The sequence below is a fragment of the Pelobates fuscus genome, chromosome 2 (genome assembly GCF_036172605.1).
Source record: "Pelobates fuscus isolate aPelFus1 chromosome 2, aPelFus1.pri, whole genome shotgun sequence".
Lineage (NCBI taxonomy): Eukaryota > Metazoa > Chordata > Amphibia > Anura > Pelobatidae > Pelobates > Pelobates fuscus.
The window spans coordinates 378,369,180-378,513,358 of NC_086318.1; the positions used below are offsets into that span (position 1 = coordinate 378,369,180).

Sequence of the window (144,179 nt, forward strand, 5' to 3'; positions counted from 1 at the left end):
GTCTCGGGATATATGGTGGTATAACTTCAGGGATTTTCCAAGGTGCAGTGGTGCGTAGATCATAAAATCCAAAGATAAAAATATGGCAGCATATGGTGAAGTAAGTACTGGTGAAGTGGTAACAAGTATAAAAAGTATTGTACTTACAATTTCTAGAGCATGTAACCTGCTCTAGTTTGGACAGACTCTCACAATTACAGGCATAGATCACCAATTAAATCTCCTGGAAGATATAACACGAGATATGATAAAACTCACACCAAATATCACCAAAACACTTATAAAACATATGACACCAAACCCATCCACCCCTTAGAAAAAACTGGAGACCAAGCCAAACACAAATATACCACACACCACGACGCTCTTGATTCTCCTCTCATAGTGAGACCTAAAACACATAGGTACACTTATATACCAGACTCTCCGAAACCTCAGCGCACTACTAAACACTCTTGGGAAAACCCAAAAAAATTCTATAAAAGACAAGAAGAGACAAAACAACTATCCCCACATGACTTAACTAGAAACAACAGATATCATGCTTTATCCTTTTGTGAACAGTTTGACGAAACTTCTTTTTTAGAGATTGCATCCAACCGAGAGAGACAAACCCATCGCCTCAGCATCTCTCCTATAAAAAACCGCAAGAGAGACTTAGAGGAAGGAGGTCAGGAAAAAGACAACAAAAAAGGAAGATTAGAAAGCTTTTAAACCCAAAACCACCATCACCCCCTACAGGCATTTTCAACCTGTCTGATAAAATATTAAATACCACAGAGATTAATATTTTAAAAAGAGGCCTCAAGTTTGCCCCAACCCGAGATTTTAGCTCATTTCTTACATATATAGATGTAAACAAGTTTGTTAGAAATGCCACTTTAAAACGTTTTTATCTTAATAAATCTAATGATCACCAACCAACTAACACAAATATTACAAACCTCAAAGAATACAGATGCAGTGAACTTAAGAACAAATCCACATTTTACCCCGCATATTTTAAATCTAGTGCTCTTGATATATTTGAAAAAAAGGTATGCAAAGAAATAAAAACCCTAGATACCAAACACAAAAATAACACATCAAATCTAAACAGAAGAGAAATGAAAGTTCTAAAAGATCTATATAATGATACTTCCATTGTAATCAAACCCGCCGATAAAGGCGGAGGTCTTGTAATCCAATCAAAAGATAAATATGAAACAGAAGCTTTACGACAACTAAATGACTGTAACACATACGCTAAATTAAATAGTGACCCCACAACAGACATAAAGAATAAACTTAATGTATTTCTAAAAAAAGGTAAAGATATGGGGATCCTAAGTGACAAAGAGTACCACTATATTAACAATCCATTTCCTAAGATTCCGGTTATATACTTCCTGCCAAAGATCCACAAAAACTTGAATAACCCTCCTGGCCGTCCCATTGTATCCGGCATAGGATCACCCCTTTCAAACCTTTCCGAATACATTGACATTATGTTACAACCGTATGTAAAACAAACCAAATCGTATTTAAAAGATACAATAGACCTTTTAAAAAAATTGGAAAATGTCACCTGGGAGACAGATTACACTATGATCACCTGTGATGTACAATCTCTGTATACTATTATAAAACATGACAGAGGTTGTAAAGCTATTAGATCTATTCTGGAAAGGGATGAATCCATGCCCCAAGAACATACAGAATTTTTAATAGAAGGCATAGACTTGATTTTAAAACACAACTACTTCTGGTTCAAAGACGGTTTTTATTTGCAAAATACGGGAACAGCTATGGGTACCAGGTTTGCACCCAGTTATGCCAACCTCTATATGGCGGAGTGGGAAGACCAGTCCGTTTGGAGGGGGCATGACTGGGTGGAATGCCTGATATCCTACTCCCGGTACATAGATGATCTGTTTTTTATCTGGAAGGGATCTGAGAGCTCAGCCAAAGATTTTATTTCGTTTTTAAATAGGAATGAAGATGGTATTATTTTAACTGCAGATTTTAGCAATTCGAAGGTTACTTTTTTAGACTTAAATATTTACATTAAGAATAATAAAATACACACAAAAACTCATTTTAAAGACGTAAATGTGAACAATTACATAAGTACAGACAGCTGCCACAACAAGATATGGTTGGATAGCATCCCCAAAAGCCAAATTATGAGACTCAAAAGAAATTGCTCAGAGACACCAACTTTTCTGGAGCAAGCAAACACACTAAAAGAAAGTTTTACACAAAAGGGATACGATGCAAAAAATATAGACCTAACTATCAAGAATACAGCTGCAATAGATAGAAACCAGCTAATACATAAATTAAAACCCCTGCCAAACCAGGGAAATCCAGATTTTACCCTACCAATTGTTTTAGATTACAATAACAAAAACAAACAACTGAAAAAAATTTTAACCAAGCACTGGCACTTACTAAAAGAAGATGAAATTCTGGGAAAAATAATCCCAGACAAACCGAAAATAGTTTTTAGAGGTGCTCCAAATTTAAAGATGCATTTAACTAAGAATTTTACAAAGAATAGTCCAAATAAAACCAATAATTTTATGGACAAGAAAGGTTTTTACAAATGCAATTGTTGCATAGCGTGCAAGAAAACTAGAAAAACAAAAAGAATGGTGACAGAATTTAAATCTAACCATACAGGCAAGAAATATAATATAAAGGACGTCATTACATGCAACAGTAAAAATGTCATTTACCTACTGGAGTGCCCGTGCGGCCTCCAGTATGTGGGCAGAACTATTAGACCCCTGAAAATAAGAATAGCAGAGCATTGTAGAAATGTTGAAAAGGGTTTAACAACCCACTCTGTACCCACACATTTCTGCTTACATAACAACGACCCCAAGCACCTTTCTTTTACTGGTATAGCTGTAGTCAAAAAACATTGGAGGGGAGGGGATATTGTCAAAAAGATCGGCCAGATAGAAATGAAGTGGGTATACCAGCTCGACACCCTACACCCTAAAGGGCTGAATGCAGATTTTGATCTTTATAACTTTTTATGATTATATATTTTTATTAACTCTTTCTTATTAGCTCTTTTTGGTTTTTTTTATCTGCCCACAGAGCTGCTTATTTTATCCAGCTGCTTATTTTATCCAGTTTTTTATCAATATTATGAAATTTTTTTAATTTCTCATTTTTTAAGATTTTCTTCATTTCATTCGATCTTTTTTACACTTATCAACACCCCTCTAGATACCCACTTGCTCTGCATGTTTTTGGTTTTATATATATATACCCCTACTTGTAATAATATAATACAGGAGTACTCTGACCTCTAAGTTATGCTATATATGAAATTTACTGTATGAAAATATATTTTTATTTATTTATACAATATATCTTTTTCTGTGCCTCATGCAGAATATTTATATCTTTACGTTTTTATTGCATCTATTACTATCAATTGTAGCTCTTCATACCTTTTGCTACATTATATATTGATTTGTATATGTATACCAAATTACCCCTGAGGCTAAAAGTACCCCACCTTTATATTGTTTTTATTGTGTTACTAATGTTACAATTGTTTATATGTAAATGCCCATAACCAATATGGCGGTTAAATACCCAGACTACTGTGCCCATATTTATCTTTTCTATTGCAGTTATTTGCACATAGACGCTCTGGAACGCAACGCACGCTGTTTTCGGACGTTGCGTGCGTTCCACTTGAGCGTCACGATCATTCTGGCCAATATTCCGGAATGACGCATCTACCGCGTCACTTCCGGTTTGACGCGAGAGCCGCGTCATCACTCCGGCGACACCTGCGTTCCATAGGCACAACCCGGAAACAAAAATGAGCGTTCCAGGACAGATAACCCGGAACTAGAAACCACTACACCACCAACTAACTTTTCCCAAATTGACAGCCATATAAAAACGGATCCATGAAGGAGATGCTCCACACTTCTGAAGAAGCCCTGTGAGGCGAAACGCGTAAAGTGGACTTTTATACTTGTTATTATACTTGTTTGTTTTATATATTAAAGTACTTCTTTTATTATACTTTATATATATCGTTATTATTATCACCTTCTACTCCCTGGATCCTGCATATCCTTGGTGGGGATTATACCACCTAGGCTGTCCAAACTAGAGCAGGTTACATGCTCTAGAAATTGTAAGTACAATACTTTTTATACTTGTTACCACTTCACCAGTACTTACTTCACCATATGCTGCCATATTTTTATCTTTGGATTTTATGATCTACGCACCACTGCACCTTGGAAAATCCCTGAAGTTATACCACCATATATCCCGAGACGGGGATTATACCGTCCAGGCGCATCACAGCTGAGCTCTGTTATAGCTCACCCCCATGTGAGTGGACTGTGTATAGCTTTATCTGACCCTTTTTTGTTTATTTACTGTATTGCACTATTATGTTTTGCTTTTTATTTTTATTTTGAGGTGACCATCTATTGTCAAAATCTCCATCGACTATATGTATGTATAATTTTTTATAATTGTTTATACGAATACCTCTAGGCGCGGTATACACTCCCCTTTTTTCGATTTTAAATTTATGGTTTTGTTGTAATAAATGCACAAACAGCAACAGAAAAAGCCACGGCTGGGACAGACGCTGCAGTGCCCCATGAGCTTTGAAGAAGGCGGTGTTTTTTTTTTTTTTTTTTACTAGAGTGAGGTAAAATTAATACTTGCGTGGGCCGCACAAGACCAAGACCAGCCTGTTTGGAGTTTAGGCAGTTCAGGTTGATGACCTTTGAACCGGAAGTAGATGGTTCTGTACTGAACCAGGTAGTCTCAGCCTAGAGGAAGGGTAGGTTTGTGTATTTATAGGCAAGATAACTCCTCCCACAACCACAGGCTTCGCCTAACGGCTCAGCCTTCTCTTATCAAAAAATATCATATTTTTATTTATTTAATTTTTATGACAGATTTTTTTAGTGTTCTGTTTACATTATATATGTTTTTCTTTCTTTTTATGTTCCATATGTATTTGGAAGTTACACGTATCCATATAAAAATACAGGTAAGCTTATCCCTCCATTCGTTCTTTTTCATTTTTAACCTTGTGTTATATAGGTTGTTTTCCTAATAAATATATGTTTTATTTCATATATAAATGAAAGAAAAAAATGGGGAGAAATCACCTCGTACAAAGACAGGGGATCCTCCTCAGAGCACCACCCCTAAAAAACGTATAAAGGCTTACAAAAACAATAAATAAAAATAATAAACTTTACTGAAAATCCAAAATACACTTAATTACTAAATAATGGAGATAAAAACCAAAAAACTAGGTACTGACAAGTAAATTGGCTACCAGTCACTGCCTATACGTTTTTTAGGGGTGGTGCTCTGAGGAGGATCCCCTCGTCTTTGTACGAGGTGATTTCTCCCCATTTTTTCTTTAATTTTTATTATGTGTAGGGTTATGCCCTCTTTGCCACCCCTAAAGCCCCTTTTTGTACTCCTTGTTAGAGTTCTCTATTAGGAAGTACTTTTGTCTAATTTATTTCATATATGTTTTATTTTGTACTGGGTGAAGGGAAAATGTATCATTTTACATGTGTTTTCATAATATTTATAGGAACACTCCAAGCACTATAACTGGTTATGGTGTCAGCAGTGACCTGTGGAATTAGGAGTGTGTGTGAAGTGTTCCTTTAAATATTACAGCCTTTTTTTGGACATCTGGCAGATAGCCTACAATTTATAATCTAGTTATAGACAGAATTACCAATATAATTAAAAATATATATATTTAGTTGAGCAGAATATATAATTTATTTAATAATCAAACATCAAAATTAAAATATAAATACAACCATATGTTATTTGAGGTACATATTTCTTCAAGACATGAGATAGAGAATGCAGCCTACATGCTTATTCACTTACCTCTGATTTTACTAGATTAAATCTGAAATGCTAAATTGAGGCTAGCCTATAACAGATAGATGGATACATTTTGCAATTGTAGCCTCAATTTTGCCGTGGGCCATTTGAGTTTAATTTGCTCAAATTTTAGAGTTTTGTGAATAACCCTGTTGAGTTTTTGGTTGTTGTAGTGCAGCTGTTAATTATATAGTACAAAGTTTACAACCGAACTACATCTACCCGAAACCTTTGTATTACTCACAATGTTGTGTAGGGTTTCATGGTTATGTGGAGGGAGCTTCCTGGTCTAGACAGAGGTTGGTTAATATCTTTATTATGCATTATTTTTTAATTATGATTTTGCATATTTTTGAGACATATTTATATAATACTGGAGTGGCCAAAAGATCTCATACCAGCACTACATCTATCCATGCTTTTCCAGGCTTTATGGCCACCCCAATATAAAACATGAAGTGTCCCTTTAAAAAAAAAAAAGTGTGAAATCAAACGTACAATGTTAAAAAATATGGAAACATCCATTGAAATATATTTGCTGAATATGTCATGCTTAAGCAGCATGTGGCTTAATCATACCATGAAAACCAAACACGAAGAAGTATATGTCAACACAATAGAAATGCTATAATTAAAATTGAGTGAAAACACAATAAATATATAAGCTTTAGAAGTTAACCTTTTCAAATCTAACAAATCCGGGTAGGAATAATCATTCCAATTATAACAACATTTCCAAATTATATAAAAAAAACACAGTAATCGGAAGTCTCATGTATACCCTAAATAATATAAGTACCCGTTGGGGATAGATGGACAACCTCTGATATTTCATTTGGCTGTTTCTTCATTAAAGGAAAGCTTTTTTTCAGTAATGCCAACACATGCAAAGTGATGAAGATTCATTGCGATCATGCATTCATTGATTACTTTGTGAATAAGGTGTTTCGATTTTCAGTGGAAATTACACAGATTGAGGATCATTTCTGTGTAGACCGATGAATGCATGGATCATGTCTTACTTTGCTTTTTTGTCAAAAGCAAACCCTGTAGCTTTTCCTAAAGACAAAACAAACCAATTTTACTTTAATTTTTTTTGTCAGAATCGATATGCTGGTGTTAACGTAACCACCTCTCAATATAAATATCTATAGAATCGAAATCAGTGTCAAACTAAAAGGACAAACATTGATTGCTGTTTCTCGTGCATATGTCCTGGCTTTTTTCACTAAGTTATGCAAATAATATTACAGACATACATGTGCACAGTCATACAGTCAGACGTACAGGTACACAATTATACACTCACAGCTCGCACACAGATGTAGGGAGGTGGAATGGAACCCTTTAATCTGTTTTCTCATTTATTTCACCTTCTGTGGTGACCTTTTCCCAAGGGTAAGCGGAAGCTGTAAAAATGGGACAAGGTGCAAAAGTAGGGATAAAAAACAGAAGCTGGCCTTGGAAGCAAGATGGCACACAGAAGCCTTATGTGTAATTTGGTCCCAGTCCCGCCACTTCCAACTTGCCCTTGCTCATTTGCTATCAAGCGAGAAATGCGCTGGGTGCCTGGGTGTCCGCTGCTCCTTTCTAATAAGTGAAGTACACCAATGAAGATTAATCAGCCCAGCCTTAGCTGCTGATCTTATGGCTCTGAGCTGGATTTTTTGCGTACCTCTATTGGGCCAAGCTAGCCATATTAGTATTGCCCCAGGACTCCAAATGCAGTGTGAGAGTAGTTAATCATGTGCCCACACTCCTGAGTCTTTCTAACACAGTTTGGCAAGGGTTGTGTGATTGGCTAATTATGCATATTGGTAAATATGCGTTTAATAATTTTTGTATATAGGCATGCAGTGCTTTTGACGATTTGTTTATGTAAGCATGTATGCCATGTTTTTGTGTCGGGCAGTTTCTGTATATATGTATAGGGCTAATTTGCTGTGTGATTAGCTAGTTAAAGGGACACTATAGACACACAGACCACTCCCTCACAGTTTTATCATTGCAAGTGAATATTGTCGCTAGACTCTTAATACTTTTTCTATGGGAAAGCTTTGGATTAGCTAAGATCATTGAGGCAGGACAGCAGTGCGGAGAATGGTGAAGTAAGTTGGAAAAGGTAAGTAAACATTTTTTTTACTCCCATAGGTGTGGGCCAGGGACTTAAACAGCTACCAGGGCACTATAGCGTTAGGAATACTAATTTATATTTCTAACTAGATAGTGTTCCTGTAAGTGTCTTGTCAGGTATATGTGGCTGAGAACGGCTGATTTTGTATATGTGAGTGTGATAGGTAGTGCAGTTAATTATAGGGTATCAAATTTTTAGGGCCTAGCACAACCTAAAATCTAAATATATTACTGGATCCAGCTCAGGGATGTCTCCTATGCATTATATAAATTTGGAAAGAAAAAGATTGAAAATTAATTTTCAAAAGACCATTTATACTCCATGTCCTTACTTGGCCCTTGCAGATTGCTGCTTACTATTAGATAGGTATACATATTTATATCGGCATAGACCAGGGATAGACAACCATCGGCTCTCCAGATGTTTCAGACTACACCTCCCATGATGCTTTGCCAGCATTATGTGTGTAAGAGCATTATGGGGGATGTAGTCCACAACATCTGGAGAGCCGAAGGTTGCCTATCCCTGGCATAGACCAACACATCTAGAATACCTGACATGCTTAGTAGAATAAATTAATTATTCAATGAAAGCAGCTTGATCCTACACCATCGACCCAGGATAGTCCAACCGTGGCCCTCTAGATGTTGTTCTTGGAATTAAAGGAAATGTGGCACACAGCAGCTAAAGGAACAAGGTTCCCTGTTCTTGCTCAACTACTCATCAATGTGTGACACACCAATATCCTTTGTATTTCATCATTTTCTTGTATTTTACTAGTTTATAACCTAAAAAGTTGCTGTATTAAATCATAACACATTGCACGGGGGTGGAATATCGGCTATTAGACTATGACAGCTGAATCTCTTGCTGCTGCATTCAATGTGACGTGGCAGTGGCACCTGCTTGGAGTTTGTGCCCTGTGCAATTGCACAAGTTGTACACCTCTAAGGCCCTCCCTAGTGATACGCCTTAAAAGGAGAACATATATAAAAAAAATATTAAAAATTACATACTTGTTCCTTGAGTTGTTTTTCAAATCTTTGGCATATAGAGTGCAGCTCCTCTATAGTCCTATTCTTCAGTTTAAGCTTAAGGTTTCTGTCCTCCAGGACTGATAGTAAGGATTTGCATTGCTCACATTCCTAAAAGTGCAAAATGGAATTTACATCTTCTGATACAAATAAAATTAGTTTTAGCTACACGATCACAGTAGTTGATAGCAGTGGTAGAACTTTTTTTTTTTTTTAAATAATGTATATATTTTTTTAAATACATTTTTTATAAATATATTTATTCACTAAAATCAAAATTTCACAAATATATTTTAGTTTAAAGGTTCAGTGAGCTATGTTATATATGTTTTGCCTTGCTTTGCAAGAAAGTGGCCAGGTGTTAATGAACTTCATCCCAACAAAGTGTAACTCAACAATTGTCATGTTTTATTTGTTAATTTTGTTTTTCAATGTTAAAAAGGTTAATGATTTTCCCCAAGTTACATCTAATCAGTATTTATTGCCTTTAAGAATTATTTGCAGTAGTGCTATGACCGAAGACTTTTTCAAGGAGATTTATTGTCCATTTATAAGGTTTGATATGATGGATTCTGCCCTAAAAAGAGAAAGCATTGGATTGGCTGAAATCAGCAAGGAGGCTGGATGGGCATGGGGCCTAACACTGTTTTTGTCCAATCAGCACCCCCTAATAAAGAAGCATTGAATCAATGCATCTCTATGAGGAAAATTCAGCATCTCCATGCAGAGCATGGAGACACTAAACGGCCACACTGCCACAGGAAGCACCTTCTCTAAAAAATGCAGTGTTTGCATGAAAATGCCTGAAGGGAACTATTATACTCTCCAGAACAACTACATTAAGCTGTAGTTGTTCTGGTGACTAAAGTGTCCCTTTAATGTACTTCCTTAGCGCTGTGCATACAATGTAGGCATGGGGTGGAATGTAGAGTAATGAGGCAGAAATTGAGCGTTTTAAAAGTCTATAGCATTAAGCACCCCTTCCAATGTAAACGAGCCCAGTTTGCACTCATTCTGGTGCCAATAGTGATTATGCTGCTTGAGACCCTGCTTCACTAGCTTTACCTAGTGTATGGAGAATTAGAAACTAACAGATGGCAGAAAGTAGGGCATTTCCATTGCTTACAGCTGTGTATGCTATAGGAAGACGAAACAAGAGGAAAGATCTTGAGTGAACTGGCAGAAGAACTCCTTACTATGAGATCGCACCCACTAATTAGACTCCGTCCGTGTATATTCCTGAGTAGACAGTTTTTTACTAATTAATAACAAAAAACTCATAGGAGCTATTTATCTCTCTTACGCACCATCTAGCGGACAGTAACAGACTAAAGCAAGCTATGCCATCTGTGTGAAACTAAAAAAAATACAATAACCATTTCCTTATTGGATGTGTTTTAACAATAATACAAACAAAATATTAGTATGCAAGTCAGTGAAAATCTCCAAAAGTACAGTTATTTTTCATGATGTCCAATATTCCAGTATTGCAGAACACATAAAAATTTAATTACCAATATAATAGTGCAGCATGTTTATATACTAGGATGGGCATAAAATTCATAGGACAGGAAACACACTCACAAGATAAGATCGGAATGAGGGCTGTACCCAGGGCCAGATTAAGAGCCCAGTGGGCCTGGTGCTGACAATTATGCTGACAATTATGATAGGGCCTAATTACAGAATGTATCAACCAAAAACACTAAAACAATCATACCTCTCAAGCGTCTCATGTATCTTATGGAGTTGGTGTTGGAGGGAAACTCAAAGGACGCAGCTATAAGAAAAAACATACTCTATGCTAATCTCTCTCTAATTTATGTTTTCATCTTTCAAGTAAATTCATACCCCCTAACAGCAGTGTCCAGTGAAGCAGGAAGTCAATGGGTGGGGTAAAAGGGTGGGCCATTGACGCGAATCACGTGACCAGAACTGCCAAAAGGGGCGAACATGCCCAAAAAGGGGAAATGTCTGTCCAAAGAATTGGAAGGCAAGCCTGGCGTCAGTGTCCCTATGTATCATAGTGTCAGTGTCCCCATGTTGCCCAGTCCCCTAGTCTCCCAGTGTCTGTGTCCCCATTTCTCCCAGTGTCCCATGTCACTAGGATACTAGGGGACACTGAGAGACATGGGGACAAAGTGAGACATGTGGACACTGAGAGACTCAGTGACACTGGGAGACATGGGGGCACTGAGACACTTGGGGACACTGGGAGACATAGGGCACTTGTGGATACAGACATGGGGACACTGGGAGACATGGGGACACTGAGACATTTGGGAACGCTGGGAGAAATTAGGTCACAGACACTAGGGACACAGAGACATGGGGACACAGACACTAAGAGCCATGGGAACATAGACACTGGGAGACTAGGGGACACTGGGAGACATGGGGACACTGAGACACTTGAGACACTGGCTCGGAGGCATGGGGACACAGACACATGGAGACACTGGGAGACCTGGGGGCACTTGGAGAAATGGGGACACTGAGAGACATGGGGACACTAAAGACACGGGGACACAGACACTGGGAGACATGTGGACACTGAGACACTAGGGACACTGGCTGGCAGACATAGGGACACTGGGAGACATGGGGACACTGAGACACTAAGGACACAGGCTGGGAGACATGTGGACGCTGGGAGACATAGGGACACTGGGAGACACGGGGACACTGAGACACTAGGGACACAGGCTGGGAGACATGTGGACGCTGGGAGACATGGGGACACAGACATTTGGGGACACTGGGAGACATGGAGACACTGGGAGACATGGGGACACTGTGAGAGTAGGGGACACTGGGGGCCATGGGGACACTGAGACACTAGGGACACTGGCTGGGAGACATGGAGATACTGTGTCCCTAGTGTCTGCATGTCCCAATGTGTCTCCCTATGTCTCACAATGCCCCAATGTGTCTCAGCTGTCTGGACTCTCTGTGCTGTGTAGCTGCTCCCCCGCGGATCAGTGAGTAGAGTAGAGAGAGGTAGGTAACTTCCTATGCCTGCCTCTCTCCATACACAGTGACCCATACTGGCTGGTGCTGGTATTGCAGAGTAATCTCCGTTTATACTGAGAAAAATATTTGCATTTGTATTGCCGGTAGCAGCCTCAAAATACCAGTCAGGTGGCAAACCTTAGAGTAGTGTGTAAAAAACAAAACAAAAAAAAAACACTTTTTACATTTTTTTTTAAATGGGCCTATTCAATGCAGCTTCATCAGCCCTTATGTTAATCCTGCCCTGGCTATACCAGAAACTCTAGTCAGTAATGGGTAATATGACTAATTTGATATTTGTGTCCACCATGTTCATCTGAAACAACAGTCAGTGGCCAATAAATCTCAGTCAGTGGATTTTAACATAAGAGATATTCAATTGGAAAATACAATTCCACCCTGCATAAAAGTGGTTGGGATCAGGTGGAAGTTTTTAGAATGCCTGTGTAATCTTACCTTTTTAGATGTGCTCTGTTTTTTCAACTGTAATCGAAGAAGTTGAATTTCTTCTGTTAATTGAGCTACTTCCTTCTGACAGTCCTCGATCTGCTGCTGATGTTCCCTGATGGACAATGTGGTGAAAAGCATTTCTAAATATCTATCATCTAACAAGACAATATTCCGTTTGATCAGTATTGCAGACAAATGTAATGTGCCTGAATCTATTCAATGCTTTTGCAATTGCAAATGACTGGTATTATGGATATGTGGAATATCTTCTTTATTGAATAAATGTCCATGCAGTAAAATCCAATACCCATAATAACTTACAGTATTTATGCACAATATATTACTGAAATTACTGAAACTTTTTTGTATCTAAATGATAGAAACAAGGATGTAATATTGACATGCACTATTGTGACATCACATCCCAGTCATGACAGTTGATGACATCACATTAGCTGAGCTGTCCCCTGTGGGTCTTGGGTTTCTGCATTTAGTCTCTCGAAATGTTTGATGTCACCTCCAGTGCACAGCTCTCCTGCTACGCACTATATGGACAGCAGTCGATGCTGTGAGCTATATCCCTTCTCTTAGGGGCTCCTAACTGTAGCTAGATACCTGCAGTCATCCACAACCAGACTAACAAGCCTTACGAATTCTCTACACTCATAGAATTTCTGCAGTCCTGCTACTTAGGTTTAGCTGTCCGGGTAGATTAGAAATGTATCCCTTAGGTCATCTATACCTCGGCATACTTCCATGACTATTCTAACTACCGGATACTATATATTTTACTTCTGTATCCATAGCTAGTTCAGCAGCTTAGATATTCCATGCAGATGCCCTTGAAGGCGCAGTTGAGACGACAGCCAGGTGCCCACGAAATCACATTTCAGATGATAGCTGACCGTGAAGGCAAATATAGTTTCTACGATCTGTACTAGCTTATTGCTGGTGATTTTCTCAGAGGCAATACTAGTAATGTGTGTTTGGTTATCTCTAAATACGTTTGTTTTACAGAGTTGTAGTTCCAGAGTTCTCTGGTTTACTAGCTCTGTTTTATGCACACATTCTCAGCAGCTAGGGTCATCTAGCTATTTCCCTACATCTCCACTCTTTCATTCCATTGTTATTTTAGGCTCTTATTTTAGGCTCTCAGCTACTAGTGGCTTAATATGATACTGTGTTTCTAATACTTTACAGTTTTTGCAGGGAAACAGTTACCGTATTTATCGGCGTATAACACGCCCCGGCGTATAACACGCACCTCATTTCCAGAAGGAAATTCCAGGAAATTTCCACCTCTCCCATAGTATTCCCCCCCCTCATTCCATAGTGTTCCCCCCCCTTTCCATAGTAATCTCCCCCCCTCCCATAGTATTCTCTCCCCCCTCCCATAGTATTCTCTTCCCCCTCCCATAGTATTCCCCCCCATAATATTCTCTCCCCCCTCCCATAGTATTCTCCCCCCCATAGTATTCTCCACCCCCCATAGTGTGTCCCCCCCCCCCTCCCATAGTGTCCCCTAGTGCACTTTCCCTCTGTCCCATATTTACTTACCTGTCTTGAAGCGTGGGCCGGCTTCACAGCGCGCACCGCGGAACTGGAACTTAAATTTCAGGTTCCGGTTTCCGGCGGGACTGAAAGGAAGTGTGCACACAATAGTGTGCACACTTCCTTTCAGTCCCGCCGGAAACCGGAACCTGAAATTTAAGTTCCAGTACCGGCGGGACTGAAAGGAAGTGTGCACACAATAGTGTGCACACTTCCTTTCAGTCCCCCTGGAAACCGGAACCTGAAATTTAAGTTCCAGTTCCGCGGTGCGCGCTGTGAAGCCGGCCCACGCTTCAAGACAGGTAAGTAAATGTAGGATATCGGCGTATAACACGCACCCATGATTTTCTCCCTATTTTCAGGGAGAAAAAGTGCGTGTTATACGCCGATAAATACGGTATATTGTATTTTCTACCTTGCCTAGCTGTTATTTCACGCATATCTGCAATATCATTAGCAGTTTGGCAATTGTTTGCACACACTATCACTTCGGGGATAACTGCCAGCTGACCTTTTGTATACAGTCAGGTGTATAAATATTGGGACATCGACACAATTCTAATCTTTTTGGCTCTATACACCACCAAAATGGATTTGAAATGAAATGAACAAGATGTGCTTTAACTGCAGACTTTCAGCTTTAATTTGAGGGTATTTACATCCAAATCAGGTGAACGGTGTAGGAATTACAACAGTTTGTATATGTGCCTCCCACTTTTTAAGGGACCAAAAGTAATGGGACAGATTAACAGTCATAAATCAAGCTTTCACTTTTTAATACTTGGTTGCAAATCCTTTGTGGTCAATTACAGCCTGAAGTCTGGAACGCATAGACATCGCCAGACTCTGGGTTTCATCCCTGGTGATGCTCTGCCAGGCCTCTACTGCAACTGTCTTCAGTTCCTGCTTGTTCTTGGGGCATTTTCCCTTCAGTTTTGTCCTCATCAAGTGAAATGCATGCTCAATCGGATTCAGGTCAGGTGATTGACTTGGCCATTGCATAACATTCCACTTCTTTCCCTTAAAAAAACTCTTTGGTTGCTTTTGCAGTATGCTTCGGGTCATTGTCCATCTGCACTGTGAAGCACTGTGTCCCTTAAAAAGTGGGAGGCACATATCCAAACTGTTGTAATTCCTACACCGTCTGCAGTTAAAGCGCATCTTGTTTGTTTCATTTCAAACCCATTGTGTTGGTGTATAGAGCCAAAAAGATTAGAATTGTGTCGTTGTCCCAATATTTATGGACCTGACTGTATATTCCCCTTCCTTTACCTTTATCCTTTTCCCTCCCTTACCCCACATTGTTTGGTTTGATTTTGTGTTAACCCACTAAGAGCCAGATATAGTCTAGCTCTTTTTTACTTTTTGATATATTAAAAGTTAATTTTTAAACTTCGCACCAGGCCACTGGACAGTAGTTTTTCTCTTCATCTCGTACTATGTTTTTAAACTATACATCTTTTTGTTTGGGTGTGCCCTGTTGTGCTCTTTTTATAGCTTATAACAATAGCTTATACGCTTTATAGGTTTTGAAATGAACCTTTTTGCCTGTCAGTGCCCAGTGGCACAAACTGCAGTTAAATAAACTATAGTTGACAAATGTACAGAGATGCATTACACGAAAATCGTAAATATAAAAAACATTAATCATTTTGATTCATGCATTTGTGACAAATATATAATTTCCCTTTATTTTCTGATGAGCTGTACTAAGAAAACGTTTCTATATATTATAGATTATATGTCATCTGCAGTCTCATTTTAATGTTTAAATCCCAGCTGGAATGCTACCATATATTTAATAGCTACTGATTCCGGCTGCAGCATTTTAAAAAATGTTGTAATTGCCGACGTGCTTGGCAGACCCCAGAAAATTTTAGTCAGCTGTTCTGCTGCCATCGTAGAATGTAATGCCAATCAATATTTTTATATTGTACTCCTACTAGTCCCATGTTTCATTATGTAATGCCAGGGACTCATTACTGAAAATGGTGCATCCGTAAGAGGATTTTTGTTATAACAGCAAGTGATATTGTACAATTAATATATAGTTTTAAAATTAACCCTTTAGTCCATTCAAGTGCTATGTTTCACAACCATGTTATGTGCAGATTATATATTTTAGTGCTTTTAGTTTAAAAGCAAAAATCAGTAGTTGAAAAGCTGTTAGTAAATGTTGTTAGTAACTTGATATTGTTCCAAAGGGCAAAGAAAAGATGATTAAATAACTACACTATGCAATTAAGCACATCTTTGGAAGAATGTGTAAGTACTTGATGTAATAACTGAAATTGTGGATGTAAATTATATAACATATTCATGTGTTAAATGTACCATGATTTTTCTTTAAATAGTTCGGAGATCTGATGTTTTAGTTTGCTAATTTTTTCATCCCTGATATATACTTGCTGTTGACTCTCTTCCATTACTGATGTAACTCTCTCTTCATACTGTATTAAAACAAAATTCAAAAGATCCCCCTGGTAAATTACAATGTTACAACAAAGCTTAGGGTAACATAAATGGCATGTGTACAAAAACAAATTTCTCATTAGTAAATGGAACATGAATGGAGACAATGGAAAATGCCCCATCATGTTTCAAATTTTTTCTGTCTGTCATTTTTGTTTGTTTTTTTGTGTGCAAATTTGTGTATTTTTTTATTTATTTTATTTTTAATAGTTGCGTTGGGAATTATGGACATTTATTTGGTCTTTTGTGGGTCAACAAATACTGAATATTATAATTAAGGCCCGTGCAGAAGCCATATGAGCATCACTAGAGCAGGAAGAAACCACAGCGCCCGGCGGAAACTCAGGTGAAAGGGCAAACAAATAATTTTTCTCCATTATTGGGAAAGGAGGCTGGGGTACTTCTCACATCATAAAGACTACAGCAAGCTGTAGCTGTTATGATGCTTGGAGTAACTCATTAAAGGGACACTATAGCCAACAAAACAACTTTAGCTTAATGAAGCAGTTTGGTGTATAGATCATGCCCTGGGAGTCTTACTGTTCAATTCTCTGCCATTTAGGAGTTAAATCACTTTGTTTACGCAGCCAATGTCACACCTCCCTGCATGTAAGTTGCACAGCCTTCCTAAACACTTCCTGTAAAAAGTTATCCAATGTTTACACTTCCTTTATTGCCTACAGTCTGTTTAATCTAGACTTTCTTATCTCCTGCTCTGTTAATAACTTGCTACACCTTACAGGACAATCTTGTGTGTGATTAAAGTTCAATTTACAGAGCAGGAGGTAAAAAAGTCTAAAGCAAGTTAACATTTGATTGAAAATGAAACCATAATTTTATTCATGATGGCTGTGTCAGATGCATGTAGGTATACCCATACACTGTTAAATACAGCCATATGCACAAAGTTCCAGGCACGTAGTCATTCGCACAAAGTCACACACACAGTTACAGTCAGACAGTCACACACACAGTTACAAGTAGACAGTTACACACAGTCCCAAGCAGACAGTCACACACACACACACTTACAGGCAGCTACACAGTTACAGGCAGCCACACTCAGTTAAAAGCAGACAGTCACACACACAATCACAGTTACAGGATGTCACACACACAGTTACAGGCAGACAGTCACACACAGAATCACAGGCATACACACACATTTACAGGCAGACAGTCACACACAGTCACAGGCATACAGTCACGAACACACATTTACAGACAGACAGTCACGCACACACATTTACAGGCAATCAGCCACACACAGTTACAGGCAAACAGTCACACACAAAGTCACCGACAGACAGTCACACACACATGCACACAGTTACAGACAGACAGTAATACTCACACATATACATTGTCACATATACAGAGTCACAAACAGTTACCTCTTTCCATTATGTGGATTGGAGGGGGGGAGGAGGCAGTGCAGTCCCTAGTGTCTAGGTGTTGGGGTAGCAGGGATTCCTTCCTGCTTCCCCCTCAGTGTGCAGCAGCAACCCCGGGCATTAAGCATGTCGCATAGCTCGCACACCCATATAGCCAGCTAGGGCTGCATGGACAGAAAAACTCATTTGTTTTACCTATGCAATGCTTAGTGAATATTCCCCTAGACATACAGAGCTATATATTTTATGTTAAATTGTGTCAGTCTCATGTCCTGCTTTCGTATTCTATATTTCTTATTACATAGCTAAAGTAATACTGAGTGCATAGCTTAAGACCAAATGGTCAGTAGGCCTGATTATAATACATGATAATGGTAGATACAGGACATCACTGGTATGCTATTTTTATAGGGTGGTCTTCCTCCGCTAAAGGAGTCTTAAACATAGTACTGCACCCAATAATTGTTGTTATATGTCTTTTCTTTCTTCTTACCTGTTTTATCCTATGGATGTATTGCAAAATGAGACATGGATTTAATAACACATATTATCCTATAACCCACAGATATCTGGACAAGTCTTCCTGGATGGCTCCTTTGGTGTGAGATGGCAAGGGAACCTTGATGAAGATCTAATTAAAGTCCCACAGGTATAACTAGTATACCTGGATATACCTTGCCTAGAACTCTCACCTGGGGTCACCAGAAGAGGGGAATTGTCATAGATAAAAGTAAATAAAGGGTTAAAAACTTTGCCCTAGTTAGGTCCTTCCACGTCTGCAGGGGTTAAAAGCTACATTTTTCACTCATGTTTGTGTCAGCAGTTTCTGCAGCTGCTTCTTCTTCTTTCTCATTAAATTTTACTTTTGCTTTAACTTTTTAGATAAGACTCTCAAGTAAGCAATTGTCCCTTGTTTTCATGTACACATGCGCAGTAGACTAATGCCATTTTATATATACGATGCACGACGCATTAAACCTTTAAATACTTATTGATAATCCATCTGATTGGTGTTCATTGAGTATTCCCAGGAGCTGATTTTACACAGAGACAAGGAAAGCAGAAACGTGTTAGTAAGCAGAAACGTGTTAGTGCATAAGTCCATGGCAGCGTAAGGGTTTATGAGACCCTGTGGTGAATTTTCAGCAGCCTAACAACTCCTAAATTGCAGATAATTGAGGAGTAAGACTTCAAAGGCATGATCTATATACAAAATCTGCTTCATTAAGCTAAAGTTGTTTTGGTGACTATGGTGACCCTTTAACTTGTCCTATTATGCATATGGTTTCTTTTTTTTTGTTTCTCTTCCTTTCACTCACATTCAGTGTTTGACTTAACATAAACATATTATACTGGTTTAAACTGCACAGGTCTACAATTAGGTTGCTATCCTTCTGTAGAATGTATTTATATCTTTTAGATTGCTTTTTATTTATATTTTTGTCATAGCATTAAGGATTAAAGGTGTAAATCAGGGGATGACCAACAAGGCACACATTAGCTATTCCCTGCAAACAAATGTACCCAGAGGACATGGCACCAACCTGATTTGTTAACTCCTGAGTCGCTTTCTCATACTGTATTTTACTTTCTTTTAAAAGCTGTTCCTTCTCTTCCACTAAAGATCGGGCTGTCTCCAGATTCTGTCTTGTTGTTTTATGTCCGTTTACTTCACTTTCAATGTCTTTGGCATACTGCAATGTCTGCAAAGAATCAATATCCATATGTTAACTGTGTGATTGGATGTGCATCTTGGCGTTGAAAAACCGGCATTATCAAATTAATAATGACAGCACAAGCTCATCTTTAAACTATGTTTTTAACTATTACATCAAATCTGTCAGGAAACTATCCTTTTAACAATGACACCACAGTCTGTTACTAAAAGAGGGATTAGCATCATAACAATAAGACCATAATGTGATCTATAAACAAGAACAATCATTAACCCCTTAAGGACACAGTTTCAAAAGCTTGTCTTACCCTTAAAGGACCACTATAGGCACCCAGACCACTTCAGCTTAATGAAGTGGTCTGGGTGCCTGGTCCAGCTAGGGTTAACCCTTTTAAACTGCTATGTTTATACTGAGGGTTAATCCAGCCTCCAGAACCTCTAGTGGCTGTCTCATTGACAGCCGCTAGAGGCGCTTGCAAGCTTCTCACTGTGAAAATCACAGTGAGAAGACGCCAGCGTCCATAGGAAAGCATTGTAAATGCTTTCCTATGAGATCGTCTGAATGCGCGCGCAGCTCCTGACGCGCATGCGCATTCAGCCGAAGACGTCGGAGGAGAGGAGGAGGAAAGCTCCCCGCCCGGCGCTGGAGAAAGGTAAGATTTTAACCCCTTCCTCTCTCCAGAGCCCGGCGGGAGGGGGTCCCTGAGGGTGGGGGCACCCTCAGGGCACTATAGTGCCAGGAAAACGAGTATGTTTTCCTGGCACTATAGTGGTCCTTTAAGGGCACAAGCCATTTTTGAATTTTTTGCTGTTTGTGTTCAAATGCAATTTGCACCAACACATATTATATACCGTTTTTCTAGAGGACAAAAAGGTATTTAATTTGAAGTCACATATACATAGATACATTTTCATTAATTATAAAAGAAAATGCCAAAAAATGGGAAAACATTATTTTCACTGTTTTGGCAATAATAGCGTGTGCCTAATATGTCCAGCTTGCGAAAAGTTATTCAAAATAAATTCATTTATGTGTCTTGATTTATAGACTACATAATATGTGTAGGATTTTAGCTTATTTTGAAAGTTACAGGACACAAAATACAAGGACTAAAATGAAATTTCAATGTGAAACAATTTTAGAAGTTGGTATGTTTGTCTGGTGGGGTGCAGTGGAGCAGTGTGTATGGGCGGCTGTGGGCACAGTGTGTGTGTAGTTGGCGGAGGGGGCTGATTAAAACAAATATTTGTTTGTTTGTTTTTTATTAAAAGATATTCTTTATATCCGCCCTCCCTTCTTACCTTTGCCCAGGGTGGGGTTATATCGATTGTAAAGCCCTGGTGGTCCAGTGGAGAATTCCTGTCGGTTCTAGTGAAGAGTGAACTCTAGCCTGCAGCTCATGGGCTAGAATTCACTCTCGTGAGAATAGAGCGTTGCCAAGGTAACTGCAGCAACGCTCCGTGCTTGCGAGAGGAGACCCGGCGGAGCTGCAAGCTAGAGCTCACGGGTCTCCTCTCCCTCCCATGCTGGCCACCAGCCAAGTGCTTGTGGACCGGTGAGGGAGATCTCTGATGGCGATTGGATAGCACCAGCCGTGCAGGAGAGAGCATCAGCAAATGCCCCGTTGCCTCCTGGATCCGTCACTGTGCTCCCCCAGAGCCGGTGCGCTGTAAGGCGCCTGCCTGTGCCGCCTAATGGACGCACCGGCCCTGGATTTAGGTTGGCAATTGCCTCCCTGACCCCCATCCCAGCCCGCCCCTGCTTTGTGACACATGGTGCATACATCACTGGCATGACACTATCTAAGCCATTTCCCCTCTGATTTGATCATATACATAGAATTGTTTTTCTGAAAGTGCCAAATAGTATCTCTCTGATGGGCTATTAAAAGGATTATATATTTAGAAGTCACAAGGATCACAAATTTAGAAAATACTTAGGTACATAAATGTGATACAGTTATTTTTATTTATCCCCTTTAAAAAGTGATGACTAGTAGTTAACTTCCTTCAGTAAGAACTGTTTTGCTTATAATCTGTTTGATAGTATTCTATTGTTATTATCTACCGTATTTACTCAACTAAAATGGGTCTGAGTTTCAGTAAATTCAAAGGCAAAATTTGCCAGTGAATTTCACCCTGAAAGAGGGCAGTCTTCGCCATGGACGTTTTAGCCGCGAGGCAAACAAGGCATTTGCCTTGGGCGGCATTTTCCAGGCGGGCGGCAATAAAAGCCGCCCCCAAATGCCCAAGGCAAATGTCTTGTTAGCCTTGCGGTTAACAGACATGCCGGCGGGCTGCTGGGCGGTCGGGCGGCACTGGCGGGCGGCTGGCGAGGGTGCACTTCCTCTGAGCTGTCTGCTCAGCTCCCTCGCGCGCCGCAGAGTGAGGCTGGGAGCCGGAATATGACGTCATATTCCGGCTCCGCCTCCCAGCCTCACTCTGCGGCGCGCGAGGGAGCTGAGCAGACCGCTCAGAGGAAGTGCTCCCTCGCCAGCCGCCCGCCAGCGCCGCCCGACCGCCCAGCAGCCACTGGACCACCAGGGAGCAAGATGACCCCCCCCCCCCCAGCATTCCCAAAGAGGCTGGGGGGGTTAAAGTTAAAAAAAAAAGTGTTAATGTGAGTGAGTGTGTGTGTCTGTTAGTGAGTGTGTGTGTCTGTTAGTGTGTGTGTCTGTTAGTGTGTGTGTGTCTGTTAGTGTGTGTCTGTTAGTGTGTGTGTGTGTGTCTGTTAGTGTATGCGTATCTGTCAGTGAATGTGTGTGTGTGTATTTAGAAGGCGGGGCGGGGGAAGGGGTGGCGGGGGAGGGGGACGCCTGAGTTTTGTCCTGCCTAAGGCAGCACAAAACCAGGATACACCACTGGTCCTCGCTTAACAACTGTCGTAAGAATGGAACTCGGTCATCAAGTGAGGAGCAATTTGCATTATAAGGAGCTATTCTCAAAAAATAACAATACATTATAATAAAGCATAATGTTGTATAGTAGTAGCTTCTTGTACAAATGCGCATTACATTTGCCAGCAAAAACATTTTTCAGTTTCCAAGTTTCAAAAATTGAGGTGTGCATTAGATTCGATGGCACATTAGATTCAAGTAACTATGGTATTTGGTATTAGTCTTCATACTTTGGTACACTATTACAGTTCTCTGAAAATGTTTGTTCCATATACTACCTTATTTTTAATTTCTTTATTTAACATAAGTAATGCAGCATCTTTCTCCTTTAGCAGGGCTTTAAGTAAGATGATTTCCTTTTCCAGTGCTTGTAGTTTTGATACAGACAAATCGTCATCTTTACCAGATACCTAGAATGAGAAGGATGACATATTATTAGAAGGTATTGTTGGGCATCCGGGGCAGTTTGCTATTCTCCAGGTTGGAACAAAAAAGTTTAAAGGAACACCATAGGGTCAGGAACACAAACATGTATTCCTGACCTTATAGTGTTAAAAACACCATTTAGGTGTTGGAGCGCTTAGGGTTAAAGTCCTGTCCCTGATCTGCCTCTTTTGCTGACATCAACAGAACTGATGATCTCAGCAAATCCAATGCTTATCCATAGGGGGATCACCAAGGAGGCGGGGTAGGTCGGGGCCAAACGCTGGCCAGGCCAATCAGCATCTCCTCATAGAGATGCATTGAATCAATGCATATCTATGAGGAAAGTTCAGCATCTCCATGCAGAGCGTGGAGCGTCTCCAGTGGCCACCCTAGGTATTAATGTAAACACTGCCTTTTCACTGAAAAGACAGTGTTTGCATGAAAATGCCAGCCAAGACTATCTATACTCACCAGAACAACTACAATGAACTGTAGTTGTTCTGGTGACTATAGTGTCCATTTAACCACACAAACAGAAGTTCTCCACCCAATTCAAGAGTAGTTATAAACTGGAACTAAGGACCTTTGTCCTTAGTACAGTCCATATTTCTCCTGTGACCAGCAAAGCCTCAGCAGAGGGAAAATAAGGGAAATATCATGTGATCAGGGAGACATGGTCACCAGAAAAACACTACTCTGATATGGTCAGCTGGGTCAGAGTACTAGTTATCAGACAAGTTGGATAATGGGACCAGGCTACACAGAAAAATGGCTTAGGTACGGAAAGACAACAATTTATTGTACTTGAGGTCAATGACGCCATCCAGCAAAATCTGAGTAGTGTGGCAGTGACAACAGTAATACACTTGTCCAGAAAGTGGCCTGGAGACAGTGTGACACTTCAGGCCTCAGGATTCATCCAGGATATTTACTAAAGCGTGAATTGTAAGAAATTGAAAAGTTCAAAGTGGTATAACTATGCTAAGGGTCACCTCTGTATTAACATTTTTTGGGATGTCAATTACAATTGAGTCATATAGGAAGCATGTGAGGTGCAGGTGACATAACTGCCTTGTCATAGTTGTAAATACACCTATGAAGTTAAATTTTTTTAATAACAGATTAACACTGTCCCCAGGTGCCTAACATATTGCCTCTATTCTTTGGCTTGGCAAATGTGGAAGAAGACACTCTCTCAGTCTATCACTGCCTCCCTTTTGTAGCTCGAGCAAATGCTTCCACATTTGCCGAGCACCAGAGGAGAGGCAGCGTGACGAGCTCCTGGACATATTACTTCTGTGTTAAACCACTCTAAAACAGTTTAAAGCAGGCCCTGACTGGGCAAATGTCTGGTGGGCCGGCACTATCTGAGCGTTGGCCCCGCTGTTTTCCATGACGGGCCGGTAGGGAGATCAAAGATCTCCCTCACCAGCCCACTTGCATAGACATGCGGCTGGGGAGGGAGAGGAGGACCCGGCGGAGCTCTATCTTGCAGCTCCGCCGGGTTCCTCTCACAAGATCCGTAGCGTTGCCATGGCAATGCCCCCGATCTCGCGAGAGTGAACTCTAACCCCACAGGCTAGAGTTCACTCACCATTAGCACCACCAGGGATGGTGTGAGACTGCCGGTCGCCCCCTCCCAGGTACCACCGTGCCGGCCCCCCCTCCAAGGCTAAAGGTAGGAAGGTAGGGGGAATATAATGCCTGTTTTTTTTTTGGGTGGGGGGGGTTTACACATACATCACCCTCACACACAGCCCCCACAGCACCCTCACACACAGCACCCTCACACACACTTCACCCCTCACACTAACAGCATCACACAGACACACTTTACCCCTCACATACACACTACACCAATTACACACACCCAATGCACCCTTCACACACACACACACACTGCACCCCTCACATATACACAGAAGCCCCCAACACACACGCACACACACACACACACACACAATACTTCCAAATATATTTATTTATATATATATACAGGGAGTGCAGAATTATTAGGCAAATGAGTATTTTGACCACATCATCCTCTTTATGCATGTTGTCTTACTCCAAGCTGTATTGGCTCGAAAGCCTACTACCAATTAAGCATATTAGGTGATGTGCATCTCTGTAATGAGAAGGGGTGTGGTCTAATGACATCAACACCCTATATCAGGTGTGCATAATTATTAGGCAACTTCCTTTCCTTTGGCAAAATGGGTCAAAAGAAGGACTTGACAGGCTCAGAAAAGTAAAAAATAGTGAGATATCTTGCAGAGGGATGCAGCACTCTTAAAATGGCAAAGCTTCTGAAGCGTGATCATCGAACAATCAAGCGTTTCATTCAAAATAGTCAACAGGGTCGCAAGAAGCGTGTGGAAAAACCAAGGCGCAAAATAACTGCCCATGAACTGAGAAAAGTCAAGCGTGCAGCTGCCAAGATGCCACTTGCCACCAGTTTGGCCATATTTCAGAGCTGCAACATCACTGGAGTGCCCAAAAGCACAAGGTGTGCAATACTCAGACACATGGCCAAGGTAAGAAAGGCTGAAAGACGACCACCACTGAACAAGACACACAAGCTGAAACGTCAAGACTGGGCCAAGAAATATCTCAAGACTGATTTTTCTAAGGTTTTATGGACTGATGAAATGAGAGTGAGTCTTGATGGGCCAGATGGATGGGCCCGTGGCTGGATTGGTAAAGGGCAGAGAGCTCCAGTCCGACTCAGACGCCAGCAAGGTGGAGGTGGAGTACTGGTTTGGGCTGGTATCATCAAAGATGAGCTTGTGGGGCCTTTTCGGGTTGAGGATGGAGTCAAGCTCAACTCCCAGTCCTATTGCCAGTTTCTGGAAGACACCTTCTTCAAGCAGTGGTACAGGAAGAAGTCTGATTTTCATGCAGGACAATGCTCCATCACACGCGTCCACGTACTCCACAGCGTGGCTGGCAAGAAAGGGTATAAAAGAAGAAAATCTAATGACATGGCCTCCTTGTTCACCTGATCTGAACCCCATTGAGAACCTGTGGTCCATCATCAAATGTGAGATTTACAAGGAGGGAAAACAGTACACCTCTCTGAACAGTGTCTCGGATGCTGTGGTTGTGTGGTGGAATCTCGGTAAAAATAAATTTAGTAGGCCGAGATTACCACGTGGCATGTGTACGTGCATATGCTGACGTATCGATCAGTTGGTTGCACGAGGCAAGATATGATCAGTAGTGTACGGAGCATGTGCAAGAATACAGGATGTAGTATTCCCCTCCTCCATTGTGCTGGACAAGCCATGCGGTCAAGCAGGAAGTTAATTCTTACTTGTATTGATTGGTCAAGAGAATGTGCGGGTGGAGCTTAATATGGGAGGAGTTATGTGCCTATATAAGGAGCCTGCACTATTGTCCGGGGCTCAGAACTTGTGGTATTTTGGTGACGCTAGTCCCTCTGAGTCCCGATCGGTGATCCAATAAAGAATCTCTTCCTTCCTGAAGAAACCTGTGTCCATCTCTCTGTGCTTCGCTTCCGTCAGTTTCTCCGGTATCATTTGGTGCATTGGCCGGGAAGCTCATCGTTCAACGGTAGCTGAGAGGCAGAGGCGTGAGACGGTCTATCTTTGCCCACGTTCTCTACGGCTGCACCCCTGAACTTCTGCGTGGACCTCCCTTCGTCTCGGCGCCACTGGTCTGTTGTCCAGGAGATCATCGGCCTCTACGTGAGAAGTGCTGGGGTGTCCCCGTCGATGAGTGTGAACTCAGGTTCAGGAACGAGGAGGTAAGACAACTGCTGTTTTAGACGGCAGACCCACTAGGGGTATACCGATTGTGCGGTAGGCCCATAAGGGGTTATTTGTGTATGGAATCTGCCCCCTCTGTCGGAGGGAAGGAGCGAAGGCGCACCGCTCAATCGAACGCTCTTTAGTCAGACCGTTTGATTTGGTTAGTCAGGCGGGGTCCTGTGTAAATAGCCCTAGCCGGACACCGGTGTCTTGTCTAGACTAGCGTTCTAGGGTGTATATTACGTTCGCTAGGTCGGAGGGACCGGGAGACTAAGCGGCGCCTGTGTAAATTCGGTTCGCGAGCTCTCAACCTATCTTGGCTAAGTGGGAAGGCGTGTAAATTTGGAACCCACTAGATTTTTGATAGTAATCGACTAAGAGGCGCCTGTGTAAATTCGGTCCTCTAGCTCGCTATATGTGGTGCTTGGGCAGTGTGGCTAACCAAAATGGGTGTATATAGTTTTAGGTAGTCCATCAAGGTACTGGCCAATAGTTTAGTTGGGAATTGTAAATGTGATAAAGATTGTTTAGTAAAGTGTATATCTTGTTAGATAGCGCGAGCTCAGCCGTCTAGCGAGAGTGTTAATAGTGTGTTGCTGTATTATAGTGCACGGTACCATAACCCTGTATATTTACTGACACTGTATATAAGTACTAATAATTGTCGTCCATTGCATGTTTAACACCATAACCACTAATAATTGTATTGTGACCTTAACTTGTGCTTTGACCTATGCTAACCGTACTGTAACCGCTATTTGTAAAAGACGATGTTACTGGGGTGTGTTATAGACGGGTAATTCGTATATAGAGAATTATAGCGTGGGTGACTGTATAGTTTCGCCAAAGGGCATAATATTGATTATTTAGTGACTGGTGTAACAGCTGTGTGTGTACGGGAATTCCCTGAGTGTTTATTGTGTTATTGTATACGTTTCACTTGGTAACTGTACCACGTGGTGCTGTTGCCAGAGGAAACGGGTGTGACTGTTGAATAGTACGCGTGCATAGTATTCGTTGTCAACGACGTTCCATTGATAAGTATGGGTGCGTCGCAGTCAACGATTCCGGATCCCTTAGGTTGTATGGTGAAGAATTTTAAAAGGGGATTCAAAACTTGTGATTTTGGGGTTAAAATGTCTCCTGTACGTTTGGTCACTTTGTGTACTAGGGAGTGGCCTACTTTGGTTGCGACATGGCCGCCACGTGGCAGTTTGGATCCAACTCTGGTACAGCGCTTACACGTGGCTGTATCGGGTAGGCCTGAACTTTACGGCCAGTTTCCTTATATTGATTGTTGGAGACAGGCCGTAAATGACTCGCCAAAATGGCTTCAGACATGCCACGAGGAGCAATGTCGCCTCATGGTAGCTAGGACTTGTTTGTCCACTAGGACTGGTGTTAGGCCCATTTTGGACACGCCCCCTGAGTCCGAGATCCCTTTGCCGCGCCCTTACTTTCCGTTAAGAGGAAGTGGCGCAAATGCAGGAAGTCCTGCAACCCTTCCCTCATTGCCCTCATCCACTTCCGCTTCCTCCTCCAGTACAGAATCCACCCCCTCTCGTACTAAATCTCCCCTTCCGGAATCAGAGCCAACCCCCATTAGATCCGAATATCCTGATTTGGCGCCACTTCAGACTTCCGGTCAAGCTTCTTCTAGCTCGACTCGAAGTGTTTTATTTACAACCTTTTCCCAAAACCAAGCTCCCACATCCCCATACCCTATTTCTCCCCGACTGGAACCTATGACTGACGCCCCTCCACGTAGCCCCATACAGACCCGACAACTGACCGGTACCCAACAATTAAAACACTATCAGATGCCTCTTCGTCTGAATCCTGGGTCAGCCTATATCGATGCCGCAGGCCAAATGGCACATGCTGACCCAGTCTTCGTATATGTCCCGTTCACGACAACCGATCTCTTAAATTGGAAGACCCACAATTCCTCGTATACTGAGAAACCACAAGCTATGACTGATCTGTTCACCTCAATAGTACAGACACATAACCCGACATGGGCTGATTGCCAGCAGTTATTAATGACTTTGTTCAACAATGAGGAAAGGACAAGAATTAATCAAGCGGCCATTAAAGCGCTAGAGGATAAAGCCCGTACTTTAAACCAAGCCAATCCATCAGCATGGGCCGCAACACATTATCCCAACACCGATCCCGATTGGAATGTAAATGGTGCTGATATGGTTCAACTCAGAGCCTATAGAGACGCTATAATTGCTGGCATGAAAGCCGGAGGAAAGAAAGCCATTAATATGTCGAAGACAGTTGAGGTGATTCAGAAAAGTGATGAAGCGCCCAGTGTCTTTTATGACCGATTATTGGAGGCATACCGCTTGTATACCCCCTTTAATCCGGAAGACGCAGATAATTCCCGAATGGTGAACTCCGCCTTTGTCAGCCAAGCTTACGGAGATATTAAGCGCAAGCTACAGAAGTTAGAAGGGTTTGCAGGTATGTCCATCACCCAACTAATGGAGGTAGCGAATAAGGTATATATGAATAGGGAAACAGAAAGTAAGAAAGAGGAAGAGCGCAAGATGCGTAGAAAGGCAGACATGCTAGCGGTAGCGATCGCAGGCGTAGATAGACGGGGCCCAGATAGAGGCGATAGTAGATGGAGTAGGGAGCCTTTGAGTAGGAATCAGTGCGCGTATTGCAAGGAAGAAGGGCATTGGAGGAACGAATGTCCACAAAGAGAGCAGTACGAGAGAGACCAACCCAGGGCAGGTTACGGAAACTTTAGAGGCAGAGCGAGAGGTAGAGGAGGCCCCGGAGGGAGTAATGGTAATAGAGGGAGCAATGGGAACAGAGGAAGTGTTAGGGAAGATAGGTATATCCCAGCAGCGCAAAGGTCCCGCGATAGAGAAGGCAGGGACTTTGTGGGATTGGCTGACACGGTCATGGAGGACTATTGATACCGACCGGGCTCCATCCCCCTTGGTCGAGCGGAGCCTATGGTCGATGTATCAATAGGGGGAAAAAGGAGTGCGTTCATGATCGACACTGGTGCTGAACATTCAGTGGTGACTAATCTAGTTGCTCCTCCATCTGGAAGGACTATTACTGTAATAGGAGCAACTGGAATAAGTGCTGAAAAACCGGTTCTTAAAAGTCGACTCTGTACATTGGGAGGCCACGTAGTAAAACATCAATTCCTTTATATGCCTGAATGTCCAGTCCAATTGCTGGGACGTGATATGCTATCATAATTACAAGCGCAGATTACGTTCCTACCAAATGGAACAACATCCTTAAAGTTTAATGGACCTTCAGGTATTATGACATTATCCGTACCAAAGGAAGAAGAGTGGCGACTTTATACAGCGTTGACTAGCCAAAACCCTAGAAATGATGAGTCCTTATTCAACATACCAGGAGTTTGGGCAGAGAACAACCCACCAGGACTGGCCCGCAATATTCCACCTATTAAAATTGAACTAAAACTTGGGGTTTATCCAGTAAGCCTAAGACAATACCACATCCCGCAGAAGGCTAAGAAGAACATCCAATCTTATCTGGATAAGTTCATACGGTATGGTATCCTAAAATTCTGTACTTCCCCCTGGAACACCCCATTGCTGCCTGTTCAAAAGCCCGGTACAGATGAGTATCGACCTGTGCAGGACTTGAGAGCAGTCAATGATGCGGTTGTTAGTATACATCCAGTTGTACCCAATCCATATAACCTGCTTGCTTTAATTCCGGGCGGGGCTACTTACTTTACAGTCTTAGACCTCAAAGATGCCTTCTTTTGCCTCCGAATTGCCGCAGAAAGTCAATGTATTTTCGCTTTCCAATGGGAGAACGCTGTAACGGGCTCAGAATGCCAAATGACCTGGACAAGACTGCCCCAAGGGTTTAAAAATTCACCTACCCTATTTGGTACAGCTCTAAGTCAAGATCTACTGGATTTCGAGTCCATCCCAGGAGAGTGTGTATTGTTACAATATGTAGATGACTTGTTGATAGCAGCAGTTACAAAAGAAATCTGTCAGCAAGCAACGCACGATCTACTACACATTCTCTGGAAGGCAGGATACAAGGTGTCTAGAAAGAAGGCTCAGTTGTGTTTGCCAACTGTCAAATATCTGGGATTCCATATCTCTGAAGGTCAAAGAATTATGGGGCCAGAGAGAAAAGAAGCTGTGTGCCAAATACCGATACCCAAGAATAGAAGACAAGTGCGAGAATTCTTGGGGGCAGCAGGCTTCTGTAGGATATGGATTCCCAGCTACGCGATACTGGCAAAACCTCTGTACGCAGCTATCAAAGGTACAGAGCACGACCCCTTCTTATGGACCCAAGAACAGCAAACGGCATTTGAAGATGTGAAGAAGGCTTTGATGAGTGCCCCAGCATTAGGTCTACCTGATCACACACGACCATTCTACCTGTATGTACATGAGCAAAGAAGAATGGCTGTGGGAGTATTGACACAGTACTTGGGATCATGGCAAAGACCTGTTGCCTACATGTCTAAGCAATTGGATGCAGTGGCCAGCGGACTTCCACCTTGTCTAAGAGCCGTAGCTGCAGCCGCCCTGCTAGTAGCTGAAGCCGATAAACTCACTCTGGGTCAAGAACTTTATGTACGAGTCCCACATGCAGTACAGACGTTGTTGGATTACAAAGGAAATCATTGGTTTAGTAATAGCCGTATGACCAAGTATCAAGCAATGTTGTGTGAAAACCCAAGAGTGCATTTAGAGACTGTAAACACCTTAAATCCAGCTACCCTTTTGCCACAACCTACTGAAAGTCAACATGATTGTTTGGAAGTAATGGATGAAGTATTCTCAAGTAGACCAGATCTTCGTGATTTTCCCATCCAGAACCCCGATGTTCAATATTATACCGACGGCAGTAGTTATGTGAAAGAAGGGATCCGCTATGCAGGATATGCAGTAACAACAATAGACAAGGTGATAGAAGCTCGGCCACTGGCGAAAGGAACATCAGCACAAAAGGCAGAATTGATAGCACTGACATGAGCGTTACAATTGGCTGAAGGTTTAAGAGTGAACATCTACACGGACTCCAAATATGCGTTTTTAACCACTCATGCCCACGGAGCTTTGTATAAAGAAAGAGGACTACTGAATTCAGAAGGCAAAGAAATCAAATACGTAGCTGAAATCCTACAACTATTGGAAGCAGTGTGGGAGCCGAAAGAAGTCGGTATCATACATTGTCGAGCGCATCTGAGAGGAGATGGTGATGTAACCAAAGGAAATCGGATGGCAGATAGTGCAGCTAAGCGTGCTGCTGAATCAGGAAGACAGGAATATGTGGGGCATATAGCTGCTCTTATACCAACTCCACTGTCCCAATGGACTCCAGTTTATACAGCTCAAGAAGAGGAGTGGTTAAAGACTGAACCAGGAAAGTATTTGGAGAACAAGTGGTATCAGCTAGAAGATGGAAGAATAGTCATACCAGCATCACTAGCGGTAGAAATTGTCCAAAATTATCACAACGGGACACATTCTGGGAGAGACAGCACAGAAGAATCTCTCAGAAAACATTTCTACATACCAAGATTGTCCAACTTGACTCAGGCCATTGTACGAAGATGTGTAACGTGTGCTAAAAATAATGCAAGACAAGGAACAGTAAAGCCACCAGGAGTCCAGTTTATGGGGGGACTCCCCATGTCCGATTTACAAATTGACTTTACAGTGATGCCTAAGTCGGGTGGACATCGTTACCTGCTGGTAATTGTGTGCACCTATTCAGGCTGGGTAGAAGCATGTCCTACTCGTACAGAGAAAGCAGGAGAAGTTGTGAGATTCCTGCTACGAGAAATAATACCCCGATATGGACTACCCTGTTCTATAGGATCGGACAATGGTCCAGCTTTTGTTCATCAGTGCCTACAACAACTGACTCATATGCTTGGTATAAAGTGGAGGCTTCATACAGCATATAGACCCCAGAGTTCTGGTAAGGTAGAGAGAATGAATAGAACTATTAAAAATCAGTTGGCTAAAATGTGTCAGGAAACCCAACTTAAGTGGAACGTTCTCTTACCCATAGCTCTATTGCGAATCCGCAGTACCCCTACCAGAAGGATGGGCCTCTCTCCTTTTGAAATCATGTATGGGCGACCACCTCCCGTACTCGGTAACTTAAGGGGGGACTTGAGTCAGTTGGGAGAAGGAATTACCCGGCAGCAGGTTGTAGAGTTGGGTAAGACTATGGAGGAGGTACAGAAATGGGTACAAGATAGATTACCTGTGAATATTTATCCCCCAGTTCATAGTTATCATCCAGGAGATCAAGTGTGGATTAAAGAGTGGAATAATGTACCGTTAGGGCCCAAGTGGAGAGGTCCTTATGTTGTTCTTTTGTCTACCCCTACAGCGATAAAAGTAGCCGAAGTGACTCCGTGGATACATCACTCCAGGGTTAAACCAGCAGCAGTCGATTCTTGGCAAGTTACAGCAGATCCAGAGAATCCCTGCAAGATCCAGTTAAAACGCACGACTCAGTCGGAGTAACGAGGAACTATTGTGGATTACAAATTTTATTATTTTTGGGATTTGGTGCGTGAGTGAGAAGGCCATAATAAAGCCTGTCCGCCCACCGACGTATAGTTTATAAGCCAGGGAAAGTCTCGAAGGGACTCCTGTGAAGACGAGCAGAACTCCATTCCCTGCAGCCCTTACATCCTGGAAGCTGAGGTGCCTTCGCACGGACGAAGACTGAGGATGACGGCGAAAGATGTGTTGATGATAATGTTTATTTATGTGTATTTTTATATTCAGGAAGGTAGAGGTACCGACACTCCTAGCTGTGAGGTATGCAACCATATTTCCCAAACCCTAATTTGGCATTCACAATACGAGTGTAAAGGAGATGTATCGAGATGTAGATACCTAAATATAGACTATAGTGTGTGCCATTTAGGAGTAGGAGAACCTAAGTGCTTCAGTCCAGAGTATCAACCCCGTACAATTTGGTTGACTCTCAGGAATGGAGATCCTCAGGGGACCCTAATTAATAAGACAGTATTAGAATCCGTACATTCTTCGGGTGTTCTGCTATTTGATGCGTGTAAAGCGATATCAAGTGGTAGAAAACCGTGGAATTTATGTGGGGATCTTAGATGGGAGAGGACGTATGGGTCTAATGATAAATATATTTGTCCCAGTAGTAAAAATAAATATGTGAGTCCTAGATGCCCAAATAAAGACTATAACTTTTGCCCATATTGGTCTTGTGTGGGGTGGGCAACTTGGGGACAGACAGTAGACAAAGACATGATAGTGACTAAGTTGCCTACCAGCCCATATTGTAAGTCTATGGAATGCAACCCGGACTACTTATAAATAACCCCGATAAGTTCCTAGACAAGTATGGCAATTTATTTGGGTTTCAAATATACGGGACGGGTTTAGATCCTGGGACAGTATTGTTTATAGGGATAGAGACTGATACGGTATCCTCCCAAACTCATCAAGTATACCATTCCTTTTATGAAGAGATGAGTATAGATAATAAGATCCCCCATAATGCTAAAAACCTGTTCATTGACTTAGCTGAAAGTATTGCCGGTAGTCTTAATGTTACCAACTGCTATGTGTGTGGAGGTACTAACATGGGAGACCAATGGCCTTGGGAAGCAAAGGAGGTAATGTCCGGTTCTGAGGCAGTTGACCAATTAATATCTACACAAGCCGATTATCATATGAGTGTTAGAGGTAAATCTGAGTGGAGATTAAAGACCTCCATCATAGGTTATGTTTGCATAGCAAGGAAAGGAATAATGTATAATACTTCTGTAGGAGAATTAACTTGTCTAGGGCAAAAAGCTTATGATGATGATACAAAGAATACAACTTGGTGGTCGGCTTCAAATGTCTCAGAACCATCTAACCCGTTTGCTAGATACGCCAATTTAAAGGATGTGTGGTTTGATTTATCCATCACATCTACCTGGAGAGCCCCAGCAAATTTGTACTGGATCTGTGGTAAGAAAGCCTATTCGGAGTTGCCACAGGACTGGGAAGGGGCATGTGTGTTGGGTATGCTCAAACCATCCTTCTTCTTGTTACCTATTGAAACAGGTGAGACTTTAGGTGTTAAAGTGTATGATGTGAATCATAGGAAGAAAAGGGGACCCATAGAGATAGGTGCCTGAGAAGATGATGAATGGCCTCCCCAGCGTATCATAGATTATTATGGGCCAGCCACGTGGGCAGAAGATGGTACTTTTGGTTATAGAACCCCTATTTATATGCTCAACCGTATTATAAGATTACAGGCGGTGGTTGAGATTATTACTAACGAAACATCACAAGCGCTCAATCTTCTAGCGAAGCATAATACCAGGATGAGGACAGCAGTCTACCAAAATAGATTAGCCTTGGACTACCTTTTGGCAGTAGAGGGAGGTGTATGTGGGAAGTTTAACCTGAGCAATTGCTGTCTTCAAATAGATGACGAAGGGCAAGCAATAGCTGAGCTTACTAGCCATATGGTTAAACTAGCGCATGTGCCTACTCAGGTATGGAAAGGGTATAATCCAAGTAGTTGGTTTGGTAGCTGGTATGAGTGGTTTGGAGGGCTTAAGGCAGTGGTAGGTGGAGTCCTACTGATTTTAATGTTGTGTCTACTCCTGCCGTGTCTTATACCCTTAGTAGTTAGGTCTGTGCAAAGCCTGATAGAAAATATAGCAGAGAGGAAGGCTGCTGCACAGATAATGGCGATTTATAAATATGAGGCTCTAGATCAGGGAGAACCAATGCAGGAAGATGAGTGTTGAAGGTTCACATCATAAGTTAAGTCTGGTCTGGTTCAAGGTAACTTGCGGTGTATGCAAACTAAGGTTAAGTGATGCCTCAAGTAATTGTGAAATACCAAGAGGCATCAAAGGGGGGAATGTGGTGGAATCTCGGTAAAAATAAATTTAGTAGGCCGAGATTACCACGTGGCATGTGTACGTGCATATGCTGACGTATCGATCAGTTGGTTGCACGAGGCAAGATACGATCAGTAGTGTACGGAGCATGTGCAAGAATACAGGATGTAGTATTCCCCTCCTCCATTGTGCTGGACAAGCCATGCGGTCAAGCAGGAAGTTAATTCTTACTTGTATTGATTGGTCAAGAGAATGTGCGGGTGGAGCTTAATATGGGAGGAGTTATGTGCCTATATAAGGAGCCTGCACTATTGTCCGGGGCTCAGAACTTGTGGTATTTTGGTGACGCTAGTCCCTCTGAGTCCCGATCGGTGATCCAATAAAGAATCTCTTCCTTCCTGAAGAAACCTGTGTCCATCTCTCTGTGCTTCGCTTCCGTCAGTTTCTCCGGTATCAGTTGCTGCTGCATGCAATGTTGATGGTGAACAGATCAAAACACTGACAGAATCCATGGATGGCAGGCTTTTGAGTGTCCTTGCAAAGAAAGGTGGCTATATTGGTCACTGATTTGTTTTTGTTTTTGAATGTCAGAAATGTATATTTGTGAATGTTGAGATGTTATATTAGTTTCACTGGTAAAAATAAATAATTGAAATGGGTATATATTTGTTTTTTGTTAAGTTGCCTAATAATTATGCACAGTAATAGTCACCTGCACACACAGATATCCCCCTAAAATAGCTATAACTAAAAACAAACTAAAAACTACTTCCAAAACTATTCAGCTTTGATATTAATGAGTTTTGTGGGTTCATTGAGAACATGGTTGTTGTTCAATAATAAAATTAATCCTCAAAAATACAACTTGCCTAATAATTCTGCACTCCCTGTATATATATATATATATATATATATATATACACACACACACACTACAGCACCCTTCACACACATACTGCACCCCTAAACAAATTACATTCCAGACACACTAGATCCCTTACCCAACTTTGGATCATCTGCACACATACACACACACACACTAGATCCCTATATACACTCTGAATCCGCTATATACACACACTCACTAGATCTCTTATACACATTCTGAGTCCGTCAAACACACACTAGACTCCTATATACACACACACACACACTGCACCACCTACACACACACCAGTGGCGTACATACCAGGGTCTCAGGGGTCGCGGCTGCGACCGGGCTCGGCCCACCGGGCTCGGCCCACCTGCGACCCAGGTATGTACCCACAGGGCCAGCCTCTTCTGCTGGGGGGCCCAGGAGCCGGCCACCTCCGGGCCCCCCGAGGCTGGCCCTGCTGTCACCCGGCTGGCTGGCGGGCGCGCGAGGGAGCACTGTCCCCTGGGTGCTCCCTCTTCAGCTCCCTCGCGCACCGCACTGAAACCGGAGCCGGAAGATGACGTCATCTTCCGGCTCCGGCATCAGTACGCGGCGCGCGAGGGGACAGTGCTCCCTCGCGCGCCCGCCAGCCAGCCGGGTGACAGCCTGGCCAGCAACACCCCTGGACCCCAGGGAATCCCCCCAGCTCTCCCACAGGTAAGGAGGCTGGGGGGATTAAATAAAAAAAACTTTGAGTGTGTTAGTGTGAGTGTGTGTGTTAGTGTTAGAGTGTGTGTTAGTGAGTGTGTTAGTGTTAGTGAGTGTGTGTGTTAGTGAGTGTGTGTGTTAGTGAGTGTGTGTGTTAGTGTTAGTGAGTGTGTGTGTTAGTGTTAGAGTGTGTGTGTTAGTGTTAGAGTGTGTGTGTTAGTGTTAGTGAGTGTGTGTGTTAGTGAGTGTGTGTTAGTGTTAGTGAGTGTGTGTGTTAGTGTTAGTGAGTGTGTGTGTTAGTGAGTGTGTTAGTGTTAGTGAGTGTGTGTGTTAGTGTTAGAGTGTGTGTGTTAGTGTTAGTGAGTGTGTGTTAGTGTTAGAGTGTGTGTTAGTGTGTGTGTTAGTGTTAGAGTGTGTGTGTCTGTTACTGAGTATGTTTGTGTGCGTCTGTCACTGAGTGTGTGTCTGTCAGTAAATGTGTGCGTCTGTTCATGAGAGTGTGTGTGTGTCTTAAGCACTTACCTTTCTCCAGCGCCGGACTCCCTAAACGCTGGGGATCTCTCCGTCCCCATCCGCCTCTCAGCTCCGAATGCACATGCGTGGCAAGAGCCACGCGCGCATTCAAACCGCCCATAGGAAAGCATTACTCAATGCTTTCCTATGGACGTTCAGCGTCTTCTCACTGTGATTTTCAGTGAGAATCGCAGAAAATCCTCTAGCGGCTGTCAATGAGACAGCCACTAGAGGCTGGATTAACCCTCAGTGAAACATAGCAGTTTCTCTGAAACTGCTATGTTTTCAGCTGCAGGGTTAAAACTAGAGAGACCTGGCACCCAGACCACTTCATTGAGCTGATGTGATCTGGGTGTCTGTAGTGGTCCTTTAAGTGTATGTGTTTATGCATGCACTGGCATACATACCGCGGTCGCACGGGTCGCAGCCCTGCGACCAGGTGCCTGCCGCCATGTGTTGCGGCCCCAGCCTGCGCAGAGTAAGCGCTCGCGCAGGGGGAGGGGGGGGGGCCCGGATCAGTTTTCGCACCGGGGCCCCATGGGTTGTCTGTATGCCACTGACACACACACTACATTCCTAACATACACACTCTGGATCCCCTATACACACACACTAGATTCCTTGTAAGCAAACACATACTACACCCCTAAACACACACACTCTACAACCCCTACAAACACTACATCACCTATACACACACACACACACACACTATAGCCCATATGCACACACTTGCTACATCCCCTATACACATTCTTTACAGCCCCTAGCCACATATGCATTACATTACACCGCAAACACAACACGACTAAAAGCAACCTTATTACACAACACCACACCACAATCAGCTCACTCTACACACACACAATCCTACAAGCAGGCTCCAAACACATGCACCATACTCTTTCCTGGCCCTTTTTGTCTCCTGGTATCCAATTTATAGAGACACCAGAGACAAGTTGCAAGGAAACACAGTGCAAGCATGTTACTAAATTTGCTTGCGCTGTACAGAACAAATACAGGGCTTTTTTCTCATGCTAGAGCTGTTCAGCAGAGCTCTGCGCATAGTCACAATTATTAAGAAGACTAACAAGGCATTCTGGAACAAAACATACTGCCCAGTGTCAGAAAGCTGTGGGTCAATAGGTCCTCCAACAGGATAATAATCTAAAACATACCAAAAAAGTCCAGAAATTAATCCCATCCAACATCTGTGGAAAGAGCTGAAACTCGGCAGTTGGAAAAAGGCACCCATCAAACCTGTAGCCCAGGGACCAGCAAAGCTCAGGGAATGGGCCTTGACAGAGCTAGGAGGCAGGCATATAGAGTGGCGGGTGTATGGTTAGGTGTATGTGGTGGCAGGGCTAAATTTGAAATTTAATATTAATAACTGACATTTTAGATTAGGGGCCTTTTTAATTAGCCATACTTACCTGTTGTGTGCTGCATGTTTGTGTGGTGTTTTCTGCTTTGTTTTTCAGATGGATTCTGGCATGGAGGCTCTGATGGACAGAATCCGGTCTGCAGTTCGTGAGAGAGGACTTTCCTGGCTTCAAGACTGCCTTGGTTCCATGGATCCCAGGCCTGGGCCTTCTTCTGTGCCAGCGCGCTGGCCCATGAGGTGGACAAGGCCGCCCCAGCGTCTAAGCCTGAGTACAGCACCCAGGAGGCAGCGGAGAAGGAGCCCTTTGGCAGGGCCTGTGGCCGAAGGGGGGATGTCGGCATTGAGAGGAGCAGTGGGAGTCCTGGGATTTGGAGCAGGAGCGTGCCCGTGCCGTGCCTGAGCGGTTCTGTGATAGGCACAGCCGCGGGGGGAAAGAAAGGCGGACGGCACCACGCCCAATGGCGGATGGCAGGACCGCGGGAAAGACCACGCCACGCGGCAGACAGCAGGGTGGAGCAGTCTCCTTCCACGGCAGGCTTCAGGCGCCCAAGGAGTACTGCTAGGCCAGATTCATTGATGGCTGCTGGGGGTCCTGCACCTGGAGAGTTGGGCCCCAGTAGTCCAATTCCTTTACTTATGGGAAAAGTGAAGACTGGGGTGGGTGGACACTTAGGAATTGGGAGCAGCTCTGGGGGAGTTAGACCTGCCACGCAAGCATTAGGTTTTCAGGCCCAGGAACAGCGCAGCTCCAAAGGAATTAGGCCCAATAAGAGACCAGCTAGCAAGTTAAAGACAACGTCAAGGACAGGTGGTCTGGCAGTGGGGTGGCACCTAGGAAGGCAAGAACAGGTGGCTGAACTACCCCATTAGGCCTGAGTGGACAGCCCCTGACAATGTGGAGGAGTCCGGGTAGGCAGGAAAAAGGGGTCAGGGACAGCAGCAGTGGGTCCCCACCAGGGCGGGGCCATTAGGGCTGACCGCTTACGGGTTAGCAGATCGCGCTGCTCCTAGGACCGTGACGCCAGATCCCCTAGCATAATTTCACAAGGGGAGGCTGGCAGGCATGCTGAGCGCAGATCTAGGAGCGGCCGGCGATTTCGGCACAGGTCAATAGGCATACTGCACAGCAGTGACAGGTGTTCCTTATGGGAGCGGTCAGGGAGAGCACGCCCATCCCCATCAGCTAATTTGCCGCTGGATAGGGGGAGTGATTCCAGGTCTGATAGAGGAAGCTCCCCTGACAGGAGAGTCAGCGGTTTAAGATGGCCAAAAAGGGTATCTCGAGTAGGGGTAATTGTTGAGAAGGTGGGCAAGTCAGGATCCAGATAGACAGCCTACCCATGTTTTCGTCTCCTTGCAGACCTTTGGTGCGTTCTTCCACAGACCGTGCGCGGGTCCAGGAAGCGGTCCCCAGAATGTTGGCATTGACTCCTGGATCCTTGGACAGTGGTGATAGGACTGCAGCCCCACAAACGTTACTTGCTGGGGATTTGGCTGGTGAGTCCTCTTCTGCTCATCATTCTGATGATCTATTACAGGGTCTCAAGACTTTTCTCGATAATTGGAGTGATGGGCAGGATCAGCCAGGGAGTTTTGGGCAAGTTTGGAAGCTAAGTTCTGGGGGTCCAGGTGCCGGGGGCGCCGCGGTTGTCAGAGTTAGTAGAGAGTGAGTCAGGTGTCACGGCCGTGGCATCGACATCGGTGGGTATGGACGTCAGTGATGAACGAGTCGAACTGGCGGATAACATCCCGGATGCAGCATGGCAGAATGTACACATCTCTTTTTGCTCGGTTGTCACTTAAAACCTGAATTAAAAGAGAAAATCTGAAATGGTAAGTTTCTGGAAATCTATGCACTTCTCCCATTGGAAGAATACATTGTTTTAAACGAAGAGGATAAAAAGGACTCAAAGAAGGAGGAAGAAGAAAAAATATGGAAGTATCGTAAGTCTTTTGGTAATTGGTTGCATACGTTTTGCATTTTAGCCAGTGTGCTAGGTGAGAAATATCTTGAGCGGTGTTCTCAACTTTTTTGTTATTTGGATGGTATATGGGAGGCATATAGGACATATGGGGGTTTAGCTTGGTAGCGCTACAATGAGCAATATCGGCAGCATCTCTCGGCTAACCCCGCTATGTGGTAGGACCAAATGGATCTGCCTCTATGGATTAAGCTAATGATGGCGCAAAAAGCAGCCTTATCCTTTCAATCCGGGCCGGCGCGGGCTCTGCCTCCACCTCGTCGGCCATGCACATAAAAGGTTTCTGTTGGCTAGTCAATGAGGGGCAATGTAAGTAGGGCACATCTTTTTGATTTAAGCATGAGTGTTCCGGCTGCGGAGGGGCACACGGTCTCAACCATTGCTTCAAACGTGGGAAGACAGCTACAGGTGGTGGGCTCAGTGCCAGGATCGACACGATGTTGCCTTGGCTAAACCGCTACGTTAACCAGAAATATGGATCATTACTGAGAGAGAGTTTTACGCAAGGTTTCATAATTCCATTTTGGAATAGGGTTTTGGAGCGTTGTTTCCCCAATTTGTGATTGGCTGTGGAATTTCCAGATGTGGTATGGGTTAAATTAGGTAAAGAGGTCCAATTGGGAAGAATGGCGGGGCCTTTCGATGACCCCACTATGCCCGAACTTTATGTTTCTCCTTTAGGAGTTTTGCCAAAAAAGGAGCCAGGGAAGCACCGTCTAATACATTATCTTTCGTACCTGAAAGGGTTTTCAGTTAATGATGACATTGAAGCAGCCTTAAGCTCGGTGTCCTAATCACCATTCGAAAATGCTGTCAAGTTGGTTAGGAACACGGGTTGTGGAGCGTTGATGGCAAGAGCTAACATGGAATATGCATTTTGTCTGTTGCCAGTTCATCTCGATTGTCTCCATCTTCTAAGTTGTTACTTTTTAGGGTAAGTACTTTGTGGATCTTTGTTTGCCCATGGGCAGTGGTGTATCTTGGTTTTGTGCTGCCCTAGGCAGGACAAAACTTAGACACCCCCCCCCCCCCGGCGCGCGCGCCACCCCCCCCAACCCTTCCCCCCTGCCCCGCCTTCTAAATACACACACATTCACTGACAGATACGCATACACTAGCTAACAGACACACACAGTCGGACACACACACACAGTCGGACACACACACTAACAGACACACACAGTGAGACACACACACTAACAAACACACACAGTCGGACACACACACTAACAAACACACACACACTAACAAACACACACAGTCAGACACACACACTAACAAACACACACAGTCGGACACACACACACTAACAGACACACACAGTGAGACACACACACTAACAAACACACACAGTCTGACACACACACTAACAAACACACACAGTCGGACACACACTAACAGACACACACAGTGAGACACACACACTAACAAACACACACAGTCGGACACACACTAACAGACACACACACTAACAGACACACACTGTCGGACACACAGTCAGACACACACACTAACAGACACACACACACTAACACACACAGTCACAGACACACACAGTCACAGACACACACAGTCACAGACACACACAGTCACAGACACACATATACTAACACACACACACACTAACAGACACACACACACACACACACTCACTAACAGACACACACAGTCAGAGACACACACACACACACACACTCACATTAACACATTTTTTTTTTTTTTTTTACTCCCCCCTCCCCCTACCTTTGGGAATGCTGGGGGTGGGGGGGTTCTCCCATTCCCTGGTGGTCCAGTGGCTGCAGGACGGCACTGGCGGGCAGGCTGGGCGGCCGGTGAGGGAGCTCTTCCCCTGAGCTCTCTGCTCAGCTCCCTCGCGCGCCGCCCGCAGAGTGAGGCTGGGAGGCGGAGCCGGAATATGACGTCATATTCCGGCTCCCAGTCTCACTCTGCGGGCGGCGCGCGAGGGAGCTGAGCAGAGAGCTCAGGGGAAGAGCTCCCTCGCCGGCCGCCCAGCAACCAGCCCAGCATGTCTGTTAGCCGCAAGGCTAACAAGACATTTGCCTTGGGCATTTGGGGGCGGCGTTTTTTGCCGCCCCCTGGAAAATGCCGCCCAAGGCAAATGCCTTGTTTGCCTCGCGGCTAATACGCCCCTGCCCATGGGATGCTCCATCTCGTGTGCTTATTTAAAAAAAATGTTGTACTTTCCTAAAATGGGTGGGCAAGGTAGAATCTAGTAACAAGTTCATGGTTCATTATCTGGACGATTTCTTGCGTCGGTCCTTCCGGTTCAGATGCCTGTCGTATAGGGTTACGGATGCTGGAATGGGTTGCCCATGTTTTTGGAGTCCCATTGGCGGCTGACAAAACGGTAGGACCGACTACTTGTCTCAGTTTTATGGGTTTTGAAATTTCTTCGGTAGCAGGGGATTGTTGTTTCCCGGGAGAAAAGTTGGTGGCGCTTCGTCAGGTCGTTCGGGAGGCACGTAAAGTAACGCTGAGAACATTGCAATCATTATTCAGCCATCTTAATTTCGCATGTCTAATTGTACCAGTGGGGAGGATTTTTAATAGGTTCCTTGCAAAGGCGACAGAAGGGATCAGTTCTCCTCATCATTTTATCAGCGTTTCTATCCCAATGAAGGAGGATTTGAAACTTTAGGGTATTTCCCTTTGGGATTTTAATGAGCGGGTCTTTTTTCAGGATGCAGCGGTCCCCTCTCCGGAAAATGAATCCCATAATTCGCAACCTTGCGTTTTTTTTTAACTTTTTCCCTTAGTAGTTGCTTTTGCTTTATGGGGACCCATGTTGAGGGATAGGAAAGTTATCTTCTTCACAGATAACATGTCAGTGGTGTCAGCAGTTAATCTGTTATCTGCCTCTTCTATTCCAGTATTTCGAATGTTGCGACGTTTTGTGTTGCTTTGCATGCAATTTAACATTATTTAGTTGGGCGCGTCATTTACCTGGGTTCTTGAATATCATTGCTGATGCGCTGTCTCGTTTACAGTGGGAAAAGTTTCGCGCTGCGGCTCCTGGTGCTCGGAAGGAGGGACTGGTCTGGTCTGGCGGCTTGAGACCTCCTGCTTGGATGTCTGATCAGAGAGTCTTTGGCTTCAAATACTTGGGCAGCGTATGTTAAGGTGTGAAGGGCTTAGGGAAGAGGCATGTGTCTGTGCTGGAGGACACCACTCCGTGGAGGTACGGTTGGATACGCTGTTGTGGTATTTGTGTAGATTGTTTTCTACCGGTGCTTCTCCTTCAGTGTTAGATAGGCATAGGTCAGCCTTAGCATTTTTGTTTAAACTTAATGGTTGGAAAGATATCACAAATAATTTTTTAGTACGTCAGGCTTTAAAAGGTTTTTAGGAAAGGGGCGGGGCCTGACAGCCGACCGAGCTAGTCGCATGGGGCTTGAGCTCCTCGAGGAAATCCTCTAAATAAGCCATATACCAGACATTCCCATTACAGTTAGGGCAATATTCCTGATAATTACTCTGGAGAATACTCTGACGACCTTTGAGACTACTTTTACCTGAATAGCCTGTGACATATCCTGTGTTAGGCTTCTCGGCGTCCATCAACTATACTCGAGGTGGGGGAGGCGACCTATCCTCTGCCTTGATCTGAAGATTGCTTGTTCTGAGACCCTGTCCCCCTCTCCGGACCGGTGGGGGATATCTTCAGTACATTTATGTTTATTTTTATTTTAGTAACTTCGTGACAGCCACTAGAGGATGCTTCTGCTGTCAGACTCGGTTATGTGACTTTTAGAGTCCTCATGCATTGCACATACACTTACAACCTATATGCATTTTACACATCACCTGTGACATGTTTTACATTTTGAGCGCCTTTTGCAAAATGCCAAAAATATGCTGCAGTATCATAAAAGTTTTATTATTAATGGCAACCTTTAAAATAACAACATTTGGAACAATCGACTGATTGTCAAATAACCTGACTACATTAACGTCCCAATGGGTATAGTGTCGTGTGTGTAGAGGTTTGGTAAATTTAGCTGGTGCACTATTCGTAGAGAAATCAAATAGGAAGCAGTGTAGGATGATACATTTCTAATGTTGTATTGTACATAACTTTCTTAACATTTAGCGGTCCCTTCAATTTTTAAATTATTTTTTTTTTTAAAAAGATTTTGGACATTTGTGAGGAACTGTACATCCTGTAACGTTCTCATTAAAAAGCATTAGCAGGAATGTATTTTTTAGTTTTTGAGTGCTCTTCCATTGTTTGTACAAATTTGTGCCAGAGACAGAAAATCAAATAATACAGATAACAAATAAAGATTCTTACCTGAATTCCTTTGCTGATAAACGTTTTTCTTGTCCTTTCCGACCTGGTATTGCTGGGAAATCGTTGATTTGCTTTATTCACTACAAATCTTGTAGTTAGTCTTACATTGTGAATCCCCAGACCAAGTCCATCAATGCTCGGCAGGCTTCCAGACTTCTGTATTTTATTTGAAAGAAATGACTGTGGTACTATGAGCCGTGAAAGCGTTTCTTCCACTTCGTTTGCTTCTGATCTAGGGATTTTCTTCATCCTCGTAGTCATTTTCCTCCAGAAATGGCAGCTAAATTAAACAATCCAAAATTCTTCATTTTCCCATTGAATTAGAAATGATTGTTGCTGAACATCCATTGGCAATTTGTCTCCTATAGTCAAGACAAGATAATTGTTTCATAAAATAAAAGTATCTAACAGCACTCTCATTTACATAAGGAGGAAGTGCCACTTTCTTTGTTTCTTTATCCCTTATATTTATGGGACACTATAGTCACCAGAACGACTACAGTTTAATGTAGTTGTTATGGTGGCTATAGCCTGTCCCTGCAGGCATTTTAATGTAAACACTGTCTTTTCAGAGAAAAGGCAGTGCTTACATTGCTGCCTAGAACCACCTCCAGTGACAGTCACTCAGGCGGCCGCTAGAGGTGCTTCCTGGGCCAGTGCTGCATTCAGCAGCCGCTAACCATTCATAGATGCTGATTAGCCATCGGAGATGCTGATTGGCTATCGCAAAATTTGGCTCCACCCCAGCCCCACCAACTTGTCTGTGAGCATCAAAATTGACAGTTTCAGCCAACCCAATGCTTTCCAACAGGAATAATAGTTCCATGTCAATCACTGGTATAGTTTCTGTCCTTTGCACCTGGCCATCAGAACAGAGAGAGGGAGAACTGAAACAATGGAGGAGATTTATAAAAAAGTGTTCTGTTTTAAAAAAAAAATGGTGCACAAAAGCAAAGTGTAACAACCTCCCCAATGTTTCTGTTTCTCCTCCTCATGAACTGGACTATCATGTATTTTACTAAATCTTTAACATAATTTTAAAAGAAAACATCATGGGAAAAAAACGATCAACAAGTTATGGGTGATTTTCACTGCTTTACTCACTAATGTACTTTCCAGAGATGAGACTGTTCCCCTTTAAGTCCTTACTTTTATTTATAGTCCTTTTGCACCTCCATACCACAACAGTACTATTCATTTGTTCTACCCCTTCACCTAATCATCCACCCAGGGCCCTTATACCTAAGGCTGGATTTTCAATTAGGCAGAGTAGGTAGCTCTCTAAGGCACATGTCCACTAAGGGGTGCCTGTTTTCAGCACCTATGCTGCCTTTTTGGAACTTAACTGGGTGGTGGTGAGATAAGTGCTAGGAGCCTGTCCAGTCATGCTTGTTAGCAGAGCTGCAGGGACAGTTTGATAGAGGGTGTAAAACTTGTGACATGCGCATTATCGTCTTTTTGGCCTATTCCTGTTATAAACCAATTAGAACCTTTAAGAATCACAGACACATGAATTATTGGCAAAATATTCCACGGCTTTATTAAATATATAAATAATAAAATATAAATTTAAAAGGTCATTGTCAAAAACGCTTCAAAAGACCTCCCCCCAATTAACATAACTAAATACCCAGACAATGACCTCAAACATTTTACAGAATACATCCATATAACAATGTAACATAGTATAAATAACATAAACATTAACATAGCCACCCAGGGCATTCATTTCCAATTGTAGGGGCATACCAAGACACCCCTACGCCATTATCACAGCCACCAAGGGCATCCCTTTCCACTGTAGGGGCATACCAAGACACCCCTACACCATTATCCCAGCCACCAAGGGCATCCATTTCCAGTGTAGGGGCATACCGAGACACCCCTACACCCCCAGGTTCGGAGCTACCGACGAGCTCGAACCTACCACCAAATCCAAAGGTAAGTATTCCTCCTGACCTATCCCACTTACCAAAAACCGACCTACCCCCCAATTAACCTAATCCATCCCCCGCCGCCGTGACAAAATGGGATAGTCATACCCCTTAGCCATAACCAAACTAAAATTAGGGAGGGTGGGTGGGACAGCTACCAACAGGTAAGAGATTTTAAAATTAAAATGGAACCTGAATTTAAAATGGCGAATTATTATATGAGAAACTAGGCCACTCCCCCTAACTAACCTAACCAATCAAGCCACACTCATCCATAGGCCTGCCTCCTAGCTATGTCAAGGCCCATTCCACTTAGCTTGCTGTTCCATGGGCTTCAGTTCTGTCCCAGATCCTCCAGTGTCTGTGTGTTTAGTGTTTGTATGTAGGGCTGCCATCTGGCCAGTGTTTAACTGGCACCACCAGTATTTGAGGCAGTCTGGCCAGTGCCAGTATTGCAAAAATACCAATAATGCAAAGGCCAGTATTCTTCCCTGACTAGAATCTGGGAGAGTGGTAAGAGAAATGGAGGCACAATATCCACCGCTATAATACATGGTAGGTACACACATTGCTATATAGATACAATAACACTGACACAGTAAACACACACACTCACAATCTCCAGACACTGACAAACACTTAGTTAAAATATACACACAACACACACGCACACATTTAGACAGCAGTAGGCACAAACTGCTATACACACTCATTTGAACAGTATGTACACACATGCGCACACACTGCTAAACATACACATTGTCAGGGCCGGCGCTACCTGTTAGGCGGACAAGGCAGCCGTCTAGGGCGCACCTTGGGAAGGGGCGACGCCAGGAGCGCCGGCCCCCCTGATGCTGCAGCTGCCCGAGCGCTATGTAGAGAGCCTCAGGCGGCTGCAGCCTTGCCCGGGCTGGTGCGTCCATGACGGCGCACCGCCCGGGCGCAGCATGAGGAGAGGGGCTGACAGGAGGGAAGCGCTCAGTGCTCCCTCCTGTCACTCCCTCACTGTAGCGTGGCCGAGCGCTGTATGGTCCGCGGGTACAGGGAGCATCTGTCTCCTGTACCCGGCCGGACTAACAGGAAGTGAACACTGAGTGTTCACTTCCTTTTAGTCCGGCCGGGTACAGGAAACAAAAGCTCCCTGTACCCGCGGACCATACAGGGCTCGGCCACGCTACAATAGAGGTAGGGGAGGGTGGGGGGATACATTGTAAGGGGGGGGGGATTAATTGACAGGGAGGGGGGAATTGAAAGAGGGGGAAATAAAGTGACAGGGAGGAGGGGGGGATAAATTGTAAGGGAGGGGGGATTAATTGACAGGGAGGGGGGAATTAAAAGGGGGGGGAATAAAGTGACAGGGAGGAGGGGGTGATAAATTGTAAGGGGGGGATTAATTGACAGGGAGGGGGAATTGAAAGGGGGGAAATACAGTGAAAGGGAGGAGGGGGGATAAATTGTAAGGGGGGATTAATTGACAGGGAGGGGGGAATTGAAAGGGGGGGAATAAAGTGACAGGGAGGAGGGGGGGATAAATTGTAAGGGGGGATTAATTGACAGGGATGGGGGAATTGAAAGGGGGGGAAATAAAGTGACAGGGAGGAGGTGGGATAAATTGTAAGGGGGGGATTAATTGTGAAGGAGGGGGGTTAATTGACAGGGAGGGGGGAATTGAAAGGGGGGGAAATAAAGTGACAGGGAGGGTGGGGGGATACATTGAAAGGGAGGGGGGATAAATTGAAAGGGGGGAATACATTGACAGGGAGGGTGGGGGGATACATTGAAAGTGAGGGTGGGGGGATAAATTGAAAGGGAGGGGGGATAAATTGAAAGGGAGGGGGGAATTGAAAGGGAGGGGGGAATAAATTGACAGGGATGGTGGGGGGGATACATTGAAAGGAAGGGGGATAAATTGAAAGGGGGTGGGATTGAAAGGGAGGGGGGAATAAATTGACAGGGAGGGTGGGGGGATAAATTGAAAGGGATGGGGGGATAAATTGAAAGGGAGGGGGGATGAAATTAAAACGGGGGGAGACATTGACAGGGAGGGGAATTGATGGGGGAGGAAGGGAGAATAAGAGTGGGGAGGGGAGAAGAGAGTGACAACGGGGGAGAAGAGAGTGACAAGGGAGGGGGAGAAGAGAGGGACAAGGGAGGGGGGGAGAAGAGAGTAACAAAGGAGGGGGGAGAAGAGAGTGACAAGGGAGGGAGAGGGGGTAGAAGAGAGTGACAAGGGAGGGGGGAGAGATTGACACCCATCACACACACACACACACACAAGCAATGCATCCCTTACACACATAGAAACACACAATGCATTCCTTACACACACTCAATGCACCCCTTACACAGACTCAATGCCCCCCTTACAGACGCACACACTGCATCCTGTACATACACAGAAACACACCTTGCAGCCCTTACACATACAAACACAGATTCACACAATGCATTCCTTACACATATCAGGACATCCCCTACACACTCCACCCCCTGTGAACAAACTCATTGGTGGAACATGAAGGTGGACCCTGGGACACAGACCTTGAGCGGTGTAAAGGGCCCCCAAAAAATGGAGCTGCTTCCCGTTCTCCCAGAACATTGATTTTTGTGACCACAGAGCCTGTTCTACACCAGACCAGTGGAGCCAGACTGCAGCCAGAGCCCATCACCATCCTCATCTGATTGTAAGTAGGCAATCTAGCATATTATTCGTGGCACTTATCTCTAATTTACCTCACATTAAAGAAACACTATAGTCCACAGAACCACTGCAGCTTAATGTAGTGGTTCTGGTGTCTATAGCCTGTCCCTGCAGGCCTTTTAATGTAATCACGGCGGCACTGCAGCACTGGCGTTAGTTAACATGGCAGATCATATGGGTGGGGCATTGTGATGTCACATGGGGGGGGCGGCAAACTTTACTTTTGCCTAGGGCGGCAAAAATCCTTGCACCGGCCCTGCACATTGTACATGCACAGTCAGACATAGTATACATACTGTAAGTAGTTTTTTTTTTAGTGGTTTAGGGATTTCACCCTTCCAATTTGTTTTCTCTTATGTAATTCCCTGAGATGTTACGTAATATCAGGTGACATTGTGTCCTGTGATGTTGTGCATATATAATTAATCATGCAACTTAGCATGGCTGGTATTTTTGTCCAAAACGTTGGCAACCTTATACAGGACCACCATACCCAGCACACTTCATTGAGATAAAGTGGCCTGAGTGACGCTAATGGTCCTTCAAAGATTTAGCAGATTACCTCATTATACTCTTCAGAGGTGGCAAAGCCACAGCAAACATCGCAAAAAAAGGAGAAGAAATAAATACTGTATACTTCATGTTGTCTGACTGCCAAGTGCAAAGAACATATCATTTAACAATGATTGGCAGAGAGCTGAGATGCAGGAACCCAGTTGCTGGATGGAGAGTTTGAATTTCTTAAATTTTTTTTTTTTTTTTACCCCCATAGTACAGATACATATTTGTTAAATATAAGGATGTGTAAACAAAATTTTATAAATTCTGGAAAGTGAGAGTTCCACTTTAAGTTTAGATTGTTATGACATCATAAACTATCATTGGTCCTTTAATAAAAATGGCATCACTGATTCTGTTTTCAAAAGTCATCTGACCCAAAACAAATAAGAATTTGATCTGAAAAGAATAAGGTTTACATGCAGCTGTTTTTATTCATGCAGTTTCAAGCGTACTGTTTTGAGCTACTCATCTCAAAGCATTTTCTGTGAACGATGTTAGGTCCTACTACAAAGTATTCTGGAAACGTGATGCACATTTGCTGAGAGATGGACAGAGATGACAATATTGACCCTCCCATCCGTCCTGCCAACACGAGTTCAGGTGAAGTCATAACATTCAGTGGGCTTCAAGCTTGGTCATACGCTCACTAATTCCAGGAAACATGCTGGACTCTCCAGACATGAGCACATTGCTGCAAAGGGTGTTACGAAGATCAATGTCACACTGCATTCTGCTATTAAAACACATTCTATCAATGCCTGGTGTCTCCATTCCAATTGTTGCACGATGAAATAGTGTTTCTGGACATTTATACCTCTCTTTGTGGACGGTGATAATTTTTCCATCAGGAAGTTTGTATTTTTTTTCCAATTCTTCTTTTGATCTCAATCTCTCCAATTCTTTATCAACAGCTGCATAACATATCCTTTCTTTCATACCGTTAACAATTTCTCTTTGCGATATACTTATAAAGGAAATACCACTTTCATTAAGTATTCTCATCAGATAGTGTGTCAGGTCTTTTCCTGCTAGGTCATGCCTTAGCACAGCATGTTGAAGACAGTATCCTTCAAAGACAGGGACTGTGTGTGGCACACCATCACCTTTGTCAACCACACAACCAGTTACTTTTCCTGAGTAGAGAGCTGAAACTGCTTGGATTGAAGCAGGATATGTTGCAGGAACACTAAATCCCTCAAATAAAATAGTCATCATCTTCTCTCTGTTGGAACGTGGATTGAGAGGTACCTCATCAACCAGAACTGGTCTATCACATGAGTTTTTCTTGAAATCATTGTTATATCCGTACCTCCATATGAGTTCCATGTCATCCCATGAAGTCACCACACCATGCTCCACAGGGTAGTTTAATGAGAGGATACCCCTTCTTACTCGTGCTTCTTCTCCAATATAGTAATCCCTTTGCCCATCTCCAAGAATGATAGGAGAATATTTTGGGCTGCCTACTATGTTTGAGTACACATATCGTGTTTTTCTCTCTCCTGAAAATCCAATCTTAATTACTCCAGAACTGTTGTCTATAATCATTGATTGTTGGTCAGCCATGATGTTTGCTATCCCACTGGTGTCACCTGAACTGCTATATCAGCAGCTTCTCTGATCAAAAAGGACTACACCTACTGGCCTGTTTGTATTTAAGTGAGCAAGATATGATGTAATAATGATAGGTGACACAAAGAGTTGCCTTGCTATAACCTGGTGGTATACTAATTTTTATTGTGGAGGGCTTGCCTATCACTATAAATAAAGAATGGGTTGCTGGACACTATTTTATTATTTATGTCATATGTGTCTGGAGGTTTTCAGTGAGAATGGGGACCATGCAAATATTCTTGATTGTTGCATCCATCCTGTGCATTGTCATTTAAATAATATTGGTGCAATACATGTATTAAGCCTATTTCTTTTTTTAAATTTTTTTTATTCTTTATTTTTTGCGTGCATGTGAGCAAAGCGTTATTCAACAGTTCACCTGCTACAACAGCTGGTGTCTACGTTTGTTTAAGCATTCAACAACATTTTGGCAAGAGTCTATGCACATATAATTTTTGTGTAAAAAGTGAGTCACTGTGAAGGTAAGTGGTACCAGTTGCGTCTGTTATAGGGTGGGGGTCCTTCACTCCAGTCTCCTCGGCTGGGTTGTGTTGGCTCCTGTTAAGTGTCCGTTAGTGTGTCAGGTTAAGGTATGTAATGTTAGTTCTATTATTGGTCTATTATTGTGTTGCAGTCTAGTTAGGGGAGAGGGGGGTGAGTCCTCTGGGTCTCGGTGGGTACTGTGACCGCGTGACCGATTGGGGATTGTAGAGTCCCTTGCTGATTAGGTTTTTGCACTGTGGTGTATATTATGTGTGCCTAAATTACCCCTTGGCATGGGGGGGTTTGTCATTCAGATAGTAGGCAGTCAGGATCTGGTCTGGGCCTCTGCTTGCCTGTCAGTGGTTATGGTCTGATGTGGGGGAGTTTTTAGAGTCCCTCAAGGTGATGTGGATTGATGATGCATGGGGGAATGTCCCAAAAGTCTTTCGGTGGTCTTCGGGTCTGGTTCAGGTCGTGGCCACTGCGTATTGTTCCACTTGAGGCCTCCTCGGTGCACTGACTGCATCCCGCCCAAGGGGTCATGTGGTTCTCGCCGGTGGTCCCGCTGGTAGAAGGGCGTTAAGGGGGAGACCCAGCACACCCAGGGCCCTCGTGGCTTCATGCATGTTGCTTACAGTATGTGGCGTGTCTCCCCTCATGATGTGTAGGGCGTGAGTTGGGCCCCAGCGGTACCTGATTTGGTTGGCTCGTAGCACTGCAGTGAATTGTTGTAGAGATCTTCGTCGCGCTAATGTTCCGCTTGAGAGGTCTGGGAAGAATACCTCCTATAGACTGTAAGCTCATTTGAGCAGGGTCCTCTTCAACCTATTGTTCCTGTAAGTTTTCTTGTAATTGTCTTATTTATTGTTACATCCCCCCTCTCAAAATATTGTAAAGCGCTACGGAATCTGTTGGCGCTATATAAATGGCAATAATAATAATAATAATAATAATGACAGGGTCATGTTTTCAAAGAGGTATGCCGACTGCTCCCTGGTGGCTGCTAGGACTGCAGTTTTGTCCCTCAGGTTTTGGAATTGGAGCACTATGTCCCTAGAGGTGCTAGGTGGTGCCCTGGTCGGTCTTGGCAGGCGAAATATGCCGTCTAGCGTAATCGCCCTGGCGGTTTTCGGGGTCAAGAGTGCGGCGAGGAGCCGCCTGGTAAAGTGTGGGAGCTCTGCGTCGGGAACCGAACCAGCCACCCCCCTAACCTTTAGGTTTTTGTAGCGTCTTCTGTCTTCCTGTAAAGAGAATCGCTGGTCATGTAGTTGGTTCTGTTTTTGCAGTGCACTGATTGCAGCTTGGAGCTCAGTTATTTGAGTGGTATGTGTTGTGGAGATTCCCTCCACTGCCTGGAGTCGACCTGTCAAATTTTTCAAGTCATCTCTTATCATAGCCACGTCAGCCGCGATTTTCCTATGGTGCTCAGCCATGAGGTCTCCTATGGCTTCCATAGTTACCGGTTTGGGGTCAGTCGCGGGTGGCTGGGTCCGTGTCTGGACCGGCTGTTTTAATGCTAGGGCCGGTGATGGGTCTCCCTCCGTGTCGTCCGAGGACCCCTTGTAGAAGTCCAAGCAGCCACCATGCAGGGACGCCATCTTGGAGCCCGCGGCCTCATGGGCCTGCCGCCAGAGGTTCCCGATATCCATGCCGGGTTGGTGCTTGTCCGGCTTTTGTTTTTTAATTTTTCTCCCAATCTGGTCCAGGGGGGTTCTGGACTCACTTTGCGGTGGTTTCCGCCGGTGCCCAGGTGTGGAAAGGGTGAGTTTTTCTTTAGTTTTGCCCGGAGCTCCTCCACCAGGCATCCGTCTGCTTCCCCAGCTTAGCTCCACCCCAAGCCTATTTCTTTTTAAATAAAAACATGTCATTGCAACTGTTAACTAATTTTATTTTAAGAAATAATTTTCAGTTTGACAATCTCAGATGAGTGAGCCTTTGCACAACATATAAGGCACAGACCCAAATAAGGCTAATATTTGATAGCTTACCCTATAGGTAGTTACTACCCTCCCTTTTAGGATTACTTAAACAAGATGTAGTTACTGGTTCTCGAATGCCAAATCATAGAACCTTTACCACTAGTATAATGCACTGATCCGAATCACAAGGACAGAACTGGACTGAAATTCTAGGCAGACCCATCTGTGTGAGAGATACTTCATTTTAAACTCTCATGTGCCCTATCAGTGAAGTCTCGGTACTATACTACCATACAGGCGGGTTCAGTATGATGTGCTAATGATATAGGCTTCCTCTGTTATGGCATAGACCAGATAAATCTTTGAGACTTTTTAAGTGGGATTCCAAAAAGTGTCTGACTTTTGGCCTGTTTGTTGAGTGTTGTGTGTAGGAAGAGATAACTTGAAAGATAGCAGGGATGAGGAGAGATTTTTAATTTAATTGACAATCATTTTTGGTAGCTAATCTGTTTGTATTTATAAAATTGTTCTAAAATAGTCTAAAAAGACTTTACTTTTCTCTGCTGCATCACCAAACAAAGAGACACACTTTTTTCTTCCTTTCCCTACCTTTCACATCCTTCCTTACCCTCTACATTCTATTTCCCCTTTCTTTGTAAATACACTTACAAAAGTAACCCTCTAAAAAGTAATTTTCCATACTCCTATGTTGCCAACACAGTGAGCCAGAACCACACTATGAAAGAACGCTTTGTGCACTTAAAGGGACTCTCCAGTGCCAGGAAAACAATCCGTTTTCCTGGCACTGCAGGTCCCCTCTCCCTCCCACCTCCCAATCCCCGGTTGCTGAAGGGGTGAAAACCACTTCAGTCACTTACCAGAGGCAACGACATGTCCCACGTCGCTGCTTCTTCCTCCGCCGCCGCTCCTCCTCTTCATTACGTCGGCCGGTGGGCGAGACTGATCCCGCCGGCTGGCCGGGGAGACCTAATGCGCATGCGCGGCAATACCGTGCATGCGCATTAGAGCTCTCCATAGGAAAGCATTGAAAAGCTTTCCTATGGGGAATTGAGCGACACTGGAGGTCCTCACACAGCGTGTTTTCTGTGCTATAATCCAGGAAGTGCCCTCTAGTGGCTGTCTAGTAGACAGCCACTAGAGGTGCAGCTAACCCTGCAAGGTAATTATTGCAGTTTGAAAAAAAACTGCAATATTTATACTTGCAGGGTTAAGGGTAGTGGGAGTTGGCACCCAGACCACTCCAATGGGCAGAAGTGGTCTGGGTGCCTGGAGTGTCCCTTTAAGATATACCCCGTTTCCATTATCATATTACGACCCCACATTGTTTGCTGAGTTGCACACAAATCTTATGCTGGTAATAATCGCAAGCCTTTCTTTTTTCCCTTTTTGCGAATAAGTACAATGTAAGGGATGATACTGGAACTCAGATACATTAGCACAAATGCAATTATGAAAAGAAGTGTGTCTTTATTAGGACAAATGCATCTCTCATTTCATTTAATTCTGACTATTACTGCAACAGTTCTGCACCAGCATGCCACAAAAAGCGCTGTGCATAGTTCTGGCATCATTTCTGATGCAGACCAATCCATTATTGGCTCTTAAAGGACAACTAAAGGCACCCAGACCACTTCAGCTTAATGAAGTGGTCTGGGTGCCAGGTCCATCTAGGGTTAACCCTGCCTGCTGTATACATAGCAGGTTTAGATTTCACAGTGAGAAGACGCCAGCGTCCATAGGACTGGCTGAATCTGCGCGCGACTCTTGCCGCGCATGCAAATTCAGCCGATGACGTTGGAAGAAGGAGGAGAGTCCCAAGCACCGGAGAAGGTAAGAATTTAATCCCTTCCTCCCCCTAGAGCCCGGCGGAAGTGGGACCCTGAGGGTGGGGGGACCTATTAACACTATAGTGGTCCTTTAATAAATTATATCCAAACTAGTGCAACTACTGCATCATTCCTGCATTAATAGTCACATGTTCTGGTGCAGCTTTGCTGAGCTATCTCATCTGGACCAAATAAAAGCCACCCACCTGCAGTGATATGGTAAGCAAAGAGGGGGGTGGCTGAAATGGCATGCAGTTTAAGAATTTATTGTGAGGGTATGGGTGTCTGCATGAATCTGTAAGTGTGTCTATGTGAAATTGTGTCTGTGAATCTGAATATGTGAGTTTTAATCTGTGTGTGAATCTGTGAGTGTGAATAATCTGTGTGTTTGTGTGAATCTGTGAGATCTCTCTTTACATCTCCCCCATATTTATCCTATCTCTATACCTATTTGCCCTCCACCTCCACTTTGTGCAATTGTATCGTGTTTTGTTTTATTTTTATGGAGCATAATAAAGTTTTACTTCATATTTGGATACATTGTCCTTAATTAGTTGCCTGGAGGGTCTGTGGTTGTTTATCCTACCAAGCTACTGTAGAGATATTGATTAGCTCTTTTTTTTTTTTTTTTTTTTTTTTTTTACTTATTATTGAATTTTCAATGAATTTACCAGTCTGGAGGGGGGCGGGGCCGGACTGCCATGCTGGCGGGTCGCATGTCTGCTGAGCTCCTGCCAGTTTTTACCTATTCTGCCCTAATTAAGGGCAAACAAGAATAATTTCTTGACAAAAAACTACCAGAAGTAACACAGCGACCTGCTGCGTGACCGGAGGGGCTCCGGTCTGGATACTGTGAAGCCCTGCCGGAGGATAGTGAACCCGGAGCTTGCGGCCTACTGAAGCGAGGGGTGGGGTGGACGGCTGCCGCCCTTACCTACTTATCGACTGTCTGGTGCAGCTCCGAGATGGACTGTCTCGCCGGCCCTGTTTCCCCCCCCTTTGGACCGGTGGGGGTTATCCCAGTCCCCACCAAGGCGCGGTTCCGCTCACCCAAGCAGGAAATGGCAGTTCCCGTTAAGCTGACTCCGGGCGACACTAAGATGGCTGCCGGCGGGATGCCTAAAGGCTCCCAAGCCTTCACGAAGTGGGCCTCACAGGAGGAATGGAGGAATAAGCTCTCTGACCACATATGGCTACAACTCTGGTCTCGGACCCAACGACGAAAGGAGAAGCCCGCAGCGGCAGCAGCAACGCCCCAGCCTGGCCCCCTAAGACCCACCAGGCGCAACTCGGATGCGGCCGTGACGCCCATGAAGCAAAGACAAAAACCTCGGAGGACGCTTAGAAGCAGCCAGCACTGCCCTGCTACGGAACACTACCCACCCGGGCCAAGGTCCACAACGGGACAACTCCCTGCAGGCAATCAACATCCAAAAGCGGTCCACAGCTACCTCTAGGAGGAGAAGCAGTCTGTCAGACGAGCACGAAGCAAAGCCCTGACTGCAGCACAAAACTGGACATGGGAGTCTGGGGCGCTGGACTTTACTACAACAGGGGCAGGTGGGGTGCAAAACTGCGAGGCCTGAGCTCTTATTTTAGTCGACACAGCGAAATATGTGAAACGGGTATAGGTTAAAAATGTGATACCTTACATGTATAGCTCCCGTAACCACGTTTCTCATTTGTCTTGGGGCAAATAATATTCTTTAGCTTAAAGCACCAGCGCCAGGTGGTACTTACACCAATCTAGTAAAGCATGATAATAGCACTTATACACAGTTCAACACTAGCCTGTAACCCAGCATTAGAATCTCTGACTAAGCTTGTCTCTAGCATAACTATATACTTATAGCCAAAGCTATACTGTTAAACCTGCTTATGTTATTGTATTATTATAAACATATGCCCCGCATGTTAAGCGTGGGAAATGCTTGAGGAATGCTTTTGGGGCACTTCGAGTGTGCATGTACCAATTCTATGCACTGCAAAAATAAAAAAAAATTAAAAAAGAATTTAACAGTCTGGAATCCCTCACTCTTGCTGGGTTTGGGATTCATTCCTTTTTCATATATTGCATTATTTGAAGGGTTCAATCCCAGGGTGGACCTGGTACCACCCACACTGACCTCACTGTTCTAAATCCAAGTTTATCCTAGACTTAGTGACGGTTCCTTTTTATTTGAATATACACACATGTACACTGCTAAACATACACAGTCAGGCATAGTATACATATTGTAAGTAGTTTTTTTAGTGGTTTAGGGATTTCACCCTTCTAATTTGTTTTCTCTTATGTAATTCCCTGAGATTTTACGTAATATCAGGTGGCGTTGTGTCCTGTGATGTTGTGCATATATAATTAATTATGCAAATTAGCATGGCTGGTATACCCCCCACCCCAAGCTTATCTGTATATGAGGTTTGAAAGGAAGTGGAAAGCATTATTTTGTCAGGATCGGGACAGGGATCCAACACGCAGAATACAAACAGGAGCTAGGTACGTATACCAGACCTTAGAATGGCCGGACTAACGTAAGGAGAAAGCAAAGAATGGTCAGAGACAAGCCGAGGTCGAGGGAATGAGAGAACAGGTAAGCGAGAGACGAGGCGAGGTCAAAGGACACGAGAGGTAAGCAGGAACGAAAATACAAGCCAAGTCAGAACCAAAAAGACAAACAGTAATAAGAGCACTGAGTGACCAGACAAGCTAGAACCACGACAGGGCAATGAACCATTACACACATCCCTATTTTATACCTTGGCTCTTTAATTGATGACTCCGCCCCTGCCGAGCCCTGATTCGTTGTTCGGAACTAGATTGACAGGTCGGGACGTGATTGCCGTCATGACGTCGGCTCCTGAGCGCCGCGTCATAAAAGGAGGCGGGGTTATCGCGGCCGGCGTGTAAACGGCTATGAGAGCTGTGAGGATTGGGTGAGTCAGCCCCCGTGAGAGGACGGCCGTCTGAAAGTCTAACCTCCTCCGAGGTAGAGACTTCAGGTACCCTGACAGTACCCCCCCTCTCAGAAACGCCCACCGGGCGGAAGGAACCGGGCGAGACGGAAAACGAGCATGACATGCCTTGAGGAGACGAGGGGCATGCACATCTTCCCGGACCACCCAAGACCTTTCCTCAGGACCATAACCTTTCCAGTCAACAAGATATTGCACCCTCCCCCGAGAAACCCGAGAATCGAGAATGGACTTGACTTCATACTCCTCCTGACCCTCTACCTGGACAGAACGAGGGGAGGACACAGCGGAGGAAAACCTGTTACAAACCAAAGGTTTAAATAAGGAAACATGAAAGGAGTTCGGGATGCGCAGGGCAGGCGGAAGAGCCAGACGATACGCAACCGGGTTTATACGAGACAGGACCCTGTAAGGACCTATGTAACGAGGAGCAAATTTCATGGAAGGAACCTTCAAGCGGATGTTTCTGGTACTCAGCCATACCCTATCACCCGGGGAAAAAAACAGAGGCACCCGTCTGCGTTTGTCAGCGTGTCGCTTGGATACCGTGGAATTATGAAGAAGAATTCGTCGAGTCTGATCCCACAACTTCCTCAGATTGAACATCAACATCAACATCAACCGACGGTATCCCTTGTGAAGGGGAAACCGACGGAAGAACGGAAGGATGAAAGCCATAATTCATGAAAAAGGGGCTAGAACGAGTAGAATCGCAAACGAGATTGTTGTGCGCAAACTCCGCCCAAGGAATCAGACCGACCCAATCGTCCTGGTGTTCAGAAACAAAACAACGCAAAAATTGTTCAACCTTTTGGTTGGTGCGTTCGGCAGCTCAGTTGGACTGGGGATGATAGGCAGAAGAAAAATTCAATTTGATGCCAAATTGAGAACAGAAGGACCTCCAAAACCGGGAAACAAATTGGGGCCCTCTATCAGAAACAATTTCAGAAGGAATACCATGTAAACGAAAAATCTCCCTCGCGAAAATCTCAGCCAATTCGGGAGAAGAGGGCAATTTAGGCAGGGGTACAAAATGAGCCATTTTAGTAAACCTGTCAATCAACGTGAGGATAACAGTATGTTTTTTAGAAACAGGCAAATCGACAATGAAGTCCATAGCCAAACAAGACCATGGTTTCTCGGGAATTTCTAGGGGGTGCAAAAGCCCACATGGAAGCGTATGAGGTTGTTTAGTCCTCATACAGACATCACATGCCCCGACGAAGTCTTTAACATCCTTACGTAACGAAGGCCACCAGAAATCTTTAGAAATCAGAGAACATGACTTGCGTATGCCAGGGTGTCCGGCAAATTTACTGTTATGAAAACACTGCATCAGTTCCAGTTGGAGTTCAGGAGGAAAAAATTATCGATCCCCAGGAACAAGTCTGGGGGCCAGATGCTGTACTTTCTTGATCTCAGCAAGCAATGGGGAGTGAATCTTGATGCTCGTGTTGGCAACAATATTACACTTGGGAACTACAGAAGAAAAAACCATATCAGACATAGTAGAAGGTTCATGTTGGTGGGACAATGCATCAGCCTTAGAGTTCTTAGAACCAGGTCTATAAGTGAGCACGTAGTTGAAATGAGTAAGGAACAAAGACCAACGAGCCTGCCTGGCGGACAAGCGCTTGGCTTCCCCTATATAGGACAAATTCTTGTGATGCGTCAAAATAGTAACCGGGTGTAAAGGCCCTTCCAACAAATGTCTCCACTCCTTTAAAGCCATAATGACCGCTAATAGTTCCCTGTCACCAATATCATATCTGCTTTCAGGCCCAGACAATTTCTTAGAAAAAAAACCACATGGGTGCAGCGGTTTATTCAAACCTAGCCTTTGGGACAAGATAGCGCCTATACCTGTCTCTGAGGCGTCTACCTCGAGTAAAAAAGGCAAAGAGGTGTCAGGATGAACTAACATCGGTGCTGAGGCAAACTGTTCCTTGAGTGTTCTGAAAGCAACAAGCGCCTCAGGAGACCAGGTCTTGGTATCAGCACCCTGTCTAGTCATATTGGTAATAGGAGCAATAATAGAAGAGTACCCCTTAATGAAGCGCCTATAATAATTGGAGAATCCGATAAACCTCTGAATGGCCTTGAGTCCCTTGGGCAATGGCCAATCTAAAATTGATTGGAGTTTAACCGGGTCCATCCTAAACCCGTCTCCAGAAATAACGTAACCAAGAAAGTTTATCTGAGATTGGTCAAAGCTACACTTCTCCAATTTGCAGTACAAACCATGTTGTAGAAGCTTGCGTAATACCCTTCTGACTTGTTTGTGGTGAGTCTCAGGCTCTCTAGAGTGTATTAGTATATCATCCAAATAAACTATAACACATTCATGTTGAAATTCCCTAAGAACCTCATTAATTAGGTCCTGGAATACACCAGGAGCATTGCAAAGCCCAAAGGGCATTACCATATACTCATAGTGGCCATACCGGGTATTGAAAGCCGTTTTCCATTTGTCTCCCTGCTGAATTCTCACCAAGTTATAAGCTCCCCTCAGATCTAACTTGGTAAAAATCTTGGAGCCTTTCAGACGATCAAATAGCTCAGTAATCAAGGGAATAGGATAAGCATTTCTGATCGTTATCTTATTCAAGCCCCGATAATCAATGCAAGGCCGTAGAGTGCCGTCTTTCTTATCTACAAAAAAGAAACCGGCCCCGGCTGGAGAAGAGGATCTCCTAATAAATCCCTTGTCTAGGTTCTCCCGTATGTACTCCTCTAAGACTAAGTTCTCCTTAGTGGATAGAGGATATACTGTACCCCTCGGAGGCATAGTACCAGGCAGGAGTCTAATCTTACAGTCAAAGGACCTGTGTGGGGGTAAAGTATCAGCCCTCTTTTTATCAAAGACTGCCTTTAAATCCAGGTACTGAGATGGTATCCGTAAATCTGTGGACTGGTCAGAGTTACTTGGTGCGTCAACTACGCAAACCGGTGAGACTTTCTGTAAACAACCTCTCTGGCAACCCTGACCCCAGGAGACTATCTCACCTTGTTCCCAATCAATAATAGGGTTATGCTTCTTAAGCCACGGATACCCCAAGACTATTGGAACTGAAGGAGATGAGATAAGCATGAGGGATATTCCCTCCTCGTGTAAAATACCAATGGTTAACTTAACTGGTATAGTCTCATGAAAAATAACAGGGTCTGATAATGGTCTACCATCTATGGCCTCAACGGCCAAGGGTGTATCCCTTAGCTGAGATGGGATAGAGTGGTTTGTGACAAAGGCTTGGTCAATAAAGCTTTCAGCTGCTCCGGAATCTATCAATGCCATAGCATTAAGTACTCCCTTTTCCCAAGCTAAAGAAACAGGTAACATAAGCCTATGATCCTTGTAATCATATATAGAGGACAAGATAGAAACACCCAAGGCCTGTCCTCGTGAGAAACTTAGGTGCGAGCGTTTCCCGGACGGTTAGGGCAATTTAGGCATAGGTGACCTCTTACTCCACAATACATACACAGACCCTCCCTTCTCCTGTATTGTATTTCACTTTCTGAGAGACGAGTGTTACCTATTTGCATAGGTTCTGGGAGAGCTAGAGTTGTAGATTCAGAATTCTGAAATGCGGGAGCTAGTCTTAAGGAAGGTCTATGAGTTCTATCTCGAGTGTTCTGCCTCTGTCTCATGCGTTCATCTATTCGAGAAATAAATTAAATTAATTCTTCCAAATTTTCAGGAAGATCTCTTGTGGCAACCTCATCTAGGATCTCATCTGATAATCCGTTCAGAAATGCGTCCATATAGGCCTGTTCATTCCACTTGACCTCTGCCGCCAAGGATCTGAACTCTAACGCATAATCCACAAGGGTTTGGCTATGCTGTCTAAGACGTAATAGTAGTCTAGCTGCATTGGCCTTTCTTCCTGGTGGGTCAAAAGTCCTCCTAAAAGTAGCGACAAATGCATTATAATTATAGACTAACGGATTATCATTTTCCCACAGAGGGTTAGCCCATCTAAGAGCTTTGTCAATGAGTAACGAGATTATGAATCCAACCTTCGCCCTGTCTGTAGGGTAGGCGCGGGGTTGTAATTCAAAATGAATCCCTATCTGGTTTAGGAAACCTCGACAGGTATCCGGAGAACCGCCATAGCGTAAAGGGGAAGTAACACGGGAAGAGGCTCCCACTGTGGCTACCTCTAGACCTGTATTAACAAGAGAGATGGATGGTGTACGCATCTCCTCTGATTGATTACTAGGATGGGATAGCAATGCTTGCAGCGCCAGAGCCATCTGGTCCATTCTATGGTCCATGGCTTCAAATCTCGAGTCAGGAGAACCAATCTGAGCGTTTGTACCTGCAGGATCCATTGGCCCTGTCGTAATGTCAGGATCGGGACAGGGATCCAACACGCAGAATACAAACAGGAGCTAGGTACGTATACCGGACCTTAGAATGGCCAGACTAACGTAAGGAGAAAGCAAAGAATGGTCAGAGACAAGCCGAGGTCGAGGGAACGAGAGAACAGGTAAGCGAGAGACGAGCCGAGGTCAAAGGACACGAGAGGTAAGCAGGAACGAAAATACAAGCCAAGTCAGAACCAAAAAGACAAACAGTAATAAGAGCACTGAGTGACCAGACAAGCTAGAACCACGACAGGGCAATGAACCATTACACACATCCCTATTTTATACCTTGGCTCTTTAATTGATGACTCCGCCCCGCCGAGCCCTGATTCGTTGTTCGGAACTAGATTGACAGGTCGGGACGTGATTGCCGTCATGACGTCGGCTCCTGAGCGCCGCAGTCATAAAAGGAGGCGGGGTTATCACGGCCGGCGTGTAAACGGCTATGAGAGCTGTGAGGATTGGGTGAGTCAGCCCCCCTGAGAGGACGGCCGTCTGAAAGTCTAACCTCCTCCGAGGTAGAGACTTCAGGTACCCTGACATATTTCCCTTCTGCCCACAAATAGTCTCTTTCACAGGAAATGCAGGAACAGCATTGAGTGATGCACACTGTACAACCTCTTTTGCATCTCTGCTATCAATCATGTCTGACTGGACTACAGAAGACACTGGACAGTGAGTATTTCGCAATTAACCCTTCAAACTCCACATGCCTTTTCCCTAACCCTAAACGTAACAACCCATTTTCTTATTCACAAATTTAAGCACTCAAAGCCCGAACCTAAAAAAGCTGTTTACCTTAACCCTAGGTTTAACTCCTCTTAGAGGGACATGCACCAATTTGAGACAACAGTCTCCTTCAAAAGCTTTAGCTGTGACCTTACTCTGCATGCTAAAAAAATGTGGTAAATAATTTTTTGATATTACCTACTTCTTTTTAGTGCTTTCCACAGCAACTCGGGTGGACACAGATCTAACCAGCTGGGTGGAGTTAAAGGGATACCATAGTTACCAGAACAACAACAGCTTAATGTAGTTGTTCTGGTGAGTATATTCAGTCCCTGCAGCCTTTTTGCTGTAAATATTGCATTTTTAGACCAAGTTTATACACTTTTACATACTTTTCAAAGTGTTTCTTATTTTATTTTGGTTTGTATATTTGTTTAAAAATGTTTGCTTGCTGTTTAAAAAAAAATTGTCAGGTAATGCATGTCCCTTTAAAAACTAAACACCTCCTGTACCCCATACTAAATTTCACCCCACTCTAACCCTAAACCCAATAATGCTTACATTTCGTATAGTACAACTATAACCCCTCTCAAGCTTTTAATCATCTAAACACCCTATGCACTCTTACTATGAAATTAGCCTATCTGTAACCTAAATAAACCTTTTATACTTAAATATTTCTAAGATTATCTTTGGCCATGTGTGCCTTTACACCATTGTTTCCCAATTGGTGTTCCACGGAACCCTAGAGTTTAGCGAAAACAAAATCGGGGTTCCGCAGAGATTTGCCCATCGGGTGGCCAAACAATTAGGGCCACCCCATTGGTATCGCTGAACAAGGGCCAGGTCAGGCGCCACGGCCGTTTAAGACCAACACGAGGATGACTGCACATATAAACATAATGACCTGTGTGTGTATGTATCTGCCAGTGTGTTTGTCTGTCAGTGTGTGTATCTAAGTGTGTATGTGCCACTTTGTGTATCTGTGTGTCAGTGTCTGTATCTGAGTGTGTGTTCCAGTGTATTTGTTAGTGTGTGCATCTAAATGTGCCAGTTTATGTGCCATTGTGTGTATCTGTGTGTATGTGTCAGTGTATCTGTTAGTGTGTGTATCTGAATGTGCCAGTTTATGTGCTAGTGTGTGCATATGTGTGTCAGTGTATCTGTTAGTGTGTGTATCTGAGTGTGCCAGTATATGTGCCAGTGGGTGTGTGTATCTGTGTGTCAGTGCGTGTTTATGTGCCACTGTATGTATGTATCTGTGTGTGCAGGGGCGTATTTGCCGCGAGGCAAACAAGGCATTTGCCTTGGGCGGCATTTTCCAGGGGGCGGCAAAAAAAAGCCGCCCCCAAACGCCCAGGGCAAATGCCTTGTTAGCCTTGCGGCTAACAGACATCCTGGGCTGGTTCCTGGGCGGGCGGGCGGGCGGCTGGCGAGGGAGCACTTCCTCTGAGCTGTCTGCTCAGCTCCCTCGCGCGCCGCAGAGTGAGGCTGGGAGCCGGAATATGACGTCATATTCCGGCTCCGCCTCCCAGCCTCACTCTGCGGCGCGCGAGGGAGCTGAGCAGACAGCTCAGAGGAAGTGCTCCCTCGCCAGCCGCCCGCCCAGCAACCAGCCCAGCAGCCCGACCGGCAGCCCCACTAGACCCCAGGGAGAGGGAGAACCCCCCCAGCATTCCCAAAGGTAAGGAGGCTGGGGGGGTAAATTTAAAAAAAAAAATGAGTTAATGTGAGTGAGTGTGTCTGTTAGTGTGTGTGTGTGTGTCTGTTAGTGTGTGTGAGTGTGTCTGACTGTGTGTGTCTGTTAGTGTGTGTGAGTGTGTCTGTTAGTGTGTGTGTGTCAGTGAGTGTGAGAGTGTGTGTGAGTGTGTCTGACTGTGTGTGTCTGTTAGTGTGTGTGAGTGTGTCTGTTTGTCTGTTAGAGTGTGTGTGTGAGAGTGTGTCTGTTAGAGTGTGTGTGTGTGTCTGACTGTGTGTGTCTGTTAGTGTGTGTATGTCAGTGTGTGTGAGTGTGTCTGTTAGTGAGTGTGTGAGTGTGTCTGTTAGCAGCTAACAGACACACTCACACACTCACTAACAGACACTCACACACACTGACATACACACACTAACAGACACACACACTAACAGACACACACACTAACAGACACACTCACTAACAGACACACTCACACACAGACACACTCACACACAGACACACTCACACACAGACACACTCATACACTCACACACACACACTGACAGATACGCATCCATTAGCTAACAGTTAGCTAATGGATGCGTATCTGTCAGTGTGTGTGTATTTAGAAGGCGGGGGAAGGGTTGGGTGGGGGTGGCGGGGGAAGGGTTGGGTGGGGGTGGCGGGGGAAGGGTTGGGTGGGGGTGAGGGGGGCGCCTGAGTTTTGTCCTGCCTAGGGCAGCACAAAACCAGGATACACCCCTGTGTGTGTGTATGCTCCAGTGTGTGTATCTGTGTGCCTATGTGCCAGTGTGTGTGTATCTGTGTGTATGTGCCAATGTGTTTGTCAGTGTGTATCTGTGTGTGTATATCTGTATGTGTGTATCTGAGGGGTTGTGTGTGTGTGTGCCACTGTGGGTCTGTGTGTGTATGTGCCAATGTACCTGTGTGTGTATGTGCCAGTGTATCTGAGTGTGTGTGTGTGTGTATCTCTTAGGGTTATACACTAAAGTAAGAATGGAATGTGATGTTCAAATGCAAGGTAAAAACTGCTGAATTGTAAAAAATCTCTGTCACATTTTTCCACTTTGGCCTTAAATTTGAAATTCTCTTTGGATTAACTTTGAATTCTCCCTGTTAGTAAATAATCCTATAATATAAGATGTTTTATCCAGGTAAGCATTACTAGAAGTCCCAGTGTCAGTGTTTATAGCCTGTGCCCATGGCAGGTCTCCTATTAGTGACTATGGCAATGTTCCTCTACTTTCTCCATGTATACATACACAGTGGGCTCTCCGGGTGTGTCAGTCCTGATGGTACTGCAGGTCTCCCCCCAGCAGCTGGCAGGCCGCAGCCTCCTCCCTCTGGCTGGTTGCTAGGAGACCAGAAGACGCTCAGCTCGCACCCGCTGCACTGCGGCAAGGCAACCGAACGTCTGTGCAACCTCCCTTCCCCGTGACGTCAGAGCCCCTCTCCCCAGTGCCTGGCCGCCCCTGCCAGGCTGGTGGCTAGAGCTGGCTTCCCATTGGTCGCCACCCAGCGCTGATTGGTCGCCAGGCCAGCAGGTTCCAGGCCAGTGAGGGTGGTTGAGCGGCCCCGGCTCCTGGGATCTTCCCCGGGGTGTGTTCGCTGGAGGAGCGGCTCTGAACACAGTGTGCCAGCAGGTAATAATCATAATAATATTGATAATAATAATCCTAATAATACTGATACTGCTAATAATAATACTGATAATCATAATAATACTGATAATACTAATACTGATACTAATAATACTGATGCTAATAATAATAATACTAATAATACTGATACTGATACTAATGATAATATTGATACTAATAATAATACTGATACTAATAATAATACTGATACTAATGGGGGGTCTGAGCAGTGAGCCCCCATTGAGCACAATGTGCAGTGTATGGGCATCTGTATTGTAACCATGGGAGGTGTAACATGTACTGAGACCTGTTATAGGCATTGTATGTCCTGACTTATAACAAAGCTCTGGGTTATTTGGCTAGATTCAAACAAAGCAATGCCACTGTGTGTGTAATATATATATATATATATATATATATATATATATATATATATATATAAAACATTTATTTTAAATATAATTTATTAAGCATATTTAAAGATTGGGTAGTAAATATTTCTTGTTTCCCAGTAGTGAAACATAATAAATACAGCATGCTATAGTTTACTGTATTGTATAGACCACTGAGCAACATCACAGGTTTTAATTAAAAGATTTAATAATGCAGAACAACTTGTAAAATGATATATTAGTATCTGTATAATGTATAGGTTCTGGATTTTTTTCTCTGATATCATCATTAAACTTCTTGTGGTTGCTTTGAATTTTTTTTTTTACCAAACAGCAGTTATGGGAAATAATATGTGCATGCGCACCAATGGTTGGCTGCTTAGAGTGAATTTAGTCCTGTTCACATTTGTCAGCCACACCCAAAACGCAACAACAGTTATGTCCACACGTGTTGGCTAATCTGACTACGCTTGGACACTGTTCCCACTCTTCATACAATCATAGTTCCAACCACTAACATTCTATTTGTTTAGACAAGTTATTTTAAGTAATAGTTTTGTAAGATTGTATTAAACTAGAAGTGCCATTTTTCATGAAGTGCCATTTCTTTGTCCCCTCATCCTCGTAAATAGTATTGAAGCGTATGTTCAGATGAATAAAGCAGTGTAGAAAAGTTTTAAAAAAACAACAACTTACTTCTGCTGCACTTTCATGTTCTAGGCAACTTAACTGGCCTATGATTCCTTGGAAGCGCTCATGATTGGTCAGCTATCTACAGAGAAATGCTGTATGAATTCATGCATGTGCTTAGGCATTTCTATACTAGTGACAATAAAAAAACAATAGTAAGAATGTGATAAAAGAAGGTGCTCAATCACCTGTGTGGATGACTCTAAAAACACACAACACAGTGAAAATAGAAAAATTCAAAAGTGAGGGCACACAATATTGCATAAATACCACAGATAAAAGATTGATGTGGAATCTAAAAGTGCAAATATAAAAAAGACCATAAGGTAATATAGTTAGTAACACAGTTAAATTATATATAAACACACTACTGGTCCAACTCACATGGTTCTGAGCCACTTAGCAAAGCTGGCTCAGACTAGTAGCCTGAAATGGAGGATATAGCGGATGATAGTAGTGGGTCAGGATATTTATTTTCGCCAATCTCAGTAACATCGATCTTATACCATAAATGCTTCAGGATGCAGGAAATAGGGTAAGAAAAAAATAAATTATTGGACAAAAACAATAATAAAAATGACCTCACATCTAACACCTTTCTCAAAAGGGGGTTGCTGCCGTTATCCTCCATAGTCTTTCCTTTTAAACCTTTAGATTTGGCGCCATTCCCCAACATTCTGTAGTTGTAGTAGTTCCAGTCCATAGTTCCGCTTTCAACATTAAACTGCATCTGGGCACTTCCATTCTTTCGTGTGAATGCGTCCTGATGTCATTATTAATGACGTCACTATACGGTTGCCGATCTCGGAGCTATAAACTTCCCATTTGAACATCTTTATTCTGGGGCAAACCTAGCGCCATTTTATTGGAGTCCATTATGTATATAACCTGCTAAAAACGCAACTTATAAACACATAATATACTATAAAAAAAAAACAATGGGTGACACAATACATATATAAAATAAGACATTGTCAGCATTAGTGCATATTAATAAGTAAAGGATTAAAAGGACAATAAAAAGCATCCTGATTAAAGGACCACTATAGTGCCAGGAAAACATACTTGTTTTCCTGGCACTATAGTGCCCTGAGGGTGCCCCCACCCTCAGGGCCCCCCTCTCGCCGGGCTCCAGGGTGAGGAAGGGGTTAAAATCTTACCTTTTTCCAGTGCCGGGCTCCCTCTGCGCTGGGGAATCTCCTCGTTCTTCTGCCGTCATCGGCTGAATGCGCATGCGCGGCAAGAGCTGCACGCGCATTCAGCCAGTCTCATAGGAAAGCATTCTGAATGCTTTCCTATGGACGGCAGCGTCTTCTCACTGTGAAAATCACAGTGAGAAGCGCGGAAGAGCCTCTAGCGGCTGTCAATGAGACAGCCACTAGAGGCTGGATTAACCCATTTGTAAACTTAGCAGTTTCTCTGAAACTATGTTTACAGCAGAAATGGTTAATCCTATATGGACTTGGCACCCAGACCACTTCATTAAGCTGAAGTGGTCTGGGTGCCTATAGTGGTCCTTTAATATTTTAAAACCAGATTAAATTGATAAATCCTGTATAAAAATAGAAGATCCCAAAACATAGTTAGTAAAACACATTTCATATAAAAGAGTTTATTTCAAAATCGGCATTTAAGCCGTGAGGTAATAAGGTATCAATGCTAAAAATCCACCTCATCTCTGACTTGCTAAGGAGGCTATTAATATCTCCTCCTCTCCAATAAATTGTAACACTTTCAATGCCCATAAAATCTAGCCCACTGGGCCTCTACAAAGTGTAGTTACGGTGTGTTGATAAGATTTTCTATTAGTCTTATAAATATGTTCTCTTGGGCGTATCTTGAGGGCTCTTGTTGTTTTCCCTATATATTGAAATCCACGGGGGCATGTTAACATGTATATTACGTTTTTTTAGGCTGCTTTTTTGGAGCATTATTTCTTTTACTGTTTTTTTTATTAATATTGGTCTCTTAGGAAGCCCCAGAGGTGGGATGGAACGGGTAAGACCAAACCAATTTTTATTGTTATCTTTTATATTCCTAATAAATAAATATATTTTACACCTATCGGAGTCCTGCATGGTTCCTGATATTGGGTGATACCTTGATCCTGAGAAGCAGACATTAGCCTCCACCTACTTCGGGGGAGGCAGTGTTAGAGCTAATTTAACTTCAATTTCTCGTGAGTGCAATTTATAGCAGGGAATATTATTTTCTATCAAACTGTAGTACACTATTTTTTGTTTATTTAATATTTTTTAGGAATATCAGCTGAATCCCACATGTATTGTACATATTTCTATGTACTCTTATAGTGTTCGAAGATCGCTTTCGATGAATACTCACCTCATTTGGTTAATAGCAATCTCTAGGCTCTATTCAAAGGGGGCACGGTAAACCCTATAGCCAACACATGGAAAATATACAGCTCGAGATGATTAAGGTAGCCTTATTGGGGCAGGGTAGCCTTGAAATATGTTTTGGCTGTTGTATTTTTACAGCTACCATGCCTCAATACCACGAGTATTTTTATTTGTAAAGTCATTTTGACTTCCTTATGCTATTTTTTGTCTGTAGTCGAAAACTATTGTTTGGAGTACTAGAACAAATAGGAAGCCCAAATAAAAACTGCAATTCAAGAAACCGGTGCTGGCAGTGGTTTCCCATTAGTCAAATACATTCATGCGTTTATTGTATTCAGTATAGTAAATATGTGGCAGTGTGAGGTTTCACTCTCCCTATAAGAGTTTATTCTCCATATACCTGATGGTGATAGATGATGTAGAAGGTCCAGATTTTCTCTGTTGCTGTGTCCTGTTTCTTCTTAGCGCTGTAATACAGTATGTTTGTGAATTAGTTCTTCTATTCTGAGTCCCAGCTATTTTGTTATATTACCTGTGCTAGTTTGATTATCAATGCTTGATAAACCAGACCAGGTTATACCTGTTTGTATCGCTATTTACATTGAGGAAAAGCACTAACTTTGTATATTTTATTTTTTTTCATATCGACCAATACTAGGGATCTAATATTAATAATGCTAACCTGATTATTATGATAATTATTTTAATGTTGTTTTATTTACTTTTATATGTGCAGGTGCTAGTAAGATTCATACCGAAGTAGGTCCTGCACTTAGACTCCCACTACTCCTGGGCAGCAGCAATGGCAATAGTATTCGCCAAAATACATAGAACAAAACAAAATCCTGCTTAGTATCCCAAATCTCTATGAATATTTAATAACAGGTTGTTTTTTTTTGTAGCATACCAATTGTCTCTAATGTGTAAGCACGTCTGCAATATGAAGTCACATCTCTTCTCAGTTCTATTCTAACAATTCACCTTCCTGCTTTTAGCTAAAATCTTTAACACGACAGAAAGGAGTATTCCTATGAACATCCGAACGCTTTATGGGCAGCAATATTATAACATACCCGGGTATTTTTGTTTAGTAGCATTCATGTTGTCAATATGTTGCTTTTTACCTTTCTGTGTAGAAGTGCAATGTTTTGGGGCCTACAAAAGACTTCATGCTATTCATGTGCATATGCATTGCAACTTGCGATTTTTGCAACCGTGCATGCATTCACACAATGGTGAATCTGTAAAGAGCAGCGTGAGTAACATATTCAAAAATAATTCATTGCAAATTAAGTGGAATATTGCGGGTTTTATGATAAGGAGTCAAGGCAAATAAATGGGGCGGCTCATGCCAAATGTCTATGTTGCCCCTGTGAAGAAAAAATGTGTGCAACACGAAGAGCTTATGTCTAGTAACGAAAATGCAGGGTGATATAATATGAGTAGTTAACTATTAGAAGACTGCTGTTTTGCTTAAGACCCCACAATGACCTGTATATCAGTTATCAGAAGTACTTTATCTTAATGTGGGGGATAGAGATAACAACATTTCCCACAAGTTAACTAAATAAAGTAGAAATTTTTCCTAAGGCAGTTAAATCAACAGGGAACGCAGTTACTGGAAAAAAGTTATAAAGAAAATCATTAGTCAAACTAAAGAATTAGCAGCAAGAAATTAAAACCAAAGTTGCACATCACTTGTAGTTATTTGAGGTAACACAGCCCAAGTCTGCCGTAGCCTGGTTGGCAGCTGGGACCTTGTTTAGGCCTGTCTATGTGTTGTACAATTTAAAAATATATATTTTAAAGAATATGATAAAATTAGGAATACAAAACTGCATTCCTAACCCTATAGTATACCCCTTTCCCTATTACTTTAGGTCCCACACTCCCGCGTGCATGAGAGGGTTAAAACTCCTTTTAATACTCGTCTTAATTCCAGCAAAGAGGTCCATCTGCACTGGATCGCTCCACTCCTCCAACGCCCATTAGATCTTCCCCATAGGAAAGCATTTAATCAGTGCTTTCATATGGGGATTTTGAAGACTCTTGAAATCCTCAAGGAATGCACGAGGACGTCCAACGTCGATTCACAAAGTTAAACTCTGTGAGAAGCCTGGAAGCACCTCTAAAAGCCACTAGAGGTTTTAAACATTGCAGGGTTAAGAGCAAAAGGACAATTCACCCAGACCACGTTAATGAGATGATGTGGTCTGGGTGCCTATATTGTCCCTCTAAGGGAGCAATCTAATAAGCTATGGCGCATCTTTCTCGCTGCTTCCGTTCCTCTCTGCCCTGAAATATGAGTAAAGGTTAGCTGGAAGGCCGCTGAAATCATATTATTTTTCTCAGTGGACACCCATCAATAGTCTCAGTCAGCGGCTGTCTGTCTAATTCCTCCTCGCAGTTCAGAGGAGAACGGAACGGAAGTCATGAGGCTGAAGTGCCAGGTCGCTTTGCCATTCACATAAGGCATTACTCCTGAAGGTAGGAAAGCCCTCTGGACACAGCTGCCACATACCAACTTAAATCAGTTGACGTTTTATTGGGGTGGAAGTGGCAAAAATTATGAACAGACTTTTTAACAATGGGTAACTTAAGTTTAAGGCTAATTGAGCCAAAATCTATTGCCATGTATAAATTTATTCCCATGAAGAAAATACAGTTTTGTACAGTTTTTGAGTCTTCTTCAGTAAGATCTCATGTTAAATACAAAGTGTAATATTGGGTATACGTGTTCAAGAAGTACATTATTAAACTGGCAAAATTGCAGAGCTACGGAATGAATGTGGCCAATGTTTCAAGATAAATTTTGTTTTCTGAATATTTAGTTTTATAATGAAAGGCTAATGAAGAAGTAATCTTGGAGAGAATTTGACAAAATGTATGCAAGCATCTACAGGCTAATACAAACTGCTCTAGTGACCTGATCATTAACAGAGTTTTTCAAATGGCAAAATGTCCTCTATTGACTTTAGGAAAGGAGATTTCACCCAAAGCACCGTTAAAGCCTCCATGACCAGTTATATTTTTAGAAGTTGTCATAGAGCAAGCCAATCTGTATTTGCAGCTTTTCAGCTTAATATGTTGACAATATAGAGTAATGTGTGCTTTTGTGCTAGGATTTAGTTACTCCCCTAGCACACAAGCTGACTTTCTTTTTTTATTCTTTCACCCCCTTGTTGAACCTACCTTGATGACCCTACTTTAAAGCTAATTTTATAGGTTTTTCAATAAAAATGGTGGGTTGGGTGGGGACAAGTGTCCAGTAGGACATTCTAAATTTTAACAAGGTTTAGAAAACCCTTTAAGGATTTATGAAAGTAAGGGCAAAATATGGAATTTTCTGGCCAGGATATGTTAAATTAAATGTAATACATGCCTTTTAAAGGGATGCTCCATAAACGATATACACAGACAGCTCTTTGTAATGCTCTTGTAAAGGTTATGGTGGCACCAATGGAAAAAAAAGCCCCACTAATCTCCCCCCAATAACTCTCACTAAGTCAGAGAATAGCACATACCCCGATAAAACATACACTACAAAACAATCAGGCTGGGAACCCCCAATAACGGTCATAAATGGTCATCTTCCTTCCTATTCTTCTCTCCGCATGTGCTTTTGGTAGTTGAAGGGTTAACGAGACATATTATAATATGCCAGCTTACTCATCCTGCAGACATCAGCATATTGCACACATGAATGACAATGTATGACTAAGTAGACCTATTTCAGAAAAAGCTGCAATCCAGAGCAAGATATTAGCATTTTATTACTTCACTGAATGTCAATTCTTCTTTGTATTTGATTGCCTGCATTGCAGCCCTAATTGAGCCAAAAAGGGTTAAAATCTGTCTGGCAGCATGTGCTGGATTTAGGAGCACTAGCTCTGCTGTCCTGTCACTACATTATTTATGAGCTCTAAATGGAATTAAACAGTTTCTTCCCTTTCCCAGACCTTAAGAGTGTGATGGTCTGATTGGATCAACTCGGCAGGAGGCCCAGCCTCGCAGCATCTTCTCTCGCCTGCTGCAGGTCTGCTGCCATACAGCCAACATCATATCCTTTCACCGGCATTAAAGAGGACATTATCACAGATTCTAAACATACACGAAATACTGTTCCTGTAATGATTTCATTTATATTTCTAGGTAATATTTGGCATGTATAAAAATGGAGGTCATCTGTGGATTTCTAATCCTTTTACCAAAGTACTCATCAGCTAATCATAGCATCCCAGATACTCGTAAACGTAGCCTCAAGGCTGGGCGACAATCATGGGCAATGTCCATCATGTTGGCGCAATATTAATAATAATAGTTGAAGTTCAGAAACAAATATCTGCATTATTATTCCTTTTCATTGATTTATTTTTTTCAGTTTGGATATAGACAATTGGTATTGATAATGCATCTACACAATGATTAATAAATGACTAATTTTAATGTCCTTTTATTAATTGCAGGAACCAGCCGACGACATGAGCTCCGGATATTCAGAAAACAATAATTTTCCGTATGATAACAACCAAATGGTTTTGGACATGATCCTCTATTCTCTTGTGACTGTTCCTCAGCCAATTAATTGGGATAGTGTTGCCAGACTAGTCCCAGGATATACCCCAAAAGAGGTAACTTTGTAACAAATTAGTATTCTAAAAATATCTGCTATTCTCTGCTTTTAGAAATGTATTTGTATATATTGAACTGAATTCTCATTCACTCTGCAGTACTGTTGATGCCACTTTGTATATATGGATTTCACACAATGCCTGAATTTATTACCATTGATATTTACTAGATATTCTATTTTTATGGGTTGGGTCATGAAGCAGAAAATTATGTGTGAGATTTAGCAGTTGTTTGCCACCTCTAGAATAATATATGTGCAATTAATTTTGCATGCTTTGTCCTTTACACATTAGCACATGTGTTTCAAGTACATTTTAGGAACACTATAGTCAGCTAAATTACTTTAGCTAAATAAAGCAGTTTTAGTGTATAGATCATTCCCCTGCAATTTCACTGCTCAATTCACTGTCATTTAGGAGTTAAATCACTTTGTTTCTGTTTATGCAGCCCTAGCCACACCTCCATAAACAAAGGGATTTAACTAAATGGCAAAGGATTGAGCAGTGAGGCTGCAGGGGCATGATCTATACACCCAAACTGTTTCATTAAGCTAAAGTTGTTCAGGTGACTATAGTGTCCCTTTAATCACAACTTGCCGGTCAACAAATAATGTTTTATATAACACCACCAGAGCAAATGTATTCCTGGATTTTACATTATATAGGCTTATGAGTTAATTCAATAATGCACATTTTAGGAGGAATAGGGGGTGCTAACGCTTTAATGACAAATAGGACTTTTTTCTATCCGTGTTCTTTTTATTACCCTTTCTGGATATCCTTGTAGATGTACATGTTACTTGGTATGCTGCATTTAAAACGGGAAGGAAAAACTAAACCATGATCTCAATGATATTTGAAAAACGAACCTGATTCACTATATAGAACAGTGACCAGTTTCCCTGAGACTCCAGTTATTAATGAGCTCCTTTCCCTATGACTTTGCAATAATACAGATATAAAGTAGATTGACAGAATTCTATACAATATCCCAGCAGGAGCATTTTGCAACAACTGTGTACTGTGACACTGTGACATAGCTAGCGGGATTGTAGGTTCACACTTGTTTTTCTAACAAACAAAGTACCATTCATTTTCATAGTTTTGCTATCTAGTGCTATATATTTATTTTTCTATATAGATTGCAAAAATATAAGGGTTTTTTTTTTTCTCTTTTTATTTTTGAGGCATAAGAGTTAACAAAATGATCGTAAATATGCATGGTCCACGAGACATTTACAGTTGTAACAATGTGATATCGGACATGTTTTCATACATATGCTGTCTAGCCTCTTTTTACAAGTTAGGCATGCCGTATGTGGTAAGGTAGTTTATGCATAGAGGTCTGCAGTCATGAAGCACATGCCACATTACGTCCTTGAAAATTAAACAATAGTTGAACAAGTTAGACTGTCTACTTAAGTAGAGACACATATGTAGGCACTACCGTGTCCCCTTATGGAGATATATAGCTGTGTGTTACGAGTTTGGAGCTTTAGGCGTCGGTGTGTTTGCTCATGTTCCTGGTGTGGGGTGAATCCTTGTGACTGTTGGTGTCTAGGGGTTGCTTGCTACAAGTTCCTTATGTGCGGGGATTTAGGTGTTGTGTACGGTCTCTCTTGTGTGATTGGTCCCAAATGTATCTGTATGTGGTGCCCAGATTGTTGGCACTATTCGTGTGGTGTCTAGGACATTTGTGGGGTTGTGGTTACCCCTAACCAAGGGAGTAGCGGAGGGGAGAGGGGGGGAAGGGGTTGCGGTTTACTTATTAATGTATGTGTACAGCTGCTTGGGGTGCTTACAAGTTTGGCTCCAGGAGGTGGGCAAGCTCTGCCCGTGACAGTTAGTAATACTTTCTCTGGGGGCCTGGGTTCCATTCCGGTCTCTCCTAATCTGAGCATGCATCAACATCAAATGATAACACAAATGATAACACAAAATATGAACAAGTAGGAACTGTGCTGCAGCTCTCGTTGCTGCCTTAGGTTTGGTCGACTTTAAGTCCAGTCATGTGGTAGCTATTTTGATGAAGGTGTGAGTCCCAGACATCAGAGCAGGGACGTCCGCCCCTGTGGAGATCTTGTGGACATTGCCGGTGTGGTTGATTGTGAGGGATCTTGGTAGTCCCCAGCGGTATTGTATCCCTTTGGCGCGTAACTGATTGGTAAGGTGGCTCAGAGACTTTCGCCACTGGAGTGTGGCTCGAGATAAGTCCTGAAAGAAGGATAGGTGTGAATTCTCAAATGTGAGAGGTGTTTTGCCTCGAAGTGCTGTCATGATTTGAGTCTTCTCGTACGATGTGGTGCAGCGGAGGATTATGTTTCTGGCATCGTTGGCAGGTGCATTCGGTGGAGTCGGGAGATGATATATCCCGTCCAGGGTGATTTTCCGGGCTGTCGCCGGGGACACAATGGTGGCCAGGAGTCTCCTTGTGTAGTGTGGCAGTTCATCCGCCGTTATGTCGCCTGGTATACTGCGAATTTTAATATGGTTGCGTCGTGCGCGGTCTTCCTGGGTGGACATCTGCAGCGTGAGTGTTTGTTGCACTGTGTGTAGATGTTGCATATGGTCCTTCGTATTGGACATACTGTTTCAATATATATTCATCATCTGTCGCCTTGACACGGTCTGCAACGTTTTGCATGTCATCTTTAAGGATCCCTATGTCAGCAGAGAGCATTTTCTGTATGTCTAGCACCCAGTTTTGTAAGTCTTTTTGTTGCTAGGGAGTTGTCATCTGGAGTCACCAGTGATGGTACTTGGACCTGTACTGGGTCCGGTCTGGGCTGTGTAGTAGGATGAGCCCCCAAGTGGGGTTGTGATGGTATGGCTGGGGCCTCTGCGGCGGCCATCTTTGGTTGTGTCTGCCGCTGGAGCATGGCTCCAATGTCTGGATGCTCAGCTGAAGGGCCTGATTGCGTTTTTCGCGTGCGGCGCCCCATATTTACCGGAGTCTTGTCGCTGGGAGAGGTAGGTGTCCTCTTTATTTCAGGGCAGCTCTGCTCAGGCGTCCCGCCGAGGAGGAAATCCAGGTCGCGGTAAGCCGTTGGAAGGTAGGCCCGAGTCTTTCGTTTCGTTTTCCCGGTCTTCGGGCTCTGAAAAAAAGGCATCTAACGATGCGGGTGAGAGTCCCGGTGCCGGTTCTCCCAGTTACAGGGTCGGATGGTGTCCTGGTGAGGAGATATTTGTGGATTATCAGCAGCTGTCTCAGGAGTGAATGGATATGGCAGCCATTCAGCTCCGGCTCCAGGCTCCGCCCCTATAAGGTTTTTTTTAAATTACATTTGGTACAATGTGTGTATTGTAAAATGTATGTCTTGGACAATCTAAAATGCCAATTATTTGAACATCTGATAGTGTGCCAAACGGTATGAAGAACTGAAAAGCAGCGGGACGTCTCCTGTAGATAACCAATATAATCCACTCATGGCAACTGGAGGAATCCCATTGGAAAGCCTTGCCACATATATCAAATCCTCCCTGCTTGATCCGGCTGAAGATCAGGAAGAGCTGGAAGTGGGGCAAGGTATGTGAATGAAACTCTGTATGGTTTTAATTTTATAATGCAATACTTTATTATGTGTATGACATTTTGTGCTTTAGGACTTTGTAACTTGCCTGATGGAAATCTGTTGATGAAAAGGCTAAAAACCACAGCATATTTTGTCTAAAGGGTTACTCCAAGCCTGCTGTAGCAGTTATGATGGCCAGGAATACCCTGGACCTTTTTCCCTGTAATAGGGCAAACTATCTTACAGCAGCTTGCCTTCTTTCCTGGGTACTTCTTTCTGGCCTGTGTCGATCCCGACAGCCATTCATTACCTGAGAGCGTAATCTGAATGCTGTCAGCCAGTTAATCCAATTCTGGTCATAGCAATGTGCACAAAATTGATATTAGCCAGCTGGAACTCCAAACTGGCTAATGATGCCCCAATTATGCTGCCTGTGTTCCATGAAATTTCCCAACCCGGCAGCCGAGAGGTTGAACTAGGCAAGTGCAGCATTTCAGTGAAACATTGTGCATAGAGACTCCAGGCACCATGACCACTTTAAAACACTGAAGTGGTCATGGTACTTGGAGTGACCCTTTAAAAAACACAAATTATTTTTGTTAAAGGAACACTATAGTCACCTAAATTACTTTAGCTAAATAAAGCAGTTTTAGTGTATAGATCATTCCCCTGCAATTTCACTGCTCAATTCACTGTCATTTAGGAGTTAAATCACTTTGTTTCTGTTTATGCAGCCCTAGCCACACCTCCCCTGGCTATGATTGACAGAGCCTGCATGAAAAAAAAAACAGGTTTCACTTTCAAACAGATGTAATTTACCTTAAATAATTGCATCTCAATCTCTAAATTAAACTTTAATCACATACAGGAGGCTCTTGCAGGGTCAAGCAAGCTATTAACATAGCAGGTGATAAGAAAATCTTAATTACACAGAACTTGCAATAAATAAAGCCTAAATAGGGCTCTCTTTACAGGAAGTGTTTATGGAAGGCTGTGCAAGTCACATGCAGGGAGGTGTGACTAGGGTTCATAAACAAAGGGATTTAACTCCTAAATGGCAGAGGATTGAGCAGTGAGGCTGCAGGGGCATGTTCTATACACCAAAACTGCTTCATTAAGCTAAAGTTGTTCAGGTGACTATAGTGTCCCTTTAACCTGCTTTTCACAAATTGTGTGGATGGAAAGTGAACATTCAAAAATTGCCAGCAAGTGTATAGTTTAACAGATATCATTACTTGTGTGTGCATCCTGCTCTGAATGAAGCTGCTACACATTCATCCACTCTCCCCAAAATGGTGTGATTGGCATCCCAAAATTCCTAGTCTTCAAGTGCAAACTATGAGTTTTAGGATGCGGATCGTGTCATTAGGAGGCATGGCTACTGTTTGCACAGCCACTCTTACCAGTGGCAAAGCTGTAAGGCCCATGTAAGTAAATAAATATATATAAAGCTTCAGCTATTTCATATGCTGGCATAAAGTGCAGATGATTTATTATGACTGTTTACATGGCACAGAGTTATATTTTACATGCCAGCTGCTGCCAGAGCAGATTCTGAATGGTATGTGTGACAAACGCTCCTTCCCACGTACGTTTGCCATGGACCCCTGGAGGAGTGTGGAAGCCGGCCTCATGCCCACCGACTATGGTCCAGGTCTGGGACACCTTAGGGGAGTTACCCTGCCCAGCTGCTATTAGCAGCTTTCCCTCGGTGCCCCTGGTTCAGCACTTTCCTTTCATGCAAATGGAACCGAACGCTGACACCCTGGCGACCGTTTGCATTCACCAAACTCACGAATAGTCCTCAGTGGTACTTAACCGCGATCGCTATGGAACTAATTTCAACATGAGGACTTTGTGGGTCCCCGGTCACCTCAGCCGTGAATGTTATGGAACTCTTTTTGGCATGAAGTGACCGTGCGGTTCACGGACAACTTGGTTTGCAGTTTTGAACAACTTTGAAATCCGCCAGAAGAGAGATTTTTGGAAGGAAGATGTCTGAGACTAAGGGGAACTAATGCTACCTAAGAGTCAGGCGGAGCACCCCGTATTGTGGCCGCAGGAGCTCCCGATAGTTGCACGGCAAAAGCACCAAACTCCCTAGAACTATTTTGGGCATAGGACCATGTGCGTGGCTGGTCCGAACTTTAACACAGTGGCGTTTCCCCTACACTGAGTGCTATTCGGAGAACTTGGGCATAGATATTTTGCTATAGATGCTCTGGACTGGGCAAGAAATCACATTTAATATCATATAATATATATATACACACACTGATCAGTCACAACATTAAAACCACTGACAGGTGAAGTGATTATATCATTGCAATGTTACCTGTCAACGGGTGAGATAGTTTAGGCAGCAAGTGCACAGTCAGTTTTCGAATTTCGTTTGTTGGAAGCAGGAAAAATAGGCAAGTGAAAATATGTGATTAACTTTGACAAGAGTCAACTAGAGATGGCTAGATGACTGGGTCAAAGAATCTCCAAAACGGCAAGTCTTTTGGGGTGTTCCGGTATGCAGTGGTTTGTACCTACCAAAAGTGGTGCAAGGAAGAACAACCGGTGAACCGGCATCATGGTCATGGGCGCTCATTGATGCATGTAAGGAGACATGACTTCTATAGCTCAAATTGCTGAAACACTTAATACTGGCCATGATAGAAAAGTGCATTGCAATTTCCTTTGTATCTGCATATCGGTCAGAGTGCCCATCATGATCCATGTCCACTGCTGAAAGCCTCTTCAGTGGGGATGTGAGCATTCGAAATGAACCATAAAGCAATGGAAAGAGGTTGCTTGGTCTGATGAATCAGGTTTACTTTTAGATCAGGTGTATGACCAGATGCGTGTGGGTCATTTACCTAGGGAACAGATGACTGCAGGATGCGCTATGTAAAGAAGACAGGCCAGCACTGGCAATGTTATGTTCTGTGCAATGTTTTGCGTGGAAACCTTTCCTGATATTCATGCGGATGTTACTTTGACATGTACCACCTACCCAGAGATTGTTTCAGACCACGTACACCCCTTCATGGCAATGGTATTCCCTGCAGGCAGTGGCCTCTTTTAACAGGATAATGGACACTGCCACACTGCAAATTTGTTGAGGAATGGTTTGAGGAACATGACAAACAGTTCAAGGTGTTGCCATGGCTTCTGGATTCCCCAGATCTGAATCCAATTGCGTATCTGTGCCCCACTTCGCAACTTGCAGGACTTAAAAGATCTAATGCTTATGTCTTGGTATCAGATACCGGAGGACATATTCAGAGGTCTTGTGGAATCCATGTTTCATTGCATCAGCGCAGTTTTGGAACCTATATGATGTTAGGCAGGTTGTTTAAATGTTGTTGCTGATAAGTATATATATTCCTTTGTTTGCTCTCATTTACTGACAGAACTATATTGCCCAATTCTGTTGTTCTGTTGAATTGCTGTGTACAAGACCATAAATACTAGTTGCTTATCTCTGGGATAACAGCATCCGTCATAAAATGCACAGATCTCAGAAGACTTCCATTTAATTGCATTTGCGCATCTGTTACAGCCTGAAATTGCACATGTTTATCATTTGTGTGTAGTTTAAAGACATGTGATGTAAATATTAAAGCGTGAAATCCCTCTTTATTTTGATTAAGGAAGAACTGGTGCTGTTTCGGCCAGGAAGAGCTCTACTGAATATGACAAATTACCGTTGTCTGTGAATGGTGAAAGCATGGAAGGAAGTCAGGGGTAAGACAGTAATTGCCATTGACAAATTTTCTACTGCAAATGTCAGTGAATGGATCTCTGTGTGATCAGTAAAAAAAAAGCTACATATGACCTATATGGCTTAGTTTTTGTTAAAAATATTTCCAAGAAATCAATTCCCGACCTTCGTTATTGAGACGCAAGAGAGCAAGCCTCCATGCTTCTTTTAGGTACTAAAAGGAGCACATTATGGAGAGCTTCAGGGTAACATGGAGCAATACAATACATTAAAAGAACACTCAAAGTGTAATAACCACTGATCCTTCTTACCTGGTGTCCTATGTCCGAGATTAGTTTATAGTCTACAGACTGTTATTTTGACTTTTGATTTTTTTACTTTAATGGTCTACCTGAAATGCCAAAACAACACTATGGTTAGCCCTTAAATCAGTGGTGCTAGGCCTCTTTATGTGGAGAGCTGCCCTTCCTTAAAAAGATTTGTAAAAATAAAATGGTGCAATGATTCATGGGAAATAGACCATGTAGCCATGTCTTACCACAACATATTAATCGAAGAATTAGATAATACTAGTTTATAAAAGACACTCTATCACAAAAAGTGGCTACAAGTCAAATGTTATAGCCACGGAACTAATTCAGGTATACTTTAGCTAGGAAATTGGGGGGAAATTGGTATGCATAATAATGTGTTTAAAATGTATTGACTTGGAGGTTACTGAAATTCAACGCACTATGTAAACATGCCAGTAAATTGGTATCACTTTGCCATGTAATCCCTATAGTGTTATTCGAAGTCTCAATAGCTGTAATCTGAACCCTCCGTGATTAGTTTTTGTAAAATGGAATAGCATTCGGAGGTATAAAGAAATTATACCTTTTGTATGAAAATCACATACATACTTTCATTAGTATTTTATTTCCATAGCCTTAAACAACCATTTTCCTGTATAATTTTCAAACTAGATGCCAAAACTGAGTAATTTAATGTTGTTGTTTTTTTTTTTTTTTACCTAATTTTTTCAGGGTTGGTAGCAAGTGACTAGCTACTTTTGATAAATATGCAGAATTAATATTATATCCACTTTTTCCTTTTAAAGACCAAACATGGTAATCCATGTATGTGATGAAGCAAAGAATCTAAAGCAAGACTTTGTGTGTCCACGTGATCTTCTTGTATCCGAGATGAAGTATTTTGCAGAATATCTGTCCACGGATGCCCAGCGGTGGGAGGAAGTGGACATATCTGTTCATTGTGATGTGCATATATTCAACTGGCTTATGAAATATGTGAAGCGTAATTCAAGGGAAAGCGACAAATCAGAGGCTCCAAAGCTTGGTGGGTAGATCTTCTAGCATCTTCCTTTATGAGATTGGTAGCAATATTCCAGTACTATTTTTTTCTTTCTTTCTTTCTTCTTCTTGCTTAGTAAGTCTTTTTTTTCTTATAGTTTATTCATGAATTTGGCGGTCACGAACCATTTATAAATTAGTGTACGTTAATTATGAAGCGTGTATATGAATACTTGCCATCCTGAATACCTTATATCGATTAGGTGAATTTACATTACAGTAATACACTAGATAAATATAATTTTCTAGAGGCAACCTTAAGATCTGTATAGTTTTTAGTTACGTGAAGATCTGATTTTGCTCAAAGTGCGAGAATCTGCAGTTTATATAGCACAGTGTGTTTACTTTAGAGGTTGTCCTTGTCTTTTAATTTAAGTTTAATCAATCTCAGGAGGCTCTGGCAGGCTATTGACAGAGCAGGAGTTAAGAAATTCTAAATGAATCAGGAAGTCTGTAGGGAGGCTGTGTAAATCACAGGCAGGGCAAGTGTGGCTAGGGCTATATAAACAATGTGATTTTACTCCTAAATAGCAGAGAATTGAGCAGTCAAACTGCAGGGGCACAATTTATACACAGAAATCATTTCATTAAGTTGTTGCTTAGAGTATCCCTTTAAGAGGAGGTGTGTGTTAGGCACAATGTAAACATTGCCACCCGCATCCATGCACCAAACCTGTACATTAAGATGTGGTTTTAAATTCTGAGTCCCTCTTTAATGTTCACTAACTATCTTGGTACCTCATATTAGCTGCTATCATCTAATTTGATATTTTTACACCTTACTTATGTCACCATAGTGGCACTTTCTTAAATAAAGATTATATTTTGTTTTACGTTATAGAACCTGCGAATGTAATTTCGATCCTGATTTCCTCAGAGTTTTTGAAGATGGATTCATTAGTGAGTATAATATTAATTATAACTTTTGATTATTGATTTCTGTATGGCTTAAAGCTGCCTCGATACTCTGTTTTTCTATGATTTTCCATTCAGTTATTGAAATTGAATGGTTAATACATTCATCACTCATATTTTGTTCTTTTATATTAATTTATATAATAAAACTAAACATGCCAACGTGTTATAGTAGTATATTGACCTACTCGACTGTTTTTGTGTGCTTGTATTAAAGGACCACTATAGGCACCCAGACCACTTCAGCTTAATGAAGTGGTCTGGGTGCCAGGTCCAGCTAGGTTTAACCCTTTTTTCTATAAACATAGCAGTTTCAGAGAAACTGCTATGTTTATAATAGGGTTAATCCCGCCTCTAGTGGCTGTCTCATTGACAGCCGCTAGAGGCGCTTCCGCGCTTCTCACTGTGATTTTCACAGTGAGAAGGTGCCAGCGTCCATAGGAAAGCATTGTGAATGCTTTCCTATGGACTGGCTGAATGCGCACGCGGCTCCTGCATTCAGCCGAGGAGGAGAGTCCCCCGTCCGGCGCTGGAGAAAGAGGTAAGTTTAACCCCTTACTCCCTTCTAGAGCCTGGCGGGAGGGGGACCCTGAGGGTGGGGGCACCCTCAGGGCACTATAGTGCCAGGTAAACGAGTATGTTTTCCTGGCACTATAGTGGTCCTTTAAAGTGTAATTGTGCAATGCTCATCTGTTTTTAATTTTTTTTAATTTTGGTGGGGTCTGGGGTTAATTAGGGTCTGGGGTTAAATTCTCAAACTCCATGTGACTTTCCTACATGCCTTGATTTACATGCATTGTTTTTAATTATAAACCGTGTGCTTCCAATAAAATAATAAGTCATTAACCTGTTGATAGAAGAGGATTTTGAATGTAAATTTAGTGACCTGTTCCTATCCAGCAAACTGACTCAATCGCAAAGGCTTTGAGTTCGTGTCATCTATAGTGAGAATTATTTTAGAGTCACTACTGAGATTATACCCCTTGAAACATTTGGTCAAACAAGAAACTGGGATTTGCTAAATTTAGGCCAAAAAAAATTGAATTCCGCTATCTTGATCTACATTTTAAGACCAGACACACTAGTGAACAAGGAACAGGGGGTACAGTTGGCGATAACAAATCCTTGATAGATTAACAAGCTGAAACATAGCTGGAGTAGACCTGCCACCAGTGTGTTTTACTAAAAACTACAAATGAGAGATGCTGTGATTTCTTTGATATTAGGGCACATAGAAAAATACTTTATAAACCAGAGGACAAGCAAAGACAAACCCGCATAATTTACTGGTAACTACTGCCCCCTTGAATTTCCTTTGATATTGGCCATCAATCACTGACCAAGTGACCATATAGTGCGACCATATCCCCATATGTTACACTTAAGGTAGATGGTTTTTAGTATCTGTGTAAGGACTGAAACTTGTGTACACTGAATTCACAATCCGGTATTTTTTTCTTTGTATAGCTGACCAGGCTCTTTTGGTTGCGCATTATCTTCTATGTAAAAAATAAGGTTTAGAACCTACTAATAATGGGGTACTTTGACGTAATGATGGGCATAGCACAATATGGCCATATGGTTTTATCAAATCTCTGTATCTTTTGCTTGAGATGGGTGATGTTTTAGAAGCAGTGAAAGATCTGAAAGTATATTTTGTCTGTGTGTTGATTCATTTTGGTATATAACTGACCAAAGTCTTTGTCTGTAACAAAGTGCATTTAAGGTGACACTCCAGATGCCTAAAGTGCTTAAACTCAGATAGAAATCGACACTTTTATAAAATAACATGGTTACACCCCCTGGCTGTCAATCAGATAAGAGGTCATGTTACTTGCTGGTTTCTTTAGCACGGTGGAGTTTAACTCAAAAGGCAGCTATTGCGTATTAGGCTGTATTGAGTAGTCTGTGATTGGACAAACACAAAAAGCCTGGGCGGGGTTAGAAGGGGAGGACAAGGACAAGAAATAAATGCATAATTGGTACATATATCCCAACATGAAAACATGCGTGCATCTAAACAGTGACTTTTTAATGGTAGTTTTTTTTTTGTTTTTTTTTAATTTGGGCAGTTGAGTGTTCCTTTAATGCCTACACAAAAGTTGGTGTATACACTACCATCTTTGTAGGCTACCAATTTCTTTTTTTAAATTCTTTATTTCAGAAACAGCCGTAGTAAGATACAGTTGACATTTACGTGATTTGTTACACACGGTCAGAGAATAGCAAGTTACATAAAACGATTAAACAGGACTGGTGTATATTCCAGAGTATACAGAAAGTTTTACCATTGGGTTCATCATGTTCTGCTAGGCACCCTCCCCTCAACTGTGTTAGTCGCCCAGGTCATTCCAGGGCTGCCACAACTTTTCAAAGGACTGAGTTGTGTTGTGTATTATCGCTGTCAGTTTGTCCATTAGAACATTTTTCTTAATTCGCTGTGTAGGCTACCATTTTACCATTTTGTGTTTCCACACATGCGTGAGAATATATTGGGGAAAAACTAGTTGAGGAGAGTAGATGGACCTAGTGGACTGTCATCTTTGGGATTTTTGTGCGAAATGTTTCTCCTTAATTTAAACGAAGTAGTAAAGCCCATTAATTGTATTACATATGCGGCAGCGTAGGGGCTTAAGTCTGTGTGTGCAGTGTTTCGTAGCAAAATGTTGCACCTACAGAATCCAGGCACCATGACCACTTCAAAGTGAAAGTAATGTAAAATATATTGATAAAATCATTAAGAAAACCAGTATTTGGGTTTATATCAATAGTATTTAAAATGACACTGCCAGACACAAATCATAGGTAGGTATCAAACCAGTGTTTACACTGTGCTGACATAATCACCAGCAAGTATGCTGATATACACTGCTCAAAAAAATAAAGGGAACACAAAAATAACACAGATCTGAATGAAGTCAATATTCTTCTGAAATACTTTGTTCTTTACATAGTTGAATGTGCTGACAACAAAATCACACAAAAATTAAAAAATGGAAATCAAAATTTTCAACCCATGGAGGTCTGGATTTGGAGTCACACTCAAAATTAAAGTGGAAAAACACACTAGAGGCTGATCCGACTTTGATGTAATGTCCTTAAAACAAGTAAAAATGAGGCTTAGTAGTGTGTGTGGCTTCCACATGCCTGTATGACCTCCCTACAAGGCCTGTGCATGCTCCTGATGAGGTGGTGGATGGTCTCTTGAGGGATCTCCTCCCAGACCTGGACTAAAGCATCTGCCAACTCCTGGACAGTCTGTGGTGCAACGTGACATTGGTGGATGGAGCGAGACATGATGTCCCAGATGTGCTCAATTGGATTCAGGTCTGGGGAACGGGCGGGCCAGTCCATAGCATCAATGCCTTCGTCTTACAGGAACTGCTGACACAGTCCAGCCACATGAGGTCTAGCATTGTCTTGCATTAGGAGGAACCCAGGCCAACCGCACCAGCATATGGTCTCACAAGGGGTCTGAGGATCTCATCTCGGTACCTAATGGCAGTCATGCTACCTCTGGCGAGCACATGGAGGGCTGTGTGGCCCCCCCAAAGAAATGCCACCCCACACCATTACTGACCCACTGCCAAACCGGTCATGCTGGAGGATGTTGCAGGCAGCAGAACGTTCTCCACGGCGTCTCCAAACTCTGTCACGTCTGTCACATGTGCTCAGTGTGAACCTGCTTTCATATTTGAAGAGCACAGTGTCGAATTTTCCAATCTTGGTGTTCTCTGGCAAATGCCAAACGTCCTGCACGGTGTTGGGCTGTAAGCACAACCCCCACCTGTGGATGTCGGGCCCTCATACCATCCTCATGGAGTCTGTTTCTGACCGTTTGAGTAGACACATGCACATTTGTGGCCTCCTAGAGGTCATTTTGCAGGGCTCTGGCAGTGCTCCTCCTGTTCCTCCTTGCACAAAGGCGGAGGAAGCGGTCCTGTTGCTGGCTTGTTGCCCTCCTACGGTTTCCTCCACGTCTCCTGATGTACTGGCCTGTCTCCTGGTAGCGCCTCCATGCTCTGGACACTACGCTGACAGACACAGCAAACCTTCTTGCCACAGCTCGCATTGATGTGCCATCCTGGATGAGCTGCACTGCCTGAGCCACTTGTGTGGGTTGTAGACTCCGTCTCATGCAAGTGGTCTGTGGTCACCACCTGCAGAACCACTCCTTTATTGGGGGGTGTCTTGCTAATTGTATATAATTTCCACCTGTCGTCTATCCCATTTGCACAACAGCATGTGAAATTGATTGTCACTCAGTGTTGCTTCCTAAGTGGACAGTTTGATTTCACAGAAGTGTGATTGACTTGGAGTTACATTGTGTTGTTTAAGTGTTCCCTTTATTTTTTTTGAGCAGTGTATATAGTAAAGGATATTCTTACGTGACGATCCATTACTTCTATACCCCTATGCTGATAGTCATCTAGAGAGATACACTTTGAGAACTCCTAAGCTAATCTTATGGATCCTCATAGGCATCTAGTCTATTTATGTCAACATAAAACTAATACAAGTTCTAAAAAGTAACTCAGTCTTTAGAATGTTGAGATTACAAAATGCATTTTTTAACTGCAATTTACAGTTTTTCCAAAGTCAATGGGGGCTTTACTGTGTAGTGTAAGGTTCAAAACCTAGAATCCACCTAATGGACAAATCTTGCCAAGAGGATCCAGCATCTGGATTTTAAGTTGTTGTTTTTTTTAACTGTGCAGACAAATATCTGAAGGACTTCAATTTATGTAGTTGCATTGTAATATAAGCTGAATATAGACTAAAATGCTAAAAAAAAAATCATCTTTTCAAAACTCTTTACTTGTGCATTTGTTCCAAAAGCAGGCAATAATGTTGAAGCAATTTCGCCACAAAATGTGGAAAAAAATTACTTTCCTTATTCTAAAATGGCAGTCGGATCTTTTTCTTGGCTGTGAACCTTCACGTTTAATATTTATATTCTTAAATATTCAGTTTTTGTTTGTTTGTTTTTGAAAGACATCCATGATGTTGTTTAAAACAAATCTGTACACTATCTGATACAGCATCCTATTAGGTTATGAGAGCCTGAATCTATGTTTAAAAGCACACTATAGGCACTGTAAGTGCTTCATCTCATTGAAGTAGTTTTAGTATCTGAAATCCACTGGTGCTGTCCTTCCATTCAGTGGTAAACTGTTTTTATTGGTTTAATGCTAAATTAGTGTTCCCAGCTGCCCATCCCCTCTGTGCTGCTCAGGTTCATGAGGAAGCATTAGCCTGAACAGGAATAGGCAGAGGTCATTGGCTGAAACTGTCAGCTGACCGCATTCAGCCTATCAAAACCACCCATTGCTGGTTGAAATTGGTATGGCAATGGAATGTTTAATTTCTACATTTTCCATACCTCCAGTGAGGGCTGGGATGTGGACAGTAAGAGAGACTCATTCATTGGTAAAGGGACACTGTAGGCACTTTAACAATTTCCTCTCATTGAATTGTTTAGAGTGGCTGGAGTTCCCAGGCTCTGTCCCTCCATTCAGTGTTAAACTATTTTTGAACAGTTTAACACTAAGTGAGGATCATTGGCTTCCCACAGCCTCCCTCCTTCTGGAAATATGGCTAAGGCAGAGATTACACACTTCCTTCAAACCATACCAATTTATACCAGCAATGGGCACTGTAATAGGATGAAAGCATTCAGCTGACACAATGCTTCTTCATTAGCACTAGCAGCATAGAGGAGATGGGCTGCTGGGTACTCCTGTTTCGTGTTGAACTATTAAAAATTGTTTAATGCTGAATGGTAGGACAATACCAGGGGACTCCAGACACTATAACCACATCAATGAGATGAAGCAATTATAATGCCTACAGTGTCCCTTTTAAGCTGCTTAAAAATCTGAGCACTAAAATCAATTTAATTAGATGAAATGTATACTGCCTATAGTGTTCCTAGAAATGATGTAACTATTTCTAAACATAATACAAAGAAGATTGTCCACTATTTTAAGGGTCTTCAGGGCCTTCAAAATAAAGTATATAATTTACTTTGTTGCCCACAATATTCTGAATGTGTGGCACCTTTTCTTGCTTCCTAACAGTGCTGGACCTTATAAACGATACCTCTCTGGGAAGGTAAGTATGGAATCACAGATTGGGACATTTTGTGTCTTGCTGGGTCAAACATTCAGCGTCTTGTGACGGCCATGCACAGCTCGATCTCTACTGTGTGTCTTCTTTATATCAGAAGCTATTCTAATTACCAAACATTACTTCATTCTTGCTATATGTGTCTTATTGACAGACATTTCCTGCATATATATTTTATAACCTCTTTTCTTTGGTAGGTTGAAGAATGCATTAATTATTGTCACAAAAACATGAGTGCTATTGTGGCAACCCCATGCAATATGAACTGCATCAATGCAAATCTCCTAACTCGGATAGCTGACCTCTTCACGCACAATGAGGCAGATGAGGTAAAGGACAGAAAAGATAAATTTAAAAGGTAAACTATTGTTTATTGTAAGTTTGACTTGTGTTTTTTAATCTTCTTTTTTTTTATGTCATTCGAATTTTATTTGAGAGAAAGGAATGAAACATACACAGTGGTGCAAAGTAAGAACCAGATATGTAACAGGTAGAAAAACAGAAAAGAAAGACATATAATAAATGAGGTCCCATAGGTATATACAGTATATGATCATACATTGCATACGCCTGCCCAGACGTCAATGTACCCCATTGACATGCTTATGCAATGTATGATCATATAATGTTACTAAACTCCCGTTATTTTTGCCTAGGTTAGATGTTTTTGTTACAAGTGCACAGGCGCAGTGAGAAGATTAAAGATCTCCCTCAGTGGGCCAGTGCAGACTTGTTGGGCAGGAAACTGTAGTTTGCATCTCTGCTAAGTACAAACTAACAAAGTATTCCTAATGCAAGCACTGTCCATTCAGAGCATTGCTGTGAGTTACCAACACGGTGCTATGCTTGGGGTGCCTTGTGTTTCCTCTTCAGAGTTCCTCTTTAGTTAATCTTACACCCCAATTAACTAACTGTTGGGTTGAGCTTCTAAAAAAGATTAAGTGCCACTTGGCACGAAATGCGTTAGGCGGCTGCCTAGGACATATGTTTATTTTTCTTGGACTTCTTTAGACAAACTTGCTACGTTACCCCTTTTTGTAAATATTTTTAACCCCTTAAGGACCAAACTTCTGGAATAAAAGGGAATCATTACATGTCACACATGTCATGTGTCCTTAAGGGGTTAAATAAATGTTATGTTTTAGTGAATTTACGAACCATGGACCATCTTCATTAAAAATACTCCTACACCTTGGAACAGTGTGTCATGGGCGTTACTTGCACTGCCTGTCTCTTCCGGGTTGACGGACTGTAGCCACACCCCCCTCTGACGCGGTCTCATTGCGCTACATAATGCGACCGCGCCAGGCAACAGACGCTGGATTAATGAACAGCGTACCGCGGAATTATACCGGCTGCAACTTTTCTCTTCAACCTTACCTGTGTACCGAACCGGACTCGTAAACGACTAACCTCCTTCTCCTTCCTCGACCACGGCTAGCACTTGACTCCTCTCGACCTCTCTCCACGGAACCTCTCCGGAAGGCACTCTGGAACCAACTTCAACTCCTCTGGAAGCTAAGTTACCTCGCTGTATTATACGAACTTTCCCTGACTACTGAGCTCAGGCTCAGCCTGCTCACACATCCTCCTATCGTTATAGGAGTAATTCCTAATTATTTACCTTTCTACCTCCATATGAGATGTTTTCTATCAATTAAGCTAAAACGAATCTCTGCAAGTTAAAGCTACATTGCTTCCTTCATATTATTGCTTCAATTCAATTGTATAAATTAATCTAAGAATCCACTCAGCAACTTGAACCATTTAAAGATACAGTACCTGTGTTTATTCAATCAAAATTATTAAAGACACAGTATCAGTTAACTTCCTGGTGAACTGTCATCTCTTCATTTTCTCAACTCCTCACATTCACATCTAATTAATCAGAAATCTGCAGTTGAGCTCCTTCAAACTCTATGTGAACGTGACACAGTGTTAGCAGGCATAACCATCCTTCTGCTTCATTTGCCACTGCAACACTCCAATACTACACAGTATACTCAGAAGAGTATATTCTGTCTGCACCCGGCAGAGGTACAGGCTAGAGTCACTCACCACTGACCCAGATTATCGAGTACCTGCATCCTGGTCAGAGGAAGCAAGGGGAGGGAATAACCTTAAATAAAATAGAGTAAATTTCTAATAATAAAATAATATTATAATTATAATAATATAATATAATATATAAAACTCATTTCCTCTCATCTATACACAACACAGCACAGCCCCCATATGACCACTATATACACTACATTCCCTAAACACAATGTCCTCTATACACACACATACATACCACAGCCCCTATGCGCACTCTCATTACATCCCCTATGCCAACACACAATAAATCCAAAATACACAAAACCTGAAAGCTTCTATAGGGGTTCTGGGCCATAGAAACTGTCCCCACACGCTCAGCAGTGTAAATATTGTCTTTTATGATGAAAAAAATGGTCTACAAGAGGTGCAATTTGTTGCACATGCGCACTAGCCCTTCAAAGCTTCCCTGTGGGGAAAGCAGTGGATTGTTTATTCGGAAGAGAGGGGGCCGGGGGGGGGGGGGGGCAAGAGCAGCAAGACAGGCACATCAGGAGAGTAAAGGTTAGCATTTTTATTTTATGCCTATGTTTGTATTCATAATGCTAAAGTGTTCTTTGAAGTTTACTGTAATTATGATACTGGTTATTTTATTAAAAATGTCTCTTTTATTTTTCTAGTCAAAATATATGTATAAGTCTCCTATTTAAAAAAATACAGTATGTTTGCTTGACAAACATGAATTACGGTAAATAGGATTCTCTGGGAGCTGTCCCCAGTTTTAGTCAAGCCATTTTGGAGCGGTTTGACAAAAAAAAAACAGGGCTCTTCAAAATAGCCTTCTTCTAATTGGCCACATTGATTATGCAGAATCTACTTTTACGTATTCTCAACGTCCATTTTGTTCCACCTGGACAGTGGTGATTGTTAGAGTCGTGACACGTGAGGCCAGTACTCCCAGCTTTTTCAGTGGGGAAAGGACTTCTGTTTTTTCAAGCTCTCTCTAAACAGTTTAACAAAAATCCAGGCTCCAAAAACCATCTGAGCTAGTGACGAAAGTGCAGGCAAATTGTTAATTAATTCCGATGTAGGAATTCTTGATGTTTCTATAAAAAAAAATTAACATCAAAATACCTATAAATATGTGACATTTAAGGGGATTATATTAATCTGTTTTGGTGTTCTAGAAGTGTTTTGACTGAATAAATTTTCATGTGATTTATGTATTTTAAAAGTGTTAGTATTACCATTACATTTTCAACATGTTCAGATATTGTATCACCTAATACAGTTCTGAACACTTAAATATAATATATTGTGAATGATTGTACGTATTGATTGTCCATGAAATATTAGTCCAAGCGATGCGACAGCAACAGGCTACATGTAAGTAAAGATAAAGAAGTATTTAAAGTCAATATAATTGTATAAATATTGTGAAAGTAATATGTTATGTTTTCTAATATGGCTCAGGGCTCGTGAAATTAAGAACATATTTAATGAAGATAAGAATAAGAGAAAAGATAAGCGTTAAAAATATTGAAAAGGAAATAATTGTTTTAGAAATAAATTATATCTTTTTGGCTTTAAAAAGTATTTTCATTTATTATTATTATTAACGAAAGCTGTAGACATAAATGGAAAATAGAAATAAAATAGTTTACGCTGTATCGAAACTTGAAGGAACCTTCCAGTGTAATAAATAAGTAAATGTATTTACAATTTAAAATTCTGGTTCTTGCTTTCAAATCTCTACATCATGCTACTCCCACCTATCTGTCCTCCCTTATACACAAGTATGTCCCAGCTAGGCACTTACGATCTTCTGTCCGTACTCCCACCTCTGATGCTCGCCTTCAAGATTTCTCGAGGGCTGCACCGTTCCTGTGGAACTCGCTTCCCTCCTCCGTTAGATGCTCACCCAGTCTCCACTCCTTCAAAAAATCGTTAAAAACCCACTTCTTCATAAAAGCGTATCAATTAAACTGTTAATAGCTCCTGACTGATTCCTCTTCTGCAACTGTCACTAGTATAATACTATCCTTACCTTTTTGTGTCATTTTACCCCACTCCCTCTAGCATGTAAGCTCATTGAGCAGGGCCCTCAACCCCTCTGTTCCTGTGTGTACAACTTGTCTGGTTACATCTACATGTCTGTTCGTCCACCCATTGTAAAGCGTTGCGGAATTTGACTGTGCTCTATAAATATCATAATAATAATATTTCATGTATAATGGAAACTTGGTTAGTCTCACAGAGAAGCATTGGGACACAGTGCGCATGCACAGCTGAATCATCAATTACAATACTTCTCTATGAGAAGCATTGCCTTCCACTTTGTGCTGGAGAATAAAACAATCACCTTTCTACTGCATTTCTCTCAGTGGGTGGTCAGTTGACTCTCCAAACTTAAGTCTTTTCCTAGGGCCAAAACGTTGCTGTAGCACAATGAAGTCTGCTTTGGATCCTTCTAATTTACAAATTAAAATAAACACAAAAAAAGTACAGCAAAATACATATCCAGTTGACTTTTACCAACTAGAAAATATTTTTTTTTTTCTTGACTTGTTCACTTTGTGTGGGTTTGGGTGAAAAGGTGATGTTTAATTGACTACATTTACCCCATGGACTGGATGCTATAACCAGGGAGATGTTTAACCCCTTAAGGACCAAACTTCTGGAATAAAAGGGAATCATGACGTGTCACACACGTCGTGTGTCCTTAAGGGGTTAAAGGACCTCTCTAGTGCCAGGAAAACATACTCGTTTTCCTGGCACTAGAGTGCCCTGAGGGTGCCCCCACCCTCAGGGTCCCCCTCCCGCCTGGCTCTGGAAAGGGGAAAAGGGGTAAAACTTACCTTTTTCCAGCGCTGGGTGGGGAGCTCTTCTCCTCCTCTCCGCCTCCTCTCTGCCCCGTCGGCTGAATGCGCACGCGCGGCAAGAGCTGCGCGCGCATTCAGCCGGTCGCATAGGAAAGCATTTACAATGCTTTCCTATGGACGCTTGCGTGCTCTCACTGTGATTTTCACAGTGAGAATCACGCAAGTGCATCTAGCGGCTGTCAATGAGACAGCTACTAGAGGATTAGGGGGAAGGCTTAACCAATTTATAAACATAGCAGTTTCTCTGAAACTGCTATGTTTATAAAAAAAATGGGTTAACCCTAGCTGGACCTGGCACCCAGACCACTTCATTAAGCTGAAGTGGTCTGGGTGCCTAGAGTGGTCCTTTAACTTTGGTAATTATATATCTGCTTTCTCATTGGACCTAGAAGTTAATATTGCATTTATTTACCAAAACAATGTCTCTCTAGTTATATTTTAAGATATTTAAAGATTCTGGTTTTCATTCTGATATTCCAACAATATGCTACGGTATACATTTCATTGACATCCAGTCAGATAAACTATAATATTCTTTTAGAAACCATTGTTTTTCATGCTATTAAAGTCCGTATTCTAAATTTCTTAGCAAAATATTTTGTAAGAAAATCGAGAGACTGTTTGATCCAGAATACAAGAACGCAGATTCTCCAGCAAATGCTTCAACACTATACAGGTAACAAACTACATAATTGCAATAACACATAGGTATATATTTATACTAAGCATCACTATTTAGATGTGCAGAAGGACAGTTATACATGGATGGATCCCCATTAAGCAATAATCCATAGGTACCATCTAAAAGCAATGAGATAACACCTCTGCAATATTATATAAGTAGAAGTCTAATGCAGTGCAATATTACAAAGGTGGAGTAGCAGTACAATACAGATGGGGATCTAAAGCAATACAATACTATACAGGTTAATATCTGCATCGTTGTAAAACTATATAGTTGGAGATGTACACTAGTGTAATGCTATACTGGTAGATAGTGACAGCAGATTGTGAACATTGTTAGGGAGAGCTGACCTACGCTAGAGCCTAGACATAGCTTCTGAAAAGCCCTAGGTCTGCTTTATAACAAGATAATTTGCAGCTAGTCGAGGCTGATAGGGTTTTTGTTGCAAATTAAAAAGAAAATCTATTGGCATTGAAAGGACCACTGATTGGAATTATTTGCAGGCATACCCCGCTTTACATACACTCACTTTAAGTACACTCGCAAGTACAGACATTCCCGCCCCTCTTCTGTCCGTGAGTGAACAGGAAATGGAAGGTTCTATTCTCACCCAGAGCAGCTCAGTTCACTGTCTTTGGGGCAAGAACTTTTCACACCTTCTGACATGGCACAGGTTAATCATCTCAAATTTATAATGCCTACTCCTAGCTGAACATATATATATATTTTCTGCACATACATTGTCCATATTCTGCAATCTGCCATCCAGTGAAAGAGTTTACCCTGCCATTTTCTATAACTATGACTTAGCAGCTTAGCTGCATTAGCCACAATTCTGAGGATTCAAAGTTAAACCATAAATGCTTAACCCCTTAAGGACCAAACTTCTGGAATAAAATGGAATCATGACGTGTCACACACGTCATGTGTCCTTAAGGGGTTAAAGTGATGAAGAGGTGTTTCTAAACAAAGTGTGCAACTAAGCTGCTAACAAATACAAATTGGCCCTGTATTGACAGAAAATGGCCCAGTGGGCAGGTTTATTTTACTTTTCCTCCCAGTTTAAGGTTGTCAGATGAGTAAAACATTCAAGATAAATGGTACAATCTGGAATTAGATTTTTTTTTTTACTGTTTGTTGTAACTGAATAAAAGCCCACTGGAAATCACTAAATAAATCACTGGAAATAAAATCACTGGAAATCTGCAGTTGCCTGTAAATTACTATTGCAATGCCGTTCATGCATTGGGAAGTGAAAAAAGGTATTGCTTCATTTTAAGTACATTTTCGTTTTACATACATGCTTTGGTCCCATTGTGTACTTAAAAGTGGGGTATGCCTGTACTAAAGTGAGAATTGTCAGAAATTCACAGTGAATTTTGTACGGCCAAATTGTCCTATTTGGAAATATTTAGATTCTTTTTATAGTCTTTGTGATTTAAACTGCTAACTGTACCAGTAACCAGTGTTTATACTCCTGTCTTCTCTAGGTGTTGCTTGTGTAAGAGACTACTGACAAAGGAAGCTGAGCAAAAAATTGCTTGTCTGCCTGGAAAAATCAACATAGACCAGTATGGAAATATTGTGTATTTTCACATCAGGTACATTCATTATAATAAGTGTAAATAGGTATATTCACATAAGCGTAAATATTTAAGGAGCTGCTATTGAAGCTCATGCTGTAAATGTATGACCAAATGAAATAATATTAAAAAAAATAGTCCTGTTTATATTTTCATCAGCATAGGGTAATCTTGTATTCCTTGCTTATTTGGGACTGGTTTTAATTTCTCATACAATAAATGATCTATTTTTATAGAAGAAAATTAATAAAAAGTAATATGCGTTACTGTATGCTCAGCGTGGCATTCTGGGAGAGTCATGGGTACATGATTTCTCATAACTGCTGTGTGTTTTTTTTTGTTTTGTGTTTTTTAATCACGTAGGGATATGAAGATTATATATAGAAGTACATTTCAGATTTGACCTAAAGCACAGTTTTTTTTTGCTTAATTTTGATCCTGCCTCACTTGTAATAAATCTTGGCTTTTCATTTATGGTAAAATTAATGAATTTGGGCATCTATTTTTATGTGCCAATATTTCTTCATTAATTCTGGAAATTAAAACTTGTAAAATGAGAATTTCATGGATTTTATTTTCAAAGAAAAACAGTAGCAAACAGTAACTTCAGAGTTATTCTTTCTCATTTTTACCAGACATAAAATGGATCCAAATTTAATTTGCACTATCCATGTGCATTTCATTTGCTTTAATTTAAATGTGCATCTGTATTGCTTTCTGTGAATTGCTGTTTTTTTTTTGTTTTTTTTAGTGGGCAGGGGCGGGTTAAAATTTTGAGATCATTCCTAAATCCTAAAAAGTGCCATGTTCCACAATTAAAAATCTTTTGTACCCAAATCACAGAGACAAAACATGGGACATTCATGAACATCTGTCCAGTCAGTTTGAAGAACTGAAGTCCTGGCGGGATGTATATTGGCGGCTGTGGGGGACTGTTAATTGGCTAACCTGCAACAGGTGTAAGCAAGTAAGTCCTGCTGCTTTCTGCTCTTTATAACGGGAATGGGTGCGTCTTGTTCCAGTAAACTTTCATTTGTACATATTTTAAAAAAATGTTTATTACAAGCAACAGCCACAATACAAATAAACAAGATAAAAGGGAAAGCTAGGCAATTATCATCGTGTTAATGAAACTCTTGTGGCTCACTATATTTTCTTCTATTACATTTGTTCATTTTGCTCTTTTCAGTCATTCCTGTGCAATGAGCTGTCACATTGCCAATATCATCCAGAACCTGCAGTTTATCCTGGTGCAGCAAGTTCCCTTGGATCAACGGGCACAGGCATTTACCCCTGCTGTAACCAAAAAGTGCTTCGATTTGACCCCACACAGCTCCCAAGGGTAACAGCTCTCATGTTTTCTGATAATCGTCTTTGAAATCTTTAGGATGTGTCCATCACTTTTTCTTTCTTTGTCCACCAGGGTTGTAAAGTCAAAGACCATGTTATAGCTTTACCCGAGGGAGACGATGGGCTTGAAAGTCCATCATCCAAACTGCTTTATGATCTCGTGCAGCATAGAGAACTTATAGTTGTGCCTTATTCCAAAGACTTGAATGGGTAAGAATTACTTAGAAATACATTTATATTAGAGGACATTTCTAGGCTCGTAGAACTTGTAAGCTGTACAGTGGCTTTTTGTTCAGATTGTTTTGACTGACTTGATTGGTAAATATTGTACTTATTTCTCATGTCAATGTTGTTTGTTTTTGCAGAGAATCAGGGGTTATCATAAATGACGATAAAAGTCCTGAATGCAATGTCCATTTAGAGCCAAATCCATTACATGGACAAAAGAGTGGAGAGATCATTGCAGTAAGTGAATAAATATGATTGTTGTATTCAGGTGAGCTGGTTCTCCCACCACTTATTAGAAAATAGCTTTTGGAGGTCCAACCAGCAGAGCTGCAAATAATAGTGTGACTATTAGGGAGCAGTATATTCAAAAGACAACACATTGTATCTATAAAAAAGAGTGGTGCTAATTGCTGTTACCTTCTTGCATGCCTTTTCTTTTGATAATATTGATCAGAAGATAATGGAATCTTTTCACACGTTGGAGTATAGTGCATAATAGATGTTCTATTACTGTAACTAGCATACATTTACACCTATATTCTATGTAACCTGTTACTCTATCGCCTTGCTTCTTCTCATGTAGTGTTCATTCTTTCTTCTCTTTCTGTTGGGTAGTTTCTTTCAGTAAAAAACTTCAGTCTTCAGTTGGTAAGTAACCGTAGGCTATACACTATTCCTTGCCGGTTGATAGCATATTTAGAAATTATTAATTTCTTCTAAGCTGTTTACAAAGGTGCCCTGTAAACCATTTTACATTTTGGCAAGGGCACCCTTGGCATGTAAGTGGTAAAGTTCATTATCTGCACCTTCATTAAAATGGGCAGGCCATTCTTTGCATCAAATAAGATTTATTGGTTTCATTTTATTACTTACCATGTATACTTTATGGGGAAAATAAATATATATATATATATATATATGTGTGTGTGTATATATAATCTACATATTTAATCTACATATTTGTTAAGAATTTATATATATATATATATATGTATATATATATATATATATATATGCACTGCGTTGACAAAATTCTTAACAAATATGTAGATTAAATGTTGCTTAAAGGGACACTCCAGGCACCATAACTATTTTAATTTATTAAAGGGGTTATGTTAACATGGTACTGTCCCCTGCAGCCTTTTGTTAACTAGTTTGTAGCTCCGCCTACCAGCCTTGTCCCAGTAACAGAGCTGGGAATAGCGGTTCCTGGTTCACAAATCAACTCATACCAATGAGTTAGTATGTCATTGCTGACATAGAGGGAGCACTGCCACTCAGAGAGCCGGGAATAACACCTCGTAGCCCTCCTGGAGGGACATGCAGGAACTTCTAACCAGAAGCAAGTGCTTGCAAGTCCACAGCCTATCCCTGGCACTCTGCTGATTGAAATTGCGTTTGGCTGTGTCCACCCAGCATAAATCATCTCAGATAGGTACCGTCTTTTTTTGCACCTGGATGTTTGCAAAACCCTCCATGAGACCCAGGAGATGTAATTCCTAGTTCTCAGATTAAAAGGCCTATTAAGCCCTATCTTATCAGTGTGACAGATTAGTGAAATGACAGGCTGAAAGGACAGTTAGCTGAAGTGGATATGGTTCCAGAGTGTCCGTTTAATGATGTTTTTGACGCAGAAAACCTGCATGCAATGCATTGTAGGAGCGCATGGATGTGCACCCACCCACTGCAACACTTGACACTTTCTTAGGATTAAAAAAGGAAAACGTTGTCTAAATTGCATGTTATGTATTCCATAGAAAGCTTCCCCGTAAATTGTGATGGATGTGCTGTATGCACATTAATAAAAGTATTATTATTTGTAAAATGTATTCATTTTAAGTATTTTATACTTAAACTTGTCAATAGCTTAATTGCTCCTGTTTCCAAGTACCAGATTTCATTCTGTTAACATAGAGCATTTGTACATGTTGCAGAAAACAGATGTTGCACCAAACCATTCTGATACAGTGTTTTCTTTTTTCAGAAACAGCAGTGTTTGTTGTCTGAAGAAGATGACTACACAACGGGTTCTGAGGTGACAGAAGATGAAGTAGGGGATGAAGAAGAAGTGTCAAGGAAACCAGGTGATTATCCCTGACCCTGTGGCTTGATTTTAAAAGGGATTATCTAAGCTCAATAGCTACTACATCTTGTTGTAGCAGGGCCGGATTGGGAATTCAAAGCAGCCCTGGAAAAAAAATGTATGCAAGCCCCATAGGTCCTTGTACCACGTAATGTGTGTGTGTGTGTATATATATATATATATATATATATATATATATATATATATATGTATGTATATATTACACACATACATATATATAAAGTTCAATCATGCCTTGCAATCCTGTGTTAATATAATACCTGTTTTAATACCAGGTGCTAGACTGTGGTCAGAGGCGGCTCTCTAATTAGGCGATATAGGCGGCTGCCTAAGGCCTCGCGCTGCCTGGGACCTCGCGGCCGCCTAAATCACCTTAGGGTAGACTGTGTTGGGTCCTCAGTCAGTGACCGAGGACCCGACACCAGGAGGGAGCACGGTGGCTTGCTTTGTATGCCGCCGGGTGCGAGGCCCCTCCAGTCTGCCCGGCCGGAAAGCGCCAATCGCAGACACAGGTCTGCAGCTCCACAATGTGCAGAGCTGCAGACCATGTGTCTCGCGAGATCTGGCCAATCAGAGCATTGCCGCGGGTTTTCACAGCAACGCTCTGACTGGATCTCGCGATATACATGCTAAAAAAAAAGGTATTTCATCCATTACCAGCCCCCCCCCCCCTTACAACATTATTACCCCTCCTCACTTCATCAATACCCCCCTCCCTCACACCATCAATACCACCCCTCCTTCACACCATCATCACCCCCACTCCATCAATACCCCCTCTCACTCCATCAATACCCCCCTCCCTCACTCCATCAAGACCCCCACTCCATCAATACCTCCCCTTACTCCATCAATACCCTCACTCCATCAATACCACCCGTCCTTCACTCCATCAATACCCCCTGTCACAGTCCGAGGGAAAAATTATTTAAATAAAACATTAGGGCTTCCTGCCGGCCCCAGGTGCCACGGCCCACCGGGAAAATTCCCGTTATCCCGGTGGGCCAGTCCAGCCCTGTGTGGTGGTAATTTTCCCCTCTTTGTTTTTTTTTGGGGTGTTGGTGATGTTCTTCAAATCCTCTTAAGTGGATTGACAACTTCTGGGGTTCTACCAGCACCCAAATATGATATTGTGGAAGTTTCCAAATTCATCCAGCATTGGGAAGCTTTGAAGGACTCACAGACAATAGTTCCAAGAATGGACCTTTTGGATGGATATTGTGGAAATGACAGCACTGCATCAGACTTTGTGTGTAACAAGATTAAAAAAAAATGAAGGTTCAGCCTTCAAAGCCCCCTTACAATGTAAACACTATTATAAACTGTAGTAGATATGGTGCTTACACTGTCCATTTAAAGTCCACGTGGCTTTTTTATGATTCCCAAAAATGTATTAAGTTTTAGTGATGTTTAACAACAAAACTGTATTCCACTTTTATGCTAAAGCCAACTTTCTTTGGTTCCATTGCATCGAAATTTTTTTCTACATTTGTAAATTTAACTGAAAATGCTTTTGATAAACAAAATAATGAGGAGAAAAATAAGGGACAATGCAAACAACTAATGCGACAAGTTTTGCATTTGATTTTAACTTTTCAAAGTAGTTACTGCAGGAATTTTAAATTAAAGTGGAATTTCCATTCTTTAAACAATGTAAGCAGCTTTGACATTCTAAGGACTGCATGGAAAGGCTATACTACGACTCTAGTATTCCTTGAAGAAGACAGAGAATGACTTTTATGTTATACAACACATTAAGAATAGAACTTATTCAAATAACTAAGTCTGCTGTCACAACAGTTGTAGAATATGTCCCAACAATCTGTGGAAAATCAATTAAACATTTTGTTTTTGTAACCTGCTGTAACGGGGGGTTCTTCTTGCTTGTTTTTGTTTTTTTATTAACTGTACCTATACGTTTTCTATACAGATGTGCTTTCATTGCATTACTCTGTATCTATAATGTGTCATTTCTTTCTTTTCAGTAGGAAAAAAAGAAAAGTCAAAGAAATTTGCTAAACTAAAAAAGCACACGTCCTCACCTAGTATGCACAAAAAGGAAAAAACACAGGAGAAGGTAAATCTTTTAAGAAAAAAAAGTGTTTTTCATAAATACTTATGCATCAGTTGAAATTGCCCATTTGTCCATTGTTTTAGAATTGTAAAGGAGCAGTAAGGCTGGGCATTGAGCATGGTTATGTTTTGTTTTTTTGTCAGTAAACTAGGAATTGTGAAAAATTTGCAAAAATATTAGCAAATTTAAGGCCAAACTAGATAAACTGAAAATGTCCAACTTTGGGGCTAAACTATTTGTAATGATCTTGTCTTGTCCTGACCTTACCTGTTTTAGGGAATTAACCACTTCGGCATAGATATTGTAAGGTACCTTCCCCATGCCCCCAGCAGCAGTTAATATTAGAACCTTAAGTAGATTGATTGTTGTCATAGATGAAATGCACACAATAAAATATATGGATGCACTCATCCTCTAAAGACTCCAGTTGTGTCAATTAAAAGAGTTATGCTTTTGGCAAATGCCTTTTTTATATAGACTGATTATTTTATGAACATTTCCTTTTTATCTGATTCAATGGTTGTAAAGTAGATTGATCAAAGATAAAATAATTATTTATAAATGTAATTATGCCCATCGTCGCCTGTGCCAGATCTAGAATTACACATCTATGCTCCTGTTTTTTTTTTTGAAGTTTTATTTATTCAGTGAAATTAATTCTATACATTAGATAAGAGTTGGTAAACCTGGGCTATGTATACCCCCTACTTCATGTTAGAACTTATGAGTTTTTAATACTAAGCACTTGCTGGTTAGGGGTACTTATTGGTTAATATGTTATTAGAGAGGTAGCTTGGTTGGAGTAATCAGTTAATTGTGTAAATGTACGAGAAACCGTTTACTAGGAGATGCTACATTTAATAATTGTTATTTTTACTCTCCAGTCATCCCGTGATTCTTCACCATTCACGTGAGTATATTTCGGAGGCACCGCTATCTGTTAAACATAGATATCCTGTCTAGAAATGTAATGTTTGTTTTTCAACAGAGTGAGCCTTCAGAGGAATAAGTGGGATGCCTCTCGATCCTTGAGATATAATCAGGATGCTCAGAGAGAAGAAGGTGTGTAATGCTTAATTAACATGTTATTTTACAGCTATCCTGTAGTGCAGATATTATCCTATAATTAAACTGATCAATAAAATACGTTTAGATGTATAGAAGTGTGGACAATTGAAATGTGTTGTTGCAAAGTTTAAAACATGGCGCAATCACCATAGAAACCATTTGAATTGTCAGGAGCATGCCGCTGGCTTCCATGGTGATTGCCACACTTTTAGAACATTGCGACTTATATGATAAATTCCTCACTTGTGATGTCCTCTGCAGTTAAATTGGTCTGTAAAAGTCTTCTCTATGTGCTAGAGCAAAGGATTGTGTTCTTTATAGAACATTCTAATACCATGCATGTTCAGTTTTTGATGATATCGTTTACACTCTGCTCCCTGTTTTCCATTTCTTTGTAACTTGTATGACTTCCAAGCACACGGTAGTAGCTCCTGGTAGTAATGAAACTAAAAAGATTTGTTAGAGAGGTAGCTTCCTAAAACCTTGAAACCACCAAGATATTTTGGTTATAAGGAAAGAAGAAAATTGCCTTCTTTAACAGAGAAAATGCACTCTCAAATTATACCTAGCAGTTTGTAAGATTCAACATATACAGGGTTATACACTAAAGTGAGAATTGTCTGGAATTCAAAATGAATTTCAAATTTCAGGCCAAAGTAGCTGAGTTGGAAAATGTATCAGTTAGCTATGCTTCCAGTTTGATTATTTCGGTCTACAATTTGAAATTCCCAACAAGTCTCATTTCAGATCTGAACCTTGAGTCATTGTACATAAATACCAAACATGAGTTCATAACATCCAGGTACTGGGCTGGAACAATCTGTAAAGTTCCAGGCTCAGCTGATTAAAGCAGGTACAGGTATACCTTGTTACTTAAAAAAAAGGGAAAAAAGAAAACGAAAAATCTCATTGTTCTGAAGAAGTATACATTTATTAAAGACCTATTTCTTACTGGATCTTGGCCTGTGAAATACTGACTTGTAATTATGGGAACCTCTGAACCTGATTGTAAGAAAAAGCAGAACCTGGTAGAGGTTATTTCAGACCCGATCACTAAATTTGGTATACCCATCTAGTCCCCTTACATATGTAATGTTTACTGCATCTTCAGGGAAAAGAGACTGAACTTGACTGAGTATTATGCACCACACATACCCTGGTCATCTTTTGAAGAAGAGAGTTTAGGTCAGTCCCCTGTTCAGTAACAGAGGTACACGAAGGGAGCAGCTCTTGCATATGTGCTGTTTGCTGCTTCTCCGAAATCAAAAGGCAGAACCATGGCTGGTCTACAAAAATTGGGGCTTGGTGAGCAAAAGGTCAACTCTTGGCCTGCTAAAACTCCTTTCTAACTGCTGTAAGACAATGAAAAAGACTGGAAGGTGCAGCTCTATTTATACTAAGCTCAGATATCTGCTTCTTGTCCTTTTTGCTATGAGGGTGTTGGCTAACCCATTGGTTAATGCTGCCATGGGTTGCTCGGGTAGACTATGGTTTTTGATGTGACATCATGTACTGTCCTGATGATCTCAAGTACATCGAGACACTAAACTTCATAAATTTTAATACACACTGGAAAATGGCTGTGTGTGAATATATACACACATACCTAACTGCTTGTGTTTTGAAAGTTTTCCTTTCATTCGTGACAGATCAGCGAAGGATGACTGAAATCACAGGACATCTGATAAAAATCAGATTAGGAGACCTGGAGCGTGTCAGGGCCAAGGATTGTAAAGAAGTAAGTGGTGCCCTATACCCCTTTTTCTTTCCTACTCAGGCATAAAACTACAGGTGGGTGCAGCTGGTGTGACCACACCTGGGCCTTTGCCTGCGCTAGCACCGCTGGGGTTACCCGCTGCAAAAATAAAGGGAAACAGGGCTGTGGCCTGCAGGCACGCTAATTTGGAGTCAGACTCATGAGGGCCTGGGGGGAGACAAGTGTGCACCACAGGAGGAAGATCTGGACTCTGAGAGAGAGAGTCCGTGTGTTCGTATCTGTGCATGTGTGTCAGTATGTGGATCTGTGCATATGTGTTATGTGTGTGTGCACAAATGCTTGTGTGTCAATCTGTTGGAGTGCATCTGTATGCTTCTATGTGAAGCAATATGTAGGTGTTTGTGACACTGTCTATATGTAGATATGCTTCTGAATGCAAACTCCAACATTACACACAAACACACAACTGCATTAAAATGCTAACACTACCCACAAACACACCAACATTTCTAACGCTACCCACAAACACACCAACATTACACACAAACAAACCACTGCATTAACACACCAACACTACACACAAACACTCCACACACAAACACTGCACTGCATTTACACACCAACACACGTCTGCATTTAAACACTAACACCACGCCCAAACCCAACTGACCCCTGTATTCAAACATTAATACTACACAAACACACATACTCCATACAAAGGCACCCATATATTCACACACAGGCACTGCTCACAAATACAACCCTGCAAAGATGGGCAAAGAGTAGGTCAACAGTGGCAAAGCATTGTGGAAGTTGTATGGCAGTTGTTAATGTACATTTTGTCCAGCCCAAACGGTTTGGCTTTTTTTTGTTGCACCATGGCCCTCTCAGCATTCATTCTGCCACTGTTCCAGCCACTCCGTTGCATTTTATTGTTTATTCCTCTTGTTATCTATTTTGCTTAATTTCTGATTAGTAAAACTATTGCCCATATTTGTCATATTTCTGTTTTGCAGTCAGTGAACTTTGCAAATATAGAGGCTCGGTGATTGTGATGCAAGATCTGTTACCTCCTTGTGAAAGCAGATTCCCCATTTGCTACATATCATGCTTGTCTTGTTTTAAAGTGACTTGGTGTAATTATATTCAATCTATATGCAGTTTTTTTTATTCTTTATTTATTTCGAGACAGGATGAGAGATACAATACACTCAGTACAAACGTAAACCACACATGTAGTTCAGCCATATTCACGTGTATAAACGCAGTAAAGATATAGCTGTGTATAATAAAACAAAATAAGTCTAGAATTGGAGTCAATACCATGTGCCCCTGAGCAATTCTTGGGAATATACGGTACCCGACAACCCGTCCCGTTTTTTTTTTTAATTCTTTTTTTTTGCAGTGCATATGAGGGTTACATACAGACACGTGGTGCCCCAAACGCAGTCCACATGCATATTTCAAAACAAAGAGTACAGAACATGGAGAGCATTGGGGTTTGGTAGTACAATGCACTATTTTTATAGTTATGAACAAGCTTAAACATGCTATTTAGGCAATTTATAGATCGAGATTCTATCAACATTAAGTATATTAGGCTAGCGTTGGTAAGTAGCTCGGGTGCTATAACGTAGGCATGACCTGGAGCCTATATATCTTTGAGAACAGAATGCAAATTTATATGTATTATGACATGAAGGCTAGATCAGTGTGTACGTAGTTATACGTTGGGAGATAATGATGCAAGAATCAAGATAAAATACAGGAAGACATCTTTTCAATAGTGTTATCAGTCGCTGTTAAGGTTAGGTAGTACTATTAGCCATCGCTGCCAACATTAGGTATCTAAAGATCTATGTAAGTTAACGGTTACACATGCTAAATTAAACTAGGCTATAAGGCAAGTAGTAGGACGGTGTCTTAGGAAAGTCTCATCGTGGGTCAGTACCGTGTCTTCAGTGGTTGATGCGTAAAGTCTCTGGGACCTCAGTCTCTGGAGTTCACCTAACTCCGATTCTCGGTTGGAGCCATTTGAGTTCAGTAGGAGTGCCCATGCCCCTTAGCGCCTGTTGTGGCTTCTGCTGCTGGTAGTCTGCCATGTGTGTGTCGGCTCTGGTCTGCTGTGGCATCCCCGGTCCTGACTGTGGCGAGGGGCAGGTGTTGGCTAGATGCTTATCTGATGGCTGAGTGTCTCTGCCCTTTGGGTTTGTTACAACTGAGCTGGCTGTGCGGTGGGTGTATGTCGTCTGCGGACTACGTTTCTGGTTACGGTACCTTGCTGATTGCGGGCTGTTGGGACCATGCCCAGTGGCTGATGTTTCGCGGGCATTTCCCGCGGGTGCCTTGGGTGCCTTTGCCTGGCCTTTGTGCGGTAGCTTCGGGCGGGTGATGCCCGATCTGCGCTTTGTCCGCCGGGTCCTCGTGCCCTGCGGCCGCTTTTTAGGTTGCAGCGCTTCGTCCGAGTGATCCGGGTGCTTGTGAAGGGGTGCACAGTGACTCTTTGTCTTTGAGGCTGATTCCTGAGTGGGGTGTGGGTGCTTGGCCCCAATTCGGCACCAGAAGCGCAGGCAGACTTCGTCCCATCTTGCCCTGAAAGCCTCCGCCCAGGCCTCATCTGTCTGCTGTTGCGGGTTAAGAGCACTGCCGTCGGCCATCTTGGCCATGCCTCGTGGGGCCATCTGGGCAGCGTGGTGCAAGGTTGCGTCCCAGAGGTGAGTGCTTGCCTTAGGTTGGTGGACCAGGATGACCCCCGCCGGTCCAGGGGGGGGGGACAGGGATCTCTCCGCATCGTGGCCCCCAATCGTAGAGGGGGGAGAGCGGCCGCCTCTCCTATTCCCTCCAGTCTGGTAGGCCTCTGCCACCGTTCCGGCTTAAAATGCTCGTTTCGCTGTCTGAGCGGTATCATTATGCTCCTCGTAGTGTTCCCCCTTGTTTGCTGGCTTAATCAGCCAGGTTGGTCTCCGCTTGTGTCGGGAAAAGTGGGTTCATATGCGGGTTCTTGCAGGAGCTCTTTCAGTTGTCGACCGGTCGGCTCTGCGGTCAGGCCCCGCCCCCCCGTCCCGTTTTTTTAATGTAAGTAAAGATAAAACTGTGTGCAGCCTTACAAGTATTAGCCTAAGGAGGTAGGAAGAGTGCTTGATCTATAGTCACCTCCCAATCGGGAATGTAAAAGGTTGATAAGGTGTCCAAACACTCCCGGCCCTCCTCTTTGTATTCTGTCGATAATCTTATGTTGCTAAGACGCACAAAATGAACGAGAAGGATAGGAATAGAAGTATAGAAAAGAGAAAGAAGATGTTAGGGAAAGGGAGGGGGAAGAAGGGGGAGGAGGATCCACAGAAGCCGGCCTGAGTACCACGTGTAGCGAGCAGGCCGATGGTCCGTATCAGGTGCTTTCACTGAGGTAGTTCATGGGATGAAAATCCCCCTATATGCAATTCTACTAGAACTAAAAGGAGGTGTTATAGTCTTAACTCTCCCTTTTCAAACCATCTTTGGCATACAGGGCTATGCCAATAATGCAAAAAAACGTGAAAGCTAGGGATAGCGCCACAATTTAGAAAAATATACAGTATAGAATAATGAATAAATAGAGAAACTTAGGAAGCTATAATATAGCACACAGGTTTATATATTGAAGTCCAAAGAGGAGCAAAAAAGTCCAATATATGAAAGTCCACGTTTGTAGTGTAAAAAATACACTTACCAAAAGTGCTTGTCCGCAAAGTGTAATTCCTCAATGGGAGTACCAGGGTAAGTTCAGCAGTGGAATGCGTACGAAACAACAGAAAAGGAATAATAGGGTAGTATGTTTTAACAGGGAACAACTAAAAGGAATAAGATATAGTCCCACTCACGTTTTTTGGAGCTGTAACTAGCTCCAGTATGAATGGCATACAGTGGTACAATCCCAACTTGCAAGGATATGTGAGGGTAGTGTCTTTGTAGTATAAGAACCATAAAATATAAAAAAAGAAGCAACAATAGTGTTCACTGTATAAAATACCAGGAGTTAAAAAGAACAAACTCACATTTACCAGAGCAGGCAAACTGCTCTATGGATAGGGCGTGGGTGGTATAATCCCCACGAAGGATGTCTTGAGAGTAGTACTCACTGGAGGTAAAAATCAGGGGCCAGGCAGTATGAAGTAAAAATAATGAAAAATAGCAGGAATAATAAAATGTAGAAAAAAAAGAGTAAAATGGCACACTCTATAAAGTGTAGTAAAAGCCAAAATACCTTTATTTTTTTAAATATAAAACAGCATATGAAGTAACCACAGCACGTTTCGCCTCAGGGGCTTTTTCAAGTGGGGATAGCCGCCTCTACGGGTTAAGTCCTGGGGGAAAAAGTGTGGGAACTCACCCGAGATCCCCCCCCAAGATACACTTGTATGCATAGACGCACGCACGCGCGCACGCACACACACATACTAATGACATTCATGCGCACACACTCTGACAGGCTTACACACAAATACACTCACAGACAAATACACATACACACACTCACAGACACACACACACGTCCAGACACTCACAGACAAACACACACACACACTTCCAGACACACACACTTCCAGACACACACACACAGACAAACACACTAACAGCCACACACACATAAGCTCACACTCACAGAAACACACTCTCCCAGAGAAAGATACATACACTCACAGACAAAGACACATACTCACACTTCCAGACACTCACAGACAAACACACACACACACACACTTCCAGACACACACACTCACAGACAAACACACTAACAGCCACACACATTTATTTATTATTTATTTATTATTGCCATTTATATAGCGCCAACAGATTCCGTAGCGCTTTACAATATTATGAGAGGGGGATTTAAATATAAATAGGACAATTACAAATAAACTTACAGGAACAATAGGTTGAAGAGGACCCTGCTCAAACGAGCTTACATTCTATAGGAGGTGGGGTGTAAAACACATTAGGACAGGAATTTACAATCAAATAAGGTGGGCTGCCCTTCAGGAGAGGGCAAGAGACAGGTATGTGAGGTAAGGGTTAGTCTTGGAGGCCATAAGCTTTCCTAAAGAGATGGGTTTTAAGGCACTTCTTAAAAGATGCAAGACTAGGGGAGAGTCTGATGGCGGTAGGCAGGCTATTCCATAGGAAGGGAGCCGCCCGCGAGAAGTCCTGCAAGCGCGAGTTGGCTGTACGAGTGCGGACAACGGACAGGAGGTGGTCACGGGCAGAACGGAGAGACCGAGAAGGGACATACCTATGGATCTGTGAGGAGATATAAGAGGGGCTAGAGTTGTTCAGTGCTTTATAGGTGTGAGTTAGTACCTTGAATTGACTCCTATAGCATACAGGAAGCCAATGTAAGGACTGGCAGAGGGGTGAGGTGTGAGAGAAACGACTAGAGAGGAAAATCAATCTAGCAGCAGCATTCATTACGGACTGTAAGGGTGCAGTACGGCTATTGGGGAGACCAATCAGGAGAGGGTTACAATAATCCATGCGGGAAATTACTAGAGCATGGACAAGCTCCTTGGTAGTATCTGGTGCAAGAAAGGGGCGGATGCGGGCTATGTTTTTAAGATGGAATCTACAGGATTTGGCAACATGCTGGATGTGAGGCTCAAAGGTGAGACCAGAGTCAAGTATGACGCCAAGACAGCGCGCTTGCAAGGATGGACTGATGTTGGTACCACAAACTTGGAGGGAGAGCGAAAGAGGAGGATCAGTATTAGGAGGAGGAAAGACAAGGAGCTCAGTTTTTGAGAGATTGAGTTTCAGAAAGCGGGAGGACATCCAGTCAGAGATGGAAGAAAGCTCACACTCCCAGACACACACACACACACACACACACACACACACTCCCAAACAAAGATACATACACTCACAGACAAAGACACACACACACAAACACACACACTTCCAGACACACACACACTCACAGACAAACAAACACTCTAACAGACACACACTCACAGACACACACACATACACTCACACTCCCAGACACACACACTTCCAGACACACACACACAAACACTCCCAGACTCACACACACACATACACTCCCAGACTCACACTCACAAACATACATTTTTACAAAATGCTTAACAAATGTCCACCCAGCCTCCCTACCTGGAGAGCTGGCGTGGACTTGTCCCTGGGGTCCAGCGGGGCTAAAGCCCGGCGGGCGGCTGTGGCGCCTGATACACGCGGCGAGGGAGCTGCTGGTCTGTCTTTGTGCAAAAAGAACAAACTCACATTTACCAGAGCAGGCAAACTGCTCTATGGATAGGGCGTGGGTGGTATAATCCCCACGAAGGATGTCTTGAGAGTAGTACTCACTGGAGGTAAAAATCAGGGGCCAGGCAGTATGAAGTAAAAATAATGAAAAATAGCAGGAATAATAAAATGTAGAAAAAAAAGAGTAAAATGGCACACTCTATAAAGTGTAGTAAAAGCCAAAATACCTTTATTTTTTTAAATATAAAACAGCATATGAAGTAACCACAGCACGTTTCGCCTCAGGGGCTTTTTCAAGTGGGGATAGCCGCCTCTAGGGGTTAAGTCCTGGGGGAAAAAGTGTGGGAACTCACCCGAGATCCCCCCCCAAGATACACTTGTATGCATAGACGCACGCACGCGCGCACGCACACACACATACTAATGACATTCATGCGCACACACTCTGACAGGCTTACACACAAATACACTCACAGACAAATACACATACACACACTCACAGACACACACACACGTCCAGACACTCACAGACAAACACACACACACACTTCCAGACACACACACTTCCAGACACACACACACAGACAAACACACTAACAGCCACACACACATAAGCTCACACTCACAGAAACACACTCTCCCAGAGAAAGATACATACACTCACAGACAAAGACACATACTCACACTTCCAGACACTCACAGACAAACACACACACACACACACTTCCAGACACACACACTCACAGACAAACACACTAACAGCCACACACATAAGCTCACACTCCCAGACACACACACACACACACACACACACTCCCAAACAAAGATACATACACTCACAGACAAAGACACACACACACAAACACACACACTTCCAGACACACACACACTCACAGACAAACAAACACTCTAACAGACACACACTCACAGACACACACACACACACAAACACTCCCAGACTCACACACACACATACACTCCCAGACTCACACTCACAAACATACATTTTTACAAAATGCTTAACAAATGTCCACCCAGCCTCCCTACCTGGAGAGCTGGCGTGGACTTGTCCCTGGGGTCCAGCGGGGCTAAAGCCCGGCGGGCGGCTGTGGCGCCTGATACACGCGGCGAGGGAGCTGCTGGTCTGTCTCCTCTGCTCCCTGTCTATTAATGCTGTAGACAGCGCACGAGGGAGCAGAGGAGACAGACCAGCAGCTCCCTCGCCGCGTGTATCAGGCACCACAGCTGCCCGCCGGGCTTCAGCCCCACTGGACCCCATAACAGGGGGAACACGGGGGCTCCTGCAGGAGCAACGGTAACGGTGTTCCCGCTGTAAAAAAAGTGCAGGAACGCCGTTCCCACGCGTTCCTGCAGGACTCGAGCCCTGGCCGCCTCCATACATACTACCTTCCCTAGCCAGATATCTTAGCGCTTATCCTTCCCTTCCATTCCTATGCCAATAATGAACAGACAGGTAAGAGCAGGAGAACCCGTCTCTAGGTATTTCTCATTCACTGTATTTGCATTTTCACTTTGCCAGAAGAATGTTGGATCATCACATGCATTGACAATGAAGTCAGTGTGTTGACAGGTTAAGGGCGGAATGTATTGTTTTGGGCTACTTAGGAGATGTGCAAGGAGTGAGAAGAAATTGGTGGTGTGGTTTAAAGTAATGTAGAATTAATGAACCTGCATTCTGGCTGCCGCAACAAATCAGAGGAGGTAACTATTTAATCAATAGATCATTACACAATGCAATATATTGTTAGGTACCGGTAAGTTCCATTAGTATTGATGGTACAAGAAAAGTGAATGTCACGACAGATACTCTTCTAGAAACCTTAGCTTCAGTTTGAACTCATTGGAAAATATTTGCTATAGAGTGCCTACAATTATTACTGATGTGTAGTAGTACTAGATCACGCGTCTTTGCAAATAAAAGAATCTGTCATTTAAATATCATACATTTAGATTGGTTTAACCTTGTAAGAGATTTGATAGATTTTTTTTACATTTCTTTCTGCAGCAGGCTGCAGGTATATACTCTAGATTGGAAGCTCAAGTCAAGGCTACTGCTCAAACGAATGCCCGTCAGAGTAACGCAGAGAAGAACCCCAGGTAATGTGTGTGTGTGTGTATTTATATCAATGCAGTTTAATTCTATATAACATATCTTCAATATAAACCAGGTGATCACGGTTCTAAAAAAACAGTCAAAGGTGTGCACTTGCTTTAAAAAAAAAAAAAAAAAAACATTACGAATATATACATTTCCCCCATTTTCTACCTCTCCTGTGATGCAATTCCATGAAGATTGCAACCGTCTGCAGATAGCCAGGCCCAATTACATAACACAAATTTACATTTCCATTGACTGATTGCAAAGCTCTTATGGATTAGGTTCCTCATAAATATTAGGTTAAATGGAGGCTGAATGCAATTGAAATTGACATCCAGAATATCAGCTTGAACATAGTGTTTTAAGTAATACCTTAAAACGTATCTCTTTAGGCAAGCTTATCATATGCCTGACTAGTTTTTATCCACTTAACCTGTCTATACCATCTCTCCTAACCTATTTCAGTCTCTCAGATTCCAAATACACAGCTTTCCTACAAAAGTCTATTAGTTTAGCACGACTGTCTCTAAATCTGGTGATCATATTCCCCCACATTGTTCTCTTGTGTTCTTTGCCTCAGCTCCTCGAGATTGTAAGCACATTTGAGCAGACCACTAAAGTCACCCAGACCACGTCATTTCAATGAAGTGGTCCTTCAGTAGTTTTAACCGTGCATTGTAAAACATTGCACATTGCCGTGTTAAATCCTAGTAAAACTCTGTCACTGACATGGAAGCTTGTAGGAAAATTGAATTCAATGCTTTCTTATGGAGAAGCTTGGATGCACACGGTGGACTCTCCACGCATGTGCGTCAGGTCCCCAGTGCTCCACTTTAGGAGCATTAGATTGGACCATCGCGGAGGAAGCCATGCTTTCTCAATAATGTCACGGGAGACAGAAAGGATGCACAGATGCAGTCTCAGTGCTGGAATTAGGGGACTAAAATAATTTGATAATCTTATGGCGATCATGGATGGAGGGGGCACAAAACTAGACAGGGACAGGTTTGTATTGCTTTCCTTTAATTTCTTCTTCCTGTTATTGTTTGTAATAGTTTTCTCTTCTATCCCCTCTTGTAAAATTATAAAGCACTGCAGACCTTTTGTCACTAATTAAATGATTTATCCGAAGATGCTAAAATTTGTAGTTGTTGCACAATATGTTATGGTCTATGTTTCCCATGATGGTCATTCAGCCTAATGGTTAGCCAGATATTAGTAATAATTTACACAATATGAAATAGTTTCTTGTGACAATCAGCCAGGCTAATGGCCCTTAACATTCTACAAACTGTAATCTTAGATTTTGACTATGTTAGATTCAGGAGTTTGCCATCTGTATTTGCTTGTAAACATGTGAATGTCACCGAAGTATTAAAAACTAGATTGATTGCCTCTGTTACTCTCTTCACCTGTTGTATTTATTTTCTTCTCATTATTTTGCAGGTCTAAACCTCGTTTTGGCCCTGGAAGGCCATTATAAATAAAGAATTGATAGCTTGACGACTCTTACAAAAGTACAGTTTAGAAATCTGCAGAAATGTATTTGTCTTTCCCAAACTGGGTTATTTATTGAACTTTGCAAGCCTGGCTGTTTGGGGAACTGCATATATTTGGTCTCTAAAAATTATTTAATCTGTAAATATTCTGTTTTTTTAATTAAACTTATTTTAAGATGTTATTACAAAGTAATGTCTTGTGTGCATTTATTAAAATATTTGAAAAAAGAAATATATATATACATTTTAAAGTCCCTGTAATTGCAACAGATCCAAATGTACAGTTGCTTCAATGCCTCTGTCCAAAGTTGGAAGTACAGCCTCCTTCCCCTGTGAAGTATAGGAATGAGTGAGTAGACTTGTGGAGCATTTGTTGCAGAATTGAAAGAAGCTGTCTGATTGAACATACTATATATCCTTACACAGTACTCTATACGAGCGGTTCCCAAACTGTGTGCTGGGGCGCCAAGACAGGCATACAGGGTTGCCGAGGAATGACCCATCAGGTGGCCCATTCACTTAGGGCCATCCGATGGGTATCACTGTTTTACCTCTCATCAGGGGCCCGGTCTGGCGCTGCGGCCCTTTAAGAGCCTGACCGTGCTCTAGTGATATTGGCAAGCTGGGAGGAAATGACAGCATGTCCTTTCCTCCCAGCTTCACAAAGCACCGCGAGAGAGGGAGAAGAAGGCTGGAGTAGGTAGGAAAAGGCCGGAGACAGCGCATCCAGCTGCATGAAGGCAGAGTTAAGACTAGAGTGAGCTGCTGCATGCTTACTTCAATCAGCCTTAGCAAGGACACCAAGCAAGCCATCCTCCACAAGGTAAGCTAACAGGAGGGTGGCTGAAAATATAAAAATTATAACATGTATGTGTTTGTTAGATTGTGTGTGTATCTGTGTCAAGGTGTGTCAGTGTGTGTATCTATGTCTGTGTATCTGTATATCAGTGTGTGCATCTATGTGTGTGTGCATCTGTTTGTCAGGGTGTGCATATTTGTGTGCGCGCGCGCGCACATCTCTGTCAGGATGTGCATCTGTGTGTGTGTGTGTGTTTGTCAGTGTATGTATTTATGTGTCAAGGTGTGTGTGTGTGTGTCAGTGTATATGTAAATTTGTGTGTGTGTCGGTGTCTATGTGAATTTGTGTGCGTGTCGGTGTCTGTGCATTTGTGTGTATTTGTCTGTCTATGTAATTTGTGTGTGTGTCAGTGTCTATGTAAATTTGTGTGTGCCATTGTCTATGTCAACTTGATCTACCTTTGTCAGTCCTTGGCTTGGCATTTTATCCAGTTTTATTCTGCTACTCTACGGCATTCCTTCTTGCATTCTGTTAACTGTCCGTTAAACGAATGCAACAGGTATAAACAAATACAATTATTATTAGATCTAAATGTGAATAACCAGTATCCTCCAATCTAAACACAGATGGAACTATAATAATTTACATATTATTATTGTTAATACTTATAAAGCGCCAACAGATTTCCCAGAACTGTACAATAAGTGGACTAACAGAAAAGTATTTGCAGCAAGACGAGTTGGACACACCGAAACGGAAGGGTGAGAACTTAAATTTTAGAGGGAATGGGGTAAAGTGGCACAAGAGGTAAGGGTATGTTTTTCGTGTATGGGAAAAAGTAGCTTACTGGAATAGTTTATAACAGGGGTGCCGAAAAGGTATATCCACAGACGTAAAACTATAACTCCTTTGATGTTTTGCATGTGTTTAGATGATGCTTTGAATGCTTTTAGAATGGCAAAGCATCATGAAAGCTGTGGTTTTGAAACATCTGGGATCTAACTTTTGGGCACCCCTGGTTTACAATGAAGGGTTAATTGTTTGCCTGACACCATTGCCGGAGAGGAAGCAGTATGGGTCACGAAGGTGCGGGGAGGGAAAGATATGCTTTCCCAAAAAATTGAGTTTTTCATGATCTTGTGAAGGAACTCCAGTGTCCTCCTGACAGTTCCCACTCCAGCTTAGGTGGTGAGTGAAGCACTACAGAAGATGGCTGCATGGTTAAAACCATATTCTGTAATTAGGCCTTAGAGCTTAGGGATCTTCCAGTGTAAAATATAGTTTTATCGCATGCTCATTTTAAAAAACTGTTTTGATGGTATTATAAAATTACCTTAAAAAAAAAATGAAAAACTCTTAGTGTCCCTTTTAGGTTTAAGAAAGGGAACTATCACTTCTCTTGTAATTACACTATTGAATATGACATTAAAACCACCTATAACATGTGTTAACCTTTTTTTCTTTGGTAAATTACATCCCTATTTAATTCAGATAAGGAGGAGAAAGAGGAATATTCTTTTGTTTCTTGTCTCTCTGTTTCCTGTATGCTGACTGTCAGGTGCAGAGGACAGCGTTTATAACAATGACTGACAGACGGAGTTGCCCAGTTTCAGGATAAAGAGATGTGGATTTGTACATTTATTTTTCACACCTCACTAATACATTATTTGTTAAATACAGAGCATAAGTAAGCATAATATTAAAATCCTGGGAAGTGACAATTCTCCTTTAAATACAGGTATTTATTTTGCCGAACGGTTGTGACAAGTTGCTTATGAGTGTGTGGGAGTGACTATGTACTCAAGTGCAAAACCAATACGTTCCTTGGAGAAGATGAATATCTTATCTCTCACACTCCGGAGAAATGTTCATCATTCCTTTTCCATCAGGATTACTAGCAGTCTGCCAACCACCACCACTACCACCTGATTTCTCAAACAATATATCAAACTAAGGAACTCAGAAGTGCCATCGTATTTGACATTTCCTCCAATGGATCGCATATTGGTTTTCACTTTTTTGGCTGTTTATCATCTTATCACTGTCAGTAAGTTCATTTCAATCTGTTAATGTAAACAATAACCATGTTTGGGTGGATTTAGTTAAATGATGAGCCCAGTAGAATGCAGAAAAATGTATATGTGTAATTTCTGTGTTAACACAACAAAGTGCACAGCTATCCTGCATTTAGGGGCATTAAATTGATCTATACAATAAAACTATAGCTTGAATGAAGGATCATTGTGTACACAATTCAACATTTTATTCATTAAACCGCCAGATAGAGGATTGGACATGTTAATGTAAATATCAATGATGCAGGAGCAGAGACTAACCTTCAACAATATGGACAGGGGCTTTGAATGGACCATAATGACAATTTTTTATTTTTTTTTGGGAAGCATAATCAATGTGTTTTTGTGTTTTCTTTAAGTTGATCACATTATGGTCTCCCTATTATTACAATGGGCATTTTTTAAAAATTCCATACTCTATAGATCTGTTCAATTATTCCCAATAATGGATGATGGTTAATGAAAAAGTTCACTATTATGCGAATCCTAGTCGGAAGTGGGAGAATTCCCAGTGCTGTCTGAGATTAGAGATTAGTTACACTCCCAAGTGACAACCACCATTGCCATTTTTATCCAGCATGTTCCTGACCTGAATTATTGATGTCAGTCAGCTGAAAAACTTGCCACCCAGAACTGTAACTTTCACTAATCTCAGGCGTCACTGGGACGTGAAACCGTTTACTAACCGTACACGTCTCCCATTAATGACTACACAAATCTTACAAGTTTATTCAGTCAATTGAGAATTGCAGGGAATTCAAAATTAAATTCACATTTCAGGTCAAAAGAGTAGAATTGGAAAAATTCTCTTCGTCTGCTATGCTTTCAGTTTGGCTACTTTGGTCTTTAGTTCGAAATTCACTTAGAATTCCTTGTAATTTTCACTTTAGTGAGTAGCCCCCTAACATATCTGCTAACCCTAACCTAATATATAACCCTGTAATATAACTGATACATTAAAGAAAAGTGTTCATTAATAAAAAAAATAAAAAAATGCAAACAGTTCAATATGCAAATGTCACTTTGGGGTAGTGATGGCTATTTCTGGAACCTCCTTACTGTGAGCTGCACAATAAGTAAAGGAGTTTAGAATAATTTGGTAACCAGGAAGTGGAATTCCTGTGCATTGAAATATTTGTAATTGGTATCCTGGCACATACAGATACCTAACTTGACACCTGAGGTCACACACACAAACTATCCACATTCACTGACCCACCCATGCATAACTAGCCGCTTTCAGTGACCCACATATGCATAACTAGCCACATTCACAAACCCTCACATGCATAACCAGCCACATTCACTGAATGTGTTATGCATGTGAGGGTCATGCATAACTAGCCACATTCACTGACCCTCACATACATAACTAGCCACATTCACAAACCCTCACATGCATAACCAGCCACATTCACTGACCCACACATGCATAACTAGCCACATTCACAAACCCTCACATGCATAACTAGCCACATTCACTGACCCTCACATGCATAACTAGCCACATTCACTGACCCACACATGCATAACCAGCCACATTCACTGACCCACACATGCATAACCAGACACATTCACTGACCCACACATGCATAACTAGCCACATTCACAAACCCACACATGCATAACAAGCCACGTTCACTGACCCACACATGCATAACTAGCTGCTTTCACTGACCCATACATGCATAACTAGCCACATTCACTGACCCACATATGCATAACCAGCAACATTCACTGACCAACACATGCATAACCAGCCACATTCACTGACCCACACATGCCTAACCAGCCACATTCACTGACCCACACATGCATAACTATCCACATTCACAAACCCACACATGCATAACAAGCCACGTTCACTGACCCACACATGCATAACTAGCTGCTTTCACTGACCCATACATGCATAACTAGCCACATTCACTGATCCACATATGCATAACCAGTCACATTCACTAACCAACACATGCATAACTAGCCACATTCACTGACCCACACATACATAACCAGCCACATTTATTGACCCACACATGCATAACAGTCCACTTTCACTGACCCACACATACAAAAGAGGTAGAGGCTAATACAAAACTGCTGAATTGCTTCTGCACTGAATACAGAAACCCAAGAAAAGTTAGAACACAATATAGACAGTTTAGCTATTGTGATGTCATCGACTGTCATTCCTTGGATATGATGTCACAATGGGATATGCCACTTTCATGTTTGCATAGATAATTGGGATGATAAAATGCACGCTAGGATTAAGTAAATATTCAAATATAGGCAACAGCTATCTATGTTTATAACTATAATGTGTGATTGTGTACATTTGTTCACATGAGTTCAGATGAACAGGATGAATGGCATGTGATAGAAGTAGTGAAGTTTCATGAATTTCGTGCAATATTGACAAAGGGTGAAAGAACAGGGCTTATTTGTATCTGAGTAAGTTTCTGCGTAAGCCCACGTGGATTATACTGGTTACTGCAGAAGTTTCAATTCAGCATTAGTTACTCAAAGCATAAAGCCTTGAATATAGTTGATAATGGATGGATGGATACTGCAAAAGAGGTCCATGCCATCTTCCCTTTGGACCTCTACTTGCTATGTTTTGCAGTTATCAAGTGCCCTCCTGGCCATCCTGACCCCTTCTTGGTGGGACACTTCTCAGCCTGGCTTCCTCACTTACTGTCCTCTGGCACTACCTCCATTATCAGTGAAGAAATGAACATATCTCTATGACAACATCATGCAGTTGTCCAATTCCCCTTCCCATCAAGCCAGCAACACTTTAGACTTTATTTTCTCTAACTTTTCTGTCAATAACTTCACAAACGCACCTCTCCCACACTCTGACCAGCACCTTCTAAGTTGCAGTCGCATATTGCCATACCTAATTCACCCGATACATCCAAAGCTGTACAAGGGTGGCAGAACATTACTGGAGGACGTCTTGCAGTATGACTTATTTCCTACACTACAAATTAAAGTTATGTTCCTAAACTTATGCCCTCTTAACAGTTGTTTGCAAAAAAAAAAAAAGAGTATAATGCCCCCACAAAAAAAAGGGGGAATACTTCCTGCAGGGTGCTCCAGAAAGGGAGAGACAATCCCTGAAAACATCAAATGGAAGAAAATAAATATCCAAGCACACCTGAGGTTTCTTCTAAAAGGCAATCTTTTTATATGAAACAAGAAAGTGGAGACAACATTCACTCAGGGAGGAGCCAAAAAGTTGTCTCCACTTACTTGTTCCAAATAAAGAGCCTGTCTTTTAGAAGAAACCTCAGGTGTGCCTGGATATTTATTTTCTTCCGCTCTTGCAAAACAAACATACTTCATCTCCCTCTTCTCCACCCTTTTTTTGCACAACATGTAATACCTCTGTGACGAGACCAATCTCGCCACATTGCATTGGAGGAGCCTGGTTGCCCGCCTGTTGCCTCTGGACTATGGCCCTGGGAGATTGGGCCCTTTAAAAACAGTATTTGGCAATACCAGAGTGTATGTCACTCATTCTGGCCATTTAAATACTGTGTGGAAAGATTGGCACTTTTTATATGGCACTTCAGCCGAAGTGTCGAAGTCGTCAAAGTCATCGAACTGGCCGCCATTCAACAAAGGAACACGTGGCGTCGGCCATTTTAATTTAGTCGAATGCGGTCAGCGGTGTAAGCTAAAGAATCTATGGAACTAAAATCGGCTGCGCAAATACACGAACACCGCTGACCCTTACCGTCGCCTCTACTTCGACACTTCGGTTAAAGTCGAAGTACGTTCGACAATTCGAACATCCTCTTGCAATGTGCTATTTGCACGAACGAACCCGTTCGTGCATTCGAAGGGGACTTAGCCCTTTTTTCTGCATAACTAGCCACATTCACTGACCCACACATGCATAACTAGCCACATTCACTGACCCACATATGCATAACCAGTCACATTCACTAACCAACACATGCATAACTAGCCACATTCACTGACCCACGCATACATAACCAGCCACATTTATTGACCCACACATGCATAACAGTCCACATTCACAAACCCTCACATGCATAACTAGCCACATTCACTGACCCTCACATGCATAACTAGCCACATTCACTGACCCACACATGCATAACCAGCCACATTCACTGACCCACACATGCATAACCAGCCGCATTCACTGACCCACACATGCATAACTAGCCACATTCACTGACCCACACATGCATAACCAGCCACATTCACTGACCAACACATGCATAACGAGCCACATTCACTGACCCACACATGCATAACCAGCCACATTCACTGACCCACACATGCATAACTAGCCACATTCACAAACCCACACATGCATAACAAGCAACGTTCACTGACCCACACATGCATAACTAGCTGCTTTCACTGACCTATACATGCATAACTAGCCACATTCACTGACCCACATATGCATAACCAGTCACATTCACTAACCAACACATGCATAACTAGCCACATTCACTGACCCACACATACATAACCAGCCACATTTATTGACCCACACATGCATAACAGTCCACTTTCACTTACCCACACATCCAAAACTAGCCACAGTTAATCACTCAGGCACACAAATACATAATTAACCACACTCACCCACATATATCCGCAATAATATTGCTAGGGTACTCCATTCTTTTTCTGCTATTGCTTGCTTTGAGCTTATCGGTTCTAGAGATTTGCAGAACTCATTGCTGTGTTGTGTTGCAGCAGATCTGACACTGAGTAGTGACCTCTTGAAGAGGTAGAGGCTAATACAAAACTGCTGAATTGCTTCTGCACTGAATACAGAAACCCAAGAAAAGTTAGAACACAATAGACAGCTTAGTTATTGTGATGTCATCGACTGTCATTCCTTGGATATGATGTCACAATGGGATATGCCACTTTCATGTTTGCATAGATAATTGGGATGATAAAATGCACGCTAGGATTAAGTAAATATTCAAATATAGGCAACAGCTATCTATGTTTATAACTATAATGTGTGATTGTGTACATTTGTTCACATGAGTTCAGATGAACAGGATGAATGGCATGTGATAGAAGTAGTGAAGTTTCATGAATTTCGTGCAATATTGACAAAGGGTGAAAGTACAGGGCTTATTTGTATCTGAGTAAGTTTCTGCAAAAGCCCACGTGGATTATACTGGTTATTGCAGAAGTTTCAATTCAGCATTAGTTACTCAAAGCATAAAGCCTTGAAAATAGTTGATAATGGATGGATGGATACTGCAAAAGAGGTCCATGCCATCTGCCCTTTGGACCTCTACTTGCTATGTTTTGCAGTTATCTAGTGCCCTCCTGGCCATCCTGACCCCTTCTTGGTGGGACACTTCTCAGCCTGGCTTCCTCACTTACTGTCCTCTGGCACTACCTCCATTATCAGTGAAGAAATGAACATATCTCTATGACAACATCATGCAGTTGTCCAATTCCCCTTCCCATCAAGCCAGCAACACTTTAGACTTTATTTTCTCTAACTTTTCTGTCAATAACTTCACAAACGCACCTCTCCCACACTCTGACCAGCACCTTCTAAGTTGCAGTCGCATATTGCCATACCTAATTCACCCGATACATCCAAAGCTGTACAAGGGTGGCAGAACATTACTGGAGGACGTCTTGCAGTATGACTTATTTCCTACACTACAAATTAAAGTTATGTTCCTAAACTTATGCCCTCTTAACAGTTGTTTGCAAAAAAAAAAAAAGAGTATAATGCCCCCACAAAAAAAAGGGGGAATACTTCCTGCAGGGTGCTCCAGAAAGGGAGAGACAATCCCTGAAAACATCAAATGGAAGAAAATAAATATCCAAGCACACCTGAGGTTTCTTCTAAAAGGCAATCTTTTTATATGAAACAAGAAAGTGGAGACAACATTCACTCAGGGAGGAGCCAAAAAGTTGTCTCCACTTACTTGTTCCAAATAAAGAGCCTGTCTTTTAGAAGAAACCTCAGGTGTGCCTGGATATTTATTTTCTTCCGCTCTTGCAAAACAAACATACTTCATCTCCCTCTTCTCCACCCTTTTTTTGCACAACATGAAATACCTCTGTGACGAGACCAATCTCGCCACATTGCATTGGAGGAGCCTGGTTGCCCGCCTGTTGCCTCTGGACTATGGCCCTGGGAGATTGGGCCCTTTAAAAACAGTATTTGGCCATACCAGAGTGTATGTCACTCATTCTGGCCATTTAAATACTGTGTGGAAGGATTGGCACTTTTTATATGGCACTTCAGCCGAAGTGTCGAAGTCGTCAAAGTCATCGAACTGGCCGCCATTCAACAAAGGAACACGTGGCGTCGGCCAAATCTATGGAACTGTTTTGGGCAGGAAAATGTGCTTGCGGTCGGTCATAAAGGACTTCAGTCTATCTTTTTATCCACTGGAGGGATTGGTATGATTTTTGAGAGTGTTTATGTTTAAAATATGCTGAGTTCAAATATGTTTTTATGGAGATTGGATGTATGGTTTTAAAGTTACAGGGTATGTGTAAAAACTGTATTTTTACTGTCTGTGATAATTATGTTAAACCATTGTGTAACATAATTATATCACAGGCAGAGGGGAGGATTTTGTGTGTAATTGCTGGGAGTGTTTTCTGTAATGTACGTGTATGATTGGTTGTTTTGTAACACCCTGTGGGTGGTCCTATCTAAGGGAAACCGTCATAAAAGAAGGTTCTTTTGGTGCCAATAAACAGACCACTGCTTGAACCCCAACACGGAGCTCTGTCTCGTCTTTGGGGGGGATTTACTGTATGCTGTTAGAGACTGATTGCCAGGAGTGTAAGCTGATTGTATGCTTTTCCTGTTTGTCTGCTAGAAGCTATTCGTGAGGTTCCAGTTCGGGAGCTGGAGTGCTATTTTGTATCCAGTTCGGGAGTTTGGTGTTCTGCAGTAGCTGTGCCTGTATCTCTGGAAGGGGAAGATCTTCTAAACGGCGGTTTAACCCTTTTATGTCTGGGGGTGCCGTTACAATTGGTGGCAAGCGGTGGGATCGTTGCTACAGCCAGAAGGACAGCTACAGGAGACACCATTTCTTTGGATTTTACAATTTGAGGGCAACGCATGTCCCAGTACAGCGACCCTGACAGCACCAGGATGGAACCAGCAGTGGCGTACAGCTACTCTATGAAAGAGTTTGACAATATGATGGGATTGTTGCGGCTAAAGTACTACGGACCCAATCCACCGGAGAAATCGGTGCAGCTTATGAGGAACCTAGTGTTCAAGAATCTGCAATACCAGGCAGAAAGAGAAGGTCAGCTGGCACATTGGGAGGAACTCCAGCGGCAGGTATTGCAGGGAATCGGGAGCCCAGTCTCCATTCCCCAGCGGCAGTATGATTTATTGGGAATTGGGAGCCCAGTCTCCATTCCCCAGCGGCAGGCTGAGTTACAGGGGCAGAGATAGTTGCTCCTGTCCCCCAGCAGCAGAGTGAATATGATTTATTGGGAATTGGGAGCCCAGTCTCCATTTCCCAGTGGAAGGCTGAGTTACAGGGGGCAGAGATAGTTGCTCCTGTCCCCCAACAGCAGAGTGAATTGCAGGGAATTGGGAGCCCTGTCTCCATTCCTCAGCGGCAGTATGATTTATTGGGAATTGGGAGTCCAGTCTCCATTCCCCAGCGGGAGATACAGTAGGGAATTGGGAGCCCAGTCTCCATTCCCCAGCGGGAGATACAGCAGGGGATTGGGAGCCCAGTCTCCATTCCCCAGCGGCAGAGTGTCCTACAGGGAATAGAGAGCCCAGTCTCCTTTCCCCAGCAGCAGGACTCTGTATTGGGAGCGGAGACAGACGGTCTCCCTCCCCGCGGCTGGAAGTATATATGGGAGAGGAGCTTGTTACCCCCTCTCCCCAGCGGCAGCTTAACATACCAGGGGCAGACAGTAAGCCCCACAACCGTGCAGATGGGACCGTGGTCTCTGCACGTACAGCACAGGGGGTAGGGACAGTCAGTCCTGCCCCCCCACGACAGGGCTGTTTAGCTAAAGGGGAGACAGTCGGTCTCCCCCTCTGACAGCAGAGCTGTGTATCTAAAGGGGGGACAGTCGGTCTCACCCTTCAGCAGCAGAGCTGTGTATCTAAAGGGGAGACAGTCAGTCTCCCCCTCCAGCAACCAGGCTCCAACCAGACTACTCCCGTGGTAGTGCTGGCACCAGGGCAGTACCGCTGGTCTCTGCCCACTCAGCAACCCACCAAGGCAGCTTACCAGTCCCCCACACAGCCGTGGTGAGGCACCTGGACATGGACAAAGTTCTCCTCTACCCAGGTGTAGTAACCAGTTATTATGGGTGGGCTGTATTACTGATTGTGTTTTGTGGGTGGGCTGCTGGACTAACAAGGGCACTGACTGGCAGGAGGTCAGATACCCTGTTAGTCTGTTTGGAAAAAGGGAGAGATGTGACGAGACCAATCTCGCCACATTGCATTGGAGGAGCGTGGTTGCCCGCCTGTTGCTTCTGGACTATGGCCCTGGGAGATTAGGCCCTTTAAAAACAGTATTCGGCCATACCAGAGTGTTTCTCACTCATTCTGGCCCTTTAAATACTGTGGGGAAGGATTGGCACTTTTTATATGGCACTTTGGATGCAGCCGAAGTCGTCGAAGTGGCCGCAATTCGACAAAGGACCACGTGGCGGCGGCCATTTTAATTTAGTCGAACGCGGTCAGCGGTGTAAGCTAAAGAATCTATGGAACTAAAATCGGCTGCGCAAATACTCGAACACCGCTGACCCTTACCGTCGCCTCCACTTCGACACTTCGGTTAAAGTCGAAGTACGTTCGACAATTCGAACATCCTGTTGCAATGTGCTATTTGCACGAACGGACCCGTTCGTGCATTCGAAGGGGACTTAGCCGTTTTTTCTGCAGGAAATTGACCGACCGCCATAAAGGACTTCCGTCTATCTTTTTATCCACTGGAGGGATTGGTATGATTTTTGAGAGTGTTTATGTCTAAAATATGCTGAGTTCAGGGGGGCGTGGCCTGGAAGCTGTCGGAGATGGCCGCTTAACTTCTGAGCTCCGACCCGCGCAGCATTATTAGAAGCACTAACCGCAGAAATACTCTCCCGATGGGGCGCACTAAACGGGCAGACACCCACCAGACCCCCAGGAGACCGCTGAACAGCCCACACGCCGGCTCCCTAGACAGCTACCTGCAAACGCCGAGCAGCCAGCCGCGCGGCGCACAAGGCCCCAAGATGGCCGACAGCCAGTACTCACCGCCAGGGACGGAGCCCCATACCCTATCCCTGGCGGACATCAGAGCAGATATCAGGGCCCTTACTGCAACAATGAAAGATGACCTTAAAAGCACCTCGGACACGCTCCATGAGGCAATTAGAGCAGAGGTCGCCATATTGGGAAGCGACCTGGCAGCACAAGGCAGCCACATTCAGACCCTGGAGGCCGCAGAGCAGGCAATGTCTAGCCGCATAGAAGCCAATAACCTGGCAATTACCCGACAGGGAACTATCCTCAGACGACAAGCTGAAGATCTGGATAACAGAGGGCGCAGATCTAATATAAGAGTTCGCAACCTCCCTGAACCCAACGGTGAGGAGGACGTACTTACCGCCCTTTTCAAAGGTATACTGGGCCCGGATGCACCGCAACATATCCACTTCGACAGGGCTCATAGGGCCACAAGACCAAGAAACATCGATAATTCTCCCAGAGACATTATTTGTTGCCTACGTGAATTTAAACTGAAAGAACTGATAATGTCCAAGGCCCGCTCTAAACAGTCCTGGCCGTACCAGGGATCGGAAGTAGCCCTTTACCATGACCTGTCACCTCTCACCCTGGAGGCTCGCAGGGCACTCAGGCCGGTAACCCAACTCCTGAGAAGCCGCAATATCCCCTATAAGTGGGGCTTCCCCTTTAGCCTACTAGCCCGCCATGACAATGAATGGATCCCGATACGGTGGCCAGATGAAGTGCCGATATTTTTGAGGCGATTGGGCCTACCGCCCACGGAGGTGGAAGATTGGATCCTGAGGCCGATAGAACCACGCCCTGGCCCGTTAGCACAAAGACTCGCACAACGCCGCAGAGAAGAATCGCCGCACAGACCGCCTGCGCACCGACCGCGCAACCCGGCTCAGCAGGCCGACTAACGTATTGGCACCAAGGCGGACGTTTTGGCGGCCCCCCCCGGCTGGTAGGACTGAGGCATCCATGTGGCTGAGATCGTAACAGCTAAGTACATTTACTTTATTGTCCTGACACACATTGACTTTGACCTGGGACTATTGACTTTATCGCCTGAAATGCACGCTAGAGGTGTTGGCGTGGACTGAATCCTTGCGGACTGATGCTACCTACCCGACAACACCTCCCCTACCTAGTGAGACTTGAGGCGCCTATACACCAACGAGATATTGGCAACATGGCATTACTGTATAGAGGGTGTGGGATCCTAGACGCTTCTTGGGGAGGGGGGTGAAAGTTGGGAAAAGGGACTTCACCGCATAATACTGAAGAAACACAGTACCCAGACCACCGTCAACCTAGGGGAGCAACCTGATGCTGCCCCTGGCTCTACTAGATGATTGAGACTGCGGGGGAGGGGGACTAGGGACATGCTAAATGTTGGGGGGGAAAATACTTGAGACGGGTGAGCGGGGGTGGGAGAGGAAGAAAATATATAATGCAGGGAAAGGTGGAAGTAAGACATGGAGCCCATTGAGCATTCTACATGGCATAGGAAGGTCATAAGATCACTAGATAGGACAGGTTGCCAAGCGTGGGGTGATTATACCCTGTGAAGCTTCAGACACACGTCCCAGACCTAGCTCAGACGCTTATGCCAACCCTACACTCAACGCAGGTATTCCCACACTCTAGACCACACTCGCACTGAAGATGCAAGCACCCAAGGGACACGCCCACTGTTACTGACCGCCACTCAGACAGCACACCCCCTCCACCGCGACGATGACAAAACGTGACGACCTGCGTTTAACCTAATCTAACCTGACTGACTCTGACACGCCCGCCGCCACCTGAGAGCTGACTAGTCGTAGGACACTGTGGTGCCTGGACCGCCAGACGGGGGAGACTCTACTAACGCAATATTAGAGAGTGCTGACATGGACCCGAAGGGAGAGTACATAACCGCTTGTAACACAAGCAACATAGTGCACACAAGACGCTACGTCTTAAGCGGGAAAGGTAGCCCACTTGAGACTTCCAGACACACCCGCACACCACTTCGACTTGGCATAGGCCACGACCCGAACCAAGCCCGTGCAATAGAGAACCACTGAGGGGGCCACAGCCGCGGCTACTCCGGTATATACCGTGTAGTGGTACGGCTCTGGACACCCACCCAGTTACACGGGACCTCATCCTTCACAGGAGGGGACACTGACACCCTATCCATAAGTAGGCACACACACACACACGGACATACCCTACACGAACAGTCGCGCACACACTCTCACCACCACACACGACTAGACACACACACACGCCGCGGACACACTAAACACAAGTAGGCACACGCACGCCTACGGAGACACACCCCGCGGACGTCTTACGGCTGTGACACACGACCTCAAGGGGGACTTCATACTCACAGCGCTCTAACTTATCGCTGGACGCCCCGAGGGGGCGCTCGCCTGGCCCCCCACCCCCCCCTTCCTGCCTCTCTCTCTCCCCTCTGCGCTCTTCTTCCCTTCCCTTGCTCCCGCTTCTTCTCCCCGCCGCCCTACGGCGGCTGATCTGGCAAGCCCCGGCCCCGTACCCGCGAAAAAGGGGAGGAGACCCCTGGCTGAGGGTCCAGATTGGACCGCACACAGCTGACCAAACGAGTGGGACACTGAGATGGCCTACTCTCCGGCACCCCTGATCGTCACGACACAGAACTGTAAAGGTCTCAACACCCCCGAAAAGAGATCGCACCTCTTCAGAGCCCTCAAGAGGCAACACGTCTCAATTGCTCTCCTGCAGGAGGCACACCTGAGAGCGGAGGCAAATTCGTTACTCAAAAACCGACACTACCCACTGAATTTCTATAGCAATCACCCTACAATGCGAAAAACGGGGACAGCTATCCTGATCGCAGCTAACCTCCAATTCGTGCCCACAGACCATCTGTCAGACGGCGACGGCAGATACGTCTTCGTTAAGGGGATCCTGGCGGGAAGGACGTACACAGTAGCTAACATATACACCCCGAACTCGGGACAAGCCAGCTTCATCCGCAGGACTCTGAGAAAGCTTGCTAACTTCACAGAAGGAGTGCTGATACTGGGTGGCGACCTAAATGTTCCACTAGATCCTCTGGTTGATACGTCCATGGGACGGAGTAGTGTACCTGACTCAGCCCTGCAAACTATTCGAAAATCCCTCAGAGCACTTCGCCTGACTGACACATGGAGAGCACTCCATCCTGCGGACCGGGACTACACCTATTACTCCACGCTGCACCATAGATACTCTCGGATCGACTACATATGCATACAGCAGGAAGGACTCACATTCCTCCGAAAGGCAAACATCCACTCCACTCCCTGGTCAGACCACAGTGAAGTGAGGGTGGAACTAGAATCACCACTGTATCGCCCAGCCAGAACGACGTGGAGACTCAATGACGCTCTCCTCCAAGATGTGCCGTTGAGAACACTGATTGCGGACCACATCCGTCAATACTTTGAAGAGAATTCCACAGACGACGTATCAGACATGACCATCTGGGAGGCACACAAAAGTGTTCTGAGGGGCCATTTCATTAGCATGGCTATACAAAAAAAGAAAGAGGCAGGTGCACAGATTACAGACCTCACCAAACAGATAGCGGACCTGGAACAAATACATAAAAGAACCCAACACGACCCGACATACCGTGAGCTGACCCTGAAAAGAAAGCAACTCACAGACGTCCTGGAACGTAACCACATGAGACAGGTGCAACGCTCAAAGGCGTTCTTCTACACACACGCTAACAAGGGGGGCAAACTTCTTGCCCAAATGCTCAGGGGCCCACAGAAACAGGCGCAGGTGCACACCCTGCGCACCGGACAGGGTAAGCTAACACAATTCCCAGGAGACATTGCAAGCGAATTCCGGACGTATTACTCAAAACTGTACAACATCCCTGACGCAGATGGTGATACTAATACCGCACAGAAGGGAATTTAAACCACCAGCTACCTACAAGGTCTCAATCCAGACACCCTCACCCCGGAAGAAGCGGAAGAACTTGAAGCGCCTGTCACCGAAGGGGAACTTAAGCTGGCCTTAAAATCTGCAAAAAACGGTAAGACGCCGGGCCCGGATGGGTTCCCAGTGGAATACTACAAGAAATTTAGTGATGACCTGATACCGAGATTAGTGAAGGCCCTTAACAACCTACGTGATGGAGCATCCTTTCATAAGGAATCCCTGGCGGCGACGATCACAGTGATACCTAAACCGGGGAAGAACACAGAGCAGGTGGGTAATTACCGCCCAATCTCCCTCATCAACACTGACGTAAAACTCTTCTCCAAGATACTCTCCCTCCGTCTGCAGGCCTTCATGCCTAGGCTAGTCCACCCTGATCAGACAGGCTTCATCCCGGGCAGAGAAGCCAGGGATAGTACACTCCGGCTCTTTATGCTACAACACCTTGCAAAACACCTGAAGAAAAAGCTACTTCTGCTATCCACGGATGCGGAAAAAGCATTCGACAGAGTGAACTGGCACTTTATGATGGAGACGCTGAGGAGGGTTGGAGTCGGGGAGGGTATGCGGATGTGGATCCAGACGCTATACCATCAACCGAATGCCAGAGTCAGGGTGAACGGAGCTCTCACAGACAGTTTCGAGATTCGGAATGGAACCAGGCTGGGGTGCCCACTCTCACCGCTTTTGTTCGCGCTTACCCTGGAACCGTTCCTTGATAAAATCCGTAACAACCCTCGGATCTTGGGCCTTACATACAAGACACAAGAACACAAAGTGGCCGCCTACGCGGACGACATGCTGTTCTTCTTAGCCGAACCCCTTGAGTCGCTCCCACAACTCATGAGCGAATTCCGGTTATATGGAGCACTATCGGGGCTTAAGCTCAACCTACCTAAATGCGAGGTCTTGAATGTGACGGTACGAGGTGAGGAATGCGCTACCTTGCAACACCGGTTCCCATTCCACTGGTGCACAGAATATATGTCGTATCTCGGGCTCCGGGTCACACCTGAAGCTAGGGACATATATGCATATAACTACACACCCCTCCTGACAGACATCCTCGACGACCTTAAGAGATGGAACTTCAACCACATCTCCTGGCAAGGTCGTATAGCAGTCATTAAAATGAACATCCTTCCGAGGATATTATACAAGTTCCACACCATACCTCGCACAATCCCACCGGCATTCTTTAAAACCCTCCGAACGGCGTTCCTTAGATATATATGGAGGGGAGATAGAGCCAGAATTAAACATGACACACTCTGTCTTCCCAAACCATGGGGAGGCCTGGCCCTGCCTAACCTCCACAAGTACTACCAAGCCACGGTCCTACAACGCATCAGGGAACTACACCTGGCGACCCCTCATAAACGGTGGACCTCCTTAGGCAGGGAACTTGCGAACAACCATCTCCACCTTTTCCTCTGGCACAAGGAAGCTGACGCCAAAAAGGACCTCGGGGAGGACTCACCCATCACCCAGACCCTTAAGACGTGGACCCGATTGAGAAAAACATCCTATATCTCGCCCACCCCGAGCCCCCTGATCCCCATCGCTCATAACACATACATAGGCGATGGAATACCGCCACACGCATGGCCACTACCTAACCAAGATGGATTCATACCGATACATATGGCTGTAACAGACAGAGGGATAAAGACGCTACAGGACCTGTCGGAAGTAGAGAGGCCCACGATGATGCACCAATTTCATTATGCCCAACTCAAACACTTTTACCACAACTTGCCGCGTAAAAATAGACTACATAGAGACCTATCGTGGTTTGAAAAGCTATGCTTCCAGACACCCGAGGCGGAGGGCACAGTCTCCATAATGTACCAGCGGCTGGCGACGGGCGAGAGGGAGAGGAAAGATACTTTCAAGAGGCGCTGGGAAGACGTCCTAGACAAAGAGTACACGGAAAGTCAAAGGGAGCAAATACTACTGCTACAACATAAGAGCTCATCTAGCTCACAATACCAGGAGACAAATTACAAATTGCTGTCTCACTGATACCGCACCCCATCATTGTTACACCGAATCAGCTCGGAGATACCAAACACATGCTGGAGATGCGAGACTGAGACCGGGACCCTCCAGCATATCTGGTGGGAATGCGACGGTATTAAGCCATACTGGATGAAGGTTGGGGAGGAAATACAAAAGATACTTGGCGAACCCTCGAACCTGACAGCAGACCTAGCCTTACTGCACCACACAGATAAAACGCTCTCAGTATATAAAAAATTGATCCTTCGACACCTCTTAATCGCGGCGAAGACACTGATACCACTGCTGTGGAAAAAGACGCACCCGCCGACAATCGGACAATGGAGACGCAAAGTGGATGATGTGCAAAAAGCCGAATCCACAATAGCAAACCTGCTGGGCAAACAAGAAAAGCACACGGAACAATGGGGACCCTGGTTCTTATACCGCTCGCAAAACGCAGATGTTGACTAGGAGGGATGTGGGAATGAGGGGCCCGGACTTGTCAGATATAAACTTCTCCACTTTTGCACTAGCCTACCCTGTCCTCACCCAGGGGCTGGGGGACAGGCGAGCAGGGACCCCTGCGGGACCGGAGCGGAGACCTCACTACTGTTAGGAGTTGATACATGGGAGATGGGAGCGGGGGGAACACTATCCGCGAACAGAGTAACCTGATTTACATATAGCGCGCGTAGGGAGATGACCATTATCTTATAACATAAAATGTCCGTACTGGTAACCGATACCACACATGCGCGACTAACCCCGCACTGACCCACACAGGAGACAGCTGGCGTACGGGGAGACGGAGAGCGGAACATATGGGACACATGCCACACCACATACCACACGCACATACCAGTACCTAAGATCACCTGAATAGATGCACACACACGAACCAGAAGCTCGACTGGTCAAGAGACAGCTCCCCAGATACTGGGGACCTTAGAGGATGAGTGAATAGAGGGAACACACTGGCTATGGACCTCAGTAAACACATGACCCGACAGCAGTCACTTAGGCAGCTGGAACAAATAGGGGAACAGACGACCTACTGACCCTACACTAGCCCTGCTCCATGCCCCGGATGCCCCGGTACCAGCCAAACACATAAACACGCCATTGGTGAGACACATCAACTCCCAAGCACAGCTATCCTTCATGGTACCGCATAACACCCACTGGTAAATACCGGTGGAGGGGGAGAGGGGGGGGGGAGGTAGATGCCTCATACACCCCAGAGAATGCATGGTAATAAGGCCGTAACAACTACCCTCCTGACCCCGCCTAGTGGTAAACTGCACCTCGTATAGCCACTCCCACTGCAACGGCAACTTGACGCCTGCCCACCAAAGATCAAGTAGGGCTATACACAGGACACCATCTGAAATGCTAGCCCCACTCTGCGAGCCCCGAACCACACCTTACGCCTACCACCATTAGGCTCCTGTGTCGGATATGGTCGGACAGGTCGCTAAACTGGTACCCATGACCTGTAACACTCGACACGTCTCCTTATGCAAAGCTATGAAAACCACATCCAACTGCCCCACTTGATACTTCCAGGGGTACACCACGGGATTTGATCGACTACCCATGGGGGGCGGGGGGGGGGGAGGGGGGGGAGCTGGTTGGGGGGAGTGGGCATGGAGGGGGGGAAAACAGAATGTTAGCATATTGGCCGTTAGAGAAAGGATACTCATGTAATACGGTGACCTGCGTGTCGCCTTAATTGATATGATAGTATACAGTTTTTACATGTTACCGTTAATGTACTAGATTGTCGGGACCTGCGTGTCCCAATCGAAGTTTATTCAAAGTTGACTAACGAAATGAACAACAAAATACTTCAATAAACACATATTTACAACAAAAAAAAATATGCTGAGTTCAAATATGTAATTTGTAATTTTTATGGAGATTGGATGTATGGTTTTAAAGTTACAGGGTATGTGTAAAAACTGTATTTTTACTGTCTGTGATAATTATGTTAAACCATTGTGTAACATAATTATATCACAGGCAGAGGGGAGGTTTTTGTGTGTAATTGCTGGGAGTGTTTTCTGTAATGTACTGATTGCCAGGAGTGTAAGCTGATTGTATGCTTTTCCTGTTCATCTGCTAGCAGCTATTCGTGAGGTTCCAGCTGGAGTGCTATTTTGAATCCAGTTCGGGAGTTTGGTGTTCTGCAGTAGCTGTGCCTGTATCTCTGGAAGGGGAAGATCTTCTAAATGGTGGTTTAACCATTTTATGCCTGGGGTGCCGTTACAACCTCTTTCAAACCTTCAAACCTTCAAACCTTTAAATCACGAATGTCGAATGCACCCCACATCATCTCCCCCATGTACTAATATCACTGCTGTCCATTTTGCATCCTGCTTCAAGGAAAAGATCAACAACACCAAAAAAGAAATCACCTCACTTGCTTCTTTCCTTCACTGTCTGACTGTTTTCCTTTTTTTTTTGCCTTCTCCTCCTCTATATGTAATATTGTCTCTCCTGTTTCAAAAGAGAAGATGTTCGTGCTTCTCCTTTCTTCCTGCCCTACCATGGGACCCATTGATCTCATAATTTGCTTAATCTCTCTCTAATCTGTACTGTCCCATTTTTTCCTTAAATCTTCAATCTCCCTCTTTTTTTTCTGGCATTTTACCCTTATCCTTCAAACATGCATTGATCACATCTTTACTAAAAAAAACTAAAAACCTTCTTTTAACCAAGATGCTTTTCCTAGTTATCATTCTATCTCTGTTCTTCGCTTTGCCTTAAATCTCATTGGAAGACTTGCTTATACTTAACTTTCAGACTATCTGAACTCCAGTTCTGTACTCGAGCCGCTACAGTCTAGCTTCCACTCCCAACATTTCACCCTAACTGCCCTGACCAAGGATACTGATGCAGTAACAGGGAAATTGAAGGGCCATTATTTGCTCCTTATTCTTTAGGCTCTTTCTGCCAATTCCAAATGGTTGACCACCTGCTTCTCCTCCTCACCCTTCGCAACCTTTACCTCAGTGACACCGCTTTTTCCTACCTTTATACCCACTCTTTCAGTGTCACCTTCTCTGGTTCCTTCTCCCCTTCTGCACCTCTCTCGGTTGGAACTTCTCTTCTTAATTTACACAGTCTTTCTAGGTGAACTAATATCATCCTATGGCTTTCAATGTCACCTGTACACTGATGATACCCAAATTAGTTCCTGGCCTTATCTTATATCTTGAATAGCTTAATGTCTATCCCACACATGTTTAAACTCCCTCACTGTGTTAACCTCTACCACCTCTGCCTTGATTACTGTAACCCTCTGCTTATTGGCCTAAAAAGTGCCCAAAGTGCCCCTCTACTGTCCATAGTCTCTGCCAGACTAATCTACCATGGGTCCATCAACTCTTAAACCTCACCACCAATTAAACTTACTGTTCAGTTCAACGTTCTCTTGCTTATTTACAAAGCTCTCCACAACAAAGCTCTCCACAACTGTACAGCTTCAGCCCTCCATCTTTGTCAATGACTTGTTCTTGATCCCGCACCCCAGTCTCTCGCTTGCAAGACTTCTCAAGGGTTTCCCCCTTATTATGAAATACACTCACATGGCATGTTTGTACTAGTCTCTGCAGTTCTTCATAAAATCCCCAAAAGCACACTTCTTTATAGAAGCCTATCAGTTCACCCTCAACTCTTCATCCTTGGCAACCTTATTCTGCTGTATCCCCTCTACTGTACACCCCTCCTATCTTTTCAGAAACTTTAGATTGTATGCTTCTTTGCCGCTAGCCTCTGTTTATTTTTGTGTGTGAATAACTTGTCAAATATCCCCAGTTGGTTCTATATAAATAATTGTAATTATAGTCTCACCAAACCTAATGTACAGCACTGTACGCTATTTTAAAAGCACGTTCCTAACTCCAGCTTGTAGGGGTATAATTTTAAAAAGTGCCTTAAGTAACTTTTTAAGACCGTGACATTTCAGTGTTGCTCAAACAATCCTGAACATTTTAAAAAGTACTCTAAATGCATACTATCAAACTATGAACTTTGGGTAAATGTTTCATATTAATGTTAAATAACAACCTGTTACTCCCTCTTACTTCCCAAAGTCGAAACCTTGTTCTTGTAGTTTTTGCACTCTTGTTACTCTTGAAACATGAATTGTAACCTTTCTCCCTATTCCATTAAAAGACAGGTTACCAGATATTTGGTGGACCGTGTGTAGTTAGTCTTGTTTGACCAAACTGCTTTTATGTGTTACAGGAAGGTTCCATGTTATTGTTATTAGGACATTATTTATGGGTTGGATATGACCTGAAGTACATTAATCAAAGAGCTAAAATATATTGTTCCCACCAATGTGAGAAGTCAATTAAATATAACTAGATGTCTTCTGATGCAGCTACTGTTGTGCTGCACCTCTGATGATTATACACTGGCGCTTTGACAGCTTTCCTAGATAATGGTAGTGTTTCACATCTTTTTTGTTGTTTTTGTTTTGTCTGTTGGTGATGTTATTCGAAGATGGCCACGTTAAATCCACACCACAATGATATACAATATATATATATATATATATGTATTGTGACCGAAAGCAAGGAATTGTGCTAGAAGGAGTCTATATATCTCCCCCGATTTTGGAAGGCTCCTACTTTGTGTAATTTGGCCCAGGGAAATGTGTTGTATTAAAATTCATATTGCACTTTATATATGTGTATGTTTAGGCCCTGGGGTGGAGCACTTGGAGCGTAGGGTGGGCCAGTGCTCCACTCCACATTTTGGAGGTTGCATGTAAACTGCAGGTGTGGAGTCCAGTTCCAGAGTTTCAACCCTGATTTAGCTCACCTGAAAATGATTGTTAATTGCAGGTGCTATTTAGCACTCCCCTGCCAAAGGAGGAGTAGAGATTGTGTTTGATTCCTGTGAGTGGAAACAGAGAGCTGAAAGAGCATAAAACAGTATGTGATTATTTATGTTCAGGCACGGACTGGCCATCGGGCATACCGGGCAAATGCCCGGTGGGCCGCGATGGCCAGGGGCCGAGGCCGGCAGGGGAGATCACAGGACCTCCCCGGCCGGCCCATGCAGGGCCGACACTATCAGTGTGCCGGCCCTGCTGTGTGCCTTCATGGGCTGGTGGGGACATCAAAGATTTCCCTCACCGACCCACAGGCAATGTAACGCTGCCGCTGGCTGGGGAGGGAGGGAGAGGAGGACCCGGTGGAGCTCTACCCTGCAGCTCCGCCGGGTTCCTCTCGCAAGGTTAGAGCGTTGCTGCGGTTACTGCGGCAACGCTCAGATCTCGCGAGAGTGAACTCTACCCCAGGAACTGCATGGTAGAGTTCACTCACCACTAGGACAACCAGGGACTGCAGCATGCAGACTCCTTCATGGCAGCACGGCTCCCCCCTCCCAGGCTAAAGGTAAGAAGGGAGGGGGGATATGAAGTTTATTTTTTTTAATAATAAAAAAAAACACATTTCATATATTTACATAGCATAGCATACATGGCATAGCAACCTGGAGATAAAAGATCTCACCTGTGGCATGATACGCATTTCGAAATTGAGGTATCCCAGTAAAGACTGAAGATCCCTCCGTGTACCAGAACCTTTTTGATGGAATTGGTCTAGTTCTTGTCTAATGCGTACTAATTTCACATCGGGGAGGCGTGCCTGCATTGACACCGAGTCTAGTGAGATTTCCAGGAACCCCAACTGTGTTGTGGGGCCTTGTCAGGGAACAATGGAACACCTAGCGTTGAAAACAATGCTTTGGTGCTAAGGATGCTACGTGGTGTGAGGGAACCTGCCTCGAACTAATAAGAAATCGTCCAAATACTGTATGACCGTGGGGCATTTGACCACATTCTGGAGCAGCCAGCATAGGGTGTCGGCAAAGATGTCGGGCTGCTCCTGAAGCAGAAAGTGAATGTGGTGGCGAAGTAATAATTATCCCTCCATTTGACGCCCTAGAAATGCCAGAGTGACGGATGAATAGGTAGTAATTTGAAAGCATTTGTAATATCCATTTTACTGAGCCAGGCTTGTTCACCGGCCAGTAGTACAGGGAGTGCAGAATTATTAGGCAAATTAGTATTTTGACCACATCATCCTCTTTATGCATGTTGTCTTACTCCAAGCTGTATAGGCTCGAAAGCCTACTACCAATTAAGCATATTAGGTGATGTGCATCTCTGTAATGAGAAGGGGTGTGGTCTAATGACATCAACACCCTATATCAGGTGCGCATAATTATTAGGCAACTTCCTTTCCTTTGGCAAAATGGGTCAAAAGAAGGACTTGACAGGCTCAGAAAAGTCAAAAATAGTGAGATATCTTGCAGAGGGATGCAGCACTCTTAAAATTGCAAAGCTTCTGAAGCGTGATCATCGAACAATCAAGCGTTTCATTCAAAATAGTCAACAGGGTCGCAAGAAGCGTGTGGAGAAACCAAGGCGCAAAATAACTGCCCATGAACTGAGAAAAGTCAAGCGTGCAGCTGCCAAGATGCCACTTGCCACCAGTTTGGCCATATTTCAGAGCTGCAACATCACTGGAGTGCCCAAAAGCACAAGGTGTGCAATACTCAGAGACATGGCCAAGGTAAGAAAGGCTGAAAGACGACCACCACTGAACAAGACACACAAGCTGAAACGTCAAGACTGGGCCAAGAATTATCTCAAGACTGATTTTTCTAAGGTTTTATGGATTGATGAAATGAGAGTGAGTCTTGATGGGCCAGATGGGTGGATTGGTAAAGGGCAGAGAGCTCCAGTCCGACTCAGATGCCAGCAAGGTGGAGGTGGAGTACTGGTTTGGGCTGGTATCATGAAAGATGAGCTTTTGGGGCCTTTTCGGGTTGAGGATGGAGTCAAGCTCAACTCCCAGTCCTACTGACAGTTTCTGGAAGACACCTTCTTCAAGCAGTGGTACAGGAAGAAGTCTGCATCCTTCAAGAAACACATGATTTTCATGCAGGACAATGCTCCATCACACGCGTCCAAGTACTCCACAGCGTGGCTGGCAAGAAAGGGTATAAAAGAAGAAAATCTAATGACATGGCCTCCTTGTTCACCTGATCTGAACCCCATTGAGAACCTGTGGTCCATCATCAAATGTGAGATTTACAAGGAGGGAAAACAGTACACCTCTCTGAACAGTGTCTGGGAGGCTGTGGTTGCTGTTGCACGCAATGTTGATGGTGAACAGATCAAAACACTGACAGAATCCATGGATGGCAGGCTTTTGAGTGTCCTTGCAAAGAAAGGTGGCTATATTGGTCACTGATTTGTTTTTGTTATGTTTTTGAATGTCAGAAATGTATATTTGTGAATGTTGAGATGTTATATTGGTTTCACTGGTAAAAATAAATAATTGAAATGGGTATATATTTGTTTTTTGTTAAGTTGCCTAATAATTATGCACAGTAATAGTCACCTGCACACACAGATATCCCCCTACAATAGCTATAACTAAAAACAAACTAAAAACTACTTCCAAAAATATTCAGCTTTGATATTAATTAGTTTTTTGGGTTCATTGAGAACATGGTTGTTGTTCAATAATAAAATTAATCCTCAAAAATACAACTTGCCTAATAATTCTGCACTCCCTGTATAGCTTGAATTCCGTGATCCACAGTGGCGTAATGGAAAGAAAATTCTGCCGCAGGTATCAGTGAATTTAAACTAGGGTTGTGAGAAAAATTAGGCGTGGATAAATCGATGATCAAACGTTTTTTATTCCACTCCAATAGGGTTTGTCCGCCATGTGGAAAAAGGAGGGCGTGGAAAAGGTCCAATCATACAACCTGACGTGGTCTCTTTCCGTAGCAAATCGTCAACAGCAGATGAGTCATTAGCAGCCGAGAGTTAATTAGGGAATTCTAGTGTGCCAGTAGGGAGTGCTACTAGCCCTGTGTAAAACCCATTGGAAAATCCAGAAATCAAAAATTGCACCAGGTGGTGGGAGGGGTGGGTGCGCAAGTGATAGGCTAATGTGTTGATGCTGATCTCCGTCAGTCATTTCTTAGGGTAAAGCTAAGAGGGGCACATGGATTTTGTATGTGTCCTGAAGCAGATGGAGCAAATGTGCAACAATTGTAATGTAATTACAACCTGCAATCGTTGTAATTACAGGTTCCTGCATTAAAATTGTTGCACACTTGCCAAGAATACAACTGGTCTGTCTAGGTTATCTCTATGGCCCCTATCCTGACTGACGGAGGGGGTAGTGGAGGGGTAGGAAGCCGATGAGTGGGATGTGGAGGGGTCTGCTTCGCAGGGACACAAGTTCGTGGAATGAGTGGTGGAGGAACATACCACACAAGATGGAGGCCACAAGCCAGCAAATGCCTGCAGAAAAGCTCTGTGTCCAACTGGCTCCAATCGATGTGTGTTGAACTGGGCCAGAGCTGCTGTTGCTTTAGCTGACACAGACTTGTGATAATCGTAGAAGGCATAACCCCCATACTTGTGCCCCAAATTCATCACCTTGTGTAAATAGAGGTCGAATTCCTCCCACCTCTGGGGGTATACAGAGCAAATTACATCTCTATATAACCCAAAGTCGAGGACGAATTCGGGGATGGATAGTTTTTTATTGAGACGTGGATCCCTAGTTTTGAGGATCACAGAAATATCTCCGAAATTAAAGGCTCTATTTTCCGAAACGTCCTGCGAAGCAATAAGGAGAGAAACTAGGCTGACATCCCTGCCATCAAGAATGTCTTTCTTATTGGTGCGAGAACAGAGTGTGCAGAGGCAGTAACGCGTGAAGTGGTGGTGCAATATTAATGGTACTACCCTGGATGTTTGAGGGTGCAGGTGTGGAGGCTAGCCCGTCAGATGCGCTGATAGTAGTAGGGATGATGGCTTCTATCATGGTCATCCTCTCGTTAAGCGACTGGAGGGTACACACTAGACTGAACTGCTAGCAACTTATAAAGTTCAGCTTTCCTAGCAGTGGCTGGG

The 144,179-nt window shown here is 43.1% G+C and overlaps 2 protein-coding genes and 1 pseudogene across 5 annotated transcripts; 1 reads left to right on the top strand and 2 right to left on the bottom strand.

The window, feature by feature from the left end:
* Positions 1 to 6,004: 6,004 nt before the first annotated feature.
* Positions 6,005 to 45,698, bottom strand: LOC134585929 (uncharacterized). 2 transcript variants are annotated; one of them, XM_063441408.1, is made up of 7 exons: positions 45,356 to 45,698; positions 22,799 to 22,930; positions 19,493 to 19,651; positions 16,417 to 16,532; positions 12,538 to 12,643; positions 9,052 to 9,180; positions 6,005 to 6,960 (listed from the first exon to the last, which is right to left on the bottom strand). In XM_063441408.1, the coding sequence occupies exons 1-7, from the start codon at positions 45,614 to 45,616 to the stop codon at positions 6,913 to 6,915; spliced, it is 951 nt and encodes a 316-aa protein (XP_063297478.1). In that variant the 5' UTR covers positions 45,617 to 45,698; the 3' UTR covers positions 6,005 to 6,912. The 2 variants fall into 2 exon arrangements, with proteins under 2 accessions (XP_063297478.1, XP_063297479.1); XM_063441409.1 differs by lacking the exon at positions 22,799 to 22,930.
* A 5,283-nt stretch (positions 45,699 to 50,981) lies between these two features.
* LOC134587406 (actin, cytoskeletal 1B-like) lies at positions 50,982 to 52,117 on the bottom strand (annotated as a pseudogene).
* Positions 52,118 to 67,748: 15,631 nt separating this feature from the next.
* On the top strand, positions 67,749 to 117,306 carry SANBR (SANT and BTB domain regulator of CSR). Of its 3 annotated transcripts, XM_063441411.1 has the most exons (21): positions 67,749 to 67,829; positions 75,735 to 75,899; positions 79,257 to 79,425; positions 83,053 to 83,146; positions 84,223 to 84,461; positions 85,317 to 85,375; positions 91,717 to 91,877; positions 97,028 to 97,114; positions 98,614 to 98,724; positions 99,550 to 99,673; positions 99,896 to 100,048; positions 100,130 to 100,266; positions 100,422 to 100,521; positions 100,900 to 100,932; positions 102,269 to 102,368; positions 104,374 to 104,465; positions 105,347 to 105,372; positions 105,451 to 105,524; positions 107,180 to 107,268; positions 115,526 to 115,617; positions 117,065 to 117,306. In XM_063441411.1, the coding sequence occupies exons 2-21, from the start codon at positions 75,750 to 75,752 to the stop codon at positions 117,099 to 117,101; spliced, it is 2,127 nt and encodes a 708-aa protein (XP_063297481.1). In that variant the 5' UTR covers positions 67,749 to 67,829; positions 75,735 to 75,749; the 3' UTR covers positions 117,102 to 117,306. The 3 variants fall into 3 exon arrangements, with proteins under 3 accessions (XP_063297481.1, XP_063297482.1, XP_063297483.1); XM_063441412.1 differs by lacking the exons at positions 67,749 to 67,829; positions 100,900 to 100,932 and adding an exon at positions 75,348 to 75,420; XM_063441413.1 differs by lacking the exons at positions 67,749 to 67,829; positions 100,900 to 100,932 and adding an exon at positions 75,348 to 75,420 and having other exon boundaries at positions 104,377 to 104,465.
* Positions 117,307 to 144,179: the final 26,873 nt, after the last annotated feature.

What these genes read in the sequence shown, in the direction of transcription:
- LOC134585929 (XM_063441408.1), bottom strand. Translation starts at nt 45,616, where the DNA reads ATGACTACGAGGATGAAGAAAATCCCTAGATCAGAAGCAAACGAAGTG. An exon ending in TTATCAGCAAAGGAATTCAG is followed by an intron (nt 22,931 to 45,355) that starts GTAAGAATCTTT and finishes TTCTCATTCTAG; the next exon opens with GTATCTGGTAAAGATGACGA. An exon ending in CTCAGGAGTTAACAAATCAG is followed by an intron (nt 16,533 to 19,492) that starts GTTGGTGCCATG and finishes GTTTTAATACAG; the next exon opens with TATGAAGAGAGAGTTACATC.
- SANBR (XM_063441411.1), top strand. Translation starts at nt 75,750, where the DNA reads ATGAGCTCCGGATATTCAGAAAACAATAATTTTCCGTATGATAACAAC. An exon ending in GGATGCTCAGAGAGAAGAAG is followed by an intron (nt 105,525 to 107,179) that starts GTGTGTAATGCT and finishes CATTCGTGACAG; the next exon opens with ATCAGCGAAGGATGACTGAA. An exon ending in AACGCAGAGAAGAACCCCAG is followed by an intron (nt 115,618 to 117,064) that starts GTAATGTGTGTG and finishes ATTATTTTGCAG; the next exon opens with GTCTAAACCTCGTTTTGGCC.